At 38.9% G+C, this 144179-nt stretch overlaps 1 protein-coding gene across 4 annotated transcripts; it reads left to right on the top strand.

Annotated features, from left to right (window-relative positions):
• The first annotated feature begins 2967 nt into the window (after positions 1–2967).
• Positions 2968–105439, top strand: LOC149205301 (TITAN-like protein). 4 transcript variants are annotated; one of them, XM_089394979.1, is made up of 7 exons: positions 2968–3464; positions 3724–3850; positions 5581–5926; positions 6110–6186; positions 61892–61931; positions 62065–62507; positions 105118–105439. In XM_089394979.1, the coding sequence occupies exons 1-7, from the start codon at positions 3214–3216 to the stop codon at positions 105202–105204; spliced, it is 1371 nt and encodes a 456-aa protein (XP_089251105.1). In that variant the 5' UTR covers positions 2968–3213; the 3' UTR covers positions 105205–105439. The 4 variants fall into 4 exon arrangements, with proteins under 4 accessions (XP_089251105.1, XP_089251106.1, XP_089251107.1 ...); XM_089394980.1 differs by having other exon boundaries at positions 6137–6186; XM_089394981.1 differs by having other exon boundaries at positions 2970–3464; positions 5779–5926; positions 6101–6186.
• Positions 105440–144179: the final 38740 nt, after the last annotated feature.

A 144179-nucleotide genomic window follows, 5' to 3' on the forward strand; every position in this document is an offset into this window, starting at 1 on the left:
ACAAGCTTGTCTTTTCATTTTTAGTTCAAATATTATTTGTAATAAAAAATAGCGCTAAATTAACAACTCATTCAGTAATAATTACAAGAGACAAATCAAATTTGGATTATCTACATTTTCTATTCAAACAAATATATGTATTTCAACTTTTGTCTCAATGTTTAGCCTTCACATTGATTAGCATAGCCTTTGCACTTCACATCGCTTTCAACCTTTTATATTCATCATTCAACATTTATGTACGCTTTCCATTCAACATAAATTATAACTAATGTGTTTAGTGACATAAATAACATTTATCAATCAACTTGACGCCAATGCCAATATTACCAACATAGGTTTCCCACCAGTCCTTGATGTGGGGGGTGACTTTGAGGAGTGCAAAAGTAATCTTTTCCCTATTGGAAAAATCATCAATCGAAAAATATCCTTCCAACAGATTCAACCATTATCTGCGACATCTTCATCTATATGGACTTCATATACGAGAATTTCAAAGTTGACTTATATCTTAAAGGGAGTGGCGTCTCTAGGGCGGCTGCTGGATGAATATGTGTCGCCTGTGGGCATTCGTCAAAGGATCTGGTCAAAGTTGTCCATCATCACATTCCTTTGTCCCTCGAGGGCTTCTTTGAGCAATATTTTGAAAGAATCTCATGCTCCCTCATCTTTCTTTTCTTTAACCATGGGAGGTTGCTAGGGTTGGTGAGTCTGGTCTTGCAAATGTTCAACCAGTTCGAGCCCTAACTCCTTCTACGTCAACCTTGTGGGGGACATGCATAGAAAAATATAGAAAGAGTAGATCACTCTAATACCACTGATCCAGATTTATAAAAAATGAAATGAAATACAAATATGAACAAAAACACTGAGATACAATGAAAACAAAACTTAAATTCATTAATAACAAAGTATTGCAAAACTGTTAGATGCAAAATGGAAATAGACTAGCTCAGGCATTGGTAGCTTATCTCTGAGAAGAGATGTGGCGGCTACATGCCTTTGAACTGTGTTACAATGAGGTTCCAAGGTCGATTTATTATTGAGAAACAATGGACAACCCTAAACATCCAAAAACCTAACCCTAGGAGATGAAGCACCAAAAGTTTGTGGGCCTCGTTGGGGTAAATCGGTACATCAACTTCCAGGGGTCGTAACTTTGGCATATGATCTCTGTTTGATGCGTATGATACCTCACTAGAAAGATCTATCCGAGGACTACAAATTTTGACTGTTAATGCGAGGTAAATACTCATGTTTGCTTGTTTTCCAAAAAAGTATTGTTTAGGTCCTCAAAACAACTCTGAAAGTTTAGGACCCAAAAAACTGCCAAAAATAGTAAACTATGCTACAATTAAGGAAATTGAAAGAAACAATGGTGGGGGTCCACGTGGAATAGGCGGGTGGCCGCTAATATCCACATGGATCATAGAGAAATAGAGTACTCTTATCTTTAAGAAATATTCTCACTAACTCGCTGTACATGTCAGATGTTTCGCCTAACCTTAGGCTTTGTTACACATAAACTCTGTACAATAGGTCATCCGTGAGCTAAGGCTATAAATTCACAAGGATGGGTGCCTAGACTGACTCTAAATCCCAAACTAGTCCAACTATTAAGTTATTATAATTGTTCCCTCTTTCTTACACTCACAACAATCCATTTTTACCATCTCTATTCCCCCCTCACCTACACAACCTAAAGAAAATAATCCCCTTCTTTGCAATGCAGTCCCTCATGATAATTTCTTTTTTTACAAGGCCCTAGTGCTATTGGTTAGGAAATATCAATGCTGGAAATTCTAGGGAATCTCAACTATGGGTAGTTTTACTCAACTGCCATCACTCCCATGCACATGGCAGAGTTTTGCCACTACTAGTATAACCAACAATATAATACAATCAATAAGCTTTGGCTCTTTCTTAACGAACTTTTCTTTCCATCCATAAATAAGGACAAAAATGAATGACATTGAATGAGGAATCTCTTGGCAACCAAAAAGAATGGCTACCAATACAGATGCTATAAAGCACCATGTGATTTTTCACACAAGCTCATGTAGCTATATTTTCTTACTAATTCGAATAGAAAAAATATAGTAATTTGGCCTAGGCCCTTAAGCCCCCTCTCTCGTGGAATCACATCCTCCATTAACTTTGTCCTTGTTCGATTATAATTAGAGACGAATCTTTATTATTAATATTCAAAGTTGTTACAATGCTAGGCTCTTCTTATCTTTCATCATATGCAAAAATATTTAATTAATATAAGGACCACAATTAGGGCATTACATTATTCTAAATACCCTACTACATTTACTTATTATTTCATATATTTCCATTTCTTTAAAATTTAAAATATAAATATAATCAAGCATCCACAATAAATAATAATAACAATACTCCTTGAGATTTATAACTCACCATGTTGAAATGGTTGGAAAATTCCTTTGATTTGTATTTCTAACATGTCCATAAAAGTCACTTCTAGTGTGTAAATTGTTATTAGTGCATTGTAAACAACAATAACAATCATGAACTCTTAAACTAACACAACTATATAAAATAAATGGCTAATAAATTTAAATAACCATCAAAATATTTATCTACCATTTTTAATGAAAAAAATTTGTAACACCAACCCAAAATTAGAAATCAAAAATAAAAAAATAATTTAAAAACCCTTAATTTTATTCAAATTTTATGGAAATTGTATTCCAAAATAAACCAACGTACTGGCGATTTCGGTCCTAAGTGGACAATTTGGAAAGATTAATTATAAATGATATAATTGCACGATTTATAATTTTTTATATTTAAATTTTTATGGAAACTGTATTCCAAAATAAACCAACCTACTGGCGATTTCGGTCCTAAGTGGACAATTCGTAAAGATTCATTATAAATGATGTAATTTCATCTATGGTAGCGTCTAGGCAAGATAGCTTTAGCTTATAGTAAAATTGTCAATACAGAAAATTACTTATCCAATTGCTTCGATGGTAGCAGTCAGGCAAGATAGGTTTGTTATATATGAAAATTGTTAATAAAGTTGGTTGTGATTTGGCGGTTGCGCACTGTATCCTTCAGGTGCCCAAAACGTATGTCCTCGAGTGCCGGGCCATGTAAGGCTTGGTGCATTTTAGAAGGTGGGCGGGGGCAGCAATCTTAACCTGCTTCCGCTAGCACAAGGTGGAAATAGAATTATACAGAATGCAGGAGAGGGAGTTTGTGTTGTGTGAGATTTGCAGGCTAAACCATGATCGAGGGAAGGGTCATAAGTATTCTGTCAAACACAAGAAAGCCTTGGCTCAACTACTGGAAAAATTTCAGAAGAAAGTCCAGGATGTTCTCTTCTTCGCTAAAAACCCCATGTTTCTGCGACCTGAGCATAAGGAGCGTAATAGGTTCTGGTGTATAGTTTGCCACCAAGATATTGATGAGCGGGAAAGCTTATTTGCCTGGTATTTACTTCCTTGGTTATTGTGTATTCATATGTCAAAAAAATGCTTAGAATTTTCAGGTTTTTCATATGCTTTTCGTTTTCTTTTTGGGGCAATTAATCCGATCATTTTCCATCCGGGTTTTGAAATGGGAAAACCTTCAGTGGGTTAGCGTCATTAATTTCAAGATTTCAATTTGCTGGCGCTGCTTGCATTTGTATTCGTGCATTCTTTAACATAGTTTTGTATATTTATTCAAATGCTTGCTTATGTGATGCAGCGGCAATGCGATTAAACATTTGGCCAGTTCAGAGCACATGGCGTGTCTCAAGTCTTTCTGGTCAGAAAATGGCGCAGATGTTAACAAAAGAGATATGTACTGCATTTCGCAGCAAGACTTTTCTAAGGTAAGTTCCGCGTGCCTTTGTTTTTTTATTTTTTTTTCCTTTAATTTTTATTTTTTTAAGATACCTCAGCTGAGGAGCGAGCCCGTGTTTGTTTGGTCTAGGAAGACTCTATAGGAAGGAGTGTGTTTATGTGAACTAAATACTAACATATGGATATGCCACTGTAGGAGTAAGAATTGTAGTTTTTTAATGGAAGATCTTGTTAATTATGACGATAGTAGGCAAATTCATAGCCCAACTGTTTTGGATGGTAATTAATCTCAGGGTATATCCATTCCTCGTTCGAAAATTAAAGAAAAAGGAAAATATGGCAAGTAACCAGGAAGGGCATCTTTCGAAGGATATCAAGGTTATAAGTTTTCTGTTTCTTTGAGTCTATTGTCAGAGAAGAACTGCTCGGTATCAACTTCAATGATATTACAGAAAAGTGACAAAAAATACAAGAAATTAGAAATGATAAGTGACTAAACAATGATAAAGACTGCTTTATTGTGTTTACTACCGCAATGAATAGTTAGAGGCTGCTGAATCCATAGATGCAAATTTGAAGTGGTGGTAATATTCTGTTAATCTTAGCAAATGATAGTGCTCTGTAAGGGACCATAAAAATTCACAGAAAAGAAACAATGCCAGTCACCAGTGACAGTAAATTTTTCAAGGGAGCAGTCTAGATCCAAACTTTTGATATTTATGTTACGGACTTGGTCTTTTCATGAAAATCTATTTCTGCTCAACATCTAAAGGATGCACTCCATGCTTATTTCCTTAATTCTTAAACCATTCTAGGGATATCTCAAATAAAGATAACTACCGTGATCATATACTATAGACCATTCATGTGAACAGTGCCCAGTAAGATATTTCTTTTGTATAAAGTTTCCTTTAAACTCTATTAATAGGCAATATATACAAACTTTAATACCAAAAAGCGGGCTGTCTAAGCATCCTTCACAAGCAAGTGCAAGACTCAGAATCGGGGCTGGGTAATGCCCAAATAGGCACTCATATAGTCTGAGTCATGGCATATTCAAAAGATAAAACGGGGCTGGCTAAGGCCAAAACATCCCGAGAAGTCAAATTCACAAGTGTAAACATGGGCACAAGCCTGGTTCCCAGTAAGATTATTAAACAGATACATTGAGCTTATCCCCACAATGTTCAAAAAAGGAATGCATATACATCAGTTTGAGATTCCATGTTTAACAAAATAGCAACACGACACATACATTGAGCTTATCCCCACAATGTTCAAAACTGGAATGCATATACATGTGTTTGAGACTATGTGTAACAAAATAGCAACACGACAAAATTTTACAGGCTCTTCAACCCCCCCTTAGGAGGGGCCGTATGTGCTACAGTGTCACAATGACCTGTTTGTTTACCAAGAAAAAGTGCTGCACTGTTATACCTATAGTTTAGAAAGTTTTCACACTTGACACACCTACTCCTACATCTGCATGTGCAGCCAGATGCACTTGTGCGACATTGTGACAGAAAGGGTCAATTCTTTTATGCAAATTACTAAATGGAACCACAGCACAAATATGCACTAATTAATTTCCTAGTTAAATAACTGATTGAATCTTAAATAATACAAAAGCTACAAGATAACAAGGTAATGGAATTGTAACAACCTTACTCATCAAATATCTTTGAGCAAGTTTATTAGAGAGACTCATTAGATTACCACAACATGCTAATATCCCAAATTTGCTTTTTGTTTGTAGTGGGAAAACAGGTGCAAGGAAGTCCAAATTGTTTCAACATCACGAGGAGAGAATTCTCTCGAAGATTTAAATAATATCCACCTCAAACATAGTTCTGTCAATACAGATAAATTTGGAAACTTTTCTATGAACACTGTTACAAATAATCTCTCTGCTAGTGTTCTGCCTTTACAACATTATAAGGATAAGAGCTTTCAGGTGTCTTATCAAACAGATATGGGATCATCTGTGGCTAATGTGGCTTCCCAAAGTGCGTGCTCGCGGAGTTCTTCACAATGGATGAATGTAGAGCAGGAACATGTGCGTCCAGAGAATATAATCATGCATGTTGGAGTTCAAAATAGAGGTCTGTAGATATTTATTTTCAAGACTTTATAAATTTCAAAAGGATCGAGTTCTTTTTTAGCTATACATAAATTTGGTTATTATAGATTGCCCAACTTGTTTGGTAAGTAGATTTGAGTAGAAATGCATGAATGAGAATTGCTATGAGTTGCAATTTCAAATGAGCTTTATGCAGCTTATGTAGCACAAAAGAATGCTATGTCAACTACAGGCGCTAGTAGTGGTCAAGATTCTGTTAGCAGCTTCCCAAGAGATGAACAAGTGAGTTTTCTTGTCTGCCAGAAACAATATTGTTTATTAAGGAGATTTATTTCATGTTTTTGGAATACTCAATAGAGATGAAATGTTCTATTTTATTGGTCCATTACAGTGATTGTACAGTCAACAATACAATCTGATCTGTATATGAACTGTTTTTGTTGAAAATGCATATGGTCAAAGGATTTTAGCCTTAGTGGTTTGGTGAGCAATCCATTTCTCCAGCTGTGTGGGTTCAAGTCTCCAGAGACATGTTGTAACTGACCTGTTTGTGGCATTTAAATAACTTGATAGATTTTTTTTTGACAGCAGGAAATTAAATTTCTGAGCATTGCATCGATTACACAATGGCTGAAAAATGAACAGTGAATGAAATAAAACACATACACAGGGATTTCTTTTTCTAATCAGCTTTTCATTCACCTGATCAAAGTTTACAAGGTGACCTAATAGGCCTGCTTCAACCAGTAGTTGTACAGTGAATACAATCACCTCAAACAACAATGTACAGCTGGTGTAAAAGAGAGTGCAGCTACCGTGGTACAGTCAGCTCTTTTTCTGCCTTTCCTGGCCAGCAAATTGCCCTTTCTCTCCTCTCAACACTGAAGCACATCAACAATACTATGTAATAATGTATGGCTATATTTGAAGGTGTACAACATGTTTTGAAGGTGTATGGCCTGTTTTGAAGGTGGACGGCCTGTGCAGAAAGAAAAGCAGTGGTACAGCTTGTGTGGCCTGCTGGTATCTTGTTGGTCTCTTTATCAATCTGCTCTTCTCCTCCTTGAAAGCGCTTTTCCTTCCTTTAATTCTTTTGCTCTCTTCTCTAGTGAGATTGACTTCTTCTGTCTTGTTCTTTTTATGCTTTGAGAGAAATAAGTTAGTAACTAATTTCCTCAATCCTAACTGTCACCTATCTCATTCTTGAGATGTATGGCTAAGATTAAATCCTAATGTAAGTCACCAATGCAATTGAACTTTTAGAACATTTCATTTAGATCCCTAAGACTAATTCTACTTCGAAACTTTAGATTTTTACTGAGTGAAATTACAAGATGGAATTAGTGACCACTTTCCAAGGTGGTCACTAGTGAAATGTCTTGAACCATTTCCTGCACGTTCGAAACCTGTTCAAAAAATTGTTGCTCGAGCTACATTTCTCAACATTCCTTTTTAGTGAGGAAGGAGTTCTGCACCAATCCAAGTTTGTCTTTAAATGTTTCAAACTTCCTTTCTGCTAAGGGCTTGGTTAGAATATTAGCTACCTACTGATTTGTAGGAATATACTAGAGCTTCACTTCTTTCTTTTGAATCTTGTCTTGTATGAAGTGATATCTGATTTCTATGTGTTTGTACTTGTCATGAAATGCTGGATTCTCAAAGAGTTTGATACAACTTTGATTATCGTAGTAAATGACTGTGGGGTCCATATCTTGAGTGAAGGCCTCACAACTAGCAGTATTGGCTACCATGTATTTTGCTTCTGTGGGTCCAAGTGCCATGAAAGACTGCTTCTTGTTGAACCAGGATATCATTGCTAATCTCAAGCTAAAGCCATCCCTTGAAGTGCTTTTCTTGTTTGCTGTACTGCCTGTGTAATCTGAGTTTGTATAACTCTACAGCTTTACTTCTCCTGTATGTCAAGGAATCTATTAGTTGCTTGTACAATGAGGGATTCATCAACTGTGAATCTGAAGCTATCACCTTGTTCAGAACTTCAGATTAGTGCCTATGGGTGTGGCCATAGGTTTGTAGTTCTTCATCCAAAACTACTTCAGGATCTCCACTGAATACTTACCTTTTTTTCTTAACATTGACAAGGTATTTTATATTAAAAAGTTCTGTGCAAATGCAAAACAGAGATACATCTAGTGCTTTAAGTAGCAGTATTTGACAAAATTTTGAGACTAATCTAATTTTGACTGACTTCCTATACCACTGTCCAACTGCTAGATTCCAGAAATGTTTGTAAGGATACTGTTTGTAGAAGATGCCAAGAAATTGACAACATTTTGCTAGCATTAAATAAAACTAAAATCCAAAGACATTGCTACTAATCATCTATGATTATTGAGTTCTCAATTGATGCTACCCTGTTCCAATTGGGCAGTCGAATTGGCACGGTGTGTGCTGAGTTGATGGAAGAAATTGGAGTCACAGTGTCTTGGTGTCCTTCCTGTTGTGTGGTTTGAACAATGTGAAATTGTTGCTGAGGGCCCTGGATCTGCATTCTAAGTTCCTGTGTCTGTTGACAGTGAGAAGATAAAATTCCTGTTAATGAGTCAGCCTATGCTGATAACTTGTCAATTTTCTTGCTTAGAAGAGCAATTTACATTTCATCCAGCCTTGTCGCTTTTGCTTCGTTCCCTGTATTTCTCCCCTATCCTCTTCTGCCAGCCATTCCTACAATAAGAATTTCTTGCCCTGTTGCCATTAGCTTCACTGTTTGGCTACCAAGTATCCCTTTGTTGCTTGCATGCTCTGTAGAGTCCTGGGTGGTTGCTAGATATTTTGCACTTTCAGAGGTGGAGTTTTGCAGATACCATGCCCCAAGATGTGGAAGCTGTCCACAACATTTTGTTTCCATCATTACTTGAGCGGTATAAAGGTGGAATGATTACAAATTTAATGGGCCTGTTCATCCATGCACCCTGCATTGCAATCCTAGTTCAACCTAAAATTCACTCACAAACCATTTGCATGAGGGTGCGACGTTTTGTTGTTGTCCTTTGAGGTCCACTCCACGCCCCTCACATGTGATATCCCTAGTCCTTTACCCAATTTTCCACCCTGTAATTTTGTATGATAATCTGTTGCCTCACTCTGGTTTCCCATGGCATGGGGCATTTACCATTGTGCTGAGCATACCTTCTCCCCTGCGAATTCTTATACACCCTTCCAGTTTTCCCATATGCTAAATGATTGCCAAGTTTTAAACATGTGAGCCTTTTCATTATTTTGAGCTTGAGTTTGAACTTCATGACCATTAGTTAGGGATCACTGCTTCCTTCATAGTTCCTTTAGAGGAAGGAACTACCTTTTGTAGCGGGGAGTGGCTATATAGCCCTACAGATATGGCATTGGAGTGGGATTCTGTTTTTGGGCTTCCCCGGTTAAGAACTTGCTTTGGAGGGTGGATCTCCCACAAGAGGAAAGTAAACAACTCCTCTCAAAGGTGATTGAGTAAACAACTCCTCTCAGAGGTGATTGAGTTAAGACAATTGGTACTTGAACTAAAGGAACAAGAGAACTTACACTTGCAAGAACCAATTGTAGAGCCCCCCTTGTTCCAATTAGAGCTCCCCAACCTCAAAGAAGAGATGAGGTCACAACATGTTCTCCTTAAACAAGAGGAAAAGGTGCAACAAAAAATTCTCAACTCTTGGGTGGATGTTGTTAGGAAGAGTGAGCATCCCTAGCCTCCCCCACTCTTGATGGTTGAGGGGGTGGTGCAGGCCAAGTTACATGAGGAGTGCCTCCACCGGTTTTGGGAGCTAAATCTTAGAGTACGTGGACTTCCAGTCCTTGTGGCCCCAGTAGACCCCCTACAAGCTAACACCTCCTTCAAGTCCGGGTCAAAGCCCTCCGAGCTAAGAAAAGATTGGCCTCTCTCTCGCCCAATTATATGATCATTCTCGGCTTCAACCTTACTAAAGCACAACAAGAAGAATTCAAGTAGGCCAAAGGTCAAGTAGTAGCTGCTCGGAAAGCAAGCAAATGGGCAGTTGTTAGGGATCTGAAAACTGTCATTTGCGATTTAACCTCCCTAGGTTACTCTCGGCATTCAAGTAGGCCAGAGGTCAAGTAGTAGCTGCTCGGAAAGCAAGAAAATGGGCAGTTGTTAGGGATATGAAAATTATCATTTGTGATTCAGCCTCCCTAGGTTACTCTCGGCCTTGGGCCAAATGATGGTTATGTTCATAGGGGGGATAGGGCAAGGGGGTCAACCCACTATCTCCATAGGTTTCTGGAATTGTAATGGTGCCTTTTGGTGCTTGTTGAGCACACTTTTTGATGCTATAACTAAGTTGCACGAAACGGGGAAATGGGTACGAGTTTCCGAAATGGGCACGGGTACGAAACGTGACTTCCCCAAATTTTGGAAACGGGGAAACACAATATATATATATATATATATATAGAGAGAGAGAGAGAGAGAGAGAGAGAGAGAGATATTAGGACATTTAAGAAATATGTTCAATCATAAAGCATATATGATACATTCTAATTTATTACATTATGATTAAATTGTCAATTGTCAATGCATAAACTATAAGTCTCTAAATTTACATCACATTTACTCATGAATGATCACATAACGAAAATAGCAATATCAAAAATCAGCAACGAGAAATTTCTAGTTTTTTCTCTTGTGCTTGATTGGGAATCTCCTCCTACATAGTCGAACAACCTTAGTGCTCTTGATTAAATACAAGTTCCATACCCGAGTACCCTACGTGCTCTTGATTATTGGGAGTCTCCCCTGCATAGAGGGCTTTGTTCTCTTGATTAAATACAAGTTCCATACCCTAGTACATGACAAAATCCAATGGAAACGTTGTAATCCTCCCAGTCCTGAAATCCTGAAAAACGGATAAGTCTGCTGGATTTTTAGTGAGATCTAAAATTCTACTTTCTCCATATGAAATCCAATGAGGGCAAAACCACTCTCAAACATCCCAAGTCATTTCATGGTAATGTTAAAAATTTAAGTAAAATGATGAAAATGAAAAATAAAGGAGAATGTCACTTTTACTTTAGGAATTTAACATTACCATGAATTGCATATCAACACTAGGGCCATAGGCTTGAACATTATGTTGCCCCACTCAGAGGTATCTAGAAGCATCCAGAAGATATTTTAGTCGCCCAATAAAAAATTAGAAGCGAAAACATAAAAGAAAAATTACAAGAAAAAGTCAAGTTAGAAGAGGAACTCCACCGTATGGCCTGGAAACACGTTTCCGGCCATACTGGCCACGTTTCCTCCTCGAGAAATGGGCCAGTACGGTCGGAAACACGTTTCCAGGCCGTACGGTACGAGTTTCCTCGTTTTCGTTTCGTTTCTGGCTGGAAACGGACCCTTTTCCAACGTTTCCTGCAACTTAGTGCTATAAGTTCCTGTGATTGCCTTTTTCTTACAAAGACATATGCAAGCCCCATGCGGACCCCACCACCAATCTCAGGGTACCATTGGATTTGGGTATGCAGACAAGAGACACGTTTTGACAGTGTGAGAGGATTTGGGGGGGTTGCTTGCTTCATACAAGACTCCCTTCGAGTTTCCATGGTGTCTTCAGACAAGCACACTAGATTTTTATGGGTTCGGCTACACTAGGATTGCTACCAGCTTCGCGAAAGTTTCTTTACACTCTGTTACTTCCCCTTTGCCTCATCACCCTTTGCGACTCATAGGGAGTTCGAGGGGGACCCGTTCCTCGATCTCTACGAGGACATATCTCATTACTCTTCTTAGGGGGATGTGATTCTTTTGGGCGACTTCAACGCCCAAACCAAGAGTATACAAGTTTCCCTTCATGACAGAGTTGAGGACGCTCTCTACCTCCAGGAGATAGAACCAGAGTCAATTGGTCTTCACAGGTGCTCATAGGATGAGTTTGGGCCCCTCATAGGTTATGGGAGACATCTCTTACAATTGGGTGAATCTCATGGGTTATTGATCTTGAACAGGCTCCCTTGCCTCCCTGGCTCAAGAGATTTCACTTATTTTCCTACAGTGGGGGGGCAAGTGTAGTGGATTATGTCTTGACCACCCATGATCTTCTCCCACATATCCAACATCTCTCCATTTCCCGCCTCCCTCTGGCAGATCATGCCCTCATCACTTTCCTCCTCTCTACTCCCCCTCTTCTTGCTACCTCTACCACCTCCCAAAACACCTCACTACCCCCTCGTACCACCTTCCTTCTCGATAGAGATTGTGCCCCTTTCTATGTTACCTGTCTCGAGGAACTGCTCCCTCCCATCTCCCACTTTAGAGCCTTGGATACTGCCACAACCAAATATGAGTTACTCTCCAAGGCCATCGTGGAAGCTGCCTTGGACTCCTATCCCCACTCGACTCACAAGAACACCAGTAAGCCCACTCTTGGCTCCTATCCCATGAATGGTGGTATGATGAGGATTGCAAAGCTCTCCACAAGCAGCTTCGCTTTGCCCTCACACATGATCCCTCTGCCTCCCCTTCTCTCCAAACAGCTTACCGTAAACTCCTTTGCCATAAAAAACGTATATTTATCCCAAAGGAGATGAGAGCTTTGTGTGGCCCTTCGCTGCTCCCCCAAGCCATTTTGGTGTACCATCTTCCCTAGGCATTGAACCATCCCACCTGAATAGGACTCTATAGCCTTATTTTGACATAATACCTCTCTATATGACATTCCCATACAACCCCCATTCCACATCTCCTCTCCCCTCCCCTCATGTCACCCTTTTTTGGAATTGGACGTCAGGAGGGCGACCAAAGCTCTGAACTCTAGGAAAGTTATTGACGAAGAAGGCGTTCAGGTGGAATTCCTAAAGCATGGTAGTAAGCCCCTTGAGTCCTATCTTGTTGATCTTTTTAACCATGTGGTCTGCTCTGGCTTCCCCCCTGCTTGGAACAGACACATCATCCATCCTATCCACAAGTCGGGGAGTATTTTTGATCCAAATAACTACCAAACAATTATGGTCGTTCATACATTCTCCAAACTTTATGCCACAATTATACACCAGTGGCTTTTTGGAAAACTAGAGTGATGAAATCTCAAAGCCAGGGGGCAAGTGGGTTTTCGGCCAAACTACTTGACAATTGACCACATATTTACACTCCGAGCCATCATTGAGGAGGCTCGTTATTGGGTAATTTAATTGTTCTTAAATTACTTCATTAATTGTCAACCAAGGTTCATGTACTTGTGAGATGAATGTGCACTATATATGCTAGGATTCTTTCTATGGATTGATTGTTTCTAAAGATGAAATTAACCTAAGAATGGACAAATGTTTTTGATGAGATTTAGAGAATAATTACGCACATGTTCTTTCAATTTAAAGTTACATTAAAACCTACATTACTTTGCAGAATTGAAAATCTATCTTAATTGCAGAATTCAAAAACTACTCCTACTTGCTTTAAAGGAAATGCTAAATTGCAAGAAAAAGAATCTAATGCTACTTGCAGAATTGAAAACACTACAACCACTATTTTGCAGAAAAGAACTTCTACACTAGATTGCAATAAGGAATTTCTATACTAATTACATAAAAGGAAATTGCATCAAAAGGTCCTAACTTCTAATTGCAGAAGAAAGATTAGATGAAAAACTTGTAACTCTGAAATGATTACTTGTGTGTGCAGTTAACTCTAAAGAACTCTTCTTGTTATCATCTAAGAAATTGACTTGAGCTATGAAATCTGGAAAGAGAATGCATATAAAAATTAAATATTTTTGGTATTTTCCCTTTATGAGTACTCTGAAATCAAAACAACAGTTGGTCAAAATATCTTTGTAATGAAACTAATTAAGCAAATTTTGAAAGATCTACTACGATATAAGCAAACTTGGAAATGTAAAATGAAATAAAAGAACCTCACAACTCGACAGTGGCCCTCCTGTGAGCGCAGGTTTGCTAACAATCAAAAGATCTTTTATGCATGCATTGAGAACATAGCAATTGTATTAATTTGGAACGGAGTATCACAATCTTGAAAATAAATCACAATAAAACTTAATAATCATATTGCCTTTTGGGTCTTGCCTTTCAGCCTTTATACAAATTTCATTAATCGTATGAGTCTATTACCTAATGTTGGCTCACAACCTTTCAGATTTCATTAAGAGTACCATTGGTGTTAAACAAGGTTTCCCTCTCTTGCCTACCCTTTTTGGGATTTATATTGATGAGTTGGAGTCTTTCCTCCAGGAGCACATTCAGGAGGGGAACGACTTCCTTCTCCATTAGGTGTTGATCTCTCTACTCCTTTTTGTTGACGACTTGGTTTTATTGGCCTCTACCCTCGAGGGCCTACAGAGACAACTGGATGCCCTAGTTGATTTTTGTGACCTTTGACAGTTGAAGGTCAACCTAGGTAAAACCAAGGTTATGATCTTCAACGCATCAAAGAGATCCCTTACAAACTTGCATTTTTATTTTTAGGGAGAAGAGATTGAGATCACCACATCTTACATTTACCTGTGAGTGTAGTTCACAGGGCCTCATTTTGGCATGAGACAAGCCCTCTAGCCCCAACTCAACAAAGGGTATGGCTCTCTTGCCCTCATTGAGGCACAATGCTTCCAGAGTCAGTTTCAGGATGTCTCTTCCAAACTCCACCTCATGGGCGCGATTATTTGACCTATGGTTCTTTATGGCTTTGATATATGGGGGCCAAGCTTGGTACAAATGGATTGGGTTAGATGCAGAGAATCTAGACCTTGCTTCTCAGACGCATCATAATATGCAAACGTACAGTTCCACAACCTATTATCCAGGTAGAGTTTGATGCCCATCCATTCTTCCTTGAGGTCATCTTTCGCTTAGTCTCTCTCCTCCATAAAGTTAGATTTGTTTGGGACTTACTGGTGAGGAGAGAGGGTTACCCCTACTTAGCACTTTACTTTTCGGAGGCCCTCGCTTTAGATGAGTCTACAGGCCCTACTCGTGGGTGGTTCTTAAAGGCATCTTGACTCCTCCAGTCTATGGCCATTTCCTTAGAGTGCCTCCCCCCATTCAAATTCTCTCTTGATGCATCGAGTCATCTTTTGTCTACTAAACATGTGTTGAACTAGTCCATTAGAGAGGATATTTATCGGCTATACACTCAGGTCACATGGATTTCACCTCTTACGGGGCTTGGTCCAAAGATGTCTTTCTATTTGGAGCATTTCTTAGAGTTGCAGGATGGTCTCATCATTGGATGCAGTCTCTTAGGATACCCTTGGGGTAGCTTTGTGTTGGCTCCCATCGTCTTAGAGTCGAGACTGATCATCATATTCCTCAGTGGCAGAATTTTCCAGGTGTGCCATCTCTTGGAGCTAGAGACTGAGCGTCACTTCATCTTCGAGTGCCTTGTTTACTATGAGATCAAAGGATGTTTCCATTGTCTACAAGGATTCTAGGGGCTCCCTCTCTACATTTTTTTGATACCAGGACCTTAGATGCCTAGCCCTTTTATTGGGAAGATCTTTACATATAGATCTTGACTCTTACACACTTTGACTCACCTTGGGGTTTCTAGGACTATTACTTCTTACTTCTAGGTTGTTTGATCTGGTCAAAACAACAAGTGAAAGGTAGAGTCTTAGTTTGTAGTAGACGGGAGAATGGTCAGACCTCGTGGTTTTTCTCAAACCCTTCGGTCCAAGATAAACAGGTACATTCGAGACTGGCTTGCAGATGTAGTACTATGCTTCAGTCGACCTATCCTTAGAGAGTTAGAGGGAATGGCTCGAGGCAGAGACAACACAGGGTACCTCCCTCTTATTAGACTTCCTCCCAAATAGAACACAATAGATAGAGAATGATCAACAACTTCTTCCTTTCGGCCTCAGATATTAGGAGTGGCACTCGCTCATTTACTCCCCCTAGGATCATGCAGTTGGATTCCCCGACAACTTTGGAGGACCTCAACAGGGAGAGATTGTTACCTCCTTGCCATAAATCATTAGATTCGGGAGATGCTGACGACATTGGCTTCATCTTCAGTTCCCCCCTTGCTTCTTTGGAGTGTCATAGTCCAACGACATACATACTTCATATTTCTCATTTTTGGTCATCTCATATGACTTTATACATTGTGTATTTGTGCTTTTATTTCATGTTAGCCCTATTTTAGTAATATTTGCATTTGCACTCCCACATGTCTTTTATTTACACTAGATGTGTCCTTTAGTACTTTTATTTCATGTTAGCCCTATTTTAGTAATATTGCATTTGCACTCCCACATGTCTTTTATTTACACTGGATGTGTCCTTTAGTCTCATTGACCTACTTTTGTGGTCACGCGAGGATATTAATAAAATTATCTTATCTTATCTTATCTTATTGATTTTCATTGTTCCAGGGACTAATGATAGTGCTTGATTAGTTAGTTTATCTGCCATGGTATTTAGTTCCCTAAGCACACACTTAGTTTGGATGCTTGGGAAGGAGGCTACATTCATAATTCTCTTGTGTAGGAAGTTTAGCTTGGAGTCTGAGGGAGCAGTTCCAAGAGTAAGATGTCGAATTGTATTGTTAGAATCCTCGATGACGACGAGAGATTTGATGGGAAAGGATGTGGCCAGATTGATTCCTTGAAGGAGCTCATACACCTCAGCCTAGTTGTTAGAGTCAAATTCCATGAATAGTATAGTTTTATTTGTCCTTGGGGGCCATAGAGGACTCCTCACTCTCGTACTTGTCGCCCCATCTATTGAATGCTTACTTTCCCCAAGGAAATTTTCCCCTAATTTTTGCCAAACCTCCAAACCCAAGTAATGCATCATGCCAATGTCCTTCATCTCGAACTCAACTGCCATGTATGCTTTGCATCGTGCAATGAGCTTCTCCGCACCTATAAGAAATAAGTCATTTACATACAACACCAAAACATGCAAATTAGATCCAACAAATATATAGTATAAGTTTGGATTTACTTTGCTTTTGGTGAAGCCCATACTTTGCAAGTATCCACGTTGCCTAGAATACTATGATTTTGATGCTTGCTTGAGTTTGTACAAGGCTTTACATTAGACTCTTTCCCATTAAACTCAAAGCCTTGAGGTTGCTCTATATACACTTCTTCCTTAATGATCTCATTAAGAGAAGTTGTCTTCATATCCATCTCATGTATCTTCCATCCATAAATGAAATTATGGAAATAACTACTCTAATTGAAGTGCACCTGGCAATTGGATCAAATGTCTCCTCATAATCCTTCAAGAGAACTCTCTTGCCATGAACCTTGCCTTGAACTTTTTAATGCTGCTGATATTGTAGAGCCAATTGGCTCAGTACCGTTGAAATTATATAGCAAGTGCAGTAGAATACAATTTTATGATCTGATAATTACTTCATAATGATTTTCAAACAATATTTGCTGTAGAGCCACTTGGATCACTATCATTGAAATTATATAGCAAGTGCAGTAGAATACAATTTTATGAACTGATAATTACTTCATAATGATTTTCAAACAATATTTATCATGCCACTAATATCATTGAATAATTACACAAAAAATCTCAACTGTAAATGCATCGAAAACAATAAAAGATCATATAGAAACAACCATGCATAGTAGACACAATATTTTTACCGATGGAAACCCAACCTTGGGAGAAATCTTGAAAATCTTTTCTTGAGGAGAAATTGTCTTTTTAGAAAGGTTTACAAATCATAATTTTTTCTAGAAATCTGAGCCAACATTACATCTCAAATTATCTGTCAGACTTGGGTAAACAACTACTAGTCAACATGTCAAACCAATAAAAAAAATCCATGTAGTCAATGCTGGTCAATAGTCTAATCAAACTAGTCTTGCGATCAAATTTAGCTTGCGGTCAACTTAGCTTGCAATCAACTCTCTGCAGTCAATTTGCACATGCGGCCCTACAGTCAAAGCATGGCCTGCGGTCAACTATTCACATGTGTGTATGTAGTCAAAGTTGGTCAAATTGTGGGCAACTCTTCACATGTGTGGTCGCAGTCAAGGTTTGTCAAACTATGGTCAACTTGACCTGGTTAAACTCAGTTGAACTTTGTTGGTCAATGGTCAAATCCTCCACATGTGTAGCTTCCTAGAGAGATATAGAAAGATGATAGATAAGAGATTTCTCCTTTCTCCTCAACTAGAAAAGATTCAATGAGCTTGCTATGTTGATGATTTGTCTACTCACATGCTTGTCTATTTATATAAAGCTCTAATGTTGAGTGGAGGCCCAATTGGTTGCTCCTCATCACAAGAAACCCCTTCAGTTATGGAACCTACATTACACCTCAACATTAGACTAAAATTGTTTATTCCACTAATGGGTAAAAACACCATTAGATAAACAAATTAAGCCCGCTCTACAAAAAATAGATCACTCCACCCCGGAGCAAGCAATGTGAGCATCGTGGGCCAATCTCCCCAAGTCAGACACCAAGGCTAATGGGAGAAAGATTGCCCCTGGGCCATTCACCCCTAGCGAAATTAGCATGGCCCCATGGGTGAATGCATCATTCCCCACTAATCAAATCAGCATGACCTCGTGGGAGAATGTCTGCTTGATGCTGCAAAAACATCAACAACTACTTACTTCCCCTTTGATCTTGACATCATGTCCAAAACATCATCATTCTTCATGATGGAGGTATACTCCATCATGGAATTCTGCCATATCTCCTTGTTTGCTGCATCCTAAAAGCTAAAAGGCTTGGAATCTATGATGATGTTCATCAATGCCACGTAGTTTGGAAATTGCTTCAGAGGTTTGCTCTCTCTAAATGTGCTTATAAGAGCCTCAACATAGTCTTGAGCATCCCTCAATGTCTAAGTGAACCAACGAGGTCTCTTGGTAGTGGAAGGGGCTACTGGTTGTGTTAATTTACATAAACTTTATCAAAATAACTAGCCCTTCAATTTTTACTTTTGGTGCATGCAATTACGTAAAAAAAATTAACACAAAAAATGTTGTTCTTATGCATGCAAATGCATATACTTTCCAAAAGAATGCTTAACACAATAGAGCATGCAACACATGTTTCCCTTTCGAGGAAATCTAGCATAATAGGGCATGCAAAAACATGTTTTCTTTTCCATAAAACTAATGCAATAAAACATACAAATACATGTCTTATTTTCCAAAGATTATACCAACATTACCCATATATATATTCCAAGGAAACCAACACATTACTATGGTTTTTGTGCATGTAATTCATCTTCTTTCCCAAAGAATCTTTTCCAATGTAGGCTAACACAACATGCTATCATTTCTCACATACAAATGTATATTCTTTCCAAACGAAAGCGAATACAAATCTTGCATGCATATACATGATCTTATTCCAAAAGAAAGCATGCCATGTTTTTACCTTGTTTTGCCACTTGGAAGCCCCACATGCCACTTAGAGAGGGTATGGCTGCCTTGAAACTACAATATCTAAATGACGTCTTCACATTTTGCAACATTTTTACGTGGGATGTCATTTACACATTACTATAGGCAATTTGAGACCCTGTTGATTGTTTGACCCTAGGACCCCCATGCATTGGGATTTGTGCATTACCTTAGGAAATATGAAATGTTGAGAATTGTGAGACTACCATGTTGAGAACTGTATGATGAATACTGTTCCAAAGCCAACGATGCATACAAATTCTGACACATGACCATGTGGAAAAGCATAGGTGCACAAGGCATGGGTTGGATTGACCCTACAAATGTTATCACCCCTACAGGCTCCCTTAAACCATGAGTCCCAATGAGATCTTGCTCAAGTCCTCCAATCTTATCCAGGATGAAAGGAACTAAGTGCAGGAATCAAAGTGATCGGACATGGCCGATCGTGGTAGGCCTAAGACATCATAATTCATATCTCAAATGGCCTACAAGGCTTTAATTTGTGTCTGTTGGAATTACATTGGTGTTATCAAAAGTGAAAAATGGCCATATGTACCCTTGTTGAAGTGAGGGGTAACAGGTCCCAAACCCTCTAGCCAACTTCTACTCGTAATAGTGACAAGACCAAAATCAAAGAGTAAGAAGATTGACAAACATCGCAAGTATTGTGTGGAAAATGGTTATCTGGAATCTAAATGTTTTAAAATGATGGAGGCCTTGGAAGCAACAATGAAAAAACACAATATCAAACTTTTTTCTTATAACACTTCATCTCATGGACATGTGTTTTTGAATTTTGTTCCTTCAAATTCACATGTGGTCAATGTTTTACAAAGATTCAAGATCTTGTGACAACACCTTGTGTTGAATCAATGACAAATTTCTTTTATAAGACAATGATTGATTCAATGACTATAATGAGTATAATTTGCACATGACAAATTTGATGAAGTTGCTAAGGGTATCGATAGGTGCCCTTATGCTTATGTGGTACAAAAGATGGAAGACTTAGGGTTTGTAAACCTTAGAGCAAGACTTGGAGTACTGAAAGCAAGTAGAATTGGTGTAATGCATATTGGACAACATACAAAATGACTTGGTTTTGATGCTATCTTGTCGCTGAACCTTTGGTGTGGCGAGATAGGTCAAATGAATGGCTTGCTAAGCCTAATTTGCAGAATGAAGAAACAACCTTGCCCTTATAGATCATGCAAGGAAGGAAAGCAACATTAGCAACCAATGTTGAGGACAAGGAGATTGAAGATGGACTTCATTGATTTATGCAAGGAGGCACAATCCTCAACAATTTCTTTCTAAATTAGGAGATACGCACTTCATATCTTTCTCCCTTGATTATTGTCATTTTTCTTTGGGCAACCTCTTATCTTTGTATTTTTTGCTTGGTTATAATTGATTCTTCCATGGCCTCCTAAATGAGGTTCGCAGGTACATCGTGAACGCTGCTAAGGTAGTGAATCTAGCAGAATTGGGAAGAATGAAGCAAAGTTTGTGACAAGACGATTCTCCCAGTAAGAGGGAGAAACTATAGCAGAAAAATCAGGGATTCAGTTCGGTACTTCCTAGGTAAGGTCTCAGTTCGGTACTTCAACATAGTTGATGTAGATGAACAAGTCTACAAGGCGATTGGTGATTTCAAAAAGGTAAAAGTGGCGGGGATGACTTGTTTGATAAGCTTGACACAAGCAAGCTAGATGCTCATCTTAAGGAAATTATGCTTGGCCTGACAACAAAAGTCTTCTATACATATAATGCATCTATCACATTGGATAGATTGCTTCGGGATACAATTGATAGCATTGCACCATAAAACATTGCTGATTATCAATGTGCAAACAAGGAGGTAAACTTGCGCGAAATAAGACTGGGGAGTTGGTTTGATGCATGGAAGCCACTTAATTATCTGTGCCTCAATCTTTAGATAAACCTTCTGAAGCTTCTGACACCCCTTCGTCTTGTAAACCCGTCGTTGCACGCTGCCTCCGCCAGACGCAATATCGCTTGGTCACTATACGCTGCTCGCGCGAGCGCATTGCCAACACTTGTCATTCCTTTTCGTTCAACTTGTTGCCGCGCCCACCTTCGGCTCCATTCACACTGTGGACTTTGAAGTGTGTGCCCTATCCCTATCCGTCCCTGTCCGTCCACCTCCGCATTCATTCCACGTCAACGCCCTTGTTCTGCGCTGTCCATAACCGATGCCACCACCTCGCCAACGACCTCTGTCCTTTGTTCTGCTCGCTTCAAGACTTTTGTTGCCCGTGGTTACGCGTCTGCTGCCTTCCACACCATCGCCTTTATCTACCCTCTCCACCACTCAATGCTCCACACCATCCGTTGCCCGACAATCCAACCCATCTTTGTCGGCTATCATGTTGTTCCACGAATGGCCCAATAAATCAACCGTCAACCGTCACGACGTCACACTTGCCAAAATCAATTCAAACAACGTTAATTCAATTAAAACTATATAATATATAGTTTGTGGTTTTATATATATATATATATAAAGTTATATTTATAACTAATATATTATATTATAATTTAATTAATTAATATATTTTAATTAAAAAAGAAGAAGGGAAGACAACCTTGGACTCAAAATAGAGTTACTAGCGAGCCACCAGTGACGAAGACCTTCCACCTTTCATATGCTGAGACGACAACAACAAAGACAATTTCCAGCAATATAGCTTTGGGGACAAAGCTTTTGAAGGAAGGGGCTATGTTATGAATAAAATTCATAACACATAAATAAATAAAATAAATATAAATATTAAATAATCAAATATTAATTAGGTTAAATAGTCATTAAGTTAAGTGAAAAGGCATGTTTAAAAGACATGCCTTATTCACAAAAGGACACCTGCTTAGGTATATAAATGCGGGTCCTCATTGTAACATTCATGACTTATACATTTTATATATATTAATAAATTATTATTACAAAATACCTCTAGTGTATTTTTACATTCAAGTCTACAAGCTATCAGTTTTTATGCTTCACCCTGCCTCAGCGTGCAAGTAAAGGTTGGTATCATAGGTTCTCTGCCTCAGATGAAATGCATGTACTTAGAGATCACATCACAAACTTGTTGTTCGAATAGAGATGAATTGCCACATAAGTTCACTGCCCTATCCAAATTGCCCAGAAATCAAAATAGAGGCAGGAAGAACTTCGCCCAACCAGAACCCTTGTACGCAAAGACAAAAATCCTATCGAAATTCCATAGCCCCTTCAAGGTATTCCTGTGCCAAAACAAAGAGAGAAAATGGAAGAGATGTTAACTAGGGTGGAATCTTTCACTACTGAAATTGACAAGGAAGAAGGGGTCTTAAAACCCTCAGAGCCTCAGGCTCAAAGATAACAAAGATAATTGATCCAATCTAATGATGATTCAAATTGAATTCATCCCTCTCATATTTATAAATTTCCTAGAGGGATCTCTTCTAAAATGATTGAGTAACTTTAATCCAAGCCCCAATTTTGGGTTTCTTCACGTAGTTGCCCGAAAACTTGCCCAATAGTGGGAATTTTGGGGGGTTTTCCCCTTTATGGAGGACTATAGCCTACAGGGATTGATAAGCTACTTTGTCCTTTAGATGGCTAATTTCTCGTGAACATTACAATGGCCCAAGACAATTACAAGGGCAATTATAGGATGTATTCGCTGTAATAACCCTTCCAAACCTTATATTAAAAACTGATTTGATAAACTTTATACTAAAAATAATTATGAATAAAACCTTGTTATAAATATAAAGTTTAAACTTATAAATATATATATATATATATATATATATATATATATAAATATTAAACATCATGATATTAAAGTTTATATTAAAAGGGGATATAAAATATTAAACCTTACGTAAAGAGGAAACGCAAGCATGACATATGAGTAAAGTACAATATCTGATTCTGAAATGCATGCGGAGGCGTGTCAGGAGGAAGAAGAGCGGTGGCTGTAACCAGGAGGGTGGCCACCGCCAAGCCTGCCATTATAAAATCACTAATCTGAACCGATCTCGGGGGGGAAAAAGAAACGGAGAAAGGAAGGCAGGAGCTGAAATTAGGAGTTCAGACCAGAGGACTAAGAATTACCAGTGGAAGAGCTTTAACCGGCCTGAGGTTCTGGGCACGAGGGCAGTAAGCTTCTACGAGTAGCTTACTGGGTTGAGCAGCCATCTGCTCAATCTGGCTGGGAGGAATTGGTTTCCTGGAAATTGGATCAAACTAGCCACAACATCAGCAACGACACCAGTTCAGTAGCAGAATCAACTGTAGTTAAGGTAAGTACAAATTTAAAATCTTTAGTTTTCCTGTAATTCAGTTCTGGTTATTGTAAATGGTCATTACAGATGGTATCAGAGGCTTGTTCAAACCCTTTCGACCTTACCGGCCCTACGCATTATGTAACTCTGCTGAATTTTATCTGTCAAATTTTCTGTTGGAATTTTCTGTTGGAATGCTTAGGTTCAACCGATATCCTTAGATAGGTAATCCTTCCTAAAATGACCCCTGTGCTATTCTTGATCCTCAGAACTTGTTTACTTATGCCTCCCCTCTTTTCAATATACCCAACCATGATCATAAATAGATCTCTATCATGGTGTTTCTTTACTGATCACTCAGAACTTACAATTTTAAGTCCAGTAAATAAAAGACATTGAGATCCGAAATCATAGCTCCTCAGGCGTATTGCTAGCAGCACACAATGCTGATATTTTCAGCCGTTACAATTAGAGATGGTGCTAGAAAAATTGAATGCCGACTGGCTTGATGATGCCTCTTCCGTAGCATTTCGTGCTTTGCTTTGCACAGCATACTAAGTGACTTCTCGAGTTGTGACAGGCAGACACACCAAAGGAACATGCGTGGCTCTATTTGTTTACAATAATACCCAAACAGAGTCGGGCCGACACAATGAACTGGCTAGAGATGTGTCATAGACTCATATGAGACTGATAAATTCGGTCCGATGCATCACCACTTACCTGGAGTTCGTAAGCACTTAGAACATAAGTTTGCCTATTGTTTCTTCCGCGGAAAGTGGAAACCATAACCAGCCGACTACCATCATATTTTAGGTTGTTCCCAGGCCATGCGGAAGCGCACCTCTTGTTTTGGATTCAAGGTTTAACCCATGGACCAAACAGAAGATCGAGAGATGGGTGCCTAGTTCAGGAGGGCAGTTTAATTGATATGTTGCGTAAATTATGAGGTTTAAAGATTTAAATTAGTCATAGTTAAATCACTAAAAATAATATTATACTTCAGTTAAATTAAAATAAAATTCGTTGACGTGTTCCATGTCTGGCCCGTGGAAATAAAATTCGTTGACGTGTTGACGTATAGCAGTAATGAGGTGTGCAATATATATATGTATATAACTTATATAAAAATATGACTGGAGGGTATTCAGTTTGAAAACTTTGTACGAATATACGTATAGGCGTGGCGTATGTACATAGGATGGTCAGTTGGGCGTATGAAAATCGATAGTGGAGGAATTGTACGAATAAAGGATTTGTTGAGGGTATGTAACTAACATTAATAATGATGATGATCTGGACAAATCATTATTACGGGGAAGTGGCTGTAACAGCTATTATGGCTGCTTCCGTATCATGTCCATAGACTTTTATTATTATGATTTTATTTATATGGGGACCTTCATTAGGTTCACTTGTCTAACTTTGATTTTCTATGTGAAATCGCTGTCAACCGCTATAATGCTGGGATTCTGGGATGCGTCGTTGTCAGGGATTTGTACCCTTGTAACCTAGCCTACATAAGCAAGTTCCGTTTGGAAAATTATTGATCTGAAAGACGTGCCCGGTGATGGAAACCTATTAGGAAAAAAATATATTAAAGCTTAGACTCAAGGGGGATAAGGTGGACCCTATACGCCAGTATTCGAATGGGGTTTAACCTTGGTTTAAAACTTAATTTCTAAACACCACGACGCTGGCATTCTAACTATATATATATTACCTTTGTGAATAACATATGTTAAAAATATTTTATATACTATATTACCTTTGTGAATAACATATGTTAAGAATATTTTATATTTTAAGTATATGTTGACAGATAATGTGGCAAGTATATAGTTAAAATATAAAATAAATTAAATAATAATGTACAATAATAGGTTATATAATCATATTAAACAAGTAAATACAAGTAAGAGTAAGAAATGGGATAAAATATACAGAGTTATAAGAAGTAAATAATAAATACAATACATAAAGACATATAAGATAATGTAATAAATAAAATAAAAGGATGATACAAAATATATATATATATATATATATATATATATATAAATTGTAATAACTATGTCTTAATTACTTGTTGGGCAAGCTTAAATTTAATTATTTTCAAATTAATGTAAATAGTTTAATGGAGGATTGGTTCGTTTAAGTAGTATAATTTTCAGTAATCTATTTTATTATAAATATAAATTTATATAAAAGTATAGTTATGCTTAGTATGCCGTATATGATTAATATACCATATACGTTTAAAAATACCATATAGTTTTGTGCTATGTTTAAAATGTTATTTGGTATAACATAACATATTCAACATTATAACTATGTATCTCCGTCTGTAGAGGTAATAGTTTGAGACATGATAGGTGTGTTGACGATGTTCATTATAACGAGATAATTCATATTTAAAATAGTTAATTTGTAAATGTACTTAATAATTAATTTTGGATGATCTACCCTAGGCATTAATAAACCATACACTTCTGCATTATTTAATATTAGGATAGGATACCCTGCATTAGGCCAAGGAGGTCGTGAGACCACCCTCCTTGACCTCGGTACCAGTAAGATCCGCCTAGCGGGTAAAAATAGCAAAACTATACCCGTTTATAAATGTGAAGTTGTAAAGAAAATTGTGTGTTAAAATTCGGTTATCCACCTCAATTTTTTTTTTTTTTTATATATATGAATTTTATTATGTGTTCAGGGACCATTACCATGGTAAGGACGTATGAGCGACGACGACGTGACCAGGCAACATCATCACCATTAATGCCGCCACCGTCGCCATCACCATCCCCATCACCTTTGTCACCACCAAGACCACCGTCAACATCAAACGCTCCAACGCCAGAGTTGACTGTGATAATGAACTCTTTGGAAGCCTTGTTGGAGACATTAAAGGAATCAACGAAGGCTAAAAACAAAGAGGAATTTCAGCATGTAGCCACTAGTTCAGCGAAACCAAATAATTTGGAGCCCAGAAGACCGAGAGAAGACATCTCTAGAGAGCTTCAGAAAATTAGACTCCCAGAATTTTCGGGAGGTCGAGCTAGTGAACGCGCTGAGGCATGGTTGGAAGGGATGAATCGGTGCTTTAGGTTAAGAGAATATTCACCTTCAGCAAAAACAAAGATTGCCGTGTTTCAACTAAAGGAAAGTGCCTTGATTTGGTGGGGAAATCTGGAAAAGCAGCTGCACCTTACATCGGATAATGTTCCTTGGGAACTATTTGAGGAAAGGTTCCGTGCAAAGTATTTACCTCCATACTTTCAACAACAGCAAGCTAGAGCCTTTCATACACTAATTCAGGGAAGTAAAACGGTGGAAGAGTACGAAATAAGGTTTATGGAGCTGGTAAAATACATTCACTACTTAGACTCTGATGAACGTCAAGCTGAACGCTTCATATTTGGGTTAAATCCTCGCATCAGAGCCTTGGTAAATATGTGGAAACCATCATCTGTAGCCGAGGCAGTTGAATGTGGCCGTTATGCAGAAGAGCACCTTGGAATCAAAAAGGATATGGGGCCAGTAGGGCCTTTACAATCAGGATTTCCAGGGAAAGCTCCCCGGAACTTTTTCAGAGGAGGTAGCTCGAGGCCACCTTACGGTAACAGGTTTACCCCAAGTGTGGGGACAAGAGTTCCCATGGCAGTAAACACTATAGCCGCGGAATCGTCCAACACCAGACCATGGGCATCGCGAGGGACTACCGGTAGAGGAAGGAGTGTGAGAGGAATCAACATGGGAGGACGCGGCTCGTTCTCTAGAAATCCACACCTTGATTCAAGAGGATCAGCGCAGCTCAATTGTTGGGGATGTGGGGGGCCGCATTTCCAACGTGACTGCCCAGAAGCTTCATCGAATATATTGCTTGGGACTGGGAAGGAGCCGATATCAGCCAATCGAAGTAATCATAGAATTCATGCTGTAGTCAACCACGACCAAGCAACCCATCAATCCACTGTAGTGGAATCTTCAGGTATTATCAATGGCGTAAAACTCAAAATCTTATTTGATACTGGTGCCACAGATAGTTTCATTTCGTCATATGCATTAAACAAATGTGGGTTGGCAGCTCGTAGACAAAATGATTTCCACCAAGTAGAAATGGCCTCAGGAGAACTCCAAACCGTGGGCTTGAGTGTGGATCAATGCAAAATTGACCTAGGGGTCTGTTCGACTAAACTAAAAGTCTATGTCACAGCCTTAGGAACGTATGATCTTATCATAGGTATGGACTGGCTGGAAGCTCACCAAGCTTGGGTGGACTGTTATGGAAAAAGGATTCTGGGCATAAATGATGAGGGAGAAGTAATCCAAATTCAAGGAATCAAGAGGGAAGTTTCTTTACGCTACATTTCGGCAATGCAGGTGAAGCGTTGTTTAAGAAAGGGTTGTCAGGCTTATGCAATTCACGAAGTAAGCCAAGAAAAAGGGTCATCCTTAGAACAATATCCGGTGTTAGCCGAGTTCCCGGATGTATTTCCAAAGGAACTACCTGGATTACCTCCGGTAAGAGAATTGGATCTCACTATTGAATTAAAGCCAGGTACCCAACCAATCTCTAAAACGCCTTATAGAATGACAGCTCCAGAACTTCAGGAATTGCAAATCCAGTTGAAGGAACTACTCGATATAGGGCATATCCGGCCCAGTACCTCACCTTGGGGCGCTCCTGTAATTTTTGTGAAGAAGAAAGATGGATCCTTAAGATTATGCATAGACTATCGAGACTTGAATCGAGCTACAGTAAAGAATCAATACCCTATGCCGCGAATCGATGATCTTTTCGATCAAATGAAAGGAGCTGCTGTCTTTTCAAAAATTGACCTTCGATCAGGGTATCATCAACTAAGGATTTCTGAAAATGATATCTCTAAGACTGCATTCCGGACACGTTTTGGGCACTATGAATTTACTGTGGTACCATTTGGGTTAACAAATGCGCCAGCCGTATTCATGAATCTTATGAACAGTGTTTTCCGTCAGTATCTTGATAAATTTGTACAAGTCTTTTTAGATGATATTCTCATCTATTCCAAGAATGAAGAAGAGCATGAAGAGCATTTGCAGATAGTATTGTCCTGCCTTAGAGAACGTCAGTTATATGGAAAACTATCCAAGTGTTTTTTTTTTCAGGAAAAGATTCATTATTTGAGTCACATCATATCAGGTGAAGGGATTTCAGTAGATCCTGAGAAGGTGAAAGCGATCATGGGATGGCCAATACCGAAAAATGCACATGAGATTCGAAGCTTCATGGGTTTAGTCGGTTATTACCGGAGATTTGTGGAGGGATTCTCCAAAATCGCAAAGCCAATCACAACCCTTCAGCGTAAAGGTGTTAAGTATGAGTGGACCGAGGAATGTAATAAAGCATTCTCTGAACTCAAAAGACTACTCACTAGTGCACCAATCCTAAGAGTCCTTGATATGGGCAAAGACTTTACGGTATGTACTGATGCATCCAAGCAAGGGCTGGGTGCAGTATTGATGCAGGATAAGGGAGTGATAGCTTATGCTTCCAGAAAGCTAAAAACTCATGAGGAACTCTATGCTACTCACGATTTAGAATTGGCCGCTGTAATGCTAGCTTTAAAGATTTGGAGACACTATCTGGTGGGACGAAAATTTACACTTAAAAGCGACCATCAAAGTCTACAATATTTGTTCACCCAAAGAGACTTAAATGCCAGGCAAAGACGATGGAGTGAATTCCTAAGTGAATATGACTTCGGAATATCATATATTAAGGGAAAAGAAAATGTAGTCGCCGATGCTTTAAGCAGGAGACCCCGGATATTTTCTCTCATACCCATTAAAGTGGACTTAAGACAACGAGTACTGGATCGTCTTATAAAAGACAGCTGGTATTTAAAGGTGAGGGCAAGTCTTGAGGGAATTAAGGCAAAAGAATCTAAATTTGAGGGTTATGAATTAGAAAAGGATGGGATCCTACGATTCCATGGAAGGATGTACATTCCTGATGATAAAGATCTTCGAGATACCATCCTTGGGGAAGCCCACAAAGCAGTATATTGTGCTCATCCTGGAGTAGGGAAAATGTATGCGGATACCAAGAAACTCTTCTTTTGGGCAGGCATGAAGCGTGATATCACTCAATTTGTTGCAAAATGTTTGGAATGTCAGCAAGTAAAGGCAGATCATTGTCACCCAGCGGGCCTCTTACAACCCCACGACATTCCTATGTCTAAATGGGAGACCATTTCTATGGATTTTATCACTGGATTACCTCTTACTTCTCAAAGACACAATGCCATTCTGGTAGTGGTGGATAAATTAACAAAAAGCGCCCATTTCATTCCGGTAAGAGATACTTATGATGTTGCTGACGTAGCTCGAGTATTCATAAATGAAATTATCAGATTTCATGGAGTACCTAAGAAGATTATATCCGATAGAGATTCGCGATTCACTTCCAGATTCTGGACTTGCATGCAGACAGCCTTAGGTACTCAGCTAAATTTAAGCACTGCCTACCATCCTGAGACTGATGGGCAAACTGAAAGAGTAAACCAAGTACTTGAAGACATGTTGCGAATGTATGTAATGGATCAACAATCACACTGGGAAAAGTATTTACCCTTAGTCGAATTCGCATACAACAACAGTTACCACAGTTCGATTGGGATGCCTCCATTTGAAGCTTTATATGGCAGACCTTGTAGAACACCGTTAAGTTGGGACAGGTTAGAAGATCGAGTGATAATAGGACCAGAATTAATCCATGAAATGGAAGCGCAGGTCAGACAAATTAGACAGCGATTAAAGGAAGCCCAGGATAGACAGAAGAGTTATGCTGATGCCCATAGGACGGACAGGAACTATGAAGTAGGGGATCAGGTTTTCATCCGCATCAAGCCAAATAAAAGTACTATTCGATTTGGAAAAGGGACAAAGTTATCACCCCGATTTATTGGGCCATTTAAAGTCGTGGAAAGAGTGGGATCTGTTGCCTATCGTCTTGCCCTGCCACCTCACCTGCATAGAATTCATAATGTATTTCATGTTTCTGTATTAAGACATTATATAGCTGATCTATCCCATAACCTCCAGTGGAAAGAATTGCAGGTATCGGATGAGGGAGTCATAACGGTCGAACCGTTACGTATTCTGGAACGTAGAGTTCGACAGCTGAGGAACCGTCTGGTGGACCAAGTTAAGGTCCAATGGGACAAGTATAGTCCTGGATCAGCAACTTGGGAAAATACATATGTCAGAGATACCCTAATCTATGTCCATTTTGAAGAACTTTACACTATGTTTATTATATATTTACTTCACTACAATCAGAGACTCAGAAACATTTTGAATGATTATGGATAAACATGAAACTTTATGGCATAATATATGTTTAAATTTCTGCTGGTACATGGATACCAAAATGATATATGTGGTTCGTTTTACTAAATTATAGTTGTCAAAGTAAGGTTAAAGGCCGTTAAATGATTTTACTTCTGATAGAAATTGAAACAATATAAATCTGTTTTATTTATGCATGTCAAAGATGAGCAACTGGAATGGAAGACAGGAAGTGAATACATCCTAAATAAAAGTCAAAATACATGCATAGAATATGACAAAATATGTTATGCTGTAGTATCATATGTAAATAATACATAAGTTATTTTGAATATGCTGATGCACATTTTACAAATGCATGGGTAAGTGTATGATTGCAGATAAACTTGCAGATAAACTATGATTGCAGATAAATGATCCAATTTCCGGGATGACCACGTGATGACAGAACCTCAGAACAGTTAAAGCTCAAAGTGATTCTATGATAAGATATTAGCCCAAATTTTACTTGGGGGGGTGGAGGTGTTACCCACCGTTTATCCTTCGAACCCTGGAGTCATGGGAGGGCTGTGCGAGTCACGCTCCCCTAGACGTGTGATGATGACTGCCGGATGCCTACTGAGAATCAGGTCGGTATAACCGACGCTGTCACCTTAGAGTTATGAATGGATTGCTCAGTAAAATTGACGCCGCGGCATACTCCAGTAGAGGACGGATAGGATGGGAGCGGAAGAGATTAGGAAGGATAGGATGATTTTAGAATAGCTGGGGAACCTGAGTAAGAATTATCCATTTAAAATCATAAACCTAAAACGCTAATTTTCTAATCTCCTGTCATTAAAACAAAATTTTGAAATCTAACTTCGGGATGAAGTTTTTGAAGGGGGAGTGTATGTAATAACCCTTCCAAACCTTATATTAAAAACTGATTTGATAAACTTTATACTAAAAAAATAATTATGAATAAAACCTTGTTATAAATATAAAGTTTAAACTTATAAATATATATATATATATAAATATTAAACATCATGATATTAAAGTTTATATTAAAAGGGGATATAAAATATCAAACCTTACGTAAAGAGGAAACGCAAGCATGACATATGAGTAAAGTACAATATCTGATTCTGAAATGCATGCGGAGGCGTGTCAGGAGGAAGAAGAGCGGTGGCCGTAAGCAGGAGGGTGGCCACCGCCAAGCCTGCCATTATAAAATCACTAATCTGAACCGATCAGGGGGGGAAAAAGAAACGGAGAAAGGAAGGCAGGAGCTGAAATTAGGAGTTCAGACCAGAGGACTAAGAATTACCAGTGGAAGAGCTTTAACCGGCCTGAGGTTCTGGGCACGGGGGCAGTAAGCTTCTGCGAGTAGCTTACTGGGTTGAGCAGCCATCTGCTCAATCTGGCTGGGAGGAATTGGTTTCCCGGAAATTGGATCAAATTAGCCACAACATCAGCAACGACACCAGTTCAGTAGCAGAATCAACTGCAGTTAAGGTAAGTACAAATTTAAAATCTTTAGTTTTCCTGTAATTCAGTTCTGGTTATTGTAAATGGTCATTACATTCGCCTTTGAAGCCAAAAGGACTTGGCTAGGTCGACCTGAGGTGAATGTCCCAAGGAAATTATAAGATTAGGCAGATCTTCTCCTTATAATCTAAAAGGACTTGGCTATGTTGATTGAAGGGGATAGATATAGTTCACCTTTGATGTTAGAAGGTCTTGGCTGGGTCGTAAAGGACTTTGACCAGAAAGGTGAATGGTCCAAAGGCAAATTCTCTCATGAGAAGCTAGAAGAACTTGGATGCCAGAAGGAGTTGGCTAGGTCATGACTAGAGGAGATTGATACATTTGCCCAAGGAGCCATTAAGGACTTTGGAAAACCCTAGATATATGAGGAGTTACATTGCCTACTCTAGGATGAGGTTATCTATAAACATGCATCAACATGACAAGCTCATGAACTTTATTTAAGGAAGGAGAAATTTTAGCGTGGGAAATTTGTTGCAGTGAATACTTCCCTCGCTAAGAGGGAGTGTTGATTTTTGTGTAGCATCGGAAAGTATTCTTGCATGCCAAAAGGCCCCCCAAGTTGACCAAAGAAAACTATGGAAATGAAAAGTTGAAATTATGTATTTTTGGGCTTCATGTAGGGCCCAAATGGTCAAGTCGGCCCCACCATGAAGGGGTGTGACTTTTGGTCAAAAGTCACCCATTTGACAAATATAAAAACACATTTTGACTTTCTCATTTGGAACAATTCAAATCGCTCATAGCCCACACGTGCGAATTCAAGAGGAGGAAATATGAAGTTTGACCAAGATAAAGAAGCTACCATTTGATTGAGTTTGAACTTCTCTTTTTGACTGAGAATCTGCTTTGTTTGACTGAGAATTTGACTAAGTTTGACCACAGAGAAAGGGCTAAGTTTAACTGCAGAAGAAGAGGACTTTGATTGTAGATTTTTGCCGCAGTCAACCACAATTGACCTCAAGATTGAGTTGACCTCAGGTGGAAATTTTACACTGATGACCAATGTTGACCAACACTAATTGCACTGATTTTTGGAGGTTTGACTTGCATTGACTAGCTGGTATTTGATGAGGTTTGACTGGTATTTTGGACTTGGATTTGTGGCACAAAATTCTCTTGAAATTATAAATATCGCTTAAGAATAATTTCTCCTTAGAAGAAAAGTTGTTGGGTTTTTCCCAAGGTTGGGTTTTCCCTGGGTAAATTTGTTGTCTCTATTGTGCTTGGTTGTCTCTTTATGTTCCTACTGTTTTCATTGCATTACTATTGATATTTTCTGTTTATAATTGCTTAATGATATATGTAACATAAGATAACTTGATTGGAAATCATTGGAAAGTAATTATCAAATCAGAAGATCAATTTCTATTGTGCATTATTATAGAAACTTCAACACTGTCAGGCTTGCCAAAGATCTAGTTCAACATCAACGCAATTAACACATTGAGCTACAAATACACTTCATTAGAAATCTGATTGAGATTCAAGTTATTTTAGTGTTCTTTTTCCCTACAAAAGATCAAGTTGCAGACATTTTCACAGTCTCTTATAGAAGCGAAGTTTTCTAATCTTTGATTGAGCGACAAATACACTTCATTAGAAATCTCATTGATATTCAAGTTATTTTAGTGTTCTTTTTCCCTACAAAAGATCAAGTTGCAGACATTTTCACATAGAAGCAAAGTTTTCTAATCTTCGATATATGTTAGGAGTTCAGGAAGTTGTCATTGGAGGGGGATAAGATCTGATGTCTTTTTCCTTTTCCTATTCTTTCACCTTTATAAATCCTTCAATCCTATTCCAGGTTGTTCTTAAGGGGGGATGTTAGGATATTTATCCACATAGGAGTTAGTTAAGTTCAACTTGGTCCAATGTGTCTATTATGTAAAAATGTGTTAGTATGTTTCTTTATTATGCATTAATTGCATTGTAATCAGGCGGTCATGATATGCTCTAGACATAGAGTGATCCGATGGCTCATATTCTTGTCGATACTAACAACTATTGATCTAAGGCTTAACACCCAATTGGTCCATCATCTCTATTTAAAGAGCGGTCATGGTTGATGATCATTTATGAGAACTTCGATATGTAATTTTTTTTCTTTTACGTTAATAAAATTGTCTCAAGTGGCCATGTTGGTTGGGGCCATGGATTGTTTCCCTCTTATAGGGTTTTATCCATGTAAATTTTTTGGCATTATTATATTTGATCTAGTTGTGTGAGTGGTTATTGGAGGCATTCATGCTCTATGGAATACATTGTTTCCCTAATCTACATAAATTGAGAGAGAGGAACCAAAAAAATGTGCCCAAAACATGCATGTAATTGTCATCCAAATATTAATCAACAAGCCCCCATTTTTTATATGTTGTTTTGTCCATATTTGTCCACATACACATTTATAATTGTCTCATTGCTTGAAGTTTTCTGTACGGGTCACAATGCCATAATTTGACCTACAGTCACAATTTTCATGCACATCTCATAATGTCACGGGGCAAAGCACTACTTGCTTTGATACCATGTTAGAGATAGGTATTAAATATTAAAACTCCAATATAGATAGACTCTGCAAGTGATATTTGATAAATTGCTCAATGTTTGTCATTGTATAAAATGCTCAATCTTTGGCATTGCTTAATTATCTATGTAGTGTAAATCATTAATGGATAACCCATGTCCTATCAGAACTAATCAAAGTAACCATTTTCTCAAGAATTTGAATAGCCCACTTAAAATTCATTGCATTTGCCATTAAGTGATGCTCACAAAGGTAAAGAAGTGGGATTGAGACTAGCGAAATAAATTGCATATGTCAATTATCTCCTACTTACAATGCCCTTTGACACATTTGAATGTCTTCTCTGATCATAGTCGATAAGGCCAAGTAAAACTCTTGGGGCAACCCAAATTTATGCTTAGTTGTTGCTTCCAAATTAAAACAACTCATCCTTATCAACAAGTTTGACAAAAAAACATACTCATATTTTAGGGATTTTAACATGAAAAATGCTTGATATATTTGTTTTGGGATTATCTATATAGTGTAGGTAATTAGTGCACATCCCATGCCCCATGAGAACTAATCTAACTAACCATTTTTCTCATGAATTTGAATAGTCCATTTAATATTCATTGCATTAGGTGAGGCTCACAAGAGTAAAGAAGTGGGATTGCGACTATTAAAATGAATTGCATATGTTAATCGTCACCTTTGGGACTTGCACCAAGTAGCCAATACCTCTCGGGAAGGTGACCCACATCAAGATTGCTTTGGCTCAAGCATGTATAACAATGAGGTTTTATCCCATGATTAAGCCTTTTTAGTTTGCTGTTGTTTTTGCAAAACCTTAGCAAGTATTGTGCCTAGTGAACCATTCATTAAGAGCTCCCTTCACTTTTATTTAAACTTTGGGCGACTTCTGAAATTTGACATTGAAATAGTATTATGTTGGATTATCGACAAAGTAAGGCATTGATGCATGACTCATGTCCCATGAGAACTAACTAGAATGATCACTTTTCTCATGAATCTGAATTGTTCACTTGGCACTCATTGCATTGAGTGATGCTTGTAAGTGCGAATAGGGATTGAGACTAATGGAACGAATCGTGTAGCATCAATAATCAAATTCGGGAGTTGCATTTGTTTAACAAAACTTCATGGAAGGTCACCCATCCCCACATTACTTTGACTTAATTGTGCTTAACCATGGAGTTCTTTCTCATGGTGAATTCCACTTAGTTCGCTACCTTGTTATCACAAAACCTAGCAGCCTAGTGCAAGGCCTCACTAGGTACTCTAGGTTTAGGGAAACAATGAGATCAACCACTACTGTCAATTTAGTGGCTGTTCTCTTGTTGTTTTGTTGATGGATGTTATCCCACAAGGGAAGCTTTCCCAACAGGTCTTAGAGATTAACTAATATAGGAAATCCCAAGCCAAATACCCTTCTAAGAACCTATTAAATTTATACCCTAGAATGATGTTCAATAAAGAAGGGTTTAGGGTGAAAAAAGGTGACTAGTTCAAAGAACACATGTCTGAGTTTGAAGGGCTAAGATATGTCATAGAGATGCCCAAATAGATTCCAAACATATCCCACCATTCAATATAAAGACCGGTGTTATGAATTCGGGTTTCAAATGAAGACAATTTTATACCATGCAAATTTATGACAACAATATAGAAACAAACCATAAAATGTAATATAGAAACAAACCATAAAATGTGATATGCAATAAATTTTCAAGGGCTAGATAAAGAGTGATATTTTAGCAACTTTCAATGGTTGAAAATGCACAAAACAACTAGTAAAACCTAGATGTCAACCCTAAAATTATGGTTGAAAAATGCATAAAAATGATATTTTTCCTTTTCTAATTTATGATATGCTAACCCTAACTTTAAGACAACAATGTATAAATAAATTTTAGCTATCAAGTGCATATTTTTCCAAACCATAGCCCTAGTTTACCATGTAAAAGACAATATTTAAAAGATTACCACAAAGGCTAGTGCCTTATTGTTAAAATGTGCAACTAGGGCCAAATTCCACTTTTGGGAGCTCATTTGAAGAAGATGATTATTGGATTGAATTCCTCTTTCCAAGAGGACCAAAATTGACCTAAGAATCTCTAAGTTTGGAGAAATATGATTTTGAAGGTCAGCCCACACATGTGCAATTGGTCAAGGTCGGCTTGGGGTTAATTAGTCAAATTTAACCCCTCTGTATCACATATAAATAGAAAAGACCTCCAACCTCATTTGGCACATTCACAACACATCATTCCTTCTCTCTCTACATAGATTAGTTTGTACAGATTGCAAGGCAGCTTGTTCTTCTTCACACGTGCGAGATTTTTGGAGGCATCTTTCACTGTTTGGGTTGACATTTTGTAGGATAGTTTGACTTTGTTTGACCGAGTTCCTCTCCTTTGTTTGACCACCAAAAGTTCAATCTTGGAGGGCCAAGTTGTTGGGCACAAAAATCAAGGAAATCTGGGCAGGTTGACTTGCATTGACCGCAAGCTTGTGTTGTCTAATTTGACGCAAGGCTTACTTTTTGGTTGATTGAGTTTGATTGCTCCTTTGTTGACATTTTTGGGTGTTGGTTGACCTTTAAGGTGGCCGAATTGCTTTGACCTTGACCGAGCTCAAGGAGGACTCTTTTTTTGTTGTGTTGATCACGACTGACTTACTAGTTAGGGCTATTTGATTGTTGTTGACTGATAGAAAAATTGCAGATTTTGATTGGGCTATTTATTTGACCAAGGGCAATAGTATTGGATCATCTATCATTGTACTCTATTGGATATTCTCTTTGTTGAACATTTGATATTTGATAATAGGAAGGATTGATCAAGGGTTTTCCTCGTCTTGGGGTTTTTCCCTGGCTTGAGCCAAATTCTTGTGTTCTATTGTCTTCTCTTGCCTTCAGTTTATTATTTACATTCATTCTTGTGTTCTATTGTCTTCGCTTTATTATTTACGTTCTATCTACAACCACTGTCAATGTGAATTAATGGTTTATGTGATTGCTATTGGAAAACAAGTGGAAATTATCATTGGGCTAATAAAAGGACAATGAAGTAATTGTTGCAAGCATAAAACATACCATTGTTATCTAAAATTAACATGGTATCAGAGCCCATGCGAGGACAAGCCCAAGTAGGAGAGAAAAACAATCACTAAGATATTTGTTGGACAAAGATTATTGGACATGTCTCTATGGCCTCTACATCTTACTTCAAGACTATGGACAAGCTCAATGACAAATCTGACTATCATACATAGAATATGACTTTGGACCTGACTTTGGAAGAGCATGAAGTATTGGACTATGTGCAAGGAAAAGTGGTTGAACCTCCTTCAAATGCACATGCTACTAAGACGAAGTATAGAAAAGGTGAGGTCAAAGCTAAGAAAATTATAATTGACTCCATTCAAAAGCATTTGGTTGCCTATATTTCTGATTTGGGAACTTCTAAGGAAATGTATGATAAGGTGGTTGGGGTTGGTTGGGATGTTCAAAGTGAACAATCGAAGTTAAATTCTCTTTCTCAAAAACAAGTTGAAGGATATCAAGATGCATAAAGGGGAGTCTATCCAATCCTACTTCATGAGAATATCTCAAATCGAGAATGGCTTGCTATTTATTGGAGAGGTTATTGCTGACAGGGAACTCACCCTCATTGCTCTCGGATGTATTTGAAGACCATGGGATATATTTGTCACCAACATTCTCAACAATGACAAGATACATGGTTTTGATGAGTTATTGGCTAGATGCACTCAATAGGAAACAAGGATGATGGAGAGAGACAAACCCTCCAATGGAAATGAATCTATAGCTTTCTTTGCACATGATAAGAGGAAGAATGATGCTGGTCCAAGGAGACAAGGTCAAGGATCTAAGAAGGGATTCAAAGGAAGAGGCAAAGGAAGATGCTACAATTGCAACAGGTTTGACCACTATGCTATAGAGTGTCCTCACAGGAAATATCCATCAAGGGATCACAATAACAACAACAATTTCAAAAGCAATGACAATCAAAGGAACAGTAGGGATAACAACAAAGGAAAGATGAATGCTCCCACTGCTCAAGAAGGAAATAGTAGACCTCCCAAGAGGACAAGAAATGCCATGTATGATGAAAGTAATGTTGTAGAAAAACAAGATGAATTTAACTTATCTCTGCTCTATCTACTGCCTCTCCTCCGGATACTTTGGATCATTGGTTAATTGATAGTGGAGCCTCAAGGCATTTCACTGGATACAAGGAGGCCCTCCCAAATTTAGTTGAGAAGAAAACTAATCTAAATATTATACCTAAAGATTATACTTGGAGAAAATGCCACCTACCTCGTGAAAGGGATAGGAACTATCACTCTTCTTTTGAACTATGGTCAAACGATACATCTTCAGGAAGTGTTGTATGTGCACGATTTGAAGAAGAATTTGGTGTTTGTTTCTGCAATGGAAGAAAATGGCTTCAAGGTAGCATTCATTGATGGAAAGGTACATATTTGGCATAAAAACCCTAAAGATGCATTTACTCTTGGATTTAGGGTTGATAGTCTCTATTAAGTTGGTGGAAGTCCTTTGGGAGCTTTGTCAAGTGATATTTCTTTTCCATGCGAATTATGGCACCGAAGATTTGCCCACTTACATTACAAAGCCTTACTTGTGTAAGGAAGATGGTCACAAGGATGCCTGACTTTCATATGAATCATGAAGGAGTCTGTCAAGGTTGTGCAACTAGGAAACATACAAAGGGACCATTCCCTTCTTGTGAAAGCAAGATGACTGATATTCTTCAATTGGTGCATTTTGACTTGTCTGGTGCCTTGCATGTAACCTCATTAGGAGGTTACACATACTATGCAATCTTTGTGGATGACTTTCCACGCAAAACATAGATTTGTTTCTTGAAGGAGAAGGATGAAGTGCTCAAATGGTTTCGTTCTTTCAAAGAATTGGTGGAAAATCAAACTGGGAAGAAGATCAAGACGTTAAAGACTAGCAATGGAAGCAAATATGGATCCAATGAATTCAATGACTTTTGCAGAGAGGTTGGCATTAAGAGGGAGACAACTGTTCCATACACTCCAGACCAGAATGGTGTTGCTGAAAGAAAGAATCGAACGATTATGGAAGCCACCCGTGGAATGATCAATGATCAAGGTCTACTTAAATTCTTATGGGGAGAAGTTGCCAACACTGTTGTATATGTTCAAAATAGGAGCCATCATCAAGCCTTGGATTTCAAGACACTTGAGGAAGTCTTCACTGGTAAGAAACTTGATATTTTTCGTTTTAGAATCTTTTGTTGTCTTGTATACTTTCATGTGCCTAAAGGGAAAAGGAATAAGTTGAAAGCTTCTGGGAAGAAAGGTATATTGGTTGGATATAGTGAAAATTCAAAGGCATATAGAATATATGTACTTGGTCAAAGAGATGTAAAAGTAAGTAGAGATGTTACCTTTGATGAAGACATTGTCCTCGAGAAAGCCACAGATCTCCCCATCTCAAGGAAGGACGATGATGATGCTGCTGAAACAGAAGAAGAACCTCCGATGGATGAGCCTATGCTTGATGGATCCTCTTTCCACCTTTGGTGATCCGTCTACCTGAAGGAAAAGATCACTATGGCTCAAGGATACATTTCAAGATGCTAAAAAGCACACTGCTCCAAGAGGGACATTTCGGGAAAGTAAGAAGCCTAATAGGTATCAAGGGTACTTAGTTGTCATGTGTACTATTATTCAAGTTGAACCTTGCATGTTCGAAGAAGTTGTAAAACACCAAGTATGGAAAGATGCGATGAGTGAGGAGCCTGAGTCAACCATGAAGAATGATGTCTAAGAAGTGGTGCCTAGACCCAAGGACAGGTTTGTGGTCACTTCTAAATGGATCTACAAGATAAAACATGAAGTTGATGGAAGTGCTGAAAAGTATCAAGGTTTGTAGCTCGTGGCTTCTCTCAAAAGGAAGGAGTGGACTATGATGAAATATTTGCACCAGTGGCTAGATACACTACTATATGATCTATAATTTCTCTTGCTGCCAATCAAGGATGTAGCCTACATCAAATGGACTTTAAGGTTGCCTTCTTGCATGGCTCACTTAAGGAGGAAGTCTACGTGGAATAACCATAGGGGTTTGAAGTACAAGATCGAAGGTCATGCAGGTTGAAGAAAACCCTTAATGGGTTAAAGCAGGTATGAGAGGATTGATCGCTATCTTATGAAGCTAGGATTTACAAGGAGTTATGCCTAGGTTGCACGAAATGGGGAAATGAGTACGAGTTTTCGAAACGGGAAGCGATATGAAATGCGACCTCCCCAAATTTTGGAAACGGGGAAACACGAATATATATATATATATATATATATATATATATATATATATATATATATATATTAGGACATTTAAGAAATATGTGCAATCATAAAGCATATATAATACATTCTAATTTATTACATTATGATAAAATTGTTAATTGTCAATGCATAAACTATAAGTCTCTAAATTTACATCACATTTACTCATGAATGATCACATAATGAAAATAGAAATATCCAAAATCAGCGACGGGAAATTTCTAATTTCTTGTCTCGTGCTTGATTGGGAGTTTCTTCCTACATAGTCGAACGACCTTAGTGCTCTTGATTAAATACAAGTTTCATACCCTAGTACCCTACATGCTCTTCATTATTGGGAGTCTCCCCTGCATAGAGGGTTTGGTTCTCTTGATTAAATACAAGTTCCATACCCTAGTACATGATAAAATCCAATGGGAACATTGCAATCCCCCCAATCTTGAAATCCTGAAAAAAAGATAAGCCTGCTGGATTTTGAGTGAGATCTAAAATTCTCCTTTCTCCATATGAAATCCAATGAGGGCGAAACTACTCTCAAACATCCCGAGTCATTTCATGGTAATGTTAAAAAATTATGTAAAAGGATGAAAATGAAAAATAAAGGAGAATATCACTTTTACTTTAAGAATTTAACATTACCATGAACTGCATATCAACACTAGGGCAAAAGTTTACTTTTATAACTTTAGACAGGCATCTAGAAGCAACTAGAAGTCACTAGGATAACCTAAAAATAAATTAGGAAACAAACTAAAAAAAAATAATTAAAAAAAAAAAACAGAATAGGTTTGAATCAACATAACTCTATGTTGCAAGAAACGTAGGGCAAGGGGGCGTTTCCATACGGAAACGGGTACGAAACGCTGAAACGCGTGTGGTATGGCCCTGAAACGCGTTTTAGGCCATATTGGCCACGTTTCAATTTCCCTAGCCATGTTTCAGGAAACTGAAACGTGGCCAATATGGCCTAAAACGCGTTTCTGGGCCATACCACACGCGTTTCAGCGTTTTGTACCCGTTTCCGTATGGAAACGCCCCCTTGCCCTACGTTTCCTGCAACATAGAGTTATGTTGATTCAAACCTATACTTCAAGGTTGAAAGGACATGCCACTTATTTTGGTCCTTTATGTTGTTGATCTCTTTCTAACTGGTGCAGACCCTCTCATTTATCAATGCAAGAGGGAGTTGACTTCTGAATTTGAGATGAAGGACCTAGGATTGATGCATTACTTCCTAGGCCTGGAAGTCTAGCAAAAGCCAGGCAAGATTTTCCTTTCTCAAGGGAAATACATTGTGAAGCTGTTAGAAAGATGTGGGATGGTGGAATGCAAGTCTGTGTCTACTCCGATGGAACTAAACTTCAAGAAGCTATGTGGAAGTGTTGCTAGTCTCGAATTGGCAAATCCTTCTGGATATAGACAACTTGTGGGGGCTTTGATGTTCTTGGTAAACCCCTGACTGGACATATGCTTCGCTGTAAATACTTTGAGTCAATTTATAGTTTAGCCTCATCACATATATTGGGTTGCTGCAAAAATTCTCTTAAGATATCTTCGTGGCACTATCAACTAGCTATGTGGAAGTGTTGCTAGTCTCGAATTGGCAAATCCTTCTGGATATAGACAACTTGTGGGGGCTCTGATGTTCTTGGTAAACCCTTGACTGGACATATGATTCGCTGTAAATACTTTGAGTCAATTTATAGTTTAGCTTCATCACATATATTGGGTTGCTGCAAAGAATCTCTTAAGATATCTTCGTGGCACTATCAACTATGGACTGAGATACATTGTTGGGAATTTGAGGCTACGTGGATATTCTGATGCTGATTGGGTTGGCAGTGTGGTTGATAGAAAGAGCACGTCAGGATGTTGCTTCTCTTTAGGATCTGCGTCAATTTCTTGGATGAGCAGGAAGAAAAAATCGGTTGCTCTAAGCATCGCCGAGGCCGAATATATTGCAGCTAGTATTGCCTATTGTGAAGCTATTAGGTTGAGGAAGCTATTCAGTGAGCTATTTGAGCATGTGCTGGATACCACTGTTATCTACTACGACAATCAAAGTGGGATTCACCTTTCAAAGAATCTCGTGTTCCATGACTGATCCAAGCATATTGATATTAGGTACCACTTTATCCAAGATATGGTACAACAAGGAGCAATAAGGCTCCAACACATCAGGACAGATGAATAGGTTGCAAACATCCTCACAAAGCCCTTGGGGAAGGTCATGTTCTTAGCCTTTTGAGGGAGACTTGGAGTCGTGGGAGGACCCTCCCATGAGGATCCTGCTTGAGTTCGACATTGAGCTCTGGGAGCTCCTTGGGGCTTGGGGTACTTATTGGAGCTACGTGCAACCATAAGGTGAGTGGTTCATCTTCCCCTATATGTACGCTATGTACAGGGTGAGTGATTCACCTTCCACTGTGATAACCCATGGTGATTTATGTGAGCATAAGGTGAGTGGTTCACGTTCCCCTATGGCTGATGATATATGCATAGGATGAGTGGTTCACCTTCTCCTTTAGATGCCCTAACATACATCCTACCCTTGCAGTCTGGGACTCTTGGGAAGTACCTCTCATTTGGCCAATGAGTTGGGAAAAGTGGTTAGGGACCGTAACACTATAGATGGACGCATTGTGTACTGTTGTACTCCCTATGTCTAGGATGCATGGTGTTCAACAACTTGATCTCTCAGGATCAAGTCCGATTGGGGTTTTAGCCCTGGTTATGTGGATTGACTTTAGTAAGTGGAGAGTGGTAATGTCTTGTAAATCACTCTTGATCAATCCTTCTTATTATCTATATCAATCTTCAATAGAGACAAGACAAGATGAAGAGATAGTACACGATGATCAGGATAGCATGATGATGGATGGATATTAGCATGTGGAATTCTCCCTAGTTGAGAGGGAGTGTTAAAATGTGCAACTAGGGCCAAATTCCACTTTGGGGAGCTCATTTGAAGAAGATGATTATTGGATTGAATTCCTCTTTCCAAGAGGACCAAAATTGACCTAAGGATCACTAAGTTTGGACAAGGAGAAATATGAGGGTTAATTAGACAAATTAAACCCCTCTCCATCACATATAAATAAAAGAAACCTCCAACCTCATTTGGCACATTCACATCACATCATTCCTTCTCTTTCCTACAATAATTGGTTTTGTACAGATTGCAGGGCAACCTATTCTTTGGAGGCATTTTTGATTGTTTGGGTTGACATTTTGCAGCAAGATATTTTGACTTTGTTTGACTGAGTTCTTCTCCTTTGTTTGACCACCAAATGTTCGATCTTGAAGGGCCAAGTTGCTAGGCATAGAAATCGAGAAAATCTGGGCAGGTTGACCTGCGTTGATTGCAAGCTTGTGTTGACTAATTTGATCGTAGGGTTGACTTTTGGATTGACCAAGTTTGACTACTCCTTTGTTGACTATTTTTGCTGGTGGTTGATCTTCAAGGAAGGTTGAATTGTTTGACCTTAACTGAGCTTTAGGAGGACTCTTTTTCTGTTGCGTTGACCATGACAAACTTTGTGGTTAAGGCTGTTTGATTGCTATTGATTGAGAGCAGAATTGCAGATTTTGATTGGGCTATTTATTTGACTAAGGGCAGTAGTATTGGATCATCTTTTTTCCAAGGAAAAATGCGTAATTTTATTAATGAAAATAAAATTACATGTTTAACTTGCTGACAACCAAGCATTACTAGGCCATTGGCTGATGACAAGCATAAACTTACAAAGAGAAAAAAAAAGCGAACTAATTTACAATGGGCGAAAAACTAAGTTTTCCTCCCTTTTTTCTTTTCAACCTTGCGCCAACCCCTTTGAGACGACGAAGTAGTGACAAGAGCGAGCTCAGGTCTAGTATTGTCTTTATCTGAATCTGAATTGTCTGATGAATGTGTATGCTTGTAACCACTAGGTTCCATTGTTTTTGGCATATTTGTTGTTTGTACCTGGTTGATCTGTGGTTCCATGGGTTCTTGTGTGTGTTCCCCCTGGGTTTCTGGTGCTTGTGTTGTCTGGGTGTTCGCAAAAGCTATGGGTTCATCGACTGCCTCATCCTCCTCTTCTTGCTTTGGTGGAGGGAAATTCCAGCCTTTAGGCTGTTTACCAATTTTCTTCTTTCTATTGGAGCCTTTCTTAGCAGCTGGGCACAAGTTTCGAAGGTGTCTTGTTTGCCTGCAAATAGTGCACCTGAAAGCTGTGTTCTCGTAGTTTAGCATCTGAGTCCAGTTCTTCTGATTATGTATCTGTTGGATACGGTTTGGTAGTCCTTTGCTAAGATCTATTTCCACACGTATCCGTGCATATGTGTAGATCCTCTCCTCCAACTTTTGAGTATCTGTCTTAATATATGACCCAATAATGTTCCCAATGCCAGTAAGAACACGTTCATCCCAGAAATGCAAGGAAGATTGTGCAAGCTGACCCATACAGGCATTCTAGAGACAATCATGGTGTTAGCATCAAAATCTGGGAACCGAGGAGTAACACACAGGCCCGTCGTTCCCCAGAACCATGGACCATTTTGTAGAATGCTGTCCCTAGCCACCGAGGAAGGGAATTTGACTATGAAGAACCCTTTTGAGCATAGATGAATTTCACAATCCATAGATCAGTTGGTCAAGATCCAGTGAAAAAGTTCAACTGATGTTGCCCAAAAACAGTTGAAATGGCAAATGATTGCTTGTGATTCAACCGAAAAACAGTTTGCATCTGTTTTTGTGTTATCAATTTCAAGTTCAGGGATGGAAATCAGCTGCTCCACTATATATGGGCTGGGGGAAGTACCACTCATTTTTGTTTGTTCTATTTCTGCTCTTTTCCCCTGTAGAATATTCTTGAAAGAAATTATCCCCTGTTTTTGTTTTTGTTGGGCCTTTGTGTTTTTCGAATTGCTGCTCCCTAATCCACTGCCCTGGAACTTAGATTTGCTGGTTGATGCAACCCCACCACGCAGCCCCAGATTGAGAATGATGGTAGAAGCTGCAAGGATGTGGTATTCCTTTAAGGACCCGTTGTCATGCATAGCTTTGCCCTCATATAACAAATATTGCATTTGGGCAGGGAACCCTAACAGTTCCTCGATGTTTTGCTTCAGAAGTTTAACTTGGTCTGAGTTTTTTACCCAGATTAATACTGATGATCCAATAGGGGTTTTAAGGAAAACTTGGAAACATAGTGTACTTACCATGTTCCAGGAGCCAAAGACCCCTTCGTGGTTGCTGGTTCATACTGCTGTGGGGTGCCCGAATGGTCTGGAGGGCATCGCAACGCATCACAGGAGCGAGGAGGGAAATAGGGCCTCGCAGACCAATCCCTGTCCAATTCTCGATCCCACCAGGGCTATGACGGGCCAATGAGCAAATAACGACACTTCAGAGAGGGTGGAAGCGCAGGGAGTAAAACCACTTCAGCCGAGAGTGGAGCACCGAGAACAGGTAAAACCCCACTCCCCGATGCACCTAGGCATATGGGATGGAAATCCCACTGATCCGTCCTCGCCTCCGCGGCGAGAAGACCATGACACTGTCGCCGAATGGAGCACATCGTTTTGCCTTGTGCCGTTGTGCAACTAATTGCGTGATTTAGGCAGCTAGAATCCCAGGCCTGAAACCAATAGAGGCCAATATCACAACCCTCAGCGCTATAAACAGCCTGCACCCCTCTAATATCCAAACTCATGCCCCATATGCGCCCCGCCTTCCAGGACGAGCAGTTGGCTGAGAGGCTCATGCAAAACAAAATGCCTGTATGCACCAACTCCAGGGAGCTTGCGTTCTCGCAAGCGGTTTGTTCCCGCCAAAGAGGATCCTCAGAAAGCCCAGAACAGAGTACCAGGACCATCCTGCCCCCTGATGCATCGTCTTCCTTGTTCCATCGCGCGCAGGCCATGGTGACCGCCTCCAAACCTCCATTCATGGACCTGGTTGACCTAGCTTCATATCACTCCATCTCCATCCTCCTATTGGATCATCTATCGTTGTACTCTATTGTATATTCTCTATCTGCTGAACATTTGATATTTGATAATAAGAAGGATTGATCAAGGGTTTTCTCCATCTTGGGGTTTTCCCTTGGCTTGAGCCAAATTCTTGTGTTCTCTTGTCTTGGCTTGTCTTCTGCAGTTTATTATTTATGTTCTATCTACAGTGTCTGTCAATGTGAATTAATGGTTTATGTGATTGCTATTGGAAATTAAGAGGAAATTATCATTGGGCTAATAAAAGGACATTGAAGTAATTGTTGCAAGCATAGGATATACCATTGTTATCTAAATTTAGCACTTATTCATGTTGGGTATTTGGAGTCACGAAGGGTGAGGTCAAAGGCGAAGGGCCTTGGTTGGAGTGAGTTAGAGAGAGTATACTTACAATAAAAACCTAGTGATTTTTTAATTCAATGGAGATTTAAGGAATGAAACTCTAGTTTCCTTGATGGATACCATGTGACAAATTTACAAAGGAGATTTTAGAGCCATAAAATAATCAACATAACATGAAAACTTAATAGAGAAGCTAATTCTACTACATTGCAAAATGGAAGAATATGCTCACAATTAACTTGCACAGTTCACCATAAGATCACTTCATCAATCCAAGAAAATAACTCAAGCCAATTTTATCCTCCCTAAGACAAATCATTTTTCTTTAGTGATCCATTGCATCCAAGAAGACAAGACTACTAGTGTGCACTCTTTCACAAGAGGAAATGTGGGTGTGTGTGACAATGCTTGTCTCTATATCGACTCCCCTCTATTTAAATGAGGGTAAGCAAGTCAATTTGTGATAAATTCAAACTAAAAAGCCATAAAATAATATTTTAAGTGTTTACAAGTGAAGTAGGTCACAAGCTAACCTAGAAGGTAGCTCTTACAATGATACATCAGAAATAACCTCTTTATACACCACATGTGTGAATAAAAGGCTCTCCAAGCATGCCATCATCCTCACAATGATAAATAAGAAATAACCTCTTTATACACCACATGTGTGAGTAAAAGGCTCTCCAAGCATGCCATCACCCTCCAAAGGTGAAGATCTCCCTCAGGTAGGGTTGTTAGAAATGGTCGAAGAGTGCTCCACACTCCAAGCCACCTTGTCGATATCAAAGGTGCATCCTCAAGCCATATCTCTCCTCAACGACACATCATTATCATTGATCAATAAGCCCCACGCCATCTCTTTAGGTCATGCAAGGGTGACATCACAAGCCTAGGGCTTAACAACATCATCATGAAGTGTACCATTCCTCCAAAGGGATCCCAATTTGACATCATCATCAACAGGGTCTAGGAACAAGGAAACATCCATCAAGAAGGTGCAAGGCTACAAAGGGGGTATTATGGAGTCATGTGGTACATCATCGTTCATAGTAACATCTTGGCTTCATTATGTTGCGTTTCAACTTCTAGAGAGGGAGAAATGTGACAAATACTAGTGATGGATCCATTCTAGAGCCAACACTCATCTCAAAGTGGTCAGTATTGTGGCTTCAAGGCCTTGAAGTGTCATCATGTTGGGCTAGACATTCTCATCGAAGTGCTGGAGTAGTGGCAAGGCCATCCCTTGAGGGACATCAAATGTATTTAGGATGAAACATCTTAAACATGTCCTCAAAATCAAGTGAAATCATCACCATAGATACAATAGCCATAAAGATATCATAATGGACCATATCTAATGCCAGAGGCATAATAATACTTTACACAAGCATTTTCTTGTAATGTCTTCCTAGCTAATGACTTGTAAACAAGTTATCGTACTTAGATATGGGACTGTAATCCAAAGGTCCTACATGGAAGGGGTTAACTTCATGTTGGCACCAGTTGGAGTTCCAACATCTTGAGTAATGATGTGAAGAGGGAGCAATCGTGGGATCTAAGTTACCCCTCATTTCAGCGTATTTTTACCACCCCTTTTGTGGTCCTTTCGTTCAATGATTTTCTTTTACTTTTCATGCATAGTTTGGGTCACAAGCACATTGGATGCCTTCAAAGGCCCCTTAAAGATGTAGCAGTTTACTGCCCATCGAGGTTGGGACATTCGATGTTCTTTTTATTTAGATATATCATGATGTGCTAAGAATTGGGTGAGCGATAACGAGAAGGGTAGAGCACAGGTTAGGCTCTTGTCCATGTACTATAAACTTGACCAGGCCATCTTTTGCATTTTAACATTTTCTTTCTTGTGTGGCCATATATGCTTGTAACTTTCTTTTAGCAGCATCAACCTCTTAAGGACAAAATTTCCAAGGCTTTTCACGGAGATGAGGATAAAAGCAAGTTAGTACTAGTGACAAATAGTAATCAACCCAAAGAATGGAGGTGGATATGAGGGATATGCAGAAAGTGGCAATTATGGATTATCATGGGCACATTGTATGAATAAGTGCCACTTATTCATGACCCCTTTGGACAGTGGAAATAAAGGCCTCAAGGAAGGTTACACTCGACTAGGGGCAAGGGATAATGACCAAGTTGAAGTGTGGGAACAAGGTTACAACCAAGAGCGGTCAATTATCAAACTGAACCTGTGATCCATAATAGAATGCCCTTAACATTAAATGAAAACACATGATTATAGAAATGGTTAATGAAACTGACAATAGGTGACGCACCTTCATTCAAGAAGTAAGCTACGTGATGAAAAGCACTGACTAGAGCATGGCTGGAGGGCTTTGAGGCATAACTATCTGTGGATCATCGTAGAGCTACTGGTTGGCAAGCTGAAGAAATAGGAGAAAAGTTCCATAGTTTTCTCAATCAATGGGTCTCTTTTATAATCAACAATGGGTCTCTTTTATAATCAACAACAAAACCAGTGCCTTCCTCAATGGCATACCCCAGTTGGTCTTCAAATTGAAGGTATCTAGCTGAAATCTAATGTCATTACAGGTCGCCTTAGCCACATTAGAGGAAGGAGAGAGTTTCGGGCCCATTATCTATTGTGTCTTATGTTTCTTGTTAGGCTGCCAGTTGTTTGAGAAATAGTTTGATCCCGCCTTGCATCTTATTGGGCTTTCTGCCATCACTCGGCCATCACTTTGAATTGCTCCTCCATGGTCCCCATCACTCTTGTGGACTGGAAAACCTGCTTCATGGTTACTCAAAGCTCTTTAGGAAACATGTCATCATGAGCTAGGTTTATCAGGTCACAGGGTGAAAATCCAAAAACCCATGTCTTAAACGATGCTCGTAGACCCCGCATGATGCTACCAACAAAATCACTGTCTACTGAACTATAATCTGAATTTCAACCACCATGCAAAAAATAAAAAAAGAACACAATTGAAAACCCTCAATTGAGAGCTTTCCATACAAAAGTTTGAAAAAAGCACCCTCAGCTTTTCTTAAAAAGTTGAAATTCTTCAGTGTCTCGTGACACTGGGTGAAGTCGTTTGTCTGGAGGAACTCTTGTGAATATATATAGAAACCTCCATATTTAGAGAAAAAACACCCTTAGGATTTCTTGAGGTCGTCAGTGAGTTTACCAGAATATTCGAAGAGCAGCTAGAGAAACCAGATGCAAATCAATCTCTTATGGTGAAATTCACTGCTGTTTTGGGAAAATTAGGGTGTGTCGATGATTGCCAGTGAAGATTTCTCAGGATATTTGGAGGACACAGCCAGAAAAACCATGCTGTAAACTGTAAACCTGTCACCATTACGGGAAAATTTGAGTGTTCCCTAGTTTGTTGACAAGGTTTTCTCAGGACATTGCTAAAACTCCCAGTAAAACCATGTGAAACGCTGCAAACCAGTCTCTAGTGTAAAATTATCTGTCCTTGGTCACAACCACTGCAAGGCAATATTTGTTGTCACTGTGATGGTCATTATCTGGAATGAACAGGGATTCTCGGCATATCTGTGTTGTTGTTACGATATTCTGACACATAGGAAATAATTAAGTACAACTTGGTCTAGTGTATAGTTAGGTAAAGTGTGTTTCTTTACTATGTACTTTTTGTAACTTACAATCCGACGGTCACGATATGTTCTAGACATGAAGGAACTTGCCCTGTAAATTCCTACAATTGTCCCCACAGATATTCTGTCAAATGTACGATAGATTCCAGATGTATATCGGACAATTATCCATGGCTAGCAGTGTCAACTTGTTTTAGATCATGAGGTAAATCATAAATGCTTTGGACTCAAGATGTAATTCATAGGATACAATTTGTGAGCTTTAACAGCTTCTTAACTGTATGATCAGTTGCAGATACAATCATCAAGGAATTTTTGTGATGAGTATTGCTAGCTTTTTATGTTTGGTGATTTTGAATTTTCAAATTTGTTATGTATTTTAACATTGAGAATTCTTTGTTCTTCTCAACCTTATACATCTTTCCTCCTGAAAACATGCAGCTTCCCTTATAAGTTTCATGGTGTTATCCATATTTTTTCCTCTAGCTGGTAACCATCTCTTCTCTTACTATTTCTTGAGTGAATTTCTGTGCCCTAAAATTAATTTGGGCTGTCAGAAAAAGTATTAATTTATTCCCCATTCTATATGCTTGAAATATGCTACCTGAGATGGAGTGTTTGGTGAATCATTGGTTTGCAGATCCATTTATTGTAGAGAAGTATGAGAATTCTTTGGTGACTTTGTTGGAAATAATACTGAGAAGGGGGGTGAATCAATATTATCAGAAAAACTTTTTCATTTTATGCTCAGAAACATATACGCTACTTCAGTTAAGTGAAACAGCGTGTACACGCTACTGTCTCTAAAGAAACCAGCGCATAACAAGAAAACTTATGATTCAGTAGCTTATCTTCAGTAAATGCATCAGGACATTATTAACCATGATAGTAAAACAGGTGCAGTATAACATAACAGATCATCACACAGAAAACACACACATGAACACCATGATATAAGGTGGAAACCCAATGTGGGTGAAAACCACCTGCTGCAAGTCGTCTCTATCTTTCTTTAATATGAAACTTCAGTTTACAATCTTTTGTACTGGTGCAGCCTTATACCAGTGCGCAGGCTACAACCTGTTGAAGGCTTCAACCTTCTCTCGTTCTCCAAACTTCCTTGGAAGGGAGCTCCAACCCCCTTTGCTCTTGTACTAGCTAAGATACTAGTACGTAGGTGCTGGCCTACAATCTTCTTTCCTTCAGGTACCACTTTTCATACATTTTCAGACTGGATATTCCTGAAGCACAACATTACAATCTGAAGACCACAATTCATTCAACTTTCATAACAGATCATTGAAGCACAAAACAACCAATACTAGCATCATCAATCTTTGAATCACTGAACCACTGAAACCCTGTCAACACCAGTCACCAGAACACAGAGCATACTACAGAACTCTGCAATAGCAGTCAGACCCAACTGCAACCCCAAAAATCAAACTTCAAAAGATATACGCTACTTCAATGAGAGAAACCCGCGTATACACGCGCTTTTACCAAAGACAACCTGCGTACAGATCTAAAAATAAATTCTCTTAACTTGCAGCTGTACCAGACATCAGTTAGACCCAGAACATAACATTGCGTCAGTATGCAGATCTAGAAATACGCATAATCAACCATATCATAATAGTGCATTTCAAACCATTAGATCCCGATCTGTCCTTAGATCTAGTCTTCCATCAACCAGTGTGATCTCTCCTTAGCTTAGATCAAGCAACCCAGAACCTGCATACCAGATCTCTTTCTTTTTAAGATATTCAAGACTTTTCAATTGTATTTGCCTAATGATCTTCTTCTCCTTATATAGCCTTAGGCCTTGCTCAATACCAAGGGCCAAAACCATAGAAATCCAATACCATCAACTTCAAAACTAGGGATCAACACGTCTGTCGAGATACTTTGGTCCAAAGACATAGGCTCAAGTACCGAGGACTAACTACCACGGACCAAAGGGAAGCTTCTCGACATGTACGCTCTTTTCTGTTCATGAAGCTGCGTGCATACGCGACTTCGTGTATAGCGAACTGGCGTATCCGCGACTTAGTATATAGCGTACCTGCGTGTATACGCAACTTGGGCTTAATGAACCTGCGTATATGAAATTTCTCTTCATACTTGTAGTCTGGACTGAGATCTCTCATCAAAGAGAGTTGCCATCAAGGACAACACCTGAATCGTAGCGCCACACCTGTGCCAAAATGCCAACAATCTCCCCCTTTGGACTTGATGGCAACCACAAGATCCTTAGAACCATTCTCCCCCTTTGTCATCAAGGGCAAAGGGATGTGCTCCCCCTGAGTACATGCTGATATCTCTGCTTGGCTGTGCTGAAACATGCTCCCCCTGACTGTAGGCAATATCTGCAAAAGATGTTCTTCAAAAGAACCAAGACCTTCCTATCACCAAAAGACTCAATACATACATCCATACTCCAAGAGGGGATACATCAGAAAGTTACATATAACAACCAATTATATTACATTATTCATCCCAGGCATAGTGGAGAAACCAACATAGGCCGTTACATGACCTTGACACCATAAAAGAGATAAAAGAGATACATGACATAGAGACAACAAATCTAGACCAAGACTTATGAAAGTCACAAGCAGCATCTGATAAACATCTTTTAGATCAGCGACCAAGATTTCCTTCTGAGCTCCTTCTCCTAAAATCAACAACAGTTGTGTACTAGAACCAAAAGCATCTAAATGCCAACAATGCTTTATGAGACTTTAAGTTGTTCCCCCTGAACCTGTGCCTGCTGCACCCCCTGAAACTGTGCCTGAAAAATTATGGCATACCCATCTCAGACCTTCTCCAACCAGAGTCTGCCCTTGCTGTTCAGAACTCCATATACGCGACTTCTCCTCCATAAAACAGCGTATGTACGCGGATATGCTTTCTACAACACGCGCACGTCATACACACGACTTTCCCAGCATAAATCTGCGTATATACGGGGATATCCCTTACGTAACTTGCGTATACCAACTTTTCTGTAGAACAGACAAGCTTCAACAGCAGGATGAAGCATTAACTACTCCCAACTTTTGTCTGAGATATTCAAAAGTTTCCCTGGGCAGTGGTTTTGTGAGAATATCAGCAACTTGTTCCTTAGAAGGAACATACTCCAACTTGACCTTCTGCTCAAGCACTTGTTCCCGAAGAAAATGGTACTTGATTGGTATGTGCTTGGGCTTTGAGTGCATGACTGGATTCTTTGAAATGCTGATTGCACTTGTATTATCACATAAGATAGAGACTGGTGAAGTGCAAGTGATTTGAAAATCCTGCAAGGTCTGCATCATCCAAAGAAGTTGTGTGCAACAAGATGCCGCAGCCACATATTCTGCTTCAGCTGTAGATAAGGCAATCGAACTTTGTTTCTTGCTGAACCAAGATACTAATCTGGAGCCCATAAAGAATGCACCACCACTTGTGCTCTTCCTGTCATCCACGCTTCCGGCCCAATCTGCATCTGTATAAGCATGAAGTGTGAGATCTGTATCTCTAGGATACCATAATCCATAATTTTGTGTCCCTTGAAGATATTTGAAAATTCTCTTCACTGCCTGAAGATGAGTCTCCTTTGGATTTGCCTGAAATCTCCCAACTATTCCGACTGCATGCATGATGTCTGGTCGGGTACCTGTCAAATAAAGCAAACTCCCAATCATGGATCTATAAGTTGGTTGATGAACTGCTGCTGATTCATCATTTGCACTGAGGCTGCATCCTGTAACCATGGGTGTACATACTGGCTTTGAATCTTCCATGCCATACTTCTTCAAGATCTGCTTGAGGTACTTGGTTTGAGACAAGAAGATGCCTCCTTCATTTTGTTGGATTTGCAATCCAAGAAAGTATGTCAATTCTCCTAGTGACATTTCGAATTCTTTCTGCATAACCAAGGCAAAGTTTTGACTCATGGTCTCTTCATTGCTGCCAAAGATAATATCATCTACATAAACAACAAGTATTAGCAGTTTGTTATTTTCAACTTTTATATAGAGATTGCTATCTGCTGATCCTTTTGAAAAGCCTTGTTGGTGAAGATATTTGTCCAATCGATAGTACCAAGCCCTTGGAGCTTGTTTGAGACCATAGAGAGCCTTTTTCGATCTGCATACAAGGTTTGGATCATTCCCAAGAATGAAACCATCTGGCTGCTCAATATATACTTCTTCTTCTAAGTCTCCATTCAGAAAGGCTGATTTCACGTCCATTTGAAATACCTTGAAGTTTTGAAAGCTTGAGAGAGCAAGGAACATTCGGATGGCCTCAAGTCTTGCAACAGGAGCAAAGGTCTCTTCAAAATCTATTCCTTCTTGCTGCGCATACCCTTTACAAACAAGTCTGGCCTTGTTTCTAATTACTTCTCCATTTTCATTCAATTTATTTTTGAAGACCCATTTTGTCCCTATGACATTTTTATCTTTTGGTCTAGGAACCAATTCCCAAGTGTTGTTCTTTTCGATCTGCTCAAGTTCTTCATCCATTGCTTTGACCTAGCATTCATCTTTGCATGCCTCTTTCACACTTTGTGGTTCAGTGGAAGAGAGTAATGCCAAATAGCTTGAAGCTTCTGCAATTCTTCTTCTTGTTTGTACTCCTGCTTCTTTCTGCCCCACAATCTGAGATTCTGGATGATTCTTTTGAACATATCTGGATGGAGTCTTCTCTTCTATTCTTGTCTGCTCCTCAGGTTCTTCTTGAGGTTCTTCTTCTTCTTGAGGTTCTTCTTCTTCATCATTCTGCCTTTGAGGGTAGCCTTCATCTTCTTCAATGTCTTCATGATGAACTTGCCTAGGAATATATCCCTTCTCATCAACCACTACATCAATGCTGTCAACAATTCTGCCAAGTCTTTTATTGTAGCACTTGTATGCTTTGCTATGTGGAGAATAACCAAGAAGAATGCCTTCATCTGCTCTTGGTTCAAGTTTGCCAAGTTGCTCATCAATATTCTTAATATAACATTTGCTCCCAAAGATTTTGAAGTGCTTCACCGAAGGAGTTTCACCACTCCAGAGCTCATGAGGTGTTTGAGTGCTGTTTACTCGGACATTTGTTTTGTTAAGAATAATAACCGTAGCATGTGCAGCTTCACCCCAAAAAGTTGCGGGAGTACCTGATTCATCAAGCATAGCACGAGCCATTTGTTGGATTGTTCTGTTCATTCTTTCCACCACCCCATTTTGCTGAGGAGTTCTAGCTGTAGAGAATTCTCTTCTTATCCCATGTTCTTCACAGAAATCGAAAAATTCGTTTGAGGCAAACTCCCCACCTCTGTCAGATCTGAGGCACTTAATTTTGTGTCCTGATTCATTTTCAACCAAGGCTTTGAAGGATTTGAATTTTTCGAATGCTTCATCTTTGTGCTTCATAAGCCCTAACCAGACAAACCTGGAGAAATCGTCAATGAATAATATCAAATATTCTTCTCCTCGAGGTGTCCTTTTCTTAAATGGACCACATACATCTGTATGGACTAGCTCAAGAGGTATGCTGGCTGATCCTTCCTTCTCTGGAAAGTTAGTTCTGGTTTGCTTCCCAAACTGACAAGATTTGCATATAGTGTTGTCTGGAATTTTGATATCTGGAAGACCACGAACTGCCTGATATTTGCATGCTTTCCTTATTTGTGAAAAGCTTAGATGCCCCAACCTCCGATGCCATAGCCAGTGTTCATCATCCTTGCTCAAATAGCATTGTTGTGGTCCTTCTTCAAATATGTATAGATTATTTGGAGTCCTTCTTCCTTTGATCACTGTTTTACCTGTATCAAGATCACGAACACAACATCCATTTGATCTAAATATTACCTCTGTTCCTTGATCGCACATCTGACTGACACTCAGAAGATTATGCTTCAATCCATCAACATACAAAACATTTCCAGCTTTGACCTTCTCTTTCAATGGAGCAACACCTTTTCCTTTTATGGCTGCAGAGATATCGTTTCCAAAAGAAACTTTCTTCCCCTTTTCTAATGCGATATATGACTCAAGCTTTTCTTTGTCCCCTGTCATATGCTTCGAACATCCGCTGTCAATGTACCATAGACTTTCTTGACCTTCTGCATAAAAGGCTATCCCACATCTTTCTGGTTGCGGTTCCTTTATTCTCCATGTTCTGACATTTGAGGTTTGTTCCTTCTGAGTTGTCTTCCGGAACCTGCTCCTGCATTCAGAGTCTTCATGACCAAAGTTATTACAAATAGAGCATTCAATTTCATTTTCAAGAACCGAAAAGTTGTTATAAGTCCTTTTCATGGTTCCAATCATTCTCCCTTGCTTTTGAGCTTCTCTAGTCATGATTGTCTTGTAGGCAACACATTGAGCTGCTTTGTGACCGAAGTTATGGCAAGAAAAGCATTGGCCATTAAAGAAACTTCTGCGATAATCAGATCTATCATCCAACCGATTGTAGCTTCTATTCACATTCATTCTTGGAGCAAATTGGGAAGATTTTACCTGTGGCTGATTGTAGCTTCTGTTTGTCCTTAAGGCAGTTTGTCCCCGAATTTCTTGATGGTCTTTATTTGTTCTTGAGGTAAACTGTCCTTGATTCACCTGATGACTTTTATTTGGCCTTTGCTCGCTTCTCCTTGCTGCATCAAGATAACTTTTAGAGGTAGAGGCTTGAGATGTTTCTCCATTATATCCAAGACCTGTCTTGATCAGAGGAGATCGCTGCACATTGATAATCTCATCCAAGGTTTCAGATCCTTTAACAAATTTAAGATTAATCGCTTTTGTTTTCTCAATTTCCTTTCTAAGACAAACAATCTCACATTCCAATTTTTCAAGATGTTTTTCCTTTTCAACTAGTTGACATTGTAGAGAATCAATAATAACACTCTTCTCTTCTAAGCAAACTTTGAGATCTTTCATTTCTTCACAAAAGCCTTCTACATCTATAGCATCCACGTAGTCATCATCTTCAAAAGCCATTAAAAGTTTATATCTATTACCTTGTTCATCTTCATCACTATTTGAAAGACCATCACTATCTTCATGAGTGTAATAGCTTTTCTTCTTTTCATTTTGTTTCTTGTTCCATTTAACAGGTTCCTTTCCCTTGTCATTCTTATCTTTGTGAGGACATCTGGCAGCATAATGACCTACTCTTCCACAAGAAAAGCATTTAAAAGGTAACTTACCTCTAAACCTTCCAGAACCCCTTTGAAGATTTTTGACAAAATTTGATTCTTCTTCTTCATCTTCTGGCATGTGATTTGCTTCATAATAATCTCCTTTGCCTGAAGCCTTGAAAGCAGCTTCTCTTCTGTCTGATGGACCTCCCTTTCTCATTTCATAAGCAGTTAGAATTCCATGAAGCTGAGACATAGTAAGAATTCGTAGATTTTCTTTTTCTGCTATTGCAGACACTTTAGATTCAAATTTGGGGAACAATGATCTTAGAACCTTTTCAACCACAATAGCCTCTTTTATTTCTTCACCCAAGTTTTTCATGCAATTAACAATCTCATCAACTCTAAGGAAATAGTTAGCCACACTTTCATCATTATACATTTTGAGAGTCTCATACTTAATCCTGAGAGTTTGAAGTTTAGCACGCTTTACCTGTTCGTCTCCTTCATAGCTCGTGACAATCTTGTCCCATATTTCTTTTGCAGATTTATAGTGCATTACCTTCATGAATTCCGATTGGGATATACATCCCAATAGAGTATTGACTGCTTTCGCATTTGTTTCATATTTCTTTTTCTCGTCTGCATCTGTAGGAGTAGCTGAAGGAAAAGTGTAGCCTGTCTCTACGATGTCCCAAACTTCTGTACCAAGAGATTGAAGATAGGCAGTAACTCTTACCTTCCAATAATTGAAGTTTGTCCTATCAAAAACCGGTGGCTTGATTGATGCTTCTCTCTCATAGTTGCTCATGATGAACGATCTACCTTCAAGCGATCAAGCTTCTCTGAAGGACCTGCTCTGATACCAATTGTTGGAAATAATACTGAGAGGGGGGGTGAATCAGTATTATCAGAAAAACTTTTTCATTTTATGCTCAGAAACATATACGCTACTTCAGTTAAGTGAAACAGCGTGTACACGCTACTGTGTCTAAAGAAACCAACGTATAACAAGAAAACTTATGATTCAGTAGCTTATCTTCAGTAAATGCATCAGGACATTATTAACCATGATAGTAAAAAAGGTGCAGTATAACAGAACAGATCATCACACAGAAAACACACACATGAACACCATGATATAAGGTGGAAACCCAATGTGGGTGAAAACCACCTGCTGCAAGTCGTCTCTATCTTTCTTTAATATGAAACTTCAGTTTACAATCTTTTGTACTGGTGCAGCCTTATACCAGTACGCAGGCTACAACCTGCTGAAGGCTTCAACCTTCTCTCGTTCTCCAAACTTCCTTGGAAGGGAGCTCCAACCCCCTTTGCTCTTGTACTAGCTAAGATACTAGTACGTAGGTGCTGGCCTACAATCTTCTTTCCTTCAGGTACCACTTTTCATACATTTTCAGACTGGATATTCCTGAAGCACAACATTACAATCTGAAGACCACAATTCATTCAACTTTCATAACAGATCATTGAAGCACAAAACAACCAATACTAGCATCATCAATCTTTGAATCACTGAACCACTGAAACCCTGTCAACACCAGTCACCAGAACACATAGTAGACTACAGAACTCTGCAATAGCAGTCAGACCCAACTGCAACCCCAAAAATCAAACTTCAAAAGATATACGCTACTTCAATGAGAGAAACCTGCGTATACACGCGCTTTTACCAAAGACAACCTGCGTACAGATCTAAAAATAAATTCTCTTAACTTGCAGCTGTACCAGACATCAGTTAGACCCAGAACATAACATTGCGTCAGTATGCAGATCTAGAAATACGCATAATCAACCATATCATAATAGTGCATTTCAAACCATTAGATCCTGATCTGTCCTTAGATCTAGTCTTCCATCAACCGGTGTGATCTCTCCTTAGCTTAGATCAAGCAACCCAGAACCTGCATACCAGATCTCTTTCTTTTTCAGATATTCAAGACTTTTCAATTGTATTTGCCTAATGATCTTCTTCTCCTTATATAGCCTTAGGCCTTGCTCAATACCAAGGGCCAAAACCATAGAAATCCAATACCATCAACTTCAAAACTAGGGATCAACACGTCTGTCGAGATACTTTGGTCCAAAGACATAGGCTCAAGTACCGAGGACTAACTACCACGGACCAAAGGGAAGCTTCTCGACATGTACGCCCTTTTCTGTTCATGAAGCTGCGTGCATACGCGACTTCGTGTATAGCGAACCGGTGTATCCGCGACTTAGTATATAGCGTACCTGCGTGTATACGCAACTTGGGCTTAATGAACCTGCGTATATGAAATTTCTCTTCATACTTGTAGTCTGGACTGAGATCTGTCATCAAAGAGAGTTGCCATCAAGGACAACACCTGAATCGTAGCGCCACACCTGTGCCAAAATGCCAACAGAGTTTAAAGCTGGGAGTTATTTAGTGTACTTTTGTGTTACCTCCTCAATTGATAACTTTGCTGTATGTATATGTGGAAAAAGTCTGCAAAAAATCCCGATTTAATCCTATAAATGCGATTTTTTAAACTACACGATTTAATCGCCTGACTTTTTGGTGACTTTTTGAGAAAGGAAAAATTCGCGATTTAATCGTTATACTCCCGATTTAATCGGGAGTCGACCCAAAAAGTCGGCCTCCCTCCCAGGCGAAAATGATATAATTTTCTATTGTTTAATCTTAAGGCAGAGAGTGGAATCTTTCAAACATAGCCCTAGAAATTTGATGATATACGGCTATTATTGGTTTGCTCTTGCTGGATGTTATGTCTGCAAAACAATAGGGATCTATATGAGATGTGCAAAAAAATACAGAGAAGAGACATTAGCCAGAGGCTAAGCTGTCAGAAGGCTGCTATAAGAAACTGAGAAGACTATGAAAAAGAAGTGCATACCTACCTCGACGAGCATGATTGTGAGACATAAGAGCAAGAGGACAAGGAATATCCAGACTATCAAGCAAGGAAGTGTAAATAGCCGAAGAACATTCTCAAGAATCAACACTGTTATGATCATATTTTTTGTGGATAATGTTGAAAAACATTGGTGATAAAATGCACTTAGAATGCAGACTGCAAGAGTGTAACATGCTTTTAGTGATTGAATTCACATGTAAAGAATGACATTGTAGTAAAACACTATGACTTCGATTCTAGATGTTAAAAAAAAAAAAAAATAAAATGAATAATTTTGTGTTTTTTTAATTTTGCTAACTTTTTCCCGATTTTTTCAAAAAACTCCCACTTTTTCAACTTTTGGACCCTTGCCGAATTAATCCCGACTTCGACTTTTCCACATTGGTATGTAGCCCTATCTGAGATGTTTTTCCTGTAATGATGTTACTATATTTTAAATCGATAACTTTGCAGATACATTATATTCCTATCTGAGATGCTTTTCCAGTAATTATCTCACTGACATATTTTAATTGATAAGATTGCAGTTATGTTGTAGCCCTATCTGAGATGCTTTTTCCAGTAATGATCTATTTTACATATTTTCAGGGTTACAAGATAGCGCATGATCAGCAAGATGGATACCAGGGTAATCACTCAATGACAGACTAGTTGAACTTCACTCCCATTTGTGAATGATGAACTTTTGTACTGTCTGTTGACTATGTGGAGTTTGTCAGAGTTTCTTGGCTAACATATATATGCTTTATTCCATTGAATAGCACATCTTACATGCATTCTCAACCCTGCTTTGCTTCCCGGGGATGCGAAAGGAAATGTCCACTCCGGAGCACCTCCTCCGTGGTTGGAAATGGATCAGGATAAGGGAGGATTTCAGAATGGAAAAAATGGACTAGCTGCAGACATCCAAAGATTATCAAAGACTCAAGAAAGAAAACTTAAAAAATTGAGGAATCCAAAGCGTGTTGGTGCTGCATGGGCAGAACAGAGAGGGGCTGAGCTAGAAAAGGAGCTTAATGGAGAGACTTGTAGTAAAAATAGAACAAATGATGCTGCTTGGTTACCTAACTTTGGCAGAGTTTGGCAAAGTGGATCTCGCAAGGATTCAAGGAAAGAGTTTGAGGTAGAGAAAAATATAGAGAGTTCATCTTTAACCAAGAGCGAGAACTTGGTTGAAGTACAACCATATATCAGCAAAAGAATGGTGAGTCTTAAATAAATATTATATTTCCTATTTGTTTCATCTTGTCTTTGATTGCTGTCTTGATATACCTTTTGTTTTCCAAAAAAATTGTTAATTTTATTGAAGTGAAAGAAAATCCATTCTTAGATTTGCCTCTTGCTTTCTGTGTAAATGGAATTCTCTCTTTTCTGAAATGTATCGATATTCTTTTTCTTTCAAGTCCTTGGGCTTAAAAAGTTATGTCTGCTCAGTCCTTAAACTCTATTTTCTTTGTTCAGAAAAAGAGGAAACTTCTATTATATGACAATCATCAGCTTACAAATTTTCTTTTAGAAGTGGTCCCAAGGTTCCAGTTAACTTTTATGTTGTTGTTCAAATTGAAGCTTAGCTATCGATTTTCTTTTGGCCTTGGTTGCCTCAAAATCAGTTTGGTTACTGGAAAAAAATGTCAGTACAACAAAACAAGATCAAAATGCTTATGATAAGTTTCTTTTCCCAAAAACTGGTATCTCCAAAATTGAATTGGCATGGTTGATTGACTACTTGAGAACACCTGGCTGGTTGTCATGGGCTGCTGTTGGTGTTGGTGACTGCTGCTCTTCTATGATTGTTGGATCCAGAACATGGCCTTCTAAATGTATGTCCTGTTGCTTGCCACTGTTGCTCTGGCATCTGTGTTCTTGCATACTACATGCTTTGTTTGAGTGATTGTCTTCTCTGCTGCACCCATTCTGTTGCTCATCACTTCCAAGCTAAGTTGCACGAAATGCTGAAACATATGGAAGTTTCTGAAATGGGTACGGCTGGAGGCGCGGCCCCCCAAAAAGGGAAACGTCGGGCAAAGCGTCATATGTATATATATATATACATATATAGGGATGTACGTAATTTTTTTATAAACAAGTTTAAAAAAGAATGAGACACATAAATGACATTTTAGAAGGAAAACCCAGTCTATGTTAACTCTCATAGATGATTAAATGATTCAAAATCCAAAATTATCATTTATAAATGAGGCTGTACATCCAAGATTCAAAAATCAACCTTTAACATCCAAAATCAGCCTTTATACATGGCTATATGTGCTGAAAATGAAACATAACATATGCTAATGACAAGTACAATTACATATCTTATAATTCTAATCCTCATCTTCATTAACAAAAATAGAACAAGTTCTTTTTTAAGCAGAACTAGAGTGTGGATTGATTAGAGATAAATTAGTTTGTGGAGTGATTAGACATAAAATTTAGTGTTATATTAAATCTATTTTGGCCATAGAAGGGCCCCACAACCTTCTTGGGTGCTTGAGTGAGCCCGCAGAAGCAAAAAAGCCATGAAATTGGGTCAAAATTGGCTGGAAATGGGAGCAGAACAGGGCCAAAATGCCATAGAAACGTTTCAACGATGTTTTGGTGCCATTTCCAAATCAGGAAAGACCATCCAGACGTTTCAGCTGCGTTTCAGTCGTGTTTCGGCAGTGTTTTGGGAAATTTTGGGTATGGGGATGCCACCTTGGGGGCCATTTCCTGCAACATAGCTTCCAAGTCTTCAGTTCTCTAAGAGTACAAGTTTTAATTTTTTTTAATATGTTTTTACCATACCCAACACATTGAAGTCTTGAGTGGAGATGTTCTTGGAGCCACAACCCTGAAGCTTCTCTGCCAAGGAAATTACCTTCCTCTTTGATCCACCTATACCAGCTATTGCCTTTAGGAGAAAATTCTATCCCTATCCTTTCTATCCCTTGGAGTCTGATTTCTTCCATGGTTAGGGGCTTGTCAACTCTTTGTTCTTTCCTTGGCCTTACCTTTTAGGGCTTTTGATTACTGTTATCTTGATCATCTCTGCTTGCTTCCATCCTGGTTACAGTTTTTCAAGCATTGGTTGAGAACTGGTTTGCTACTTTGTTAAACCTTAAGACACTATGCTTATATGGGCAATGTTCCCTCCAATTCCTCCTTGTCTTTCTTGAGCTCGTTGGATAACTTTTCTTGGCCTTTCTTTGAGACCCCTATTTATTTTTAAGCAGCTCATTATTTTAAAAGACTTCAGGCTCAATCTGTTACTGCGTGCCCAATCTTTGAAGATCTCTTCCACATTTGAATGGCGAGGAGACATTGATGACTCTTTCATTGTTTGAGGGGTGGTGGCTCACTCCTTCCTGCACTAATAAATTAAATTTTCTAAACCTTGGGAAATTTAATAAAACCTTTAACCATGAGGGCTAAATTTTTCAAACAACAGAGAAAATAATATGTCCAAGTTCAGGGCTTCTTTAGGAACTAGTCTAATAAGAGTTCGTTACTAATAGCTTCTTCAAGAAGTACGAGTTAACGCTTAGTTCTTATGAGGGATATGCCTTTCTTCTTCAAAAGATCGTAATGAGTTTGGAGTTGTCTTTGAAGGTTACGTTTTAGAATCCCAAGCTCAAAACAAATTTTTACTCCTATTAGTCCCTCCAATTTGTGAGAAGTGGTTCCCATGCTTAAAAATTGGGTGTAAACAGCTAGGAAGGAGACATTATCTACTTTGGTGACCCTTTACAACTCTTGCATTTCCCATATTGTCTTTGGTGTTGAAATTTGGTATCGGAGGACAGGTGGTTCCCTAAGGCTTTGATCTTTGGCCTAGGGAAAAGTGTCCAAAAGAATTTAATTTTTCTCCTAAAGTGACTTTATAATTTTTATAAAGTCAAATCTAATTTAAGAGTGACTTTAAGTGATAAAGTTACTAAAGTCTAATTTTAAAGTGACTTTAATAAAGTCAATGTAAAATTAGAAAGGAAAAGTGACTTTGGAAATAAATGACTAAGTGGGTCTTTATTAAAGTGGGGTGAATTAAAAAATAGAAAGTGAAATTAAATGAGCATTTAATCTTAGCCCTAGATCTCAATCTATTTCAGCCATTGGATTTAGGGATCACCCAAAAGTCACTTAAGGTTAGATTAAAGGAGGAAAAGGTCATTCATTATTTCATGAGTAGATTGGGAGAAGGAGAGCAAGAGAGCAAGGGAGATTTTTGGACAGGGAGGAGAAGGGGGCAACAAATTGGCACACATTCCAATTCAGTATTCCAGCAAGTCTGTACAGCTGAGTTAGCACATACAGTGAAAGGCAGATTTTTGGGCACGATTTTCAAGGAGGCCGTACAACAATTTGCACAGAAATCGAGGAGCAGAAATCTGAGTTTGCTGGCACGATTTTCAATGAGGCCGTACAACAGTTTTAGGCACAGAAATCGAGGAAATCATACAACAGAATTTTTGGCAGCTTGCACGCTTTTCTAGGCAGGTTGTACAACATAATTTAAGGCTGAAAATTGGCACAGAAATCGAGGAGGCCGTACAACATTTATTGCTGTTCAGATTTTGCTGTTTGCAAGTTTTTCAGTTGGATGAGGCACGAAAAACAAGATAAGTTGTAAAAGTTTGCTTGCTGATTTTTCGCTGAATATTTCTCACTGTAAAAAGCATTTTCCAGAAATAAGAAGGAGCTCTCGAACTGGTTTTCCCCAAGAGTTGTAAAGGGTTTTCCAGGGTCACCTTGACCAAAAATCACTGTGTTTAAATGTGTTGAATGGCTGTACAACATAATTTAAGGCTGAAAATTGGCACAGATATCGAGGAGGCCGTACAACATTTATTGTTGTTCAGATTTTGCTGTTTGCAAGTTTTTCAGTTGGCTGTGAGGCACGGAAAACGAGATAAGTTGTAAAAGTTCGCTTGTTGATTTTTCGCTGAATATTTCTCACTGTAAAAAGCATTTTCCAGAAATAAGGAGCTCTCGAACTGGTTTTCCCCAAGAGTTGTAGGGGGTTTTTCCAGGGTCACCTTGACCAAAAATCACTGTGTTTAAATGTGTTGAATCGCTGTTTATCTGCGCTGATTTTTATATTTCTACATTTTCTGGCATTCTGTAAAATTTCCAGAATTTGTGTTTTCAACAAAATTTATTTTTCAGTTGTTAGAATGTATGGCTATGGGAAAGGGCATTTAACTATTTTGGAGAAATAAGGTGAAACTGAAAACTGGGGTGGGAAATGAGAAATTTTTACATGGTATCAGAGCTTGAGTGTTGAAGTGCAGTTTGGGACAGCAAGGAGGAAAATTACAGCCTGCTGATTTTTCACTCAGAAATTCCAGCAAGCTGATTTTTCACAAACAACAGTTTTATCTTTACTACAGCAGTGCTATTTTTCGGTTTTAGGACATCAGGATGTCATTGGAATTGAGGGTGGATGATAGGCTGGATGGACATACAAATTACAACGTTTGGAAGGAAAGGATGCAAAGTATCTTTGAGGAGGCAGAAGTCTGGGACATCATGGTGCATACCACACAGAACCGTGTTGTTGTGCTTACTGATGCCACTCAGTTGGCTGATTATAATAAAAAGAACAACAAGGGTAAGTGACTGATTCTGGACGGAGTCAAAGGCCATTGCATTCCTCATGTGAGAGGAAAGAGAAATGCCCATGAGATGTGGACAACATTGTCCAATCTCTACCAAAGTATTAATGAGAACTGGAAAATGGTCCTGAAGGAGAAGCTGAAGACTATTAAGATGGGTAAATGATAGTGCAGCTGGATATCTCACAAAGATTACTAATGTGAGAGATGAGTTGGCAGCAGTTGGAGAGGTCATTCCACCCACTGAGTTGGTGCAGATTGCAGTGAATGGCCTCCCCCGTTCATGGATGAACGTTGTTGATGGGGTTTGTGCACGTGAGACACTTCCCACATGGGAGAGGTTTTGGGATGATTGCATTCAGACAGAGATCAGGAAAGGTCAGCTTGGGGAAGCCAGTTGAACAGGATGAGGATGTAGCACTGGTGACAGGAGGCAAGAAAGGCAAAGGGAAGAAACAAGCTTCCACAAGTAATGGTGGGGGCAAAGGCAAAGGTAAACAGGATAACACACAAAAGGACCATTCCAAGGTGAAGTGTTGGAATTGTCAAAAGATGGGACACTATGCAGTTGTGTGTCCGGAGAAGAGAAGAAGGGGAAGAACCAGAGCATGGCAGCTTCAGCGAAGGTTGAGGACTTTGCTGATCGTTTTGACTGGGAGTTTGCGTTCATTGCGTGTAAGTCTTCTAGTGCAGGATCACCTGCCACACAGGTTCAGAGGGAGCATGCTTTTCCCTCGAGTAGCAGAGCATCTTCGGGTATCTGGTATGTGGACAGTGGGGCTTCACGTCACATGGCAGGAGTTCGTGAGTACTTCTCAGAGCTTTCAGAGAGTGACACTGATATAGAGGTAGTACTTGGTGATGACAGAGTTGTTAGAGCAATCGGTGTGGGGACACTGACATTTCAGAGGGAGTCCAAACCTCCCTTGAAGGTGTCAGATGTTCTTTATGTGCCAGGGATGAGGAAGAACCTCATATCTGTCTCAGCTTTGGAGGACAGAGGATATGAGGTACTGTTCAGGGGAGGATAGGTGTTGATGTATCCCAGGGGCACTCCAGCTGATTCAGCTAGAGTGATAGGTGTATGCCATGCAAAGGTGTACAAGTTTGCATGCCAGCCCCTTTTGGCATTGAGCAGTAGTACCGACAGCAGAGCTAGTAGTTCTGAGCTGTGTGAGATTTGGCACGGCAGGATGGGACATATGTATCATGGAGCCTTGAGGACATTGCGGGAGATCACTACAGGTGTGCCGGATTTCAGTACTGATCACTTTGATACTTGCAGAGGATGTGCGATGGGCAAGTTTGCCAAATCCCCTTTTCCCAGCAGTGATAGCAGAGTGACTGGGATACTTGATTTGATTCATTCCGATGTGAGCGGTTGGATGTCTCATGTTTCCTTGAGTGTATATGAGTACTATGTTTTATTCATTGATGATCACTCTAGGAGGACTTGGATTTATTTTTTGAAGACCAAGAGTGAGGTCTTCAAGCGGTTTCAGGGGTTCAGAGCTCTTGTGGAGACACAGACAGGTCGGAAGATCAAGTCCCTGAGGTCGGACAATGAGGGAGAGTACACCCTTGGAGAGTTTGTTGACTATTGTGCGGAGGTAGGCATTAGGAGGGAGTTCACTGTTCCTTACAACCCCCAACAGAACGGGGTTGCGAAGAGGAAGAACAGATCCATCGTAGGGGCTGCCAAAGCCATGTTACATGATTGGGGGTTGCCATTGTTCTTGTGGGCAGAGGCCTGCAACATAGCTGTTTATTTGCAGAATAGGAGTCCGCATCGTGCCTTGGGGCACATGACTCCAGAGGAGGCTTTTTCTGGGAAGAAGCCTGATGTTGGTCATCTTCGTATCTTTGGGTGCATTACATACTCCTACGTACCCAAGGAGAAGAGGACCAAACTAGAGCCCAACGCAGAGAAGGGTATCTTTGTGGGCTACAATGAGACCTCAAAGGCCTTTCGGGTTTACATTCCTGCACAGAGGAAAGTTGTTGTCAGGCGGGATGTGAAGTTCGAGGAGGACAGGGCCTTTAGGAGATCACGGGAGTTAGAGTATCTGGATTAGCCAGACCCTCAGCAACAGTTGAGTTAGTCGCAGGGATCCAGTGGGCAGGGATCAAGAGGATCTGGAGGTACATTTATGAGGATGTCAGGTCCGTCAGTGAGCAGTGGCTCGCCGAGCCAGAGGGGTGGTGCTCCGGGCAACATGCAGAGCAGTTCACAGAGCAGTTCACTAGGGAGTCCACTGATGGACAGTTCACACGGTACCTCAGCTTCTACAGGTTCAGGTGCAGGCAGGAGGACAACAGACAAAGAGTCAGGAGTTCAGGCTCCTGATGATGATGAGGAGGAGGAGTTTCATTCTCCAATGGGAGAAGTGCGCTCAGGGAAGAGGAAGCCCAAGTGGCTTCAGGACACCTTGAGAGATGCCACATCTGTTGTTGAGCCTAAGAGGCCGGTCAGAGAGAGTAGACCACCTGAGAGGTTTTTGTAGTTATATGGCAATGACTACCAGCATACTTGACTCTGAGCCTTCTAGCTATGAGGAGGCAGCTAGCCAGCAGGTCTGGAGAGAGGCCATGCAGGAGGAGTATTCTTCTATCATGAAGAATGATGTTTGGGAGGTGGTGCCGAGGCCTGAGGGCAAATTCGTGGTTACTTCCAGATGGCTTTACAAGGTAAAGCATGCTGCAGATGGCAGCATTGAGAAATTCAAAGTGAGGTTTGTGGCTAGAGGGTTCTCCCAGGTAGAGGGAGTTGATTATGAGGAGACCTTCGCTCCCGTGGCTCGATATACTTCGATCCGCTCCATTATATCGATAGCAGCAGAGATGGGTTGGAAGATCCACCAGATGGATGTGAAGGCTGCATTTCTCAATGACTTCATACAGGAGGAGGTGTACATTGAGCAACCATAGGGCTTTGAGGTGCATGGGAAGGAGTCCCATGTGTGCAGACTGAAGAAGGCCCTTTATGATCTGAAGCAAGCTCCCAGAGCTTGGTACTCTAGGATAGATACATACTTGCAGGGGATGGGTTTCACAAAGAGTGAGGCAGATCTGAACCTTTACTATATTGTGATAGGTGAGGAGCCTCTCATTCTGGTGCTGTATGTGGATGACTTGGTCGTTACAGGTGTAGAGAGACTCATAGAGCACTACAAGAGAGATCTTGCGGCGGAGTTTGAGATGAAGGACATCGACTTGATGCATTACTTTTTGGGTTTGGAGGTGTGGCAGGAGGAGGGGCATTTCTTTCTAGGGCAGGGGAAGTATATTGTGTACATCCTTGGCAGATTCCACATGGAGGATTGTAGACCCATGTCGACACCGATGATCACCAACTGGAAGAAGCTTCATGCTTTGGATTCTAAGTTGGTGGATCCCACATTGTACAGGTAGCTGATTGGTTCCTTGATGTATTTGGTCAACACTAGACCAGATATTTGTTTTGCAGTCAATACGATGAGTCAGTTTATGTGTGAGCCTAGGAAGGTTCACTGGGTGGCTGCAAAACACATTTTGCGGTACTTGCAGGGGACAGTGGATTATGGTCTGGACTACAGGCAGGGGGATGGAGTGAGATTGGCAGGTTATATTGATTCTAATTGGGTAGGTTGTGCTTCTGATAGGAAGAGCACTTCAGGGTGCTGTTTTGGGTTGGGGTCGGCAGTAGTGTCATGGTTCAACTGGAAGCAGCACTCAGTAGCATTGAGTTCAGCGGAAGCAGAGTATATGGCAACCAGTGTAGTTAGTTGTGAGGCCATCTGGCTTCGCAAGATGTTGTTTGGCTTATTTGGTCAGCCGTTGAGACCTTCAGTGATTTACTGTGATAATCAGAGTTGCATTAAACTTACGGAGAATCCAGTATTTCATGACAGGTCAAAGCATATCAGGATCAAATATCATTTCATCAGAGACTATGTTCAGAAGGGAGCTGTGAAGATTGAGTATATTCCCACTAGTGAGCAGGTTGCAGATATTCTTACCAAAGCCTTACCACGGGGCAAGCATGACTACTTCAGAGACAAGATGGGTGTGGTGAGGAACACCTTCCTCCGTAAGAGGGAGTGTTGAAATTTGGTACCGGAGGATAGGTGGTTCCCTAAGGCTTTGATCTTTGGCCTAGGGAAAAGTGTCCAAAAGAATTTAATTTTTTCTCCTAAAGTGACTTTATAATTTTTATAAAGTCAAATCTAATTTAAAAGTGACTTTAAGTGATAAAGTTACTAAAGTCTAATTTTAAAGTGACTTTAATAAAGTCAATGTAAAATTAAAAAGGAAAAGTGACTTTGGAAATAAATGACTAAGTGGGTCTTTATTAAAGTGGGGTGAATTAAAAATAGAAAGTGAGATTTGAATGAGCATTTAATTTCAGCCCTAGATCTTAATCTATTTCAGCCATTGGATTTAGGGATCACCCAAAAGTCACTTAGGGTTAGATTAAAGGAGGAAAATGAGGAAAATGTCATTCATCTTTCATGAGCAGATTGGGAGAAGGAGAGCAAGAGAGCAAGGGAGATTTCTGGACAGGGAGGAGAAGGGGGCAGCAGCTTGGCACACATTCCAAGGCAGTATTTCAGCAAGTCTGTACAGCTGAGTTAGCATACAGTGAAAGACAGATTTTTGGGCATGATTTTCAAGGAGGCCGTATAACAATTTGCCCAAAAATCGAGGAGCAGAAATTTGAGTTTGCTGGCACGATTTTCAAGAAGGTTGTACAACAGATTTTCAAGGAGGCCATACAACAATTTTAAGCACAGAAATCGAGGAAATTGTACAAAAAAATTTCTAGAAGCTTGCGCGCTTTTCTAGGCAAGCTGTACAATAGAATTTAAGACTAAAAATTGGCACAGAAATCGAGGAGGCCGTACAACATTTATTGCTGTTCAGATTTCGTTGTTTGCAAGTTTTTCAGTTGGCTGTGAGGCACGAAAAACGAGATAAGTTGTAAAAGTTTGATTGCTGATTTTTCGTTGAATATTTCTCATTGTAAAAAGCATTTTCTAGAAATAAGAAGGAGCTGTCGAATTGGTTTTCCCCAAGAGTTGTAGGGGGTTTTTCCAGGGTCACTTTGACCAAAAATCACTGTGTTTAAATGTGTTGAATGGCTGTTTATCTGTGCTGATTTTTATATTTCTGCATTTTCTGGCGTTCTGTAAAATTTCCAGAATTTGTGTTTTCAACAAAATTTAATTTTTAGTTGTTGAATGTATGGCTATGGGAAAGGGCATTTAACTATTTTGGAGAAATAAGGTGAAACTGAAAACCGGGGTGGGAAATGAAATTTTTTTACATTTGGTAACTCCATCAAAGTTAATATTAATCCATTCTTCCAAAGGTGGAGACCATGTTTGAAGGGAGCTATTAAGCTCCTTGAGGAATGTCCTTTATCGGGTCTCCTATATGTCCTTTTTAATGAATTTTGATAACTAAATGGGAATTCAATTATAAGGCATTTCCTAGCACATTGGTGTCGCAAACAATTATGGATCCTAAGTAACCTGACACGGGGACACGGGACACGTAGGACATGAAGATTCGAGTGTCCGACATGGGCACATTGACCCCTCGGAATAGGACACGTTATATATTATTTATATATATAGATTAAAAATTAGATATTTCTTACACAAATTCTCATTCATGATACAAATTCAAATATAGATCGAGATTCTACATCGTAAATTTAAAATTTGTAAGTTTTACAAAGTAACATTATGCATACAAATACAATTGTGAGTGGGACAGATTTATCAATGATCCAATAGGAGAAAGACAAGAAAATGTAGTTTTCTCATTAAGTCATCAAAATCAAAATGTGTTACATAGGAAGTAGCAATGCTAATGACAAATAGAAATAGCAAACACAAAACAACTCTAAGTACAAGGCAATAGGTAGCTCATGAGTCATGAATCATCATCATCATCAAAATTAGCATCACTGTCATGGTCATCACTGCTCTCCTCTGTTGCATCCTCCTCCTCTGCATCCAATGTCATCTCTGCATCTGCTGGTGTAGAGGTTGACCCCTCAACAATATCACCGTCATCAAAAGTGATAGGTTCTAGCACTAGATCAATAAGATCCAAGTTGGCCAATGGTAACTCAACACTACAGGGTCTAGTACTAGATTAGTAAGATCCAAGTTGGCCAATGGTAACTCAACATTGCTGTCCAAACCCATATCAGATTAGTAAGATCCAAGTTGGCCAATGGTAACTCAACATTGCTGTCCAAACCCATATTAGATTAGTAAGATCCAAGTTGGCCAATGGTAACTCAACACTACAGGCTCTAGCACTGGATTAGTAAGATCTAAGTTGGCCAATGGTAACTCAACACTACAGGCTCTAGCATTGGATCAGTATGATCCAAGTTGGCCAGTGGTAACTCAACACTGCTGTCCAAACCCATATCATTAGGAAAGACATCCCACATCTTTGTCTTTCCCTTCAACTACTCATCCCTTTGCTTGGGTTGCGGTTGGCAGTAGTGTCATGGTTCAGCTGGAAGCAGCAGTCAGTAGCATTGAGTTAAGCGGAAGCAGAGTATATGGCAGCCAGTGTAACTAGTTGTGAGGTCATCTGGCTTCGCAAGATGTTGTTTGGCTTATTTGGTCAGCCGTTGAGACCTTCAGTGATTTACTGTGATAATCAAAGTTGCATTAAACTCACGAAGAATCCAGTATTTCATGACAGGTCAAAGCATATCAGGATCAAATATCATTTCATTAGAGACTATGTTCAGAAGGGAGCTGTGAAGATTGAGTATATTCCCACTAGTGAGCAGGTTGCAGATATTCTTACCAAAGCCTTACCACGGGGCAAGCATGACTACTTCAGAGACAAGATGGGTGTGGTGAGGAACACCTTCCTCCGTAAGAGGGAGTGTTGAAATTTGGTACCGGAGGACAGGTGGTTCCCTAAGGCTTTGATCTTTGGCCTAGGGAAAAGTGTCTAAGAGAATTTAATTTTTCTCCTAAAGTGACTTTATAATTTTTATAAAGTCAAATCTAATTTAAAAGTGACTTTAAGTGATAAAGTTACTAAAGTCTAATTTTAAAGTGACTTTAATAAAGTCAATGTAAAATTAAAAAGGAAAAGTGACTTTGGAAATAAATGACTAAGTGGGTCTTTATTAAAGTGGGGTGAATTAAAAATAGAAAGTGAGATTTAAATGAGCATTTAATCTCAGCCCTAGTTCTTAATCTATTTCAGCCATTTGATTTAGGGATCACCCAAAAGTCACTTAGGGTTAGATTAAAGGAGGAAAATGAGAAAAAGGTCATTCATTCTTTCATGAGCAGATTGGGAGAAGGAGAGCAAGAGAGCAAGGGAGATTTCTGGACAGGGAGGAGAAGGGGGCAGTAGCTTGGCACACATTCCAAGGTAGTATTCCAGCAAGTCTGTACAGCTGAGTTAGCATACAGTGAAAGGCAGATTTTTGGGCATGATTTTCAAGGAGGCCGTACAACAGTTTGAATAGAAATCGAGGAGCAGAAATCTGAGTTTGCTGGCACGATTTTCAAGGAGGCCGTACAACAGATTTTCAAGGAGGCCATACAACAGTTTTAGGCACAGAAATCGAGGAAATCGTACAACAGAATTTCTAGCAGCTTGCACGCTTTTCTAGGGCAGGCCGTACAACAGAATTTAAGGCTGAAAATTGGCATAGAAATCGAGGAGGCCGTACAACATTTATTGCTGTTCAGATTTCGCTGTTTGCAAGTTTTTCAGTTGGCTGTGAGGCACGAAAAACGAGATAAGTTGTAAAAGTTTGCTCGCTGATTTTTCGCTGAATATTTCTCACTGTAAAAAGCATTTTCCAGAAATAAGGAGCTCTCCAACTGGTTTTCCCCAAGAGCTGTAGGGGGTTTTTCCAGGGTCACCTTGACAAAAAATCACTGTGTTTAAATGTGTTGAATGGCTGTTTATCTGTGCTGATTTTTATATTTCTGCATTTTCTGGCATTCTGTAAAATTTCCAGAATTTGTGTTTTCAGTAAAATTTATTTTTCAGTGGTTGAATGTATGGCTATGGGAAAGGGCATTTAACTATTTTGGAGAAATAAGGTGAAACTGAAAACCGGGGTGGGAAATGAGAAATTTTTACATTTGGCAACTCCATCAAAGTTAATATTAACCCATTCTTCTAAAGGTGGAGACCATGTTTGAAGGGAGCTATTAAGCTCCTTGAGGAATGTCCTTTATCGGGTCTCCTATATGTCCTTTTTAATGAATTTTGATAACTAAATGGGAATTCAATTATAAGGCATTTTCTAGCACATTGGTGTAGCAAACAATGATGGATCCTAAGTAACCTGACACGGGGACACGGGACACATAGGACATGAAGATTCGAGTGTCCGACATGGGCACATTGACCCCTCGGAATAGGGCACGTTACATATTATTTATATATATAGATTAAAAATTAGATATTTCTTACACAAATTCTCATTCCTGATACAAATTCAAATATAGATCGAGATTCTACATCGTAAATTTAAAATTTGTAAGTTTTACAAAGTAACATTATGCATACAAATACAATTGTGAGTGGGACAGATTCATCAATGATCCAATAGGAGAAAGATAAGAAAATGTAGTTTTCTCATTAAGTCATCAAAATCAAAATGTGTTACATAGGAAGTAGCAATGCCAATGACAAATAGAAATAGCAAATGCAAAACAACTCTAAGTACAAGGCAAGAGGTAGCTCATTAGTCATGAATCATCATCATCATCAAAATTAGCATCACTGTCATGGTCATCACTGCTCTCCTCTGTTGCATCCTCCTCCTCTACATCCAATGTCATCTCTGCATCTGCTAGTGTAGAGGTTGACCCCTCAACAATATCACCGTCATCAAAAGCGACAGGTTCTAGCACTAGATCAGTAAGATCCAAGTTGGCCAATGGTAACTCAACACTACAGGCTCTAGCACTAGATTAGTAAGATCCAAGTTGGCCAATGGTAACTCAACATTGCTGTCCAAACCCATATCAGATTAGTAAGATCCAAGTTGGCCAATTGTAACTCAACACTACAGGCTCTAGCACTGGATTAGTAAGATCTAAGTTAGCCAATGGTAACTCAACACTACAGGCTCTAGCATTGGATCAATATGATCCAAGTTGGCCAGTGGTAACTCAACACTGCTGTCCAAACCCATATCATTAGGAAAGACATCCCACATCTTTGTCTTTCCCTTCAACTACTCATCCCTTTGCTTGTAAATAAGACGAAGGTTGCTGTGCACATACACCATTGTCTCTGCCCTGGACTGCTCAAGCCTGCTCTTCTTGACACTATACAAATTCCCATATGTGCTCCAATTCCTCTCTCAACAAGAGGATGAAGTCACCTAAGAGATGAGCCTCATGGCTAACTGCTATAGAGGAGGGCTTGTTGCCCCATGAGTTGCCCACCAAGAATAGGGATTCTTAGCTCCCTTGTCTCTAATCACATCATATCCTGCAAATCGACCAATGCCAGTGGAAAACTTTGCAAAGGCATCCTCCACCTCATCAAGGGATGCTCTTTCCTGAAAAATATGCTTCAATGCATCCTTCCTCCCTCGTGAAATTTCACCATCAATGTGAGGAGGGAATCTGTCGGAAGGTACACCATTCAACCACTCATGGCTGTAGTATTTTGGGCTTAATGAGTGAGCCAAACAGTGCAAAGGTGTGCAATTCTTGTCCCAACAAGAATATCTTGTATGGTGGTGAAGAAGGCCTCTGATGATGTCTCATACTCGAGGACCTCACTCTGTAAAATAATGGTCCTCACAGACTCAATCATGGAATCCCATCCCTCATAATCCTCTCATAGGATGGGTTGGTCTGTATTTGCAAATTGTAGCAAAGCAATGATAGGGTCCATGATCTTAATAAGTAGATCTACCCTCTCCCATCAAGCATCATCTAACAGTGTCCCTTACTCTTTTTTAGGTTGCTTGATCCGTCTTTCTCGAAAAAGACCAAAACTCTAAAATAACCATGGCCCCAAGAGCGGTCTTACCTACCTCATCCTCTTCAACATGATGAATGAAGAGGCAAACCATGTATTTGCAATCTTCTACAATGATATATTGATGTACTCCTTGTAGATTGTGAGGGCATTTGTATGATTTTGTACAAAGTTGCGGATATACTGTGCATCTTCAATAATACTTCCAATCCAAAGCACATCAGAAGCAATAGATTTAAGTGCTAAATTCAAGGAATGGACAATGTAAGGTATCCAAAATACTTATGGATATTTAGCTTCCACAATCATGACAACAACCTTGCAAACATGTGCATTATCTATAATGATTTGCACACAATAATCAACACCTGCATCTTCAATAACTTCAATGAATACCTCACCCATATATTGTGCGTTCTTGTATTGTCCAAGTGCATCCAATAATTTCAAGAAAACTGGACCATTCAAGGAAGACACCAGGAAGTTGATGAGTGGGTGGCGTGCTGGATCTGTCCATCCATCAGAAACAATACTAACCCTAGATGTTGGCCATGCTAATTTAATAGGCTTAAGCATTTTTTCCACCTCTTTCTTCGCTTTAGTCAGCAATGTGGTTCTAAGCTTCTCTGACCTAGGAGGCACATACCTTGATGGAGCTCCTTGAGTTAGAGCTCGACACATCTCAATAATTAGAGGTGAGCGTGCAACATTAAAGGATATGAAGGTCTGATAGAAAAAATGCAATCGTGAGTCAAGCTCTTCTCGTTTCTCTTTCTGAAAAATCTTCCATTGGACCAAGTGCCACGACCTTTATTTTTGCTGCTTGTCGCCCACCAAAACTGTCAAATGGAAATTTGTTGCCGCTTTTCCTCAAGAATGGAAGGGGATCACCATCCTTGTTTTTTCTAGATGATTCAGTGTTGATCGGCAAAAATGTCCTCCGTCAACATTAGGGGAGAACATCTGGTTGGGAACTTAAAGCAACTCCTTTTCCATTAAAAATGGTGGTTTTGATTGGTTATGGGTCCAATTACCCTGTCATCTAAGACTAACCTAAAACTAATCTAATACTAATCTAACCTAAACTAAGAGTTAATCTATTCACATCATACTATGTTACATTTCCTTTATATCGATCTTTAAAGATGTAAGTTAAAGAAGTAAATCGACACAAAGGTTTGATTGATTTAAAAAGGCTGATCAAACCACAATTAAATTATTTATTTGCCTCTTTAAGAGAGGACTTGATGCAAACTAAGATGTTGATGCAGAACTAATCTAGAAAAAACTTATCTCGAACTAGAATTGGATAATCCTCTCCTGATCCGAGAGCAGGATAACTAAAACATGGAGAAAGATTGGTTTATCAATGAATTCAGAATTAATATTCGATTATGAATTCCAAAATAGTTTTGAAACTCATAAAAGGTTAAAACAACTATGTAAATGAATCTACTTTAATATATAGTTATTAAAGTAATTCCATCTACAAGCTTGAATTCATTTTAAACATAATTCATTATAAAATTTGTATTAATCAAAAGAAATAGCTCATTTCAATTTATACACTTAAAAGCAAAATACACCTTTAAATGAATAAGAAATAGTTATCATTCACCACAAGTATAATTCAATGAATTAAGTATGATTTCGATCTCATTCTCTCTCTTGGAGATAGCTCCTGCAAGACTTCAACAACATCTCACAATTGACTCAACAATAGTGTTAGAGGTCAAAGTAACATAGTACTTAGAATGGAGATCAAAACCAATTATAAAACTTTTGACAAAAATATGAAAATTCATCATTTCGGTAATAGTACACAAGAATGGAAATTTATTAAACAGTGCCAAAGCTTATTACAAAATGTGCAGTCTTAGAGCAGCTCAAACCCATATTAAAATTGCTTACAATAGTGCAAAACAGTTATAACAAAGCCATAAACCCTCTGTTTTCTCTATAATCGGCCTTTCTATACATAACAATAGTGATATTGCACAAATCAAACAACTACAGAGAATCCCCCTTGAATGGATCGCGACCTCCCACTTCATGGATTGAATTCAGGGGTATTTATACAAGATTTACAGAGCTAACAATCTCCCTCGATTCTCTCAACAACAGAGTTAATTACAACAAAGATGACTTTAATTGGAACTCTAACCAAAACTATATTTATGCCAAGAGACCCTTTTAAATTAATTAAGTGGCTTTTACTTATACGTGGCAAGCGCTGAGTGGTATTAGAGGTAAGCTCATCAGAACTTTTTAAAATGAGACAAAACAAAATAGTTGCGATACTGGGCGGCTTTGATATGGAGTGAATATGATATTGTATTCAACTCCCTTTAATAACTTTATCGGGTCCATTATATTGGAGCCTTGTATCGAAGATTTGATATCGGGGGTTTTACAATTTTTACCATTTAAAAGTTCTGATATACAAGCACGCGATTTTTGATTAGACCATCATTAATATGCATATCAGGTCCGACTTATCGGAGCTTGGTAGATATTGGAAGTCGGAGGAGGAGGCTCATTGGGATATCAATGATCAGAGGGATATGATTATCAGAGATCAAGGACCGACAGAATATGATTATCTGAGATCAAAGATCAGAGGGATTGATTATTGGAGATTGGAGGGATTGGCATATCAGAAATTGGAGATCGGAGGGATTGGCATCTCGGAAATCGACAAGGTATCATATTAGAGTTTTTTAAATGTGTCTCGATAGCAAATCTCTGATATGCATTACCTCCGATAGGCGAGCATGGAAACAATGACGTGGAATGTGGGTCCTCTGACAAGGCTTATAAATTATAGCGCCTTTATATAATGGTCGGACTTTGGTTATATGATATGTTTGTTTTAATACTCCAGTCTATAAAAAGGATTTTCCACATACATATTTCGAATTTGATATGTCCTCCATGCCACTTATATGGATTGGATATTATATTCCTTTTTTACGACATAAGCCTTTGTATTATGAATCGGGGTTTTGACATCGGGGAATTCTAAAAGGGTTCCTCCGATGTCAAAGCTCCGATATCTCCGATATATTATAACCACTTGTTTAATGATTAAGGCTTAAAGCCTATGCACACATCTTGGTCTCAAGGGCTATTTTATTCATTAATCTAATTAATTAAGATGTTTAAAACAAAAACTTATTTACAAAGTTTATTAACAAACAAACTTATTCAAACTAAGGCAAACTATAAAATAAAACAAGTGTAAATAAAAAGCAAATTAGACTTAAAATGAAGCAACCACACTCAAAGTCTACATGAAATGCCAAAAGGGTCCCCATGTCTATTATGATAGAATAAAATGGGGGTGTTGTGTTTTCACTAAAACATGCAACCACCTTTGCCACACCAACATTGGCCTCTTTTTCCATTTCTTTCCTCTTAGCTAAAGACACCTGTGTGCATGCTCCAACTCCATAACCTGATAAAGCCAACAAATGAGCTTTCACACGGTAATAATTGCTCATGAAATGATTGTTGCAATAGTTGCATTTCCAAGCAACATTGCCTCCCTTCAACTTGTTGCCTGGCCCTTGTTCTCTTGTGACATACTTCCACAGGGGATATTTGTCTTCTTGAGCCTGTTGTCTTTCTAAATTAATTCTTACCTTAATATTTGAAGCTACTGTTGCAGCCCCACTTCTAATAGAGGGAACACTTATAGACCTTAATGAAATTGGAACAGGAGGGGCATCTCCAATGGGGACATTCTTCTCCTTCCTTTGCTCCTTTCCTTGATTGAGCCATGAATGCTATAAAAAAATAAGAATGCACAAACTTGTAAAAAAAATGCACATGCAAATTGTTGTAATAAAAATGCAAAAAAAATAGAAGCAAAATGCACTTACCTGTTGCTTGAATCGCCTCCAAAATGCTCCAAAATGCTCCCAAACTCTTTGCTAGTTGCTCCCACACACCCACAACAAGAGAGACAAAATAATGAAGGAGAAATGAGCCAAAACTAGGCGTTATGGGCTGCGTAACACGCATTTCCAGGGGACACGTATTTCGAAATCGGGATACACTGGGCATGCTCCTCGGACACACTCCGACATGTTCGGAGGACATGTGTCCCAGCGAATCGTGTCCGATTAATCGGATTCAGGACACGGTATGGGTTTTCAACGAATCTGGTTTCTTAGATATTAAAATTAATTCAATTCTTGAAAGGGGAAACACGTTAGACATAGAACTTTAATAATTTATCCAATTTTGTGACACAATATGATCTATTATATACCAAGTGCATTTGTAATAAAATAATTTAGCCAAATGTGCTTAAATTGTTCCCAAACACATTTTTACAAAAGATTCGATATAAGATTAGGACTCACCTAAGACCTTGTTATTGTTTCCCACCCTAGCTTTGGGGTTCAAGCTGGAAGAAAAACTCTATCGATTATCCGGGTTTAGAAACACACATAATTCGTCGAGGTTAAAAAACTTCTTAAGATAAAATCCTATGCCAAAATTAGAGGCTTACCTAGGTGGTGTTACATAATTAAACGGTCATACTAGCATCATTTACAATAAACTTGCAGAATTTGGGTTTACAATGACAAAATTGATGCTAAATGATGGCACTGATCTTCTAAAAAATTTGTCCACTGACTTGTACCGCGTCTTGGACTGTTGACAAAGTGTGGTCAACAGGATCTACTACACAAACTTGTAGATATCAAAAGTTTAGTCTTTAAAAAAATACTTTGAAACCCTCTAACTATTAATCCTTTTTTTTGGTAGTTGATTTACCATTGCAAATCCTTGAGAATCTCAATCAGAGAAGTTAGCTTTGGTACCATATAGAAATTTCAATACTAAATGGTTGATGTCCTTGTGATCTCATCTAAACAAATGACTTGCTGAATTTAATTAACAAAAAATTTATATTTTAGACCATAGCTTGAATCACACAATAGCCAAAAATTAAATAGTGAAAGCATAAAATAGTGTCACACATACCCAAATAGTCTCTCTGAAGGAGATCAAATAAGCATATATAAAAATATCAGAGACATAAAAAAAACCACACATGGCGGAAAAGGCCTCAGCCTTGATATATTCCTCACATTCTCATTATTAAAATAATGCTTATGATACATATAAATACATGAGGAAAATTTGTCTCAAGATAGTGCGTCTATCTTGGACACTATGGTTAAGCAAATCTCTTCACCAAAAATTAATCTAGGAGCCTAACTAGTTGGAGAGAATCTCTCAACCAACTAGGCCTAAACTGACTCCTAACCATGAGGAACAAACTCAATCTAGAAAGATAGGATTAAATCCAACTTTCTTGATTTTAATTAATTTAATTATTTTGGGCTTATAATTGTTTTTAACACGAGAGTGAGGCTAACATCCCCCCCCCCCCCCCTCAATGATAAGTCCAAAATAAGAACCAGGAACCATCTTCCAAGTTCTCATGCTGAAACTGTTGATCCTCAAAAACATTGCCTAAAAAACCGCCAAGGCTAGGTGCCGAAAAAACCTTCAATTTGAAGAGAACATGAGTCAGTTACAAGTCTAATTCATCTCTGAATTTTGCTTGACAACCCCATCACATGCCAAGCTGCAAAAGGATCCATTTGTCCTTTGCTTGAAATCAACATCCTTTATCCATTGACAAAATTTTGATGACACCCATTGGCGAATTTGCTTTGTTCACTGACAAAATATTGAGAACACCCATTGGCGAATTTGGTGATGTCGAAATTGCTCACTGGTTGCTTTAAGGAAGATGATGACGGCCAACTGGATACTTGATGTTGAATGCCCATTGGTTGTTGATGATGATCGCCACTGGCTGCTGATGATGATCGCCTACTGGCCGATTTGATGAAGATTGCCCACTGGCTGCTTTTGTTGATGTTGTCGAGACTTTCAGTCTGACAACCACCTTCAATTCCATTATCATTTCCCCCTTTGTTCGCTGAAAGGAGAGAAAATCATCTACACTTGATTTTTGAACTCCCCTCCTTCAGGTGTAAGAGAGTTTCACTGTTGTACTCCCGCTTTCAGGTGCACGAGAGTACCATCTTCATTTCACTGTACGCTGCAATAGGTGAGATTGAATTTTGTTGTAAAATTTGTACAATTGTTTTACTATTGACGACCATTCCTAAGGATCAATCCATGCATAATTGATCTTCAATATCGTTGGGTGGTGTTGTTTGCAGCGTTTCTCTGACGAGTGATTATGTTTGCCACAATGGTGACAAGGATGGAGATCAAAACAATGATCTTCCATGTGACCTTTTCTTTGACAATGTTTGCATGTGGGTTTGTTTTCAAATTTCTCATGGCTTGTTGATGTTACTTGATCAAGAAATCTTGCATAGATGAACTTGATCAACTTGAATAATCTGGGATATGCAAGTTGTTTTCATCTTTGTCATATCCTAATCCCTATCGATTTTTGTTGCTTTGGATTTCTTCCCATGGCTTGATAATTGGTTTGGAAGAAGCGAGTTCAATTTGATCATGGACAACTTCTACACTTGAAGTTGTTTGGATGAGTGACTTAGAATCAACACATTTATCTTCATCTGTATGGTTGAATGACTTGGAAGCATCACTCTTTTGTTGCAACTCATCTCTTTGTAGTTGCAACTCCAGTTGAAGAAACTCAGTTGTCTCATGTGCTTGATGTAAATTCATTGAAATATCAACAAGAGTTGCTTTGCTGATTTTCACCATGTCTTTAGCACTTGATAGAATTAGATTGTTAAGAACCTGTAACAATTGAATGCTTTTCGCCATGTGAACTTGCTGGAACTCACAATCTCTTGTTTTTAATACTTGTTGGATTTTTAGAACTCGCTTGCTTGATGCTTGGTTGATTGTTTCACGCTCGCTTGAACTTGTGTTAACAATTGATTTTTTGAACTCACACTTGCTTGCTTTCACGCTCGCTTGATGCTTGCTTCAATCAGTTTTAGGCTCGCTTGATGTTGTGAACTTTGCACTTGCTTGAACTAACTCTCTTGATTGATCAAAAGAAGGGTGTCGAATACCATCGAAAATGCACCCAAGAGAAATGCTTAATGATTTGAATGACTTAGTTAAAAACAATGAACTCATTTGGCTTAATTGACTCAGTTGAAGAGAATTGACTCAATTGTCCTCCTATCAATTCAAAACTTGGGTGTCGGTTTCAACCGAGAATGCACCCTTACAATTCATCTCAATTTGAATTTGATTACAAGCTGACTTACAAAAAATAAATTTATTTGCAAGTTCCACAATGACTAATTGTCGTTGAATGTTGATGTAGACTTTGCCTTGGAATGCTTGAGTTTTCAGGGTCATTAACTTGATTTGCCTTGAGTGAATGATGTTGAATTGCATGTTGATGTTGATTATGTGTTGCAGCGTTTGAATTGCTTGTACTTTGCTTATGTATGCTTGATTAAACAAGTTTGAAGAGAATTTATTATGTGTACAATTCTTTAACTTGTTGTGTACTCCATGTGTATCAAATAAGCATATATAAAAATATCAGAGACATAAAAAAACCACACATGGCAGAAAAAGCCTCAGCCTTGATATATTCCTCACATTCTCATTATTAAAATAAGTTTATGATACATATAAATACATGAGGAGAATTTGTCTCAAGATAGTGCGTCTATCTTGGACACTATGGTTGAGCAAATTTCTTAACCAAAAACTAATCTAGGAGCCTAACTAGTTAGAGAGAATCTCTCAACCAACTAGGCCTAACTGAGTCCTAACAATGAGGAACAAACTCAATCTAGAAAGGTAGGATTAAATCTAACTTTCTTGACTTTAATTAATTTAACTATTTTGGGCTTATAATTGTTTTTAACACATGAGAGTGAGGCTAACACTCTCCTTCAAAATTAGCTTTTCATCCTGCATAAGAGGGGTACAACTTGTTGGGAAACAGAAAACGAACTAAATTGTTATGACGTACTGTATAGACTATACATATCAATACAACTGTAAGATTTGTACAAATTCCCCACAACTACAACTCTACGATTGCCCTGTATGGACTCTTCCTCCTATATGGCTTGCCTCCTTTGATTTGCCTTGCTCTCTCTCTTTCTTGGTCACTCTCTTGCTTGATTCTTCAGCTATGTCTAAATCCTTTATCTTGACCTATCTTTATACCTTAAGCGGAAACATTAATCTATTTTTTAAATTAATCCAAGTCATAAATGCATGAAATACACTTTATTAGACTCAATAGCTAAATATAAGACTCCTCATCTTTTTATGAAAGTGAATTACAAAATATAAATATTTTTTGAAAATAACTTGGACCACTTCTAGCATGTTCACATTGATTTCACAACATGCATGTTCACATTCATTTCACAACATAATCTTCATTCTCGTTCTCTTGGATAATTAGTTTGAAGTCTTTAATACTAGTTTATCTTATTTTTTCCACATGTTTAGCATTTAAAAAAGAAATAAACACTCCAGGATAGACTTGTTTTATCATCTTTGATATTCTTGCTAAATGATAAAACCTACATTAGATTTTTAATACATATGAGAGTTCCATGCCTCATACCTTGTTGAGAAATCTGGGGCATAGCAATTAAGTGATTTCTCTTCTTTTAGTCACTGCTTGTGAGTTTTTTACTTCTTTAGATTAGGGTCTTCTTTTACTTAGCTTATTAGTTTTCTTCATCAAACAGCTACCAATGCATAAACCATAATCTTCTTTTACTTAGCTTATTAGTTTTCTTCATCAAACAACTACCAATGCATAAACCATAAAGAGAGTCTGAGCTATATTTCACAACATAATCTTCATTCTCGTTCTCTTGGAAAATTAGTTTGAAGTCTTTAATATAGTTTTTCTTATTTTTTCCACATGTTTAGCATTGTAAAAAAGAAATAAATACTCCAGGATAGACTTGTTTTATCATCTTTGATATTCTTGCTAAACAATAAAACCTACATTAGATTTTTAATACATATGAGAGTTCCATGCCTCATATCTTGTTGAGAAATCTAGGGCATTGCAATTAAGTGATTTCTCTTCTTTTAGTAACTGCTTGTGAGTGTTTTTTACTTCTTTAGATTAGGATCTTATTTTAATTAGCTTATTAGTTTTCTTCATCAAACAACTACCAATGCATAAACCATAAAGAGACAAGAGACGCAGAATATAGGCTATCAGCCAAGGCCAAATCCTCTCACTCTTTGAGAGGAAAACCCGAACAAATTCTTATTCTTATAGAGATTCCAATTGACAAATACCAAGACCAAGACCCTTGACCTATTTGCCTCTCCAAGACCAAGACACAAATCTTCTAAGCTTGACCCTTTCCTTCCTTGAGTCAATAATGGTCAAACTGTTGATTTTTCTTTCCTTCTTGGCTGCTTAGACTTTGGCTTCTTGCAATTCTCGGCTTCCTTCAGAACTCAAATTCCTTTCTCGGCTTCTTGAAACAGACCTGTAATATTTCAGACTTAGCTTCAGCTCTTAACTCGGTTATATGTTCTGAATTCCTTTGCTCTAGATGGAGGCTTCTATTATGGTAATACAACTTGAGTATCACCCTAACTTTCTCTATGGCTAATATTTCAGACTTAGCTTCAACTCTTAACTCAGTTATATGTTCTGAATTCCTTCGCTCTAGATGGAGGCTTCTATTATGGTAATACAACTTGAGTATCACCCTAACTTTCTCTGTGGCTGACCTGTAATAACTCGTCTTCTTCTGCAGTCCCTATACCTTGCACGTGTGAAGAGTATCCACCCAAAACAGATCAGAAATAACCTCGGTTATGTTCTCCCTTCCTTCGCTTGGTGATAGGCTGCCTTCTTGATGAACCTCACACTTTCTTTTTGGCTTCAGACCTTGACCGAATTGTCTTTGAAATTCTGTCTTTGAAATAGGGTCGAGCTGCCCTATTTATAGTTGTTGCCCATGCTAATTGGCTGACATGACATGTGGTGAACCGACATGTCCTTTTATGAAGATATTATTATCCTTTGAAGCCGACTTGTAGGAGGAGACTTTTCTTGGCCTTGGAGGGCTATTTATATTTATCTAATGACTCATACAAAATGCAACATGCCCAGAAAGGGTCTTGTTGTCGCTCAGATTGTACAGGCATCACGACAACCACTTAGGACGGGGGTTGTCACTGATCCCTGCCCACTCCGTTTTAGTTGTCTCCCAACAACAGGTTATGGGGTGTATTCCCTATGTAATGAGGTGAAGGAAAACAAGGACATGGATGAGTTGTCTAGTTACTTGGTTAAATTTAGCAAGATTAATGATTAGATTAGATTTTAAGTATGAGACTAGTGCTTTAATGGAGTCACAATTCTTGCTTATGGTAATTTGAAACCAAGTGATCGGATGAACACCCACTGCTTGAATGATTAACTATCCTATATGATTTGCAAGTCCTAGGATCTTTGTGAGATGCGGTGATCTTGATTTATTTTAATTATATGCCTAGTCTAAGTATGACCTTCCCTTAACTATTTTGAAGTTGGGCTCCAAAGTAGGTTGTGGGAAGGAGGCCAACAGGAAGCAGGCTAGGGCCTGATTAATGATACCTTCTGTTGTGCTCCTATCACCCGATGCCTCCGGTGTTGTCGAGACTGTGGCTTTGACGACTGCAAGGTCACCGTGTTAACCACCGAAGAGTTGCCAAGCCCTTCAAGCTAGGTGAGAAGGGTTCCTCTAGATTTCTATCAACCTAGCTTATGCTAGGAGGTAAGTTTTAATGCAAGCTAGATCTAGGATGCTTATGCAAGAAATTATGAGTGAGATTATCTTGAATTACGATTGTTTATGTTACTTAAGTACTTAGTGTGAGTTAGCTTATAGCAAAAGTACTTAACAATGATGAGATGACAATCTTGAACAAGATAAATTGCTTTAGAGACACCAGTGCAAAACTTCAACAAATTCTCATAGATGTAAAACGCCAAATTTTCAACAATGTTCGATACCACTTTAAGATAAACTAATCACCATTTAGGATAACCAAATGAAAACTTAGATGCCAAGATTTAGAGTGATTACTAAAGACAAAGATGCCAATCAGATTCCAATTATCACAAGATCAGAACTAGAGCTTAAATGTAGGAGTGCTTTAGGTGCCAAATTTCTAGAAATTTTATGAACTTTTAGAGTAAACTACACAAGTGTTAGATCTCAACAGTTGTACTTCAGAAAATTTCAGCGCTTATTAATGTTATGACAACAGTAAAAAAAATCACTCTAAATTATAAAATTTGCCCAACATATGAAGTACAAAACTAACTTAAATGCCAAGATTTAGAGTGATTACTAAAGACAAAGATGCCAATCAAATTCCAATTATCACAAAATCAGATCTAGAGCTTAAATGTAGGAGTGCTTTAGGTGCCAAATTTCTGGAAATTTTATGAACTTTTAGAGTAAACCACCCAAGTGTTAGATCTCAACAGTGAAATCAACAATAGTGCTTCAGAAAATTTCAGCGCTTATTAATGTTATGACAACAGTAAAAATATCACTCTAAATTATAAAATCTGCCCAACATATGAAGTATAAAACTTTCCAGTGACCAGCAGAAGTAAATTTATGTGTCTAGCTTAGTTTATGAAGATGTATTCAGTAATATTTCAGACCTGTAATAAGTTATTATAGTAGTAAATTGACCCACAGATCAACAAACTAGAGATGTCAGAAACAATGCCCAATATACCAAAAAATAGTAAAATTCACCCAACTTGAAAAAAAATCAAATTTTAGGGTTTTTAGAGGCTGTGATTCAAAAAGTTTAAGATTTGATCTATTTACTACAACAGTGAATAATTGACAAATCAACAAGCTAATGCAGTTACAATCAATGCCAAAATTGCCTAGAAATAGAAAATTTACTGGAAATTGAAAATTGCAAGTTTTAGACTCTTATTAAGTGTATGCTTCATGAATAAATTTTAGTTATGCAGTAAATTCCAGCAAGCATAAAAGTTAGATCTAGGCTAGATAGATCTGGGATGCCCAAGTGGCCAAAATTTATGAAAATGAATATTTTGGAATTTTAAATAATTTTGACCATGTAGCATGTGATTTTAGGGCTTAATTGTTATTGATTTAATCGCTGCAATAAATCAGAGATAAAACTAGGGTTTAGAGGTCAAACCCTAAGCCCAAAGCCTTGATGATTACTTGCCCATATTTGCCAAAATTTCTCCAATGTACTTGGCACCTAAAAACACAAGATTTGAACCAAAATTGCTGCAAAACAAATTGTTAGAGATAAAATGCCGATCCTTTGAAGAAACTCTTGTTTGCAAGGAGATCTAGCCCTTGTAGGGCTTATGGCATTGATGCTTGCAAAATAGATCCCAGAAAATGGCTAAGGGCCATGGCCTTCAAAAAATGGGTTTTTTCCTCGATTTGAAAATAAGCAACCTGCAAAAATGGCCTGAAAACCTTAGACGTCTAGGCTTCTTGAAGTCTCCAATGCAATTTTTTTCTCAATTCTAAAATAAATTTAGAATAGAAACCCAAATAACCAATATAAAAAAATTAAATTTCAAAACCCCAAAACCCCAAATATATACAAAAATACTAAAAATCTCCAAAACCCAAGTTAGAAAAAATTATTTACAAGTTAGATCTATAAAATTATTCACAAGATCTACGAATATACAAGGGTTTTAACTTTTTTTTTTTAAATTTTTGAGAAAAATATTTTTATGGAGTTTTTTTTCCTTTGAAGAATGACTAAAAATAATTTATAAACCCCAATCTATACTATAGCCTTAGCGAAGATTTAATCCACCATATAAATTTTTGGAATCCAAACAACAATGATTCTTGCTCAAGTTTGTGAACTTGGAGGCCAAGAATCGATGTACCTGGAAGCACTATGAATTTATCTCAAAATAATTTGCTAGATCACATGAGGAATCAAACCACCTAAGATTAGCCTAAAATTATCAATAGTATGGTTCTATCTCCATCTAATGAAAATGCAAATCTTACCAATATTCAACACAACATAGAGATGCCCGTAGTCAACTCATACCACAAATCAATAAGCAAGAACACCTTGAATTGCACTCCAAAGTCTTTTATGATTGAAAAAATAGTTGCGGGGCAATAGTTGTTTCGGCAGAAATTTTCTAGCCAGATATCAAGATGCTAGACACAAATGACTCTTTAATTAAGTGGAAAAATAACGGCTAGTTTTTTTGATCTGTCAAAATAATCTTGGCCGTTGATAAACACTTCAATATCTTTTAATCTTGGCCCTTGATTTTTTTATTTTCGAGGAATTTTCGAATTTATCATTTAATTCCATTTTTATTAGCTCAAAATTAATTATTTTGAGCTAATTTCGTTAAAAAATTGATTTTGACTTAAACACCAAGGTCCAAGGGTCGAAATTTTCTTAAAATATACAATAATCCCTTGGTGGAGGACCTTTAAAAATTGACTCCTCTAGGATCCACAAATTTTCCATTTTTCTTAAGACAATTTAATTTTGACTCTCTCTAGTTATTGATTTTTTGGCTTAAGATTTAATTTTATTTTGCCAGAAAAATTAATTAATTTACACACGAGGGGATTTAATTATTTTTCCATCCTCTAATACATAAGATTTTACATTTACAACCCTCAAAGGGGGAATACACATTTGGCTTAGACCCTCAAGACACATAACCCATTTGTGACACAATATGATCTAGTAAACCAAATGATTTGTAATAAAATAATTAAGCCAATTAACTTAAATTATTCCCAAATCACTTTTACACCAGACTAAAAACACTAGGACTCATCGAAGATTTCGACAAGAAATTTCACCTTAGCTTTGGGGTTTAAGCGGGAGGGAAAACACTTTTTGATTAACCATGTTTAGAAACACATGTAATCAACGAGGTTATAAAACCTCCTAGGATGAAATTCGTCATCAAAATCATAGGCTTACCTAGGTTGTTACATATATTCAAGGTCTTACTAGGATCATTTACATTAGATAACTTGCAGAATTGGTTTACAATGACATATAGAAATTGGTTTACAATGACATATAGACTGCTGACAAATGATCTGATCTTGTTGAAATATTTTGGCTCTTTTGCTTCCTTGGAATTTTGACAAATCCGGTGCAATAGGTCCTTCATACATGACATTGACTCTCTTTGACTTAATGACTAATCCTAAAGGCTCACAATGGGAGCCATCACTAAAAATAAAATTCCTTGCTCATCAAACGGATGAGACAAGCATTACAAAAATAATTTTATTTTTCTTTACATCATGCATAAAATCACATTTACATGTCATTATGAAGACCTAGTTACACTTTTCAGCATATCCTTCAGTGCCATAGACCTTTGGTACCAAAAAGCTGCCTAATTTCATATTCTTGTATTCCCGCATTCAACCTTCCTATCAAAACAAAACAACGACAATTGTTTGGATTAAAATGATTTGTGATGAATAAGCAAACCACCATTATTAGGAAATATATTGGAAGCCTGAAGGAACTACAATACCCTTCCAAATGTTAACACAATTAATAATTGGGCTTTCCAACAATGATATTACCCACGTTTTTACACTTAAAAAATCATTTAAGCAAAGTCTTTTGGTAGAAATCACATAAGAGAAATTTTTGGCCGACGTGTTTCATACCAATAAGTGTGGTTCATCATCAGGACCAGATGAAGAGGTAGACCATAGCAGAGGCTTAAATATAGCCGTTACTTGAAATTATGTCTCTACATTGCTCTCTGTTTAAGCCTTTGCTATGGTCTGCTTCATCTGATGTTAATGATGAACCACACTTGTTGGTTTGAAACGCGTCGACCAAAAATTTCTCTTATGTGATTTCTACCGAAAGACTTTGCTTAATTCATTATGGATCACAAAAGCTTGAATACAGAAAAAAATCATGGTGAATTGGTAACTCGTTGGAGTAATCTGAGCGAGGCCCAAGATCAAATTTAGCGGCTGCCACTATAACTATATCCAAAAGCCCGCAAGCCAAATTTGAAACCAGGTGGAGGGGATAACATCCCAATGAACCAACCACCTTGTCGTTCCACGAGGAGACTACCTATGTTCTTGCCTATGTACTTGCAATTAGTCAGTATGTGCATATATTGTCTAGGGACAATTTTAACGATGGCTGAAGTAGAAATGGGATAAACACCAATAGTTTAAGGCATTGTCTTCTAGCATGAATAAGTAAGCCGCTATTAGTAGATAAGAAATGTACTATTACTAGTTAGCAATACTTAATGTTACCAGAAGGAAGACACATGTTTTTTTTTTAAGTGTATTATACTCTAAACTCTATGTATCTGTCATATAAACCAGTGTCCTATATCCCAGGGAGGGGGAGATGTGTTTGTGTTCCTCTGCCTGTTTATTTGTAAATCAAAGGTTGGCCTGAATAAAAATTTTTTTTTTAACCCTTAAGGTTGGTCATTAAAAAATAATAATTTTTTGTATGCCATAGTGATCTAAATATATAAATAATAAATATACCATTATTCCACCTTAAACCCTAATCTATTAAGCATGGAGAGGGATAGAAAAGCTCAAACGCCATTGTGATTAAATAGTCACTGAGGCTGTGAAAGCATTGGATTTTGTACCTTGAATTTTCAACCCTCTTGACACTTCGTAGATTGGCTAGGATGGATCTGTGATAGTTTAGGTTATACCATTTTTCTTGTCATATTCTATAACCATGCTAATGAGGCAACTTAAATACTTGTTAACTCCTAAATTTGCCCCCTTGAAAATTAGATTGTTGATGACAGCAAATTTCATCAGGTTGGAGATTCAGAGACATATGCAGATACAATTTTGCTAGGGTTCGGAGTTGGTTCCTGTTACCCATCAATTTGCTAGGTAGAATGATGGTTTCTGTAAGGGCAAGGATGACATGTTTTAGCACAGAGATTGGTCTTGTTGGTGCTTTTGTTGCAGGTTGCCAATTAAATATTTTTTTGGAACACTGAGCCTGAACAAGGCCACTGTTGTAGCAGATTAACTCCAGCATGATATATAATGTGAAGATGAATTTGCAAGAATGGAAATATGTCACAGCAGGTTGCCAAAACAGGAGTTCCAGGGGCTAGTGGTGTCAAAAAAGAAGGACCATTATGCTGCTGGATTTTGTGTAAGATTAATCTCTTAGACCTTTACAGTACTGTAATAATACATGGACATTTGTATAGAGGTGGCTTAAGTACTAGTGCAAAAGATGGATGGCAAAATAAGCTTGATTGCTGAGCTGTGGAAATGACACATGAGCTGAATAATTGGGGACTGGAAAAGACATAGGCCAAGGTACTTGAAGAGCTGGAATTACTCTCTTTTGGTGCACAGCTAGAAGAATACATACCTATAGCATGGACTTGGTTATTTTTGGAGAAGGAGCTTTATAATTGCTGACTGTGCACAAATCTCAGCCAACATTACAGAGCAAAAGGTGGCGTTGACTGTGGAACAGAATATGGGTGAGAAATTGTGAGTACATAGACACACTCACACACATGCAGTGCTGAATTAAAGTTACTAGGGCCGAATTAAGGTCAAAATAGAGCCGGCCTACATTAGTTTAAAGATTATAGTTTTAAAAAAGGTTATTTTATTGGGGTTGTCTTGATCTGATCTTAAAGAGCTGACTTTTGTTTGGGAGGTTTGTTGGCACAGTGGTACACTGGCTTGGCAGTTATGCACTTTGTTGGTTGCAAAGCGATACATGGACAGGTTTCTTGCTTGATCAATAAAGGATACACCCGTGGAGGGCCTTTGAGGTTGACGTGGCATTGCCCTTGAGAAGTGTGCCAAAGTCGTTAGTTCTCTTGGATCTACGACCACGAAACCAATAACATGGGCCTTTAAATAGATGAACTCCTTAGAGAAATGTGCAAGGGGACCACATTGAACAAGCAAGATATCTTACAATCCTATCATAAGTTGCACCCTTGAAGAGTGGACCAAGGTATTTGGTTATGCTGTCGAAAGATGTGCCAACAATCCGATGTGAAATCAACTGCACAGTGCACACCAAAATTAGAAATGGTTGTTCCAGTGCTTTATCCCATGCAATAACCAATTCGTCCCTCAACAATTACCATAGATAGGTGTGCAAGAAGGTCCACTTTGGTTGCTATAAAAGCCTCCAAGAGAAGCACAACTTGGGAGCAGATGCAAAGTTCTATATCCATCGGCAAACAGCATTAATCTGCTCAAATCATGAACCATAAGTGGGATGACCTAGGGGAATGTGCAGTAATGTGCTGTTCTAATCAAATAATCAAAACAATGTGTTGTGAGGAGAAACTATATGCCAAAACAATCAACTGATTGTTAAAACCATGGACACAAGATGAGAGTGATCTCGCAAATCAAATATCTACCATCCAAAGTATAGTCATCCATCCTCCCTTAAGGTTCACGAATCACTGAAGTAATAATCTAGGTGAAACCTCAGGAAACCATCCCAACAAACCAAGCAACTAATTTACCACATCAATTTGCAATACTCAACCAATAATACTTAGGGAAACCCTTTGTTGAGGGTATCCCTCCATAGATGTGCTAAGGGTCAATCAAATGTGTGAGCAATGCTATACAAGACCCTCAAACATGTATCAGACACGTTTGCTAGATGCAAACCTCCAAATAAGGGATGATCATGCCAACAAGATGATAATCCATGAAAAGTATGCATCAAATCAACAACTTAAGCACACACACTCCTAGTGCAATTTGCATGGCCAGGGTCTTCACTTTGAAGTAGTCCTAATGGTATATGAAGGGTTAACATGGAGTACAATAGACTTAGGAGGTGAAGAATCACCAAATAAAATTTTAGAGAGCATAGAAGACAACAAATATCAGATTTAGCCACGTGCAACTGAGAGCTAAGGCCACAAAACAGTCAGAGAATCACTGCAAAACAATGCAAAGAGAGTCACAATAGAGAAAGACTTCAAGATTGTGAACCATTCATAGGAGTAAAGGATATGATGAAGCAAACACATAACATAGAAATACTTAACAAAATACTCAAGGAAAAAGACACTATACCCTCCTTAAATTAATCCTACATCTACAAAGGATTATCAACACAAAATTTTCATGAGCATGGACCCTTTTCGGAGAGAGTTAGGCCTCTATCCAGCTTGAAACCATGTTAAAATTCATGGGAGAGAGAGTTTCACGTAAACATAATAGTTTGTTATATTGTTTAATACATCTTAAACCCATCAAGGCCGAAACACAAAGCATAGGTTTAAGCAAACTCAATAGAGATAGAAAGAAAAGTTCTATTTTCAAGGTTTCATACTTTTGAAATGGAAACCCCTATAGAATGTAATGTATATCCCAATAAAACAAAGGAAGCCACAAATGATGGTGACAAAAGCTAATTGTGAAATTCTTATTCGCAGTCATGGTTTAATTGAGCATGGATTGTTGTCCAAGTGATTCAGGAATCTGAGAATTGCACTGATTAGGGAATTCAAGGAGTTTGGAAACATGGGAATTTAGAGAGTTGTCTATTATTTATTTTATTGTTGGATTGAAGGCCATGAAACTAGTCTATTCATTAGAAAGGGTGAAGCATATATTCAAAGATACAAAAACATTCATTGAAAAATGCGCCTAGCATATGTTGTTCAATTCATCTTAAAATTGCACATGTGAAGTTTTGCAAATTGAAAACAAAAAGCTTGTATTTAAAACAACAAACAATATTTTAGAGATGCAATGCAAGTAGAATATGATGCTTTAATGAAATACAAAACTTGGAAGTTAGTTGAATTACCTCCAAATAAGAAATCAATATACTGTAAATGGGTATATTGAACTAGGTTCAAATTGAATGGTTCTATTTTATGTTGCAGGAAATGCCTAGGGAGGAGCCGTCTCGGTACCGAAGACGGCTCAGAATGCCAAAATGGCCTTGAAATGGGCCCAAAACATTGTTGATCATTTGAGACGGCGTTTCACCATTTTGAAATGTCGTCTAGGCCAACTGACGACATTTTAGGCGTTTCAGTTGCTACGAGCCATGATTTGGGCAGAAATGTATTTTTTTTTTGTGTTTTTGCCAACTCAAGGGGTCAAGAAGGGCATGGGACCGTTCTAACAACTAAAGACACTAATTAAACATTTTTTATGTGGTTTTTAACAAGATTTAATAAAAAATTTAGAAATAGAATTCTCTAGAAACCCTATGAGCCTCTTCTTTTCTTTAAAAAGGCACTTCATTCGCTCATTTCTCACACACTCTTCTGCAATAGAGACTTCCTATAGCAACAACAAAGAGTTTATTTGTGTTTTGGAGTGTGGGCAACAAGAGAAAGGGTGTGGGAAGTAAAAGGAAATGCGTGGCATCAACTATTTATGTGAGTTTTTCATTTTCTAATTTTGCCACATTCATGGCTTCTCAAAGTTGTGTTTCTAGTGCCCCTAAATCCACTCAAGCAACCAGGAAAGGATATTATCCTCTATGGAACTATGTTAACAAAGTGAAGCAGATGGGTTCCGGTGGTACGTGGGAATGGAAGCGCAATTTATGCAAAAATGAAAAGACCTTCAAGGGCTTTTACACAAGAGTGAAGGCTCACGTTTTTGCATGAAGAGATAGAGGGTATTGATGTGTGTGTGCACATACCAAAAATCTAGAGGCGAAGGCTAAATTCAAGAAAGAGAGAGATGATGATCAAAGGTTGAAGGATCAAAGAAGCAAAATCGGCATAGGCACTACCATTCCTCACATTATTGATAGCATTGAGCCAAGGATTGTTTAGGAAGCAAGAAAGAGGAGGGCACTATAAGTAGAAGCAAAGTTATCCAAGCCATCAACTCCAATTCAAGACAACAAATTGTTGAAAATGATTGATAGTCAAGGGAGAGAAGAAGCCGACTCGAGAGTGGCAAGGGCCATCTTTGCTTATGGCATCCCTTTTAATGTGGTTCGATCCCCATATTGGCAGGGTTTGGTGAGAGTGATTAACAAAGCCTGGGGCCAAACTATGAAAAAGTTAGAACAATTTTGTTGAAGAAAGAGAGGCAACTTCTTGATAATGTTTTGAAACCAATTCGTAACTCATGGGGTAGTACAGGTCTTTCCATTATCTTAGATGGTTGAACTGATACAAGACACAGAGCTTTGCTTAATGTCATTGCATCATCACCAAAAGGAGCCATGTTCATTAAAGCAGAAGATGTTTCGTGTGAGGTAAATGATAGTAAGTTCATTGTTGATATTTTAATTTTTGCTATTGCACAAGTAGGGCCAAAAAATGTGGTGCAAGTTATCACAACTAAGGCACCTGTTTACAAAGTTGCTTGCTTAAATTTTGAGAGTAGATAAAATCACATATTTTGGACTCCGTGCATTGCCCACTTTTTGAATATGATTTTAGATGAGATTGAGACAAAAACAAAATGGATTAAGGAGGTCACAGGGCAGGCTATGTGAAAATTTGGAAGCCTGAATCTTATTGCAGCCACTGGAAATTATTCACCTAATTGTTATTTTAATTTAACAATTTATTTGTCGTTTCCTACAACAAATATTGAATAACTCACACTACAACGTACACAAATAAAACTACAGAAGAATAAATGCTGGAAGAAATGCTAGCACACATAAACTAACGCAATTATTTTTGGACCAATGTCCTCGAAAAAACCTAACATGGGGAAAAACGATGCAACAACAATGAGTGTTTTATTTTATTATGCTATAGTAAAATATGAGTACATCTATGGATGCCTAATTGGCAATCCAAACAAGAAAATATGGGCAAAACACTGAAGGGAATTACCCTTCTCCCACAAGCAATCTCTGGCTCGACTTTCCCTACCAAAACTTGGCCTCTTGGAGCTCTGCGTCAACCTCTGTGCTTCTCTGCGTAGTTGGTTGGACGACTTGATTTAGATTGGGCTTTGATGAAGTTGTTTTGCCTTTGGATGCTGAGGAAATCGACTCTCTTGCCCTCTGGGACTTCTTCTCGGTCTCTGGAACTCAGAACGAATTTTCCTCTCCCCAAATCGAACTACCTAGTTGAAGCAACTACGCAGTTCCTCAACGCTGCCTCTCTGGGATAACTCGGCCCTCTTGTTGCTGCCTCTTTAGATCTGGAAAATCTTTCCTCCGGATCACTGTCCTTGCCCCTCACTCACTGCTTCGATCTCACTAGCTCTCTTTTTGACAATTGACTGTTGCTACTTAGGAAATCGATCTGTTCATGATATCAAACTGCTCAAGTGTCTTCTCCAAGTGCCCATCAACTTCTTATAATCCTTTGTTTGGACTCCAATGACCAAGATTAAATCTTAATTGATGGCTAGGATTAAATTGAAGTCGATTTGTGTGAGTTTCTAGAACATTCACACCTTGACTTAATTTTAATTAATTAACCATATTCCCTAAGTTTAGACTTAGGAAATATTAAAAAACTGGTTAATAATCTAATTAAGTCATTTCTAGGCGGAATTTCCAGAAACTATTTCTGGGTTTTTGAGATCTCTTGTATTCTAACCTCTCCACAAATTTTCAAGGCTAGAACATATCTGATGCTACAAAAACCAACACCCCCTCTTAGTGAGGAATTTGTTATAGCGCTCCACTGCACCCTGTCTCTATATCATCTCCTGTTACACTGTTGATGTCTGGCTGTTGCTGCCCACCAAACACTATACAACTCTGATATTCGCTACATCTATGTTGCTGCTGACTCTGCTATACTGCTGCCAACACTGCATCTGCACTGCAATTCCCTTTCATCTGTTGTTGTTGCAACTGCAACAATTGCAATTGAGAAGCATCCTAAATACTGAATCAATTGTGATCAACATGATGTTGCAGTCTCCCGAGTCCTAATTGCTACTAGCTTTGCTCTGTCTACTGAAGACTCTGCGCTGTTGCTGACTCTGCACTGTGCCAATTGCACTATTGCTAACTCTGCACTGCGCTCCCCAGCATTTGACTGTTATTAGTTTGCAATTGTCACTCGCCTTTGACTGCATTTACTGCCACTGGTCCATCCCGCTACTAGAAAACTGTGGGCCCTCGTAGCAAGGTATTGATCCAAGAGGTGGACTCCTCAAGGATCCTGCCCATCTGTAGCACTCTGGGGCTACAACACCAAATCTCCCCACCTCACTCCTGGAGGTATGTCAACAAACATGTCAAAGTCTTCCTCTAGCATGGAGGAAAACCTATCGATTTCTGCATGAGCTGCAACTTGAACCTGCTTCTCCTCTTTGTCCTCCTTTCTGAGAGGACACTGGGTACTGTAGTGACCGAACTCACCACATCTGAAGCACTTGACCTTCGACAAGTCCTTCTTTTGCTGCCCCCCTGTCCCTGACTGGGACCCTTAGATGCGAGGGCCACATTCTCCTCCTTTACGTGCTTCGATCCGCTGCTGCTGCCACTGATGGAGCTCTTTAGAAGAGCTCGCCTTAACTCCTCTTGCTACTAGATTAGCCCACATTCTGTCCCACCTTGGCAAGGTATCTCTGCCCAAAATACTTTGGACGAATACCTGCCACTCCTCGGAGACATTGTTTAGTGCCAATCACACTAGCTTTGTGGGTTGAGGCGCTGCCCCAAAAACTGACAACTAGTCTTGGACCTCCTGAATCTTGGTGAGGAAGGAGTCTATGCCTTCCCCCTTCTGCATCCGGATGAGCCTAAGCTTCTCCTCTAAGTACATCTTCCATTGCTCGGAAGTTCCCTGTTACAGTGTGGAAAGTGTATCCCACATTTCTTTGGCCCTTCCCTTGGCCGCTATGTGTGATACCACATGATCCTGGACACCATCTAGGATTAATCTCTTTGCTCTTGCCATCTCCTTTTTGTACTCTTTCAATTGATCTGCATCTTGTTGCATCCTGGGGCACTGCTACCACTGCATCAATATATGGCTTCAGGCCATATTCATCTAAAAGGAAAGACATCCTTGCCTTCCAGATGACATAGTTGGAAGATCCATCCAACCTGTCCTGATCTCGAAGCCCAACAATGGCCATCTCAACAAATGTTGAAAATCTCCTCTTCCCTTTTGCTCAGCTGTTGCTAGGCTATTCACACTCCCTTCTAGAGTGAGAATCTCTGCTCACAATGACTGCTGAAATTTTTCCCTCAGTGTGTGCTCTTCTTCCTCCTGACGCTAGCTATGCTCTAGAAAATCGCTGCAAAACTATTGCGTCCATCGAAAGATATGCTCTGCGAAAATATTGGGCTGCTCCCTCTGCCTCTGGAATCACTCGATTTGGAGAGATTGAATTTTTCCGTCTCTCTTAGAAAAATCGAATCTCCTCAAGAAATTCGGCCTCTAGCAAAATTATTGCGTTGCCCTTTGGGGTTTTGATCTTGCCCACACTGAACAACGAAACTCCTACTTCCTTCGCTATTGAGCTCTCTAGCTGATCATTTGCGCTTTGATACCATGTGAAAATTCGGAAACCTAAATCAAATCCTGTTGCAGCAACTAGAAATTATTCACCTAATTGTTATTTTAATTTAACAATTTATTTGTATTTCCTACAACACATACTGAATAACTCACACTGCAACCTACACAAATAAAATGGTGGAAGAATAAACACTGGAAGAAATGCTAGCACACACACATAAAATAACAGTTATTTTTGGATGTGTGTCCCCAGAAAAACCCAACTTGGGAAAAACTGTGCAACAAAGAGGGTTTTATTTTATTATGCAACAGTGAAATCTGAGTACATCTATGGATGCCCAATTGGCAATCTAAACATGAAGAAAATTTGGGCAAAATATTGAAGGGAATTACCCTTCTCCCACAAGCAATCTCTGGCTCTGCTTTCCATACCAAAACTCGGCCTCTTGGAGCTCTGCGTCAGCCTCTGCTCGGCTCTGCATAGCTGGATGGACGACTTGCTTCGGAATGGGCTCTGATGAAGTTGTTTTGCCTTTGGATGCTAAGGAAACCAACTCTTCGGTCCTCTGGGACTTCTTCCTGGCCTCTGGAATTGAGAATAATTTTTCCTTCCCCCAAATCGAACTGCCTAGCTAAAGCAATTGTGCAGTTCCTCAGCGCTGCCTCTTTGGAATAACTCGACCCTCTTGCTGCTGCCTCTTTCGAATAACTCGACCCTCTTGCTGCCTCTTTGGAATAACTCAACCCTCTTGCTGGTGCCTCATCATTATAGGTAATGATGATGAATTGATTCAAGGAAGGAAAAAATGATCTTTGCAAATCATTTGGTATGATGGACTTAGGATTATTATTTGTTGGGCCTCGAAGTTTGGCAACAACCAAACATGATTTTCATCTTATAGGCAACGTTGCTTTAGAATTGTTGAACAAGTGTAGAATGAAAGATTGTAATCCTAGCAAAATACAAATGGATGTAAACTTAAAGTTTTTGGAAGATGATAAATAAGAGGTGGTTAATGATTTGCTATATTGTCAACTTGTAGGAGTATTGGTATATCTCACCACAAGTAGACTAGACATAACTTTTTGCAGTTGAAATGTTTTTAAACTCTCTCAAGGAGACATTGGAATGCAACAAAGAGAGTACCTGTTTGGTATTGTACTTAGGAAAAATGATAATTTTATTGTGAAAAAGTTTTAAAGATGTTGCCTAGGTAGATGATATGGATGAAAGAAATTTTACAACAAGTTATGCTTTTACTCTTGGTAGTGGAGTGATTTCATGGGCAAGTTTAATGTAACCTTTGGTAGTTCTTTCTACAATAGAAGTAGAATACATAGTAGTAATTGTAGCAACACATGGAGCAATATCTGTGACCACCAAAGAGGCATGAGATGAAAAATAATACAATCTATCACTAAAATACAAAATATGTCGAAATTCATCATCACTATATTGGAGATTAATCTCTTAGACCTTTACAGTACTGTAATAATACATGGACATTTGTATGGAGGTGGCTTAAGTACTAGTGCAAAAGATGGATGCCAAAATAAGCTTGATTGCTGCGCTGTGGAAATGACACAGAAATGGCACATGAGCTGAATAATTGGGGAGTGGAAAAGACATAGGCCAAGGTACTTGAAGAGCTGGAATTACTCTCTTTTGGTGCGCAGCTAGAAGAATACATACCTATAGCATGGACTTGGTTATTTTTGGAGAAGGAGCTTTAGAATTGCTGACTGTGCACAAATCTTAGCCAACATTACAGAGCAAAAGGCGGCGCTGACTGTGGAACAGAATATGGGTGAGAAATTGTGAGTACATAGACACACTCACACACACATGCAGTGCTGAATTAAAGTTACTAGGGCCGAATTAAGGTCAAAATAGAGCCGGTCATGAACTGAGATGCACTGCCGGAAATGTGAGGCAGTGTTGTGGATCACAAGAGCACTTGTGGATGCTGTTTTTCTTTGGGTTTTGCTTTGATATCCTGGATGAGCAGGAAGCAGAAATCGGTTGCCTTGAGCACTGCCAAGGCCGAATACATTGCTGCTAGTATGGCCTCATGTGAAGCTGTCTAGTTGAAGAAGCTCTTCAGTGAGCTGTTTGGACATGTGCTGGATATCGCCGCGATCCTCTACGACAACCGAGTGGGATCCGATTATCAGAGAATCCAGTGTTTCATGATCGCTCCAAGCATATAGATATCAAGTACCACTTTATTCGGGATATGGTACAACGAGGAGCAATAAGGCTCCATCACGTTGGGATAGATGAGAAGGTCGCCGATATTTTGACAAAGCCCCTAGGGAAGGTCAAATTCTTGGCCTTTTGAGAACGACTTGTAGTCGTGGAGAGACCCTCTTATGAGGGTCCTGTCTGAGATGGACATTGAGCTCTGGGAGCTTTGGGGGGGCTTGGGGTACTTCTTGGAGCGATGAGCAACCATAGGGTGAGTGGTTCAACCTTCCCCTAGTGGTTTATTGTGTATAGGGTGATTGGTTCATTCTTCCCCTATGATACCCATTGACGACATGTGAGCAGGACGAGTGGTTTATCCTTCTCCTGTCGAGACATCCTACTCATGTAGTCCGGGACTCATGGGAAGTACCTCTCATCTGGGCAATGAGTAGAGAAATGAGGACATGGACCATAGTGCTACCGATGGACGCATCGTGTACTACCATACTCCCTATGCTAGGATGTCTGATATTGATTTGGGATCAATGGAAACTGACTTCGGGTCAGTAAGAGTATGAGACACTCTTTTGATTGGAACTGATTTCGGGTCAGTAAGAGTGGCATGAGACACTCTCTTTTGATTGGGACTGACTTCGGGTCAGTAGAGAATGGGTCTTCTACTGTTTATGTTTATGTTCTATCTGCATTTTACTATCATGTTGATGTGATCGCTAAACTGAAATTGATATTGGGCTCATAAAGAAATTGAAGTAAAATTGCTCTAAGCATAGAACATACCATTGTTGCCTAAAATTAACAAGAGAGCATAGGTATTATTCATTTTTAGACACAGGTTTATTTTTGTTTTTAGAACTATATATATATATATATACCCTTGGCAGAGGAAGAAAGAAAATATTTATTTTCAAAGGTTGCATACTCTTTGTGAACATTGCAACCCCTAAAGAGTCTAATGTTTATTCTAATTAGACAAAGGAGGCTACAAATAATGGTGACAAAAATGGATTGTGAATTCTTATTCCAAGTCATTGAATCTCCAAGCCAAAAGGGAATAAAAAATAGTTGAACTGAATATGGATTGTTGTTCAAATGATTTGGAAATTGCACTGATTTGGGAGTTTGGGTATTTGACAATTCAGAAAATTTGGAATTTGGGAATACTACTTTTATGAGGGTGATGAGACAGTTTGATTAGTAACTGCATGATTTAGTAGCTATGGAGTGAAGCTATTTAAGAAATTTTTCATTTTATGTTTTTGTTGTTGCTTGGTATTGTAGCGTTGGAGTATAACCTCCAATAGTATATATGTTCTATTGTAAAAAAAATTCCCTGTTTTTTGTTTTTTCTAGCTGGGTTTCCAGCCCAGTGTTGGTCTTGGGGTATTTTTGGTCACTGGCGTAGTTCGTTTCAGATAGTTGAAAGTGTCAGAATCTGCACATGTTAGTAACTTCTTTTATGCTTATAAAAGACTCTTGTTTGTTCGATTGAAAAAATAATGTTCTGATGTAAAAATTAGGCTGTTATGAGTAGTAAAATGATAATTAGACACCATTAAATAAGGTGGTTAGGTTGTGCTGGTAGCAAAACTACCTAGCCAATAACATAAAAGGGACGAGAAGTATAAATTTTAGGGTGAAGTGTCCCTAACTGTCTAATGTTGAAACAGATTTTCTTATAGGTGTGTAATTATTTCATACAAAATGAACAGAGTTCAAGGTAATGATTCTCTTGTTTTCTCTTTGCTTGTGTGCTCTTACCACCCTCCCACCACGCTTGTCAAGATGACCTGTCTTCAAGCCTTAGTGCATTCAAATGAATAAAGTTTTCAGTTAATGTTTTGACTATCGTGTTGCTGATCTCTTTCGTTGGTTGCTGCTGACAGACTAGTAAGCAGAGTAATTGCCTTGGTAATTCTTGTTGACAAGCCCTTCTGGGCATGTTGTCTCTTTTGAAATAATATCTAATTATAGTATCTATTTTTTCTCCTTGGATTATTAAATGTGCAGTAGTTTACAACCTTTAAATATGATCCTCCTTGCTAACCATCTTATGCTAACCAACATGTTCTCTATTAGCGTAATCCCTTTCTCACTGCCAGGTGGTAGTCTCTTTTTGGCTTTGTCAAGTGATTTCTTATGAATACCAGATTGTATTGAGATTCTGGTCGGTCATGCTCTCTTCATGAGATACCATCTATTTTAATTATTTTCATATTGTGATTCTCTAATTTTACTTAAATTTTTGAGTACTTTCACATTTCTTTAACGTTATCAACCTCTGAGTGGCCAAATCTTGTGACCAGAATAAATACTTAAGTATGCCCAAACTGACATGGGCTACCTGAAGTGCTTGCAATTGCGTGCTACTATTTTTTGAGAACTGTCTGGGCTGTCAGATGTGACCTATCTTATAGAAGTTGCTTTTAATGTCTCTTGCAGGTTTTAAGTTGGGGTGGCAAGTCAGTTTTGTATTCAAGTTTTTGATGGATGTTTGTGTTTTGTCCCTGAATGTATTGTATATTTGGGAAGCTATTTAATAAAAGCTAAAATGGACTACCAAACTTTATTGTGGGTGCAGAGAATGGACTCCAAGGTGGGTACTGAAGACCAAGATGAAGTCCGTATTGACAATTTATCATCTAATGGTGTAGCCTTTTCTCCATGACATGTTTTTGATGTCTAAAAAGGTTGTTTTTTGCATCCCCCACTTAAGTTGTATGCATATATTGCTAGTAAAATTCGGTTAAAAAAGGTAAAGAAATGAAATTGATGTGTAAGATGAAGTTGAAAATTTTAATGCTGGTGTACACTAGCTAAGAATTTTAACCCATTCTTGTCTATGAATTCAGTATTATTACCAATAAAATGCCCTTTAACAGGTTGCAAAATCATTTTAAAAATAGATGGCATTTGATGTTCTGATGAGTGTCTTGCTACTAAAATGTCATATTCAAGAGTATCAATATTTATTTATATGGCGCAAACTACAAATTTCTAAATCTACAATGATACAGGCTGGTCACAACAATTTTGTTTTGGCTAGAAATACATACCATATTAGATAGATTATTATATTAGATAGACTTAGGAATTTAAAGTATTTTTTTGTTACTCAAAGAAATGTGTATATTTCATATGAGGAATATACAAGGTTGGAAGCCATTATAAGGATATACACATTATGAGCTCAACATGTCACATGTAGGAATTGGACCTCCATGAGAAAGATAGCAACATTTCTCCCAACCACCCATGCTACTTCCAATTTACAGGCTTATAAAATATATCAATATTGTTGATTTCCTACAATGCTGAACAATAGAAACCAATTTTTTGATCTGATAATTACTTCTTGTGCCACATATATTATTAAGCAATTATACACATGAAATCTCAACAGTGATACAACAAAAACAATAGAAACAAATAAGATCATAAAGAGACAACAATGCACAATAGAGAACAAATTTTCCTTGGGAAACGCAAACTTGGGAGAAAACCCAACAACTCTTCTTTTAAGAGATTCTTTTTCAGCAAGGTTTACAATAAAATATTTAGAAATTTGTGCCAAAGACCAAGTCCAAAATTTAGCCATTTCATCATTTTTTTTCTGCTCCCACACGTGTCTTTTATATAAGAGAAATGATGAGTGAGTGAGACAAATCAAGTATCACATCATGCACATATATACAAGTCGAATGGGTGAATTTACCCCAAGGGACACCTTTTCATGATGGAGCCGATTTGTTCCTTTTGAGCCTACATGAAACCGAAAATAAAAAAATTATTTTGTTTTAATTTCCATAAACTTTCTAGGCCGACTTAGGAGACCTCTTGGCATGTGGGAATACCTCCCGACACTACACAAAATCAACCCTCCCTCTTAGTGAGGGAGGTATTCTCCTTGGCTGCAACAAATTCTCCTTTAGCTGAAATTTCTCCTTCCTTAGGAGTAGTTTATGAGCTTGCCATGTTGATGCATGTTTATAGAAAAATCCATCCTAGAGTGGGCAATGTAACTCATGCATGTGGGTATCCAGGGCTTTTGGTCAAAGTACTTTAAGGCTCCTTAGGGAAATGTAACAATCTCCTCTAGTCATGACTAGCCAAGTCCTTTTGGTATCCAAGTTCTTCTAGCTTCTTAGGAGAGAATTTGTCTTTCGACCATTCACCTTTCTGGTTAAAGTCATTTATGACCTAGTCGAGTCCTTCTGGCTTTGAAGGTGAATTACATCTACCTCCTTCGATTGACATAGCCAAATACTTTTTGCTTCTAAGGAGATTTGTCCAATCTTATAATTTCCTTGGGACATTCACCTTTGGTTGACCTAGCCAAGTTCTTCTGTCTTTAGAGGTGAATGTATCTTATAATTGCCCCTATAATTGCCTTGGGCCATTCACCTTTGTGGTCAAAGTTCTTTATGACTTAGCCAACTCCTTTTGGCTTTTAAAGGTGAATGTATTCGTCTTCCCTTGGTCAAAGTTCTTTATGACTCGATCAAGTCCTTTATGGATTCAAGTGTTAAAATTGGCAACTAGGGCCAAACTCCATGTGGGTCTTATTATTATTTTTCTTGGATTCCTCTTGTCGAGAGGTGTAGGATTGATCTAAAGATCATCCGATTCCAACAAGTATTCATGGAGATATGAATTTATTTGTGTTATGGGATAATTCGTCATGGTCGGCTAGCAACCAAATTGCCCCCACTTATCCTGTATAAATAGAAGAGGACTTTAAGTTATTTGACACACTTACTCTTGTGATCTCTCTTCATTTTGTTTTGGGTTTGATGAAGATGAGATCTAGAGGGAGTGCCCTAGGATATACACTGCCCTAAGAAGACATGCCCTAGATCTAGATGCAATCATGGTAGAGAAGGCTCTACGCTGCCCTAATATGGTAGAAGCCTAATGCTGTCATGGAGGACAACCCTTATGGTGGAGTCTAAGAAAGGTTCTACACTGCCCTAAATGAGACCTTCCTACACAGCAAGAAGAAGCCTAATGATGCCCTAATGCTACCCTAACAAACTGTTCTAGGCCGCAGTTTAAAGAGGGTTTTTATGTGCCCTAACCGTTGTGAGTGCAAGCCCTAGCCGCAGTCCTATTGGGAGGACTATGGTCTTAACCTAGCCGCAGATAATGAAAAGACTTGGCCGCAGTTTTAGGGGATCTCTAGTAGTCAAAGATAGCTACCATTCGCTACCTAAAAGGTTCCTCATCCACAGTCTAAACACTCAGTCTAATTTGCAGTTTCAAAAATGCATCTATCTGCCCAAGCCACAGTGAAAGGTGAAGGTTATAGCCACCAGAATAAAGGTCTCTAGCAACTGTCATTTGTGCTTCAAACCACAGTCAAAGTAGGGCCAATTCTGCCCTAGTCACAGCCCTCAAGGAGATCATCTTGGCTGCAGTTGGAGAAGACCCTATCAACCACAAATGATGAAGTTAAAGAGCTCCATATCTCTGTAAAGAAGGAACCCTTAGACGCTGTAAGGAAAGTCAGGTGTGGTGACTATGCAGTAATAAGGCTGATTGGAAGACATTGTTGTTCAAAGATAGCTGAGTACTGTATGCTGTTGGGCTAGGCCATAGGCCATAGCCAACAACATAGATTGTGTTAAGGGTTGCACAATTCAGTCTTGAACCTCAACTTAGATCATCACTGTATCAAGGATAAGGATTGAAGTATGATGTGACTGCTTGTATTGACAACATGTTTGGATGCAACATAGTTGGATGCAGCATGGTGTTAGAGACAATATGTAAAGTGCAACATAAGTATTACAACAACATGATATTTTGCAGTAGCATGGTGATGATGTATTGCAATATGCTTTGAGTGTTTGATGGGTACAACATGATGATGAGGTACAACTCAGTGATGGGAGCAAAATAGTGATGAGAGCAGCTTGGTGTTGGGTGCAACTTGGATGGATGTAGCATGGACAATGAATGCATTGATTGTTGGGTGCAACTTGGATGGATGTAGCATGGACAATGAATGCATTGATTGTTGGGTGCAACATGATGACAATGAATGAAACACACTGTTGGATGTAGCATGGTTAATGCAACACCCTATTGTATGCAGCATAGAGCAACATGAATGGTGCAACATAGTGCAACATGGTGCAACATGGTGTAATGAAGTGCAACACAGTGATGGGTACAACATGGTGATGGAATCACCTGTGTTCATATCTGCTACCTCATGTGTCATCTTCCTAGAGAAGATCTCTGCTCTTATTTTGACAAGTCAAAATGTTGACTTCTGATGTATATGTACACTCTCTCTCTCTGCTAAACCACTGAAGAATGTATATGTACTATCTCTCTCTCTACTGAACTACTGAAGAACATAAGAAGAATTGATCAAGGGTTTCCCCACATTGGGGTTTGTCCCTGGATGGCGCCACATCTTGTGTCCTCTTGTCTTGGCTTGTCTTTTGCGATTTATGTTTATGTTCTATTTGCATTTTACTATCATGCTAAATGTGATTGCTAATCTGGAATTGATATTGAGTTAATGTGAAAAATTGAAGTAAATTGCTCTCAGCATAGAACATACCTAAAATTAACATCAAGATATGGTGAACCCAATCCCGCAAAGACTTCATCATTTCCTTCTAATGAGGGAGACATTCAACATCATACTAAGCTCGTCTTTGAAGTAAGTCCATAATCTGCTCATTTGTGGATTTATATTAGAGCTCTTTTGCTCCCCGTATCATGTTTTGGATGAAGTGGCCCGACCATGCCCTTCTGGCTTTTGAAATAGGTCTTCTTGTGGTAGTCATGGTTTCTCCCTCTGTCACGTGAGCAAGTCCTCCTGCCACTGTTGCTCCCTCTGTCATGTAAGTAGGTCCTACCAAACAAAAGATACAAAGATAAAAGGTTTATCAAGAAAAAACGACAATAATCAAGGGAGAAAGATATGAAGTACTTATCTCTTGATTAATGAAGGAATTGTAGAGGGTTGCAAGGCATTTGTCAACTCTTGCTTGATTCTTGCCTCCTTGCAGAAATCACTAAAATCCATCTACAATCTTTATCAAGCTTGAAATGCTCATCCTTGTCCTCAACATCAACTGTTAATGCATGTAACTTTCTTTCTTGCATGACTTGTAAGGGATAGGGTTTCTTCATGTTGTAGATTAACAAGCCATTTATTGAACTATTTAGTGCTACCAAAGGCTCAACAATAAGCTAGCATCAACATCAAGTCTACCCTTGGATCTCCCATTTGCATTTAGCACTCCAAGTCTTGCTTTAGGGTTTATAAACCCTAAGTATTTCAACTCTTGAACTAGTTTGTCCTTTGCCTTATAACCAACGTGCATCACCAATTTTGCTACACAATGATCCTTGCTATGCTATTAGTTTTGATGTAATGCTTGGATAGGGAGAATGACACTCAATCCAACACTTGGTCATAGTTTCGCTTTCAAATTGTAACTGGATACACAACCAACAAATTGAAATCATGATGATCCTTCATACGCTTTGCCTCCACCAAAACCTTCGTCAATTCAACTATTGCCTTGTGTATTACGGCATGACCATGTTGAATTTTTTACTAGGATGCATTAGATGTCACCACTCTGCTTACTATGGAGAGACATATGGTAATGTCGAGCACCTCGTAAAACTTTTGTTAGAAGAAAACACCAATTTTTGCATTAATGTACATTATTTAGTGTAAGGAATTGCCCTTACATGAAGCTACATGGGAAGTCTAGAAATGCTTCAACACACGTCACTCATTTGGAGACCACAAGCACTTTTGTTCAACTAAGCTTATACTATCAAGTGCTTTTTTGCCAAAGTTATCTGGATCTTGCCCTTGGCTCTGACCCATTATTCACACATTTATTGAAATTGAACCTTTGTGGGTGGCCAAATATGTCAATGTCTTCACCATTGAATGGAAATTATAATTTGAAGGTTGAAGCCTTCATATTATACCTGTAGAAGCAATTCACTCTAATGGCAAATGCCACACTTAACACAACTGAGTTTCAAATTTAGTTCCTTGCCCTAAACACAAACTCTTTAGGTGTATCAAGCTCGTATTTGATATTGATATCCACAACAAGAACAACAAAAAAATTAACATTTGAAGTACATGCAAACAAATCACAGGCCATGTATTTATTCTTGTTATTATTCCCCTCGTTCTCGTCTCCGTTAGTTGTAGGCAATAATCTATGACCTAGTGTGTAGTACAAAAATGTTGTGGCTCCTGCCGCGGTAGCCATGGTTGCTATGGCCATAATTATTATTGTTATCTATATGCCTTCGTCACCGACCCCAACAGAATAATGTGTGTGCATATGAGTAAAATACTTCTTCAACTCAAAATATGGCAAACCTCCTTTTAAAAGCATCACGAGCTAAGCTTAAAAATTAAGCTATTTATGTGCGCCAATGAAGCAACTTCGGTTTGATTCCATGGGGACTTCGGTTTGATTCCATGGGGATGCTCGTAACATAATTATAGGGAAAATATGCACACTTGTCGAATCAAACTCGTGACTAGCCACTTGAATCGCAGGCATTCGACCTTTGTTAAATCATCCATCCAACTACGCCGATTGTGCACCACATAATTTAAGTACATAGTGCCACCATTAATCAATTAAATCACACTCTCTCTTGGAATGATCAACACACATGCACATTCATTTAGCCTTAGACATGCTCTGTTTTCATTACTTAGATTGACGACTTTAAGAACTTAAACAATGCGTACTCAATCTTTGAAACCTTTGCGCACTTGAACCTTTTAACAAATTGACCACAACTATGCTTGTGGATTAGATCGTACTAGTGATTACAATCCACACATTCCTCAAACAAAGATACATGACAAACTCAGATCAACAACACTACATATCATTTCATTTTCATTGCATAAAAAAATGACATCCCATAGGGGCAGGATGAAGATTTGAAAAACACACCACATTTGATCTGGGGTGATATGTTAGAATAAAGAAAAAATAACACGAATATTAATCACACCATCGTTCTTAAATTCATATTGCCTTTCTCCATAGACCACCAAATCAATCCCTGAATAATGATCTTTCAATTGTTTAGATTAGTCATTGCGAACTTGACGAATGCTCTTTTTTACAAGGCTTTGATACGATGTTGATTTTTCTATAATAATAAACAATGGAAACCAATTTTCCGATATGCTAATTACTTCTAATGATCTTCAATTAATTTATCTTATGCCACATATATCATTAAACAATAATACACAAGTTCTCGACAATAATGCAACGAAAACAATAGAAACGAATATGATTATAAAGAGATAGCCATGCACAATATATACAACAAATTTTCCTTGGGAAACCCAAACTTGAGAAAACCTAGCAACTCTTCTTTTATGAGAAATTCTTCTTCAACAAGATTTACAATAAAATATCTAGAAATATGTGCAAAAAACCAAGTCCAAACTTCAGTAATTTCATTCTTTTTTTGCACCAACAAGTGTCTTTTATATGAGAGAGATGATGAGTGAGTGAGACAAATGAAGTGCCACATCATGTGTATATGTACAAGTCGAAAGGGTGCATTAGCCCGAAGGGACAAACCATTTCATGGTGGGATTGACTTGTCCCTTTTGAGCCCTCCATGAAACCCAAAAATAAAATTTATTTTATTTTTAATTTCCACAAATTTTCTAAGAGGAGGCCTTTTGGCATGCGGGAATACCTCCCAATGCTACACAAAAATCAACAAGTATGTATTCAACAATTTTATGTAGCATAATTTATAATACCAATAAATACTAAATTCTTTTAATTTTAACACTTATGAAAGTCCAAATTCTTTTAATTATAGATTGACTTGTAAGGGCATGCCATATTTCTTTGGGAAATATTTTCTAGTATTTCATTTTTCTGCTATCATACTTGTTTGGAATATATTTTCTAGCACTTCATTTTTCTACCATTCTAGTTATCTTCCATTGTATATAAAAATTAAAAAGGGCATGCCATATTTCTTTTGGAAATATTTCTAGTATTTCATTTTTCTGCTATCATACTTGTTTGGAATATTCTAGTTATCTTCCATTGTATATAAAAAGTAAAAAACAATTGGAGGCTGAAACTATACTTTTAGTATGTAGTATACTTTGAAACTGTCATTGATTTGCTTAAGAGCTTGTTCTTCTTGGTTGTAAAGAAACAGGGTAATGGCCCAAGACTAAGGTATATGTCGAGTAAAAGCATTCATCATTGAGGACAATGAGTTATTTAAGGTGGCATGGTTTTCCTTGATGAAAGGTGATAAGTCAACCCACATTCATGGGTAGTAGTCAACAATGGCTTTCCACATTGTCAGTTGACAATTAATTTATGATAGGTTTTGCCACCTTCGGAAAAAAATACAAGTAAAAATACTAGTTGATACATTTTTTGCTTATTTTTGTTGTTTGTCTTGACTTGGTTGAGGAGCACTAAGATTGCTCATGACACATAGATGGAATATATAAGGATTTCCTACAACTGAAATCTAATTATATTTCTTATTAAAGGGAGAAAGATGAAATGTAGTGAGAAGCTATAACTTGCAATAAATGGAGAAAAATAATGACATTAGGGCAACAACCTCCTTAGTAGAAAAGATTCTTTAACACGTGTGTTCAAGAAAAAAATTGAGAAAGAAATCTCCAATAACGACAAATATAACCCCAAAATAGTAGCTCTAGAGCTAATCGTAAGTGCTCTAGAGAGAATCACGGATCTCAAGAGAAATTAATTTATGAACAAAGATATGTCAAAGGTATAGGTGCTCTCAAGCATAGAGCATTTTATAAGAGAGATGATGTCCAAGGTTAAACAATGATCAAATATAATTATAAGATAGTACAAATGACTCTCGAGTGTGTATCGATATGGGTTCATTTTAGCCACATACATCAATGATTATTACATATTTGACATAGCCAAAAGTGAAGATTACACCATTCTCAACACTCCAATTTATGAAATATAGATGAGATTGGTTTATGGGTTACCTAATTCTATTAAGTTTATGGATGCTATACAAGAGTGAAAGAGTTTATGAGTTTATGGGTGAGTGCTTTAATGTTGAGAGTGTATTTTTGGATGTCCAACTCACATCTAAAATTGGGTTTATGGTTTATGGATATCTTGTTTAAAAATAGCTCTCACCCAAAGACATTTGAGAGTGGGTGTTTTGAAATTCCATTAATCATAATTATTGGAAATTGTGCTTCTATCTTATGTAGATTATTTGTCTTCATAAATTAATTACGACAAATAACAAATAAAATTACTAGTGCAATTTTCACCAATAATAATAGAAATTGAGAAAGTAACACACATTGAGAAATTTAAACGCTGCGATTTTTGGACAATAGTCCTTGGAAAAACCCGTGCAGGGAAAACCAATTCTGCATATGAGGGTTTTATTATTGATAAATCTTCAACAAATTAAGAATTATAACCACTGGTTGCCTCTCACTAGCAAAGCTCTGGTTAAAATTTTTCTTTACTCCTACTGGGAAAATTTAATTGGAAATACAAAATTTCCTTCTGCAAATCAACTTAGCCTCTCTTAGGCAATTCACACTTCCTCCTGCAACATGCACTGGCTAACTGGAAATTTGAATTCTCCTTCTCGACAACTCACATTGCCTCTGGGAATCAATATTGTGAGTAAATCTGCCTCCAACAACTCGATTGACAAACTCAAATTGCCTCTGGGTAACAGTTCGACAACTTGCAACTAAAACAAGTCTTTGATAACTCACATTGGATAAACTGGTTACTCACAATGCTTGATTCGACCTTCTCTCTGCATAATAATTCAACCTCCTTTCCTCGAAATATTGGAATCTACGTGAAGAATTTCTATGGAAATCCTCTCCTCAATTTCTTTGTTGAAACTCTGTTGTTGGTTTCCTCCACGCTATCACAATGCCCTTGCTATCATTACAATTTTGTGTCTCAAATTTGATCTCCGAAACACCATTGATTTGCTCTTATAATCACTCATTGATGAATCACCGACCATGATCTAACTCCAATCAATGACTAAGATCATCTTCCTTTTCACGACTTTTCTGAAAGTCACTAGAGAAAAATCAATTTATCTCAATTGATTTATTTAATTAACTGTTTTTCTTTAAGTTAGAATTAGGAAAATAATTATGAACTAGATAATTAATCTAATTAAGACATTTTTTTTAGGAACTTTTTTTTTGGTCTTGGAGATAATTATCTTCTTGTGTTCCTTAGCCTCATAGACACCAATAGAGACTAGAACAGTTATATGAGCTACAAAAACTAACACTCCCTCTTAGCGAGGATGGTGTTCTCCATACTCCCAACTTATCCATGAAGAAAACAGTTTTTCCTACCCAAGGTCTTCGTCAAAATATTTGCAACCTACTACTAATATGTGGAAACAAACTGTAGCCAAACTAATCCACATTGTACACAATCTCTGATGAAGTGTTATTTGATGTCAATATGTTTTGACTTATCATGGAACACTGGATTTTTAGAGAGCTTGATGCGACCTTGATTATCGCAGTAGACGCTGGTTGAATCCATCCTCTAACCAAATAGTGTCACTAGCAGCTTCTGAAGTAAAATAGATTTACATGTGGACATGCTCGTTGCCATGTATTCTGCCTTTGCAGAACTTAGTGCTACAGAGTTCTGCTTCTTGCTACACCAAGAGACAACCCCTGATCCAATACTGAAGCAACAACTTGAGGTGCTTTTCCGATCCACTGCACTACCTGCCCAGTCTGCATCTGTGTATCCCATCAATCTGACACCATCACCTCGAGTATATCTCAAACCATACTCGACTATACCTCATAGATACCATAGTACATGTCTTGCTGCTATCCAATGTACTCTCTTAGGTTCCACCATGAATCAAATGAGAGTGTTGTCTGAAACAAATAGTTGGCCTTTTGTTGTCTAGACACACAAGAGAGCCAATACGCTTCCTATATAAGGTTGGGTCCATTGCTGCGTCCTTTGATGCGTTTATCTTCCTCCAATTGGTAATCATAAGCGTAGACATGGGTCTGTAGTCTTGCATCCTGAATCTCTTCATAATGTATCTCCCTTGCCCAAGGAAGATCTCCCCATTTGTCTGCGATACCTCCAATCATAGGAAATAATGCATTAGTCCCAAATCCTTCATCTCAAACTTTGTTGCTAAGTCCCTCTTGCAGTCTTGTATGAGCCTTGATGACTTTGTCAGAAATATATCATCCACATAAAGTACGAAAATAAGAGGTTCACTTCCTACCATCAAATAATAGAGGTTCGAATCTGCCTCACTCTTCATGAACCCCATCTGCTGCAAGTAATTGTTGCTACGACCATCCCATGCTATTGGAGCTTGTTTGAGTTTGTGAGTATCTCTATCATGTGTCTCAAATCCTTCTGGCTGTTCGATATACACCTCATGTTTTATTACTTCATTCATAAAATCCTTCTTGGCATCCATCTGGTGAATCTGCCATCCCATTTGCACTACTAGAGAGATAATGACCATGATAGAAGTGTATATGGCCATTGGATAAATTCTCCTCATAGTCTATGCCCTCTTTTTGAGCAAAACCCTTGGCCATGAACCTAGACTTATATTTTTCCACATTGCCGTATGCAACATATTTGATCTTATAGATCTAACAACAACCAACCACTGCCTTGTCCACTGGTCTAGGCACGCCTTCTCATACATCATTCAACATGATGGAGTTGTACTCCACCATTGCATCCCGCCACACCTGACACTGTGCGACCTCATGATAGTTGGAACGCTGTCTGTCAATGACCTGTGTCACCAACGCCTTATTCCTGTTTCGCTGTTTGCTCTCTCTGGTGCTTGCTCTAAGAGCTCCCACAAACTCATGCATATCTCTCACTATTTGAAGCACTTTGTTTCTTCTTTCCCTGGTGGTGGGTGGAGCTTTATGCTCCTCATCTTTCCCCTAATGCACCATTTGCCATGAACTCTCCTCTGCACATGTACTAGTCACTGTACTCGTAATAGTGCCCTAAGACTAGGATCCTCGTTCAACACTTGGAGCTTTCACTGGTCCACTCTGATCATTTGCTGACAACTTACGAGATCTTCTACAGGCTTTCACCTTCTGACCTCAAAGACAAATCCTTAATTTTCGTTGAAGCTGTTGTTTGATGCTTCCCCTTCTTTCGGTTAGGATATTGGTTGACATAGTGACCTTGCTGACCACAACCAAAGCACTTGATTTTATTCAAGTCCTTTTTCTTCTTCTCTCCCTTGGATGCTTTATTCGATCCCTTCTTGGATTTTCCCTTTCCTACTAGGGCCATGTTCTTGTCATCTTCACGCTTCTGAGTTTTATCATTGTTGTTGCCACTAATGAGGCTCAATATAAGCTCCCCCTAAGTGAAGTCGTTCCAAGGTGATCCCAACTCGGTAGTGTATCTTGTACAGTAATAACTTGAGCAAACACGTCCCATTGCTTTGAGAATCCATTTATTGCGATCCGCATGAGCTCATCATCATTTGGTTTATCACCGACAACTGCGAACTTGTCTCTCACTCTCCGAATTTGGTGATATAGATCACAACACTTTCCCCTTTATTCATCTTCACGTTTCTCAACTTTTCTCAGCGGATCAACTTCTTGTTTGTGGTGGCATTTTGGTACAAGTTCATAACTGTGTTAAACATCTTCTTCCTTGTGTTTAACTCTATGATATGAGGAAGGATATGGTCCTTGACTCCATCAGCAATTATCCTCCTAGCTTTTGCATCCTCCTTGTACATTGAGGACAATGTTGGATATGTTGGTATGACTATCACACTGGTCGCATGCTCCTTGAAACCATTCTCCAACAGCAAAAGAATTCTGGCTTTCCAACCAAAATTAGAGGCTCCATCTAACTTGTGTTGATCTCTCAAACCTATTAAGGCCATTTCTTCAAACTCTTAGAAAACTGGACAAAATCAACTGAATCTGGAGAGGTTCGATTTGGATTTTAAACGTTCATCTTTCTCTTCTTGCCCTACATTGATTTACTCCTGCAAACCCCTATGCTTTAAATATACTTTGATACCATGTTAAAGTTCCTTAATTGCAGTTACTAGAAATTATGCTTCCATCTTATGTAGATTATTTGTTTTCAAAAATTAATTATGACAAATAATGAATAAAATCACTACTGCAATTTCACCAATAATAAAAAGAACTGAGAAAATAATGCACACAAAAAAATTGAGACACCAATATTTTTGGACAATAGTCCTTGGAAAAACCCCAATGTAGGGAAAACCAATTTTGTAGATGAGGGCTTTATTATTGATAAATCTCCAACATATTGAGAATTACATCAACTGCTTGCCTCTCACTGGCAAAGGCCCGACAAATATTTGTCTCTACCACTGGAAAAATCGAACTGGAAATACAAATTTTCCTTTTGCAAATCAACCTGGCCTTTACCAAGCAATTCACACTTCCTCTTGCAACATGCGCTGGCTAACTGGAAATTCGAATTCTCCTCCCTGACAACTTGCATGCCTCTGGGAAATCAATCTCATGAGTAAATATGCATCTAGCAACTTGATTGACCAACTCGCATTGCCTCTGGGAAATCAATCTCATGAGTAAATATGCATCTAGCAACTCGATTGACCAACTCACATTGCCTCTGGGTAATAGTTCCGGCAATTGGCAATTGAAATGAGTGTTTGGTAGCATGCACTAGATAAACGAGCTCTTGACTTTGCTTGATTCGACCTTTTATGTGTAGAAAAATTCAACCTCCTTTTTCTTCTTTGAATACTGAAATCTAAGTGAAGACTTTCTCCATAAATCCTCTCCTCAATTTCTCTATTGAAACCCTGCTACCGGTGTCCTCCATGCTATCATTGTGCCCTTGCTATCGTTGCAATTTTGTGTCTTGAATGTGATCTCCAAAACCCCATTGATTTTCTCTTATAATCTCTCATTAGTGAATCAACGACCACAATTTAACTCCAATGGATGTCTAAGGTCATTTTGACCCCTTATAACTTTTCTTTAAGTTACTACAACAAAAACAATTTGTCTCAATTAATTTGATTTAATTAACTACTTTTCCTAAGTTAGACTTCATAAAATAATTATAAACTAGTTAATTAATCTAATTAAGACATTTTCTGTAGAAAACTTTTTGTGGGTATAAATTATCCTCCTGTGTTCCTTAGCCTCATAGACACCAATAGAGATTAGAACTAACTGTTTGAGCTGCGAAAACTAATAGGCATATGGATACCCAACTTAAATATAAGTTGACCTTGTCCAAGCCAACAAGTGAATGCGTTTATAGACACCTAGTTCAAAGAAGCGTTCATGTTACTCACATCTCTCCTTAATTTGAAAATGTGACCTTAGAAAGAAGCCAATATCACACCTCCCCCTTGACATTAAATGTCGGCCAAGTAAAAAAAATATAATCTACCATGTATGCCATATCTCCCGCACCAACAAGATTCCATGTGTTAGTAAATATGGCATCTTGTAGAGGTATAAAAGAAAGATCCATTAAAATAAACTAGTCAATTGACTAGTCAATTGAAGGTACAAATGATGACACACACTAATAGATGATGCCAACGAGATTACATTCAAAAAGGATAAACATCATAATGTGAAAAGTGCATACAAAGATAAATTTGTATAAGAAAGATCTTATAGACAATATACCAAATATGGGCCCATGTATTCCATCCTAAAAACCTAAAATGTGACACCGATGAAGTCATATCTTTTAGGTGGAAGGGGCTTCTCCATCCATAAACCCTTCCTTTGCAGGAAGACAATATCATTATAAATATCTCTATTACAAATTTTTACTAAGCTCATTAAATCTCCAAACGCTAAGCTCATCAAATCTCCGAACACAAATCATGTAAGATTTGGCACATCCCTCCTTATGAAAAAGAAAACGTATATGTTTCTTCCTTTATGAATAACCCCATTTTGATTCCATTATGTCCAAGGTTGGCACAAATAAGTCTACAAAAATTGCTTGATTAGACCCAAAGAAGAAAGATATAGTACTGGGTTCTTTAGGAAATCTGCAATGCGTTGAATCTGCAAAAGGATAGCATGACCTTTAACTGCATAATGTGGCTCTTCAAATGATTTAAAACCTAGTTTTACTTAATAGACAAAAATCATTGACTTAGTTGTTACGGCAAAAGATGGTCTACAACACAATATGGGGACATGTTGTAGTGTAAAATGAAGCACGAGATAAAAATAATTATAATAAAACATAATGTTGGTTCAATTAAAAAGTTAATAAAAACTAAAATGTAATAAAGTAATAATAATATAATTCATATTTGTAACTTTAATATTTCAAAACATATATTGAATAAACCTGTAAACACTTAATATATGTGTGTCTACAACACAATATGGGGGACATGTTGTAGTGTAAAATGAAGCACTAGATAAAAATAATTATAATAAAACATAATGTTGATTTAATTAAAAAGTTAATAAAAACTAAAATGTAATAAAGTAATAATAATATTAATTATAATAAAACTTAATGTTGGTTTAATTAAAAAGTTAATAAAAACTAAAATGTAATAAAGTAATAATAATATAATTCATATTTGTAACTTTAATATTTCAAAACATATATTGAATAAACCTATAAACACTTAATATATGTGTGTGTGCGCGTGTGTGAAATATATAAAAAATATAAATAGTAGCTCCAAATTAAAATTCATTTTACCATATAAATTAATATAGCTAACTTAGATCCATCTTAACTCCGGATTTATTAAGCGCCGAGAGGGATCAAATCTGACATGCAAATCCTCTTTTTTGAGTGCAAAAATTGAGGGAAGGTTTGTACCTTGATAGATTTGATCACTTTCAATGCTTAATAGATCCGGAGCTAAGATGGATCTAGGCTGGTGTTGACGGGTCGAAATGTATCGCTAACAACTAAGGGGGTATCCCTGGTGTGAAGTGCCAATTAGATTTCATACCGTTTGGGATAGGATCCCCATCCGGTATGTGGGCCACCATGAATGTTTCTGCTCTTGGTTATCAAATGCGAAGGTGTTAGAGTGGGGACAAGAATGAAATGCTCAGGCAGTGAAACAAAATTAGCCCAAGATTGACAAATTGCAGGAGGAGGTACAAACAAGTCTCAACAACAATAAGAAGAAATATGCCACGGGAGGGATCAGTGAGCTAAAACCCAATCAGACATACACTAAATAGGAACATGCCAAAAGTTAATTACAAAGTAGTTCACAATAGGTCACCGACATGGCGAGGAACAAGTAAACACAGATTCAAAAGCAGAACATACATGCAACCACTATGTACCAGTCCATAACATATTGCGTGTATGAAAGCGCACATACAAATATAGTGAAGAGCTAAAACCCAATCAGACATGCACTAAATAGGAACATGCTAGAAGTTAATTGCAAATTAGTTCACAATAAGTCACCCACATGGCGAGGAACAAGTAAACACAGATTCGAAAGCAGAACATACATGCAACCACTATGTATCAGTCCATAACATATTGCGTGTATGAAAGCGCACATACAAATATAGTGAAGTATCAGACAACTAATACAACCACCATGAGTAAGCATGGGAATCAGTGCCAAAGATAAAGAACATCTTATTAATGTCGCTACAACTTCAAATACATATCATGCAATTGGTCAAAACCCAATAGTGGAACATGGGCTACTCATACCATTGCCTGATGCCAAAACCCTAACCCCACTGCAAATCCACTCTACTAGCTGCCAAGAGCTAAGTGGCTCTAGCTCTCAAGCATAAATCAACTATTTATTCCTCACCTCAACTCAAGTGCTAAAGTCCCCCTTCAATGAGGCATGAGGTCACATTTATAGAGGTTAGGTGATCGTTCACCTACTGTGACCTTTGACGTTCCCCCATGACCTTTCAACTACCCTCATGACTCTTGAGCTTCCCCACTTCTTTCTCAAGCATATTTCTTAGTACATGCTGAATTGATCTCAACAATGACGAGAATCATTGCATACTCATAACATAGAGAATGTAAGGAGAAAATGGAAGTTTTTTTAGAAACCTTAGTGTCAGGTCTCGTTGCTGACACTACTATGAAACCACGAAGACATAAATTGTTGGACTGCCTGTCATTGTGCCTTTCTTACATCCAATCACCTCTCGCTGTTGTGTTCTTTGTCGAGCCCTAGTTGTGTGTCTTTTGCGGAAACCTTAGTTCCCTTCTTCCGAGTCACATTCCTGCTTTCTCCCGTAATCTGCAAGAAAACAAATTATATTATCCAGATATATATTGCAAACACATGGTCACTTAATAAGGTGTCAGATTTAATCAATAAAATAAGAAACAATTGTTATCGAAAATAATTGATTCCCTTAACAACATTAAGACAGAAATGAAGAAGCACTCATAGCGCTGAAACATTTATGTTGAGATTCGTTTGTTAATTCTTCTTCGACCCCTGTGGAATATTTCAATTGCCAGTTTTACGAAACTATTCTCATGCACAAGTACAATATCGCATGCCTATTCTTTCACACGCGGTTCATAGGTAGATATGTTATTATTCACATAACATGTATCAAATGGAGTTTGGTCATTTTTCCATGTCAAGTGGGCACTGCGACTCTTAAGACAAACTGCTTACCTATATGTTTGTCAATGTTAAATTCGACCTTTCGGGACTGCGCATTGGTATAGTGCATCCCTCCTATTCCCATTTCCTTTTACCACGAATAAGGTGTCTTTGGTGAGCAAAGAGTTGGACATACATATTCCTTAGGTCACAGCTCTGGCGAAGAGGCCGCGTAGTCAGAGCGGAGGGAGAGTCACATTTGTTGTGAGGGGTCGCATGGTCACAGATAATGGTTAGTCACACCCCTCGGTGATTTTCATGAGGCCAGAAGATGCGACTCTGTGGCAGGTCTTTGTTTCATCATAATAATGCGATCCTAGACCTTAATGGTTTTGTCCTCATCTCTAGACGCAATAGTTGTCTCTGTTAAACTGATTAAGCGATCTATTGTAGCCCTATGAGCATTGTCAAGTCTGGCCACTTTCTTTCTAGTTTCAACATTCGTGGCAAGAAATAAGCAGTCACAATGCATGATCCTTCTGGCTCTAATGAAATTTTTACACAACGAAACAACTGGAGACAACATGTACTAATTGCCACTACAACAATAGGAGTAGATGGATGGAAATCCAAATCAAAGAGTTGATCCTCTCATTTAATAATATCCATCTATCTCCATCCCTCCCTTCCTACTTCAAGCCCTTCAGTACCCTTTGTGAATTGAACTTGAATAATTTGCTTTATGTTCATGAGTCCCAACACATTCTGCGACCAGTCACACTCAAGGACTGCGATTTATGAGGTCAAATGGTTGTGTTATAATAGAGGTCGCACTTGTGGCTGCATCACTAAGGCTTTAAAATGCAATTGGCGACTATGAGTGGGAGTGCAACTTCTTGGAGGTCGCAAAGTCGTTTCTCAGACAGGTCGCGCTCCTTGGAGGTTTTCCAGAGGTGTTAACATGCGACCCAATGACTGTGAGTGGGAGTGCGACTCATTGGAGATCGCATAGTCACAATTTGATGGAGGTCACGTCATGGGGGCTTGCCTAAGGTGCGACCCAGCGACTCGGGTGGAAATGCGACCCACTGGAGGTTGCGAGTCGTAACATAGAGCTAGTTGCATTTTAGGATCGCCTCCTTGAGCCTTAATCGTGTGACTTTCCAACTTTGGTCAAAACAACCCAACGATGCATGGGAAGTCCCAGAATTGATGTGATGATGCGTTTCTCTGCTCATTCTTCGCTATCGATCCATTTCATCAATTGTCGCTGTCTCCTTTGATCCCGGTGTTTGTAAAATCTCGGACGATGATTATCTCTTCGTTGTCACCATCGCTCTCATGCTTTTTGCGTCCTTAGGCACTCGAATCCTGATGTCTTTCCAAATACGATTTCATATATCCTTGCACTCATGCTTCCTAAGAAGCTCTGTCAAGACCAGGTCGAAACCGTTCCTTGGGTTTCTTTAAGCAGATCCCATGCTCACAAGACATCTGAAAAAAACAATTAATACATGCCTTAATGAGTATCTTGAACCAATTATCGACTCACTTTGCCTTTAATGAGTTTGACTGAGGACGAGAACCAAGGCAGTGTAAATTTGTTGACATGAGGTTCTCCCATGCATCCTCGTGCGTCTGCTATCACTTGAACGTAGGTAGCATCACCACGCCTTTGAATGAATGTCTCCAACACATGGTTTGTAATATGGCACACTTAAATATATGGAGGAAGCCGCATATTAGAAAGGCCTTCCTCACAACCATTGAACACGATCTCTTGGCGAGCCTTAGTATATATCCTTTGCTCTGACTTGGTTTATTCTGGGGGTTTAAAAAACATATGGCTTGCATAGATGTGCGCATTTGGCGTTGCGTGCCTAGTAACACACATACTATTCATAAAATTGTGACTTATGATGTGTAGCGTTAATTCTTTCTGTGTTTCCTCATACAACCCTTTATTTCATGGCATATTCCATTCCAACGTGGCATGGTTGGACCTGCATGCAATATTTCAAGGCAGTATGAGATACAACATAAAATAATCCAAATAATAATACAAAATATAAATCCCTTTATGACTTTAGTGTATCAACATCCAATGTCTTTTTCCAATGTCATTTCATATTTGCAATATCAGAGTGAGGTTATCAACCAAAATAAAATACTTCAGTGAGCATGATCAAATTATCCTTACCCTAAGTAAATTTCGCAACGAATGCACTAGAGATATCTCAGGTGGCTTGGTAAACAAATATGACTCAAATGTTGCAACATTAATTCAAATATTAAACATGTGAAGCAAAATGCCAAGCTTTAGAGGCTAGATATCCCATGCATAAACAAACCTTACTCTAGGAAATGAATGCCTATGCTCATGAGCATTAAAGGAATGATGGATGCGGTTGATGCAACTGAGAACCATTAAAACTTGGTGGGGGGAAGCTAAGTAATGTTGTCCAAAGCAAAGCGTAAGAGCTTACATTCTTGGTCACGTTAACTTAGGGTTTTATAGTAAGGAAAACCAAATTGAACGCATGCTTGTCTAAATATAGGGCATCTATTGATAATGATACATATCATGCAAATATGAGTTTCAAAATCATGGGAGACTCTTAACTCATCAATGGAGCTATTTACCTTCAAAACCCCAAGGCGATCCTAATGCCTATATTTGAGATAAAACGTTATGCGTGGATGCAATGTATGAAGCGTGAGTGGTTGCATCAAATGGGTTGGGCAGGCAAGGTCACGACAAGAGTAATCGGTTGAAGGCCTTATCGAAACCCTAGTAGCCTGGGGCGAGTAGTGGGGTACCCAAAATTTTGGATATGCCCAAAAAATTTGGGTGGTGTTGTAGTGACTACAACAGCTGGTTTCAGTCATGCACGACCAAATAAAATCTAACAAACATATGATTAATTTTATCAATAATATGTAAATTCATCTAATATTAATATAATCATTTTAAATATGCTAAACAATGATGAAAACATAAAAAAATATTTTAGTCAATTATAAATAATTTACAATGTGATTAGTCTCAATCTCTCTTTTGCTTTTCTTATTTTCACACCTGCTACTTTTTCCATCTTTTCATATCGTTCATATGAAAAGGGAGGTTGAAATCGTAGACCATTCAAACCTTTAACTCGAGATATCGCTATAAACATCATAACCTATTCCTCTTGCTTCCCGATATTAATAGTAGCTTTCTCCAAAGTTAATCCTTGTGACTTATGGAATGTTAAGCCCTAAGCAAGTTTCAAAGGAAGATGTTTTCTATTACCTTTTTCAATGGGTGTAATTTTAATTGTTTGAGGGGATGATTCATCCCATGACATTCCCATGTATTTATCAAATTTTACTAAAACATATGTGGGCGGTTCTGGGGTGAAAATTCTATACACAATTCTTTCTACACTTTCATGAGCACCATTTACGAGTCCTTCATCAGTCCAAATGTTTGATGTAAGCATCACTTTAGCTCCAACTGCAATAAGTATCTCAAGCTCTATTTCTTCCTCATCTATTTCCATGTATTTTCTTTTTTCTTTTGTACCTATGCTGGCTGCAATGGGACAATTTAGGTTTCGTAAACAAAGCTTATTATGATTTTGTACATCATCATTTGTGGCAAAAAAAATGTATTTTTTTATCAAATGACTCTATTTTGGAAGTATTCAAGTGTGTATTTGTACGAGTTATGAGTAATTTCTAGTCTTCCATAGTTGGTTTTGCATCGCTTACATTCATCAACAAATTGCAAAATTTTCTTTGTTGATTGCTTTGCCCATCTTGTCGAAACATAGTATCAAGAGTCACAACCATTACATGCATATACATGCAGGACCAATACATGCATATATAGGTTTATCCATAACAGGTGGCAATTGTCCCAAATCACGAACCAATGTAATTGATCTCCCACCAAAAATAACTTTTTCATGTTTTGGGGAAACCTGTCGAAGTCTTAAATTAATGTTTGTTAATAGATGTCTTCCAATAAAACTCATTTCATCTATCAGAATATATTTCACATGTTTTATTTCTTCTTGGAGTGTAAGTAAACTTTGTTGCTTAAAATGTTTTATGTCTTTGATTGGAATTTGAAGTGCCGAATGAATTGTTTTTGCAGATATGTTGAAAGCTGCAACCTTGTAGGAGCTAAAATTGGTAATTGACTCTTCCCAGGAAAGGAATTAGTTTCAATTGCTTTTTATATGGCTCCAATCAAATAAGAATTTCTTGTACCTGTAGTGCCTTGGATTAGCACGAGTAATTGGCCAACCCCTGATCTATTATGGTCAATGATAATATCAAATGCTTTTCTCTACTTAGCACTAAGAATTTCAAAGGAGTAAGAGTGTCCAAGCTGGTTAGTGCGAAGGGAATTAAAATTTCATTGTTCAGATATAAAATGAATAGTACGATTAGACGTGACTTCATCAACAAAATTTGTATTTAAATTATAAGCATGATCACAATCTCTATGTCCCAGCATCTCAACCTCATTGTAATATATATATATATATATATTTTTTAATATAATCCACAAAGAATCTCCCACTCATTCTCTCTAAAATTTGTCGGTGGATTTTGTTGAAATTTTTGAGTTTAACCATTAGAATTTTTACTTGTATTCTTCTGGTTTATTTCTCCTACTGGTTAATTACAAACAAGTTATTTAAACAAATAAACATTGAAATAAACACATCAGTCCCAACCATCTACAGATCAACAACTAAAAGAAATAGAAAACACACAAGTGACCCCGTTATTTTGGACAACTTGTCCTCAGAAAAACTTAACTTGGGAAAATCGGTGCAAAAATTTTGAGGGTTATTTATTATGCAATATATCCTTGAGTACAACTAGGTGCCAAACTGGAGAGAAAAACAATAGGGACTAATAACTCTCTATTAGGAAGTAGATATTCAGAAAATTTGCCCCACGAAACCTTCTCCAGAACAACTGAAGCACTGCGTTAGCCCTAAAACCCTTTGCGTCTGTTATCACTCAGGTTGTCCTTAAGCTCTAGAAAAGGATACGGCCGAGGTAACCACATACCAACTTTGGACTGCAGGTTCTAGCCAACCTGCAATCAGAGAGGGCTCTCTCTTTAAGGATTTAGCTTTGTTGAAAAGGATTTTAGGCTAGGTCTCGAGTTCAGAGGGTTTTTGTTTTGTTTTTGGTGGGAAAATTAATGTTTTTAGACAGAGAGGCAAGGCATAGTCTGGAAGTTTCAAACCATTGGGCGTGGAGTCGAGGAGTTTGACTGCTGGTGCTTTCACTTGGTCACAACAGAGGGAAAATGGAGCAAGACAGCTGCGCAGGAAACAATGCTTCAGGTCTAAGTGATGGAAAGAAATGCTAAGTGATGAGAGGCAGTTAAGAATCTCTCAGTCAACTTAGCAGTGGGAAGTAACAGAGCGCTACCTAGGGGCAGTTAAGAATCCCTAGATAATTGGCAAACACAGGTGAATCGGGGTAAACATGAGCCGGAAGGAATTCATATTCATAACCAATTCATTCAGAGGAAAACATAAAGAAACAACAGAAATTGAGCATAGAGAGTATTTAAACTAATTCTAAGCTATTCTTTCTTTCTGCCATTTAGATAGTGATAACAATAAAACAGAGGTAAGATGCACTTATTGTTTCAGGCTGCAGCACAAGAATTCCATCTTCAGTCTCCAAAACATTCATTTACAACAAACAGTTTTCTCTCCAAGCTTTCTGCAATCTTTGATTATAGAAACAGTCAGGTATACAGTGCGGGTCTCTAATGAAAATTCTCAATTGACCAACCCTTAAAACTATACAGAGGGTGGTATATATAGGGAAAAACTTTCTACAGAGTTCTTTATTACATCTTGACCTAATTGACCTACTCCTATCTGAAATAAATGCATGAAAATATCTCAGGCTGCGCTGGGGGCGGCCGTATCAAAAACTGAATAACTTATGTAGTCCTTGGTGGCTTGGTGCAGGTGCTTCTGAAATAAATGCGTATGGGTTTCTGCTTCTTTGCTGTCCTGTGGCTTTGAATGCCTTAATTGTGATTTGAGGGCAAGGATGGGCTTACGCCTCTTGATTTGACTTTCTGGGGGGCTCATCAATGTTCAGGTGCTTTGAGCCCCTAAAAAATCTTCGGCTGATACTCTTTGGCTTTTCTTATTCCTCTGATACTCTTTGGCACTAAACCGATGCTGTTCTGACGTGCTGGGGGTCTAAATCATCATTTAATGGCCGCTGTTCGGCCTCTGTATCCTTTGAAATTGTTTTCTGCTCCTTACGATATGCTTTGTGAAGAAAACAGATCATTTTTGGGCCTTTCGGGCTTGCTGGGGACTGCGTAACGAAAGATTCCCTGAAGGTTCTTCATTTCAGCCCGCAAATCGCTCATCAAAAACTGCCTCAGAATCGGATTCCGGGGCTCCGAAGTGCAATTTTTGCACCCAAAAAGTGCTGATGACGTCAGCATGATGTGACATTGTACGGTGGGTGACGTCAGCAGGACGAGGTGGCGGGATGACGTCATCATGTACGTATGGTGACGTGGCAAGTACGGTGGTAGTGGCGTGGCAGGAGGCCACGCAGGCAGGTGACTCGACATGGTGACTGGGCAGGGGGGTGACGTGGGATGTGATGTCACGGGCGGTAAGCTGTTTTGTGGCGCACCGCTTATGGACAAAGGTGGTTTCGGGGGAGAGGGCTCTGCCACAACCCAACGCTTGATGCGTGGCGGGAGGTACGGTGGCAATACCGCCCATCTCCCGGACGCTAAAGCTCAGGCATTTTGGAGATGGGACGGCCCGCCAGCCGTTGATCTACAGGGCGGGGGATCCAACGGTTGGCGGTAGACGCTAGGTGGCGGTGAGTTGGTGGGCGGGGATATTCGCGGGAATATTCCCTTTTAAATATAGCGCGCGGGTGGGTTTAAACAATGGTTTATGCGGGTTATGAGGGTTATATGTGGCGGGGTTAATATTAATGCCAAAACTTTGGGTTGGGGGCGAAAAAAAGGGGTTTTTTGAGGGTTCTAGGGTTAGGGAAGAGGTTATTAGTTTGACCAGGTGTCAGATTAATCCCTGTTATGACTTGGATGGGCTAAAGACAGCCCCAGATGGACTGTAATTTCCCGGACTCAGTATAATTATGGCTATAATGCCCGGGAGGGAGTATTTACATAAGGGAGTTTTATATACATGATTTTAATAGGGGAAGGGAAAAACTGACAGGGAGTTATATAATAAAGTTAGTAGCTAATATGGAGATGAACAGAGGGCGCTAAGGTATGAGACCTTAGGCTTTGTTGGGAAAAGAAGGCTCGCAGAAGATGAGTGAGCAATCCTTGGGTGAAGCAGATCCTCACCAAGGCGAATGTCATGGAAATGATGAAACTGAGAGGCTCAAGCAGATCTTGACCTCTTGGGGGATGTTAGTAAGTGACTTGGGGGAAATTAGAAGAAGGGGAGGTTAGTGAATTCCATCTTGAGTACCTCCTTTGAAATAAAACTGCCTGATAACTGTGATCTGAAAAGATAAGACATTGCGAGACACAAAATTTATCATCAGTCATCATTTTGCCACCAAACAGCTACCTACCCAGCCTATTGTCCTAACATTTTTTCTTCTTTTCTGATTAGGGTGCACTTAGACTTGCAGACCCAGAATTACAATTTTTCTTTTGAATGTTTCCTATCTAAATCTGCACTTATTTCTGTCAGGGCCCAGATTAAACGGTTGGGTTCCTTTGATTCTCTACCTATCTACAAATCTGCCAAGGTTAAACTGTTTCGACAGATGCATTCTCTATATTCTACAACAGGAAATTGAAACCTAGGGAGACCAAGATTAGACTGTTTGGACCCCCCTTAAATGAAAACTCTCCAAAACTGGGACAACACATCAAAATGGAATCTTAGCAGTGGCATTTGGACTAGCACACTCTCATGGTATCTTCTGGAAATATGGAACACATCAGCTTGCCAAGTATGACATATTTGGCATGTAAGAACGTCAATCATGAAAAATGAAACCCTGTTGCAACAGGAGGCTAACAATGGCTCCACTTGGGGATGGATTTTCCTTGTGAAAAGTCAAGAACCGTAGGTCAGATTGCCTTGATCTTCTGTTTGTTGCTGTGGACTGGGAAATTCTTCTTTGTTCTGGTTGTTGAAAAACGTAAAACTTTGAACTATAGACAACCTCCTCCCCAACTGAGTTACTGTGAATTGTACAACATCGCCTGCTTTCTTCTGCGTGCTTGATCTCTTATGTATAATGCTGCTGGGACATGCCCTTTAAACAGTTTAGGGACACGGATCAAACTGCTGTGTTTGCCTTGCTTTGCTTAGAGCAAGGTGCTGGTATGAACTGAAAATTTTGCTCTGTTTTGATACTCTTGAGACTGGAAAATTTGCATTGGCTGCGTCCTCACCGAATTTACTGTTATTCCTCAAACAATCGGCCGGTTTATACAAAATAAAAACTGAGTGCTGGTATTTACAAATAATATTGTACAAAGATATTTACAGAATTTGCATTGTTTCAACAACAAGGATCATGATAATGTTTCAACATCCTGCCATTCACAGGGCCTTCTTCAGCAGTGCTGTCCTCCATAGATCTGAGAAAATAAGTGTTGTTTCCCTGAACAACAAAAATTACAAATGGACCTTTCCATAGAAAATCAAACTTGGCATGTTTGCCCTTGTCTTCTCTTCTTGAGTCCCACTTTAGAACTTTGTCACCAATACTGAAATCTTCAGCTTTAGCCCTCTTATCAAACATCTTCTTGAGCTTTTCTTGCAAAATTTGAGCTCTATCATAAACTTGTTCTCTGGTTTGCTGAAGGTGAATTGTCTGATTAATCCTTCTTTGAATGTCATTTGGTTCAGCCTGCGTCTCTTGTAACAGCTTGATAGTAGGAATGCCCAGGGATGAAGGAAATCTAGCCTCCATGCCATATACTAGCTCATAAGGGCTCATCCCAATTGATCTTTTGCTTGAAAGTCTGTCTGCCCATAGGGCATTTACCAACTTTTTGTGCCAGTTCTTCTTGTTTTCTTCTAGCACCTTCTTTATGATGTTAATGAGGCTCTTGTTTGAAGATTCTGCCAATTCGTTACCTTGACGGTAATAAGCTGTGAAGTGGCCCAAGGTAATATGAAATCTGTGGCAAAAATTGATCATCTTTTTGGATTTAAAGGCAGCGACATTGTCAGTGATGATTTTCTCAGGGCAGCCAAATCTGGAAAGGATATTGCACTCAAGGAATTGGATAATGATGGTGTCATTGGCTTGTCTACAGGGAATGGCTTCAACCCACTTAGTGAAATAGTCGGTGGCTGTTAGGATCCATTTGTGCTGGCCTGAGGAAGAGGGATGGATTTCTCCAATGAAGTCAAGACCCCATTGTTGAAAAGGTTTTTCGGTGGAGATTGGTTTAAGGGGCAGGGGCAACAATTTTCTCTTGCCTTCAAAAATTTGGCATTTGTGACATGATATGGAAAACTTTTTTACATCTGCGAAAAGAGTGGGCCAATAGAAACCAGCCCTTAGAATTTTGTCAGCCGTGGACTTCCAGTAGAGATGTCCTCCACAGTCACCTGCATGGAATTCTTTCATGACATTGTTAGTTTCATTCATGGTTAAACAATTAAGCAATATACCTTCATGATTTCTCCAAAATAAAGCACCATCTATAACACAAAACTTTAAAGCCTTCATTTTCAAAAATCTTTTCTTGGTTCTGGACAATCCTGGGGGAGCACACAGGTTTGACAATACAAAGCATATATCAGCGTACCATGGGGATTGTAAAAAGATTTCACTGATCTGTGGAGTCGCCAGCTCCGGTTCATTGTCCAGCTAGTTTATGTCTAAGGCCTGAAAGTTTGTTTCGGACATCAGTTTAGCTAAACCTTGTCCCTTTATCAGCTTGGTTGGTTTTATTTCTGTCATATTCAAGGATGTTTGCAATCCACTTACCTCTTTTTCCTTCTAGTCCGTCTTGGGTCAATATGTCTTTTACAACAGCGTGTGGGACATAGGCAATCACGTGTGAATATAAAATGTACACTCTGAAATCCTTGATGGCCTTAACAAGTGCGTAGGCTTGTTTTTCCATGATTGGGTATTTCAACGGGGCGTCTCTTAAAGCTCTGCTGAAAAAAGCGATTGGTTTTTCAGCTCCCTGTTCATCCTTTTGCAAAAGGACAACGGCTATTGTATGCTCTGATGCAAACGAAAATATGATAAAATCTTTGTCAAATTGTGGACTAGTTAGGACAGGGGTTTGGGTTAAGGCGGATTTGATACTCTCAAATGCTTGCTTGGCTTCCAGGGACCATCTTACCTTGGCATCCTTCTTTAACATGTTGCTTAACAGTCTTATTAATTCAGCCAGATTTGGAATGAATCTTCTCAAAAAGTTGATTTTCCCAAGGAATGCTTGTAGCTCTTTTATGTTTCTGGGGTATGGAATTTGGAGGATGGCCTGTATTCTCTCAGGATCAATTCTAATCCCATCCTTTGATATAATGTGGCCAAGTAATTTTCCTTCTTCAAGGCCAAATAAGGACTTCTTGGGGTTCAAGGAAATGCCATATTTCTTGCATGTTATGAAAATTTGCCTGAGGTGCTTGAGGTGTTCTTCATCAGATTTGGAAAATGGGGTTAAGTCATCCAGGTAGACAACTAGGAAGTCATGTATTTCTTTGGTGAAAGCAATATCCATTGCTCGTTGAAAGGTAGCACCAGCGTTTTTAAGTCCGAATGGCATCTTTACATACTTAAATGTTCCCCAGGGTGTGGTAAAAGCTGTTTTGTCTTGGTCATCTGGGTGAACAAGTATCTGGTTGAAACCTGAAAAACCATCTAGTAGAGAGATTCTAGATGATCCCACCACTCTCTGCAATATGTGGTCCATTTTGGGCAAAGGATAGTGGTCTTTTAAGGAGACTTGGTTTAAGTTTCTGAGGTCTACACAAAGTCTAATCTCGCCTGTCTTTTTTCTCGTAGGGACAAGATTGGATACCCATTCGGAGAATCTGATGGGTGCTATAATGCCTGCTTCAAACATCCTCTTTACTTCTTTCTCAATCGGGGGAAGAAGCATGGGGTTAATTCTTCTAAGTTTCTGCTTGAAGGGTTTCTGGTTTGGTTTTAAAGGAATGGTGTGCTGGATCACCGAGGTGTCATAGGATTTCAGATCCTCATAGCTCCAAGCAAATACATCTTGGAATTCCTTGAATAAATCAATGTACTTGGGTTTTTGATCAGGTGGTAGATTTTTGGACAGTTTGATCATTTTTGGATTTTCTGGTGTCCCGATGTTGTGTTCTTCTATCTCAGTGTTTATGGGCTGCAATTTTGGTTTTCTGGGAACGTCATTAGAGTCAAACATGTCTTCTAGTGGGGTTAGACCAGCAGGCAAAAAATTGTCTTTTAGCTCAATGATTTCTGCCTCTGTTTTGTCTATTTCTTCTACTTGTGTTTGTTTCAGTTGTTCTATGTTTTCATTGTCAAAAATAGTTGGTTTCAAGATCTGTTTGGCTGTTGCAATTGTTATAGCCTGCTGATTTTCATTTGTTTGCTGTTCTGGATCTGTCATGGCATCCATGTCAATGTCGATACTTGAAAACTCATGCTCAAGGGTGAGGAAATTATTAATCTGGGCATCATTTTCGAATACTTGCCAGTCTTTAACGTTATTTGGGACTGTGGGCCTATGTTTTATTTCAGCTGTGAAGTGATGGTTTGGGTCAAAGGGAAGCTTGCATGTACTAGCAAAGGTGGCTAGGCTGTGTGCATGAATGTTGTGATTTCTGGAAATCTTGTCAAGCTTGAATTCAGTGAATGTCTGGAGTATGTTAGTAGCAGCAGTCCTATAGGCTCTCATTCTATTGTCATTGGTAACAAAATTACCTTTCATCTGTTGTATAACTAGGTTAGAGTCACCTAAGATAGACACTTTTACAGCTCCTAGAGTTTTTAGCAGTTTAAGGCCTAAAAGCAGAGCCTCATACTCTGCCATGTTATTTGTGCATTTGAAGTTCAGTCTGTAGGCATGTCCTTCTGCATGGTTGTTATATGTGTTGTGAATCCAAACACCTGCCCCTGCTCCTAACTTGTTGACAGAGCCATCAAACTCTAGGTACCATGTGATTTCTTGTTTATGGTCAGTATCAAGAGTTTGAGCTGTTTCAGGATTGGGCAGATTTAAAATTTCTGTTTGGGGAACTTCTTTTGGTAGGCTGGTTGCATCAGCTGCTGTGACAGTTTCGTGGGTATGTGCAACCGACTCTTCATTGATGTGTGCTTGTTGCTCTAGAGTGAAGGACTCATTATCAATTGAAACATTTGTATCATCATTAAACAAAATAAATGAATCCATATCAGAGTGGATTGAATAAATGGGAAAATTTTCAGGCTTACTTTCACTACTCACTACATACTTCATGAGCGTTTCTTTGTACAGTCTCTTTGGTTGTCCAAAGAGCGTAGGAAAGGTCTAATTGAAGGGATCCTTGGAGCTTTGCTCCCCATGATCTTGACAGGAGCATACCGTACTTTGGTGGAATGTCAGCAACCACTACATCCATGAGGATGGTCTTGTTGGGATATTGGACTAAGGAGACACACAAGTCTTTGACGAGGCCTAAACATTTCACTTGACTTGAGTCAAATGAGTACAGATCTTTGTAAGGTCTTGTAACATCAAGATTCAGTTTTTCCATAACTGCTTTGGGCATAAGATTATGCGATGCCCCTGAGTCAAACATAGCATTGTGTAAAACTTTATCATGTATATGCAAGCTGACATAAAAGGGTGGGACAGGTCCATGGGTTGATTTTCCGTTAACTTCTGGGCCAAATAGCAGCTCTGGGGTGTCGTCTAAAACATTTACATCATCCTTATTTTCTGGGATTTGAAGTGACCTTTGAATTTGTTGCCTATATACATCGTGTTTTGCAAGTTCAGATAAAGGGATGGCTATCTTGAGTTTTCCTATTTCTGCCTCTAAGTTAAAGGGCTTTTCTAGTGGAGTTTTGCTGTTGATAATGGCAGCTTTTTCTTTTTCATTTGCATTCTCGGCAATCTGGTCTCGCTTATCAGTGTTACGGGAAATTTCTGCTTGCGGTTTTACATTTTCAGGAGTGCTTTTTGGGACGTTGTTTGAATTTTATTTTGAAGAGGGAGGTGGCAGAGGCTGCTCAACAGAAGGCTGAGTGTCTGTTATATCTTCTACAGTCACTTGATGTGGGTTTGGGACAGTTATATCAGCTGGTTCTGTTACAACAACTTTGTTTTTAATCTTGTTGGGCTGTTTGCCTTCCTTTGTCTTGCTAGGCTCAGAGATGTCAATGGTCCTAGTTCTGAGCTTATACTGTTTGTGTACTTCATACACAGCAGTATCATAACCCTGTTTGAAATCAAAAGACTCACCAGATTTAGTCTGAAATTGGTTACAGTCATGTTCGTTTTGGTCTTCTTGTGTCAGGAAAGTTTGATGCTCACCCTTTAGATCCATTAAGTTCATGTGAGAATCATCTGTAGGTTCACTTGAAGTGGAACCTTCAACATAGTTGTCTTGAAACGGGGGTCTTATATCATGGTCTTGGTTAGGCCTACCAGCATTTGTGTTCTGTGTCTTCCTGAAATTTGGGTTTTTTATAGTGTTGGACTGCTGTCCTTCCCATGATGCTTTTCTCTCAACATTTTCTACTCTTTCTCCTAGTCTTTGCAGGCCATTGATAATAGCATCAAGCTTCTGGTCAAAGGCTGAGGGTTCTTCTTTAAAGGTGGTTCTTCTTTCCATTCTCGCTCTGTTTCTCTTGGCAATTAAGTTAGCCTCTACGGTAACAACAACCTTCTGCGCGTCTTCAAGAGTTGCAGGGGATCTTTCTTTCAACTGATATGCCATATCAGGGTCAAAACCATCCGGAAATTTATACAAAGCAAGGTCAGGTGGAGGTCTTAAGTTATGTGGTATTGCGTTATATACGTTATTGAATCTTGCACAGTACTCCAAAACAATCTCTTGAGGGCCTCTTTTGATTGTATCGTATTCGGCCAGTACGTGCAAGGGGTCTTTCTTTTTCTCCCATCTGTTGGTAAAAGACTGATAAAGCTCATCTGGGGTGGTTATGGAATTTGCGGCAAGTGATCGGAACCAAGTTCTAACATCACCTGTCAGACTCTGAACAAAAATTCTCATTCTTACACTATCATCATCTATTTCATAGTTTTCGAAATAATCTTGCATCTTTTTGGTATGCTGAATGGCTGTGAAAGGACCGGTGCTGTCAAAATATGTGATTTTAGATTGGTACTCTTGAGGTAAAGCCCCAGCATTGGCAGGTAATTGCAGGGGTGCATATCTATTAGCCATATTGGCAGGTATAAGTGGAACAACGGGGATAAGTGGAACAACTGGAGTAACAGGGATAACAGGAGTAACTGGAACGCTGGAAACAACAGTAGTGTTAGCATGTGCAGTGGATGAAGGTGTGGAAGGGGTACTACGGGATGTAGATGATGAACTGATGGAAATAGGGGATGAACGGAACAAAACCTTGACAGGAGTCGGAAAACAGCTAGGGTACGTTGTTTCAGGGCTCAAATCAGCAGAATTTTCCTGTTTTTCTTGCTTCCTAATGATTTTGGGGATTATGTTAGGGTTTTCAAAAACAGCTGGAGGGTTGGGATCTGGATTTGACCTTGTATATCGTGGATTTTTCTTGGGAGCCAGCTTCCGAATTGTTTTTTGGGTATTTTTCCTGGGAATGTTTTTGTAATCGACAAGGGACTAATTAAAATATGGGACAGCTTGTTTGTAACTTAAAACTAGCATGAAGATTGACTGAAGCAACATTTATTTACTCCTGTTAATGCAAAGCAAGAAACAGTCTAAAAGGATTCCTGGCTGACATTCAGACTTCATCTGTAGTTTTAAGATATAAACAACAGTTGGAAAGTTTGATTTATGGTCTCGGTAGAGCTTTCTTACCTTCTTTGTGAAACTATCTGAGGAAGTTCCCCAGTGGAGTCGCCATTATGTTATCACTCAGGTTGTCCTTAAGCTCTAGAAAAGGATACGGCCGAGGTAACCACAGACCAACTTTGGACTGCAGGTTCTAGCCAACCTGTAATCAAAGAGGGCTCTCTCTTTAAGGATTTAGCTTTGTTGAAAAGGATTTTAGGCTAGGTCTTAAGTTCAGAGGGTTTTTGTTTTGTTTTTGGTGGGAAAATTGATGTTTTCAGACAGAGAGGCAAGGCATAGTCTGAAAGTTTCAAACCATTGGGCGTGGAGTCGAGGAGTTTGACTGCTGGTGCTTTCACTTGGTCACAACAGAGGGAAAATGGAGCAAGACAGGTGCGTAGGAAACAATGCTTCAGGTCTAAGTGATGGAAAGAAATGCTAAGCGATGAGAGGCAGTTAAGAATCTCTCAGTCAACTTAGCAGTGGGAAGTAACAGAGCGCTACCTAGGGGCAGTTAAGAATCCCTAGATAATTGGAAAACATAGGTGAATCAGGGTAAACATGAGTCGGTAGGAATTCATATTCATAACCAATTCATTCAGAGGAAAACATAAAGAAACAACAGAAATTGAGCATAGAGAGTATTTAAACTAATTCTAAGCTATTCTTTCTTTCTGCCATTTAGATAGTGATAACAATAAAACAGAGGTAAGATGCACTTATTGTTTCAGGCTGCAGCACAAGAATTCCATCTCCAATCTCCAAAACATTCATTTACAACAAGCAGTTTTCTCTCCAAGCTTTCTGCAATCTTTGATTATAGAAACAGTCAGGTATACAGTGCGGGTCTCTAATGAAAATTCTCAATTGACCAACCCTTAAAACTATACAGAGGGTGGTATATATAGGGCAAAACTTTCTACAGAGTTCTTTATTACATCTTGACCTAATTGACCTACTCCTATCTGAAATAAATGCATGAAAATATCTCAGGCTGTGCTGGGGGCAGCCGTATCAAAAACTGAATAACTTATGTAGTCCTTGGTGGCTTGGTGCAGGTGCTTCTGAAATAAATGCGTATGGGTTTCTGCTTCTTTGCTGTCCTGTGGCTTTGAATGCCTTAATTGTGATTTGAGGGCAAGGATGGGCTTACGCCTCTTGATTTGACTTTCTGGGGGGCTCATCAATGTTCAGGTGCTTTGAGCCCCTAAAAAATCTTCGGCTGATACTCTTTGGCTTTTCTTATTCCTCTGATACTCTTTGGCACTAAACCGATGCTGTTCTGACGTGCTGGGGGTCTAAATCATCATTTAATGGCCGCTGTTCGGCCTCTGTATCCTTTGAAATTGTTTTCTGCTCCTTACGGTATGCTCTGTGAAGAAAACAGATCATTTTTGGGCCTTTCGGGCTTGCTGGGGACTGCGTAACGAAAGATTCCCTGAAGATTCTCCATTTCGGCCCGCAAATCGCTCATCAAAAACTGCCTCAGAATCGGATTCCGGGGCTCCGAAGTGCGATTTTTGCGCCTTTGCGCCCAAAAAGTGCTGATGACGTCAGCATGATGTGACATTGTACGGCGGGTGACGTCAGCATGACGTCAGCAGGACGAGGTGGCGGGATGACGTCAGCATGACATCATCATGTACAGATGGTGACGTGGCAGGTATGGTGGTAGGGATACGTGGCAGTGACGTGGCAGGAGGCCACGCAGGCAGGTGACTCGACATGGTGACTGGGCAGGGGAGTGACGTGGGATGTGACGTCATGGGAGGTAAGCGGTTTTGTGGCACACTGCTTATGGAAAAAGGTGGTTTCGGGGGAGAGGGCTCCGCCATAGCCTAACGCTTGACGCGTGGCGGGAGGTATGGCGGCAATACCACCCATCTCCCGGACGCAAAAGCTCGGGCGTTTTGGAGATGGGACGGCCCGCCAGCCGTTGATCTGCGGGGCGGGGGATCCAACGGTTGGCGGTAGACGCGAGGCGGCGGTGAGTTAGTGGGTGGGGATATTCGCGGGAATATTCCTTTTTAAATATAGCGCGCGGGTGGGTTTAAACAATGGTTTATGCGGGTTATATGTGGCGGGGTTAATATTAATGCCAAAACTTTGGGTTGGGGGCGAAAAAAAAGGGGTTTTTTGAGGGTTCTAGGGTTAGGGAAGAGGTTATGAGTCTGACCAGGTGTCATATTAATCCCTGTTATGACTCGGATGGGCTAAAGACAGCCCCAGATGGACTGTAATTTCCCGGACTTAGTAGAATTATGGCTATAATGCCCGGGAGGGAGTATTTACATAAGGGAGTTTTATATACATGATTTTAATAGGGGAAGGGAAAAACTGATAGGGAGTTATATAATAAAGTTAGTAGTTAATATGGAGATGAACAGAGGGCGCTAAGGTATGAGACCTTAGGCTTTGTTGGGAAAAGAAGGCTCACAGAAGATGAGTGAGCAATCCTTGGGTGAAGCAGATCCTCACCAAGGCGAATGTCATGGAAATGATGAAACTGAGAGGCTCAAGCAGATCTTGACCTCTTGGGGGATGTTAGTAAGTGACTTGGGGGAAATGAGAAGAAGGGGAGGTTAGTGAATTCCAGCTTGAGTACCTCCTTTGAAATAAAACTGCCTGATAACTGTGATCTGAAAAGATAAGACATTGCGAGACACAAAATTTATCATCAGTCATCATTCTGCCACCAAACAGCTACCTACCCAGCCTATTGTCCTAACATTTTTTCTTCTTTTCTGATTAGGGTGCACTTAGACTTGCAGACCCAGAATTACAATTTTTCTTTTGAATGTTTCCTATCTAAATCTCCGCTTATTTCTGTCAGGGCCCAGATTAAACGGTTGGGTCCCTTTGATTCTCTACCTATCTACAAATCTGCCAAGGTTAAACTGTTTGGACAGATGCATTCTCTATATTCTACAACAGGAAATTGAAACCTAGGGAGACCAAGATTAGACTGTTTGGACCTCCCTTAAATGAAAACTCTCCAAAACTGGGACAACTCATCAAAATGGAATCTCAGCAGTGGCATTTGGACTAGCACACTCTCATGGTATCTTCTGGAAATATGGAACACTGCAGCTTGCCAAGTATGACATATTTGGCATGTAAAAATGTCAATCATGAAAAATGAAACCCTGTTGCAACAGGAGGCTAACAACGTCAGCCTCAAAACCCTCTGCGTTAGCCCTCTGAGGCACTACGCAGCCTCTATGACCTTCTGCGTCACTCCTGCTACCCTCTGCGTGGATGATGCAGACCCTTTGGCCTCTGCATTATCTTAGTTAGCCTCTGTGTGGCTTGCTATGGCTTCTGCGTCTGCCTCTCTGCCTCTAGGTTGGTCTCTCGACACTATCTCTACCTCTCTGTCCAATACTCACTGCCCCTCGGTGCGAACTAATCACTGATTCAACTTTTCTTAGTAAACCTCACTCTAGAAAATCGAATGACTGATCACTCTGTTGTATTCTCCAATTGACCCTCAAGCCTCCTCTTATACTTTTCTTGTTGGTCCTTCAACGACCAAGATTACATCTGTAATCAATGGCTAAGATTAGATTTGTCTTGATCCATGTCCTTTAGAACCTTCTAATTCAGTTTTATATTAATACCCATTAATATTTTATTTTTCCTAAGTTTAGACTTAGAAACTCCATTAAAAATATTGATTATTTTAATATCTATTAAACCAGGTAGAATCGGCACTACGCAGCCTCTACGACCTTCTGTGTCACTCCTGCTGCCCTCTGCGTGGATGATGCAGACCCTTTGGCCTCTGCATTATCTTAGTTAGCCTCTGTGTGGCCTGCTATGGCTTCTGCGTCTGCCTCTCTGCCTCTATGTTGGTCTCTCGACACTATCTCTACCTCTCTGTCCAATACTCACTGCCCCTCGGTGCAAACTATTCACTGATTCAACTTTTCTTAGTAAACCTCACTCTAGAAAATCGAATGACTGATCACTCTATTGTATTCTCCAATTGACCCTCAAGCCTCCTCTTATACTTTTCTTGTTGGTCCTTCAACGACCGAGATTACATCTGTAATCAATGGCTAAGATTAGATTTGTCTTGATCCATGTCCTTTAGAACCTTCTAATTCAGTTTTATATTAATACCCATTAATATTTTATTTTTCCTAAGTTTAGACTTAGAAACTCCATTAAAAATATTGATTATTTTAATATCTCTTAAACCAGGTAGAATCGGCCCAAACCATTTCTGGGTCTTGGAGATCTCATGTGCTTTAGCCTCTCCACCAATTTTCATGGCTAGAGCACATTCGATTCTACTCCAAATAAACAATCCCTCTTAGCGAGGACTCTGTTATAATAATACTCAACACTGAGCATCACTCTGATTATACGAAACCGGTACTTGTATTGATGCTAGGCCTCCCCGCCTAACATATTCTGCACTACTACATCCTGCACTGCTGCCCATAGCCTTGCCACTGCCACTACTACATCCGTACGATAGTTCCCTTTGCATCCGTGCTGTTGGTGGTCCTTTCTCCCAACACTGCATCTGCACTGCAACCCCCTCTCATCATGTTGCATCGTGCTACTACGAACTGCTACTGCACTGCAATTCAGTTACTGAGAAGCAAGTCACTGATCCCCCCAACTACTGACATCCCTGTTAGGCTAGAAACACTCCCGATGCTAAATATCTATCTGTTGCTATCAAGTGATCCCTCTACTGCCTCTGCACTGTTGCAACAACTCCCAGCCTCTCGCACCGGTGTAAACCTCTCTGTGTCATCCCGCACTGTTGAAACCTCCTTTGTGCCTCTCGCACTGCTGCAGCCTGCTAGCTCTGTCCTGCCCGAGACTACTACACTGTAGCACTCTCTGTTGCTTCATCCACATCCGTTTCTACCGACATCTGCCAGCCTTGCTACTCTCTCTTTGGGGCTCCTGTAGCAAGGTATAATCCAAGAGTTTGGGTACCTCAAGTATCCTGCCCCTTATCATCTGTAATTTTCCTAACTACAGCTCGATGTCTCCCCACCTTTTCTATAGAGGTACATGAGCACTCATGGCACAATCATCATCCTCCTCTACCTCCTTTTCGGCCTTCGTTGGCGTTGCCTTGGAGTTAGACGCCTCTCCACTGTTCTTCTTCCTCAGACACTGGTTCGCATAATGACCCAGTTCCCCACAATTGAAGCACTTGACTTTGGAGAGGTCCCTTTTTTTTCCTCTTCTCCTGATTTCCCGAAGATGCCATAGCTGCATCCTCTTCCTCATCCTCTTCCTCTTCCTTCTTGATCCAGACTCCTTTGCTTCTACTTCCCATCTTGCTCAACCGTCTGATCTCTTCTTAGCAAAGAGCCGCCCAAAATTATTCCCAATCTGGAAGATTCGCCTTGCCCAGTATGCTATGGGAAAATGTCTCCCACTCCTCGAAGACTGCGGTTAGTGCGGTTCTCACCATCAACTCCTGATCCGGCGTGGCCCCTATGGAAGTTAGTTGGTCCCAGATCTCCTTCAATTGACCAAGGAAGTGATCTATCTTCTTCCGCTTCTTCCTCTAGTATGATCGCAACTGATTCCCAAGTAACATCTCCTATGCACAGAAGTATGCTGGTACAATGTATTCAAGGTGTCCCACATTTCCTTTTTTGTCTCCTTCTTGGCAATATGTTGGACCACATGATCCTTGACCCCATCAAGAATGATGCATTTCGCCTTGGCCATTTCCTCCTCGTACTTCTCATTATCAGCCGGGTCAACTGGGATAACCACTGTTCTCACGGCGAAGGCCTTGATGTGATTTCTATCTAGAATGGACAGGATCCTGGCTTTCCAGACCACAAAGTTGGACGCCCCATCCAGCCTGTCCTGATCCCTCATTCCATTCATGGCCATCTCTTTGCTTTTTTGCTCGACTCCTCCGATTCTCTACTTCCCTCTGGAAGTTCTCTCTTCGACTCCCTCTGAGTCACTACTTCCCATCTGGAAGCTCTCTATTCGACTCCCTTTGAGTTTTGATTTCCCTCCTAGAAATCCGCCTGTCAATCTTTGAGCCGCACCTCTCCGATCTCTTGTGCACTTGCAACACTGGTCCAGATTCCTTGGTTAGAAATATGCCTTGGTAGCGACTCCCTTTACCTTGGTTTTGCCCTGTTAGGTATTGTTCTTCCCACAATACCCCGCCAGCTTCACTCCTCGCAACTGAGCCTCTAGGCTCTACGTAATCCCAATTCTGGCTGAAATTATCCCCTAGCCAACTACGTCAATCCTCTTGGTCTCTGCGTGAGCCTTTTCTGCACTCCTTTGCCTCTACATTGGCCTCTCTCTGGTTCGGATTGATGACACAGTCCCTTTGCATCAACCCTTCTTCTGGCGCTTTCTGCAAGGAACAACTTCTGTCACTCGAGACAATTGTTTTCTGCTGCAAATGCTCTGCTTCAGCTGATGCCTTCTGCTCTCTTGTGATCTGCAACCACGCTCTGATACCATGTTGAAATTTCTAAGTCTAACAGTTAGAAAATTTATCTGTATTCTTCTGGTTTATTTCTCCTACTTGTTAATTACAAACAAGTTATTTAAACATATAAACGTCGAAATAAACACAATACAGTCTCAACCATCTACAGTGCAAAAATTGAGGGAAGGTTTGTACCTTGATAGATTTGATCACTTTCAATGCTTAATAGATCCGGAGCTAAGATGGATCTAGGCTGGTGTTGACGGGTCGAAATGTATCGCCAACAACTAAGGGGGTATCCCTGGTGTGAAGTGCCAATTAGATTTCACACCGTTTGGGATAGGATCCCCATCCGGTATGTGGGCCACCATGAATGTTTCTGCTCTTGGTTATCAAATGCGAAGGTGTTAGAGTGGGGACAAGAATGAAATGCTCAGGTAGTGAAACAAAATTAGTCCAAGATTGACAAATTGCAGGAGGAGGTACAAACAAGTCTCAACAACAATAAGAAGAAATATGCCATGGGAGGGATCAGTGAGC

The sequence above is a fragment of the Pinus tabuliformis genome, chromosome 1_2, assembly GCF_031772625.1.
Source record: "Pinus tabuliformis cultivar Carrire ecotype Pingquan chromosome 1_2, CPIR1, whole genome shotgun sequence".
NCBI lineage: Eukaryota > Viridiplantae > Streptophyta > Pinopsida > Pinales > Pinaceae > Pinus > Pinus tabuliformis.

Bases quoted from the DNA above. Each gene is read 5' to 3' on its own strand.
- LOC149205301 (XM_089394978.1), top strand. From the start codon at position 3,214: ATGCAGGAGAGGGAGTTTGTGTTGTGTGAGATTTGCAGGCTAAACCAT. The intron at 3,851-5,580 runs GTAAGTTCCGCG...TTTTGTTTGTAG, and splicing joins CGCAGCAAGACTTTTCTAAG to TGGGAAAACAGGTGCAAGGA. The intron at 61,932-62,064 runs GTAATCACTCAA...TCCATTGAATAG, and splicing joins TCAGCAAGATGGATACCAGG to CACATCTTACATGCATTCTC.